This window comes from Rhinolophus hipposideros (assembly GCF_964194185.1).
Source record: "Rhinolophus hipposideros genome assembly, chromosome: 18".
NCBI lineage: Eukaryota > Metazoa > Chordata > Mammalia > Chiroptera > Rhinolophidae > Rhinolophus > Rhinolophus hipposideros.
This window is the reverse complement of record NC_138064.1, coordinates 19,506,748-19,650,926: the sequence shown is the minus strand read 5'-3', so window position 1 is coordinate 19,650,926 and position 144,179 is coordinate 19,506,748. Positions and strand designations below refer to the sequence as shown.

Below are 144,179 nucleotides of genomic sequence, written 5' to 3'. Positions count from 1 at the left end.
CACATTCCAGGGGGGAAATAAAGGAATTTTTAGACTAACAAAAAGCTAGAGAATTTTGTCGGCACACATGCACTGTGAGAAACACTAAAATAAAGTGTTTTTTTTTTGTTTTTTGTTTTTTGTTTTTTTTTAATAAAGTGTTTTTTAACTGAAGAAAATTAATCCCACACAGCAGTAGAGAACTGTAGGAAACAATGGAGAGTGCCAGAAAGGATAACATATAGGTGAATATCGATACCACCTGTTTAAAACACCAATAATAATACTAATGGTAATAAATAGTGCCTTGTGGTGTTTATAAGACACGTAGAAAGAAAATACATGGATGAAATTTGCACAAGAGGTGAAGTGGGAGTCCATGGAGTTAAACTGCTTAGGGTCCTTGAGTGTGTAAGTGGTAAAAACACTAGTTTAAGGTTCAGAGTAGTAAAGTGTAGGTGCATATCATAACATATAGGATAACCACTAAAAGAATCATACAGTGTATATGACTAAAATGCTAAGAAATAAAAAAATAAATCATGCCTGATTAATTAAAAGAAGGCAGGCACAGAGAAACAGAAGAAGATAAAGAATAGAAGAGTTGATCACAAATAGCAAAGTGATTTGTTGAAATCCAACTAAATCAATAATATATATTAAATATAAATTGACTAACTCCAATTAAAAGATAAAAATTATTAGACTGGATTAAGCACAAAGGATAACAAAATCCTATTCTATTTACTAGAGATACACTTTAATAGTGTGTCAATGCACTGATACTTTATTCATTTCTTATTGTTGTTATAATAAATTTTGTGACACAAAATAAACACATTTATTATTATGCAATTTTCAAGCTCAAAAGTCTGAAATAATTTCCCAGGCTAAAATCACGGTGTCAGCAGGGCTTTATTCCTTCTGGAGGCTCTAGGCGACAATTCATTTGTTGGCCTTTTCCAGCTTCTAGAGGCTACCAGGATTCTTTGGCTGATGACCCATAGTGATTATACATTTATATACATGAGGTATATACCTCACCCCAATAGGTCTAGTACCCATCTGGCCCTACAAATAATTATTACAATATTGTCGACTATGTTCACTGTAGCATTATTTACAATAACCAAGATATGGAAACAACCTAAGTGCCCATCGATAGATGAATGGATAAAGAAGATGTGATATATATATGCAATGGAATATTACTCAGCCATAAAAAGAAACGAAATCTTACCATTTACAACAACATGGGTGGATCTAGAGGGTATCATGCTAAGTGAAATAAGTCAAACAGAGACGCACAAATACTTTGTGACTTAACTTATATGTGGAATCTAAAAAGCAAAATCCAGTCTCTTTCTGGCTCTGACTCTTCGGCCTCCCTCTTTGACTTATAAGAAACTGGTGAGATTATATCAGGTACAAGCAAACAATACAGAAAAATCTTCCCATACCAAGATCCTTAACTAATCCTCTGAAAAGTCCCTTTGGCCATATAAAGTAATAGTCATAGTTTCCCAGATTTGCAGGAGGATAGCTGCCCAGGAAATTCATTTAAATCAACAGAAGACTTCATGAATGAGAAATACCCTTTTTGTGTTAACTGACTGAGGTTTCAAGGATATTTACCAGAACATAGTCCAGTTCTCCTAATTCACCTACATAAGGAGAACACTGGTATAACCCAAGGCCCCATAATTCCATTACTTGTTAATATACCATAGATTTCTTATACATAAGTGCCAGCAAAAAAATAGAAAGCAAAAATCAGATCCATGCGATGTCATTTATTGGAATTATAAGCATATATTTTAAAACTACATTCACCACATCTAATGATATAAATGACAACATTTATATCATCAAATGTGGTGAACATAGTTGACTGGAAAATATCCGCAGAAAACAAACCATTATAAAAAATGATAGTGCAGATTTAAAGAACTATCAAGCAGATGTTCTAGAAATAAACATGCAATAACTGAAATAAAGACAGAGGGATACTTAGCAGCAGTTTGGACACAAAAGAAAGATTAGTGAACTGGTAGATACAAAAGTAGAATGATACATAATGAACAAATGAATGGGAGGATGGGGAGAGGAGCAGGTACAAGACATGGAAGATATAAACACAGATAGACACATTATAATGACACTTCAGAATGCCAAGATAAAGAAAACCTATTAAATATCTAGAAAGTGACACATTGCCTTCAAAATAACACTTTATCCCATCTCTTATAAGCACAATGGAAAGCAGAAGTCAAACTAATTATATCTTCCATAGGCTGAAAGAAAATAACACTCAACCTAAAATTCCACACCAAACTCAAGTATCTGTGAAGAATATTGCAAAATTAAGACATTTTGAAATGGAAAACATCAGAGTGCTCACCAGTAGTCTTTACTAGTGAAAATTCTGAAGGATATGCTATAGGTAGAAAGGAAGTAATTCCAAATACAAGTTCTCAACTGCAAGAAGCAATTAAGAGTAGGAAAAGTGGTTTAAAATGTGGGCAAAAGTAAGCAAATATTAATTATGCTAAACAAAAATAATAATGTGGAGTCTCAAAATTTTTATAAGTATTTAAGTAATACAGAACACATTTTCTTGCCACAACGGGATTCAATGTTGAAACATTGAAGGCTTTAAGATAGAGATCAAGGCAAGAATGTCCACTATCTCCTGTGCAAATTTGTGCTGGTGGTACTAGGTAGAGGAAGCAGTAAATCAAATAAATAATGAAAAACATAAGAATTGGAAATGAAAGAAAATTGTCATTATTTGTAGGTAGCAATATTAGATTCAAAAATTAAAAACAAAAAATCAATTAATATACAAATATTTACCAGTGGCAAAAAATTAAAACGTGAATTTTGGAAATATAACATTTGCAGTAGTATCAAAAAATATCCTAAGAAAACAGGTAAGATCTTTATGGAGAAAAATTATAAAATTTTATTTTAGAAAAATTAAAGAAAAGCTACATAAATGGAAAATCCTTAAACTGATAGATTGGAAAACTCATTATTACAAAAATGGTGGTTCTTCTTAGGTTGATTTATAGAATCAGTTCTATCGAAATTATAGTAGGTATTTTGGTGGAACTTTACAAACTGATTATAAAACAGTATACTGAAATGCAAAAGGTCAATTGTATCCATGAACTTCTTGAAGAAGAACGAGGTGAGAAGACATGCTTTAGTAGATGATTCTTTGACACTATTAAAAAATGAGTTTACCATGTTATTGTTGCATGTAGACAGAAAGATCGAGGAAAAAATAAAATTCATTAAAATAAACTTTAAGTAAAAAATGCTAGAAATAAAGCCACTGCTTATATATGGGATTGACTTACGAGAATAATATGGAAAACATAAGTTTTTCAAGAAAAATATATTGAGATACATATATATAAACTCACACATATATGCCTCTATCTCACACTTCGCACAAATTAATTCCAGGTGAATTAAAGACTTAAATGTAAAAGATAAGCTTTACAGTTTTAGAAAAGAATATAAGCACATATCTTCATGATCTTATTAAGAAGATTTCTTAAAGAAGGCACAAAAAGTGTTAATATGAAAGGGGAAAATGGACACATTTGACAATATTGAAATTAAGAATTTCTATTCCTTAAAAAACACCCTGAGAATTGAAAGACATTTCATAGAATAGAAGATATACAACACATATCAGACAGGGTTAGTATCAAAAACACTATATGTAAAAACACAAATCAACTTGAAAAAGAGTATAATTCAATTTTTAAAATGACAACAAGATGTAAACAGGTACTTCAACATAGAATTAATGTGTTGTTTCCCAAGACTGTCCTAATGTATGTTACTTATCATGGTTTAATAGTTACTAATGTACCTTTACTCTTAAGAGCATCCTAATATGTTCAACAAAATATATGTCCATCATGTTTTTTAATCTTTCTATTCTCAAACCTATTTTTTGCCCCTAACTTCTAAGGTATCTGAAGCCTTTAATTTGAGAGCCTCATTGCAGTTTGGCAGAATGAATCTTCTTGCTTCTACTGGGTTTCTCCGTCTGTGGGTTTCAGCTTTCTGCATTTGAGTTTTCCTTTCCACAAAATGTTATCATCCATCTCCTTTCCTTTTTGTCCTTGTGAGTTTATAATACTTTATTTATGGTCATATCTCAAGAAGAGCCGAGAAGAATCCAAAATAAGTAATTATATCAAAGTGCCATACTTTACCCAAAGTACTCATTTACAGCTACCTGTTCATCATTTAAATTCCTGGTTGAAATCAGATCCACTATAGGAATCCCCCACACTGAAACAGAAAATGGTGATATCTTCTTGAAAAACAAGTCTTTGTTCTTCATCTTGATAAATGTACTTTCTTTTTTGCATATTTGATACGATATAACTGTTGACCTTACTATTTCATTGTTTTAGAAGCAACTTTTTGAGAATTATATTAATCCATTGTGTCTATATGTGACATTTATAAATTAAATGGGAATTAATGCCCATAAAACAGGAACCTATACTGCGATAACAAAATTGTTTGAGTTCTGTTTATGAGCCTGGTCTATCAGCTGAGGTCTCCTTAGTTTGTTGTAGTTTCTATAGAGAGATACGTTTGAGATTCACAAAAATGTGCTATTTCCAGTGTTTCTGTTCTCCTCCTGATTTTTATTCACAATTGCTTTAAACACAGCAATATAATTAATTTCTTAAATGCTACTTCTTTTTTAAGGACATTGGTCCAGATGCCAGGGACACAAAATAGTAATTAACTGAAATTATTATCAGTGTTAATTGACAGGACAGGTGTCATGTCTTAATAATTTTAGATCTCTGGCACCAAAGGAAGGCTCCCTAAATGTTTGTTTTTGAACAGATATTTAAAGTGACTATTTTTAGTTTTCTCATTGCATAGAAATACATTTGTCATTTTAACTGAGGGTGATGTAATAATGCTGTCCTATTTCCTCCCTCTAAGATTTAATCACCTTGGTAATAAAGGCAAACACATGAGATCACTTGCCAGAAGAGAAATGTAGTTGTATCAGCATTTCACTTAGCTTTGAGCAGCGTACTGCTTTCCTAAGAAAACGTTTTTCTGAACTGATGAGCTTCTTTAGAAGATGAGACTTTCAAAATATATTCTTTTGTTTGAAGGGGGGGGGCGGAAGAAAAGGTCAGAAAATAAAACATTTGCAATTTCTGGATACTTCATTTCTATTTTTACTAGCCCAATAAAAGGATCACAGGAAAGTGTCAATGTGAGGAAAACAGATAACTGCTTTCTATATACAAACATTATGTCCTGAGGTTCAAACAGTCCTGAGCCTTAAACGACAGTACCCGAGCTCCCAAGATGAAACTACATCTGTCAAAATTTCACAGCAGTCTGTGTCCGTCAGAAAATATTCTCACACAGTCTCTGTGAAGCAGACCAACTTGAGCATATCTTTACTTGAAATGTGCTGAAACTAAGAACCAGAAAATTTACATAATGTGACTAAAATTGCTTTGCCCATGGTGAGTCTGAAATTAGAATGTAGGTCTACCGATTCAAGCTTGGACTATCCCCCACTGGGCCTGGGAGGAATCCAAGCGCAGTGACAGAAAATAGCTCTTGTCAACTTCACAGTAGTGCTCTGACTGCCAGGTGTGCAAAGAACCCAGCCCTTCATTGTATTTCCCTGAGAAAGAGCAGGACTTGGAGAGTATAGTCTCCACTTTCCTTGGATAATTTCTGTTGTTACAGAGTGAAGGAATGACAGTGACTTATAAGGACCCTAGTGGTGTGGGGCTAGGGGCAGAAGAGAAGAACACTGGGTTAGTTTGTGTCTGAATGGAACTAATGAAAGATGGAAGGAACGGTAGTCTCGCCAAAAAAACAAAGTCTTGTACTAACTGCATAAGTTGAAAAAATAGTAGTGAATTTTTATTATGCTTGAAAGTTTACAAATTTGTTTGTATATATATGTATATCAAATGTATTTGATGTAATCTTCAAAACATTCTTATGTGGCAAGTATTGCCATTTCTAATTCTATAAATGAATAAATGGACTCAGAGAAGGCAGTAACTTTTCATGATCATCCAGTCATTGAGTGGTTAAGAAAGTAAGAGTAATAGTCTTAGTAAAGATCTTAAATTTGCATCTTTTCCTCTTCTTTTGCAAACAGGAGAGTACTAGCAGCAATTGTGGTTTAATGCAATGCAGGTAATTTCAAGCAAAACTTAATAGCCACAGTACGTTTTCAATGCTGAAAGTAAATCATGCTTAGTTAGATAAGTTGGGTGTAATAAGTTTTAAAAATCTAATAAAAATATAATATTTCCTTAGGATCATTTATGGTCAAATGAGAGAGTATACAAAACTTAATGTCCTGCAAACCACCCCAGACGGACATTAGATCATCCCAGTAAGTATATGCAGTTGACCCTTAAACAACATGAGTTAGAACTGTGTGGGTCCATCTATACATGGATTTTTTTCAATATATAGTCAGCTCTCTATTTCCCAGGGTTTCACATATGCAGATTCAACCAACTGTGGATCAAAAACAGTATTTTTGATTCATGGTTGAGAATCTGCGATTCAGAGTGCTGATTTTGTGCATTGTTCTGACATTTTATGTAGCAGACTTGACTATTTGTATCATCCCACCCCCCCCACCCCCACCCCCGCCAGATACCGAGGGAGTACTGTATTTGGAAACATTTTCATTACTAATTCCTCCCATGGTTTCCAAGTATAGAAGCTTTATCTAAAACTTTCTTAGTAATTACTTCATCTTTGAGACTTGGCACGCACTCTTTCATTGTGTGATGTGCATTTTAAATGATAAGATAAAGACTTCAAAGAAGAGAAACCTTGTGAGAGCATGTTAGAGAAAGGGGTCGTTGTGGATGCGTGACAGCCATCTAGGTAATACTTCTACAGGCTTCTACACAGGCACAGAGAGGCACACCAGGATGCAGGAGACCATCCAAACTGCCAGTGAAGCAACTGAAATAAATCATGTAGGTGGCTCTTCATTGAACACTTACTCACAAATAAATAAATATTTACATCACAGAGACATCATATTCATGAACTAAACTTTGAGGATTAAATGCTGAATTAATATCTACCATATATTCTGTGGAATATATCTGGGCCATATAGACCTTTAAGTAGTGAAGGATTTTTGCAGTTTCTAAATCCTATTCTCAAACTTTGTAAACGCCTGCTCTTCCTGACCCTTGTTACCCATTACATTTTTTCTAGTGTTTGTTGTGTCCAAATAATGATAATAGTATCTACTGTATTTCAAGCTCTAGGAATTGTGCTAGATAGTTTTGAGACAGTCTTTCATCATCGCACTAATCCAGCAAGTTATTATTCTCATTTTATAGACAATAACTTTGAGTCTCTAGAAAAGGTTAGGTAACATGGTAGTAAAAAGCAGATTTAGGATTTCAAACCAGAATTAAAATCCTTGAAGGTGAGACAGTATCTTTTGTATTATCTTTCACACTCACAGTTCCATATGTCTACTAAAATCACCTGAAAAATTTAAAAACACAGTTTTGCACTTCATACCCTCCGGAGATTCTGATTCTGGAGTCTAGGATGGAGCATTAGTCTACACTTCTAACAAACCCCTTGGCATAATTCTTACATAGCCAGTTGAAAGATGCGTTATTTAGGGTCACCATATTAATACCTTCTGTATATAATAGAAGGGAATAAGTAGATACTTTTAAATTTTTAAAGCAAATTTTAGATATCAAGCTGATGCCTTTTTTGTGTTTTATGAAATTTAAAGATTCTTTTGATGATGGGATACAACGCACTGATGCAGGATAGATGAAAGGCGGAATACTTCGTTACAGACAGCTCCAGAAGAGAAAGAAGGCCACACAGGGGTTGTACAGGAAAGGAAAACAGCAACAGGGGCCTCTTATGTATGACAAATGGGGTGGACTTAGGTTTCCAGGGCTCCCAGTGGATTGGCTAGTTTGAATAATTTGACAGGCCCTGGGGCATAAGGGCTCTTCCCAGTTATGTGGTACCTGGCCATGGTGTGTATAGTATATCTGGAGTGTGAGAGCCAGATAAGGAAAGTGGTTGACTAATGGTTGGGGGTGTGGAATTACTTGGCTGCTCAAAAAGGGGAACTGACCTGTCTCTAGCCAGGGACTCAAAACTGGGTCAAGACAGGACAATTATACAATAAACACACGGGATGGCTGGTTGGCTCAGTGGTTGGAGCTCAGTGCTCATAACACCAAGGTCACTGGTTTTAATCCCACATGGGCCAGTGAGGTACCCCCTCCACAACAAGATTGAAAACAACGACTTGACCTGGAGCTGAGCTGAGCCCCTGACAACTAGACTGAAAAAAAAAAAAAACCAACAACGACTTGACATGAAGCTGATGGATCCTGGAAAAATACTGTTCCCCAATATTCCTGAATAAAACAATAAAACAAAATAAACACACACACACACAACAACAACAACAACAATTAGTACATACTTTGTTCTTAAGACTTATTCAAGATGGGTTCAAACTTCCAAGTCACATTTATAACTTGTTAAACCCTCACCAGTATGCCTCTTGTTTCCATATTCAAGAGGGTGAAGGGCTCCCATTTCTAACTCCATTGAATACTCTCCATGCTAAGTGTTGAATTTATTATGGTCTGTCCCGGAGTTAACCTCAGCACTTTGCCTTGCTTTGCACATTAAAAAAAAAATCATAAACACATAAAAACACAACATACAAATGCACTTACAAATGCCATTGTGTGTGTAGCACAGTTTCCTAAAACCTTGAAGTTTTAATTAGTGCAATAATAACAATTTAATAATAATCATTAGACATTACTGCTTCCAAACTTCTTGGGCAATTTTACACTGTTACCGAGGCTATGGCTCTTTTCCCCTTAACTTTCTGCTCTCTGTGTTTGTGCATTTTTAATTATCTCTTTTGTTTCCTGGGCTTCCTCCTAACCTTCTTCTCATGCTCTCATATTCCATGTAAATCATCTGGGTATTTTCCTAAAGAGAGAATGTTTCCACTGGTGCCAGCTATTAATATTAATATTTATTTTTCACTCTGCTACTGAAGACATTTGCCCTCTCATGGGAAATCTTCATTTCACTGAAAAATGTCATGTAAGGTCCTTTCCTTAAATTATCCCCTAAGTAGGTTTTGATTATATTGTTTTTCATAATTGTAACATAATTACCTTAATATCTACTAAATAGCCTCTGGGACTAAAATAAGCTGGCCAGAGTAGGACTATTATCCACTTTCACCACTATACTTTTTTATCCACTTTCTCCTGTACCCTGGAGACTATAATAGCTTAAAATAGATTTCACTGAATCCTATTTCACAATTACAGAGCCAGAAGTAAATAATAACTCAACAAAATCAAAGTACGTAACTATAAATTCTGATTAGTATGAAACACCTGGTAAAGTGGGGGTGAAGGGCAAAAGAAATTAAGCAATACACAATGTTGTTTCATTTTGCTAGAGTGTAAAATAAAATAAAATAAAATAAAATAAAATAAAATAAAAAGGCCAGAATCCTTTCCTTAAGCTTCTCCTCCTCTGAACTTCACATTATTGAAATGTGTCAGATTCCAACAGTCTCAGCCTTACTCTGTTCTCTCTATACGCACTCCCTGGGTGGTCTCATCTGTTCTAAACAAACAATGATGCTTCCCATTGAAATCTCAGCTTCATTTTTGTCCTGAACTCTGCCCATCTCATGTTTCCCCTCGGGTGCCTAACAAGCATTTCAAGTAAACCTAGCCAAGGCAGAACTCTTGATTTTTCCCTTCTAGCTCCCCAATCTTCCCCAAATTAGTTTCACTACCACTAACAAGATGATTCCAATTCCGTGCTTTCACTCATGTTCTTCCACCCCATCAGCAAATCATTTTGGCTTCAAATATTTGCCTAGGATAAACCCAATGGTCTTGATGAGGCCTAGTCAGTCATTTATTTAGAACACTTAGTACCTGTCAGGCAAATGTGAATATGACCATAATTCCAGTTTTCAAGAAGTTCATGTTCTAAAAGAAGTTCCTGAATGAGTAAACAAGGCAACTGCTTCTCTAATTGTGGGCAACACAGTCCCGTTAATTCAGCCTGGGCTTTGCAGATGAGGAAATGGGTCTTCAGAGGCTTATGATTTAACTCTTCTGGTGTTAATGTTTAAAAAAATATGTCACATTAAGACATTTTCTTTTTCAAAACCCACTAAATACCTTCCTTTTCACATTCTGAAAAATGTCGAAATGTTTTGTCATGAACTGTAGCTCTACATGATCTATCCCTTTATTCCCTCTTTGACTTTACCTTTGATCTTTCATCCCATCTTCCTTAGCTCCAGCCTCATTAAACTTCTTTTAATTTCTTAAGTATTCTAACTTTTTCCTACTTGAGACTTTATGATTCTTAATCTACCCTTGATCTACCATAAATTTACCTTAAATTTACCTTAAATTTACCCTTAAACCTTTGGTCTACCATAAATTTCCCAAATCATTTCATCAAAACCAGCATCAGTATTTGAACCCATCCTCTTTTCCTCCCTCCCTCCATGCAATTTATTATATGTCTTCTGCTAAAAACTGCACTCGTCATGATGGCATGGACTTTGAGTATCTCCTTACATTATAAATGCAGTGTCTAGAAAAATGCTTAGCACATATTAAATGTTGAATAAATAATTGTTAAATGAATACACGGATGAGTAAATGTATTTCCCATATCTGAAATAGTAGAAAAATGAATAAGGAATAAGTGTATAGGTCATTCTTAAAACAACAATTCTATGTTGAAAGTTTTTATAATATAACCATACCAAGCAGTATTTATTGAGTATTTAATCTTTTCCCAGGCATTGAGCTAAGAACTTCATGGACATCATCTCATTTATTTCTCACAACAACACTCTAAAGAAGTGCCCTTAGGTTTCCTATATTACAAATGAGCAGCCTGAGGTTCATAGAGGTTAAGTGATTCATTTTCCCACGGTGACACAATTTTTAAATGATGGAATTGGGTCTTGAATTGATTTATACTCCAAAGCCCATGCTTGCAATAATTACATTATACAAAAATAACATGGCAATTGTAAGCTAGACAATCTGAACTCATATCTACGTTACTTGAAAATACTGATAACCTATAATTCTGTGAAAGAATATAAAGAATCTGCTGAAGATGCATGAATGCACTGCACACAGCATAAATAATGGTAGTGAGGATAGAGAGATTACTGGTTTAGGTGTCAGAATAACTAGGTTCTAGTTTTATGTAGGCTGCTCTATAGTAAACTGAACCTCAGTCTCCTTTTCCATAAAGGAGGTGAATTAGGTTAAAATTAAAAGGTCAATAAAATTGAATAATTATTGAACAAAATTCAGTTCCCAAAAACGTTTTCTTAGGTTCTCACTATCTTTTTTTTTTCTTCTTAATCTTTTTTAGTAGGGAATTTAGTTTACTCCCCAACTGTCTCAAGGAGTTATTTTGGTCTTTTATTCAGCCCACTTAACTTATTAATATTTTTTACCCTCATCCTTGAAGGCATTTGATTTTGTGAACTCTGAGCTAGAATTCATGGTGCTGCATCACTTTCCATGACACAGTATACTGTCTGAAGAGTGGAATAAGTACTAAAAAAATAATAATAATAACAGTTGATTCATGATTTTCAGTTGTCAATCCAAACATAAACTAAGGTTCATATCTTGCATAGCTGTAAAAGGACAAAAGTATACCAGGTATACACTTATAATAAATCTCTTTAAATATTTATTTTCGAACATCATTTTAATGTGGCTTGACTAATGCTTGGAAGATATATAATTTGTTTCATTGCTGTCATTTTAAAATCAACTCTATTCTAAGGAATCATGACAAGAAATGAATGTTTCATATAAACAGCCAAGAGAAAATGTCTGTAGTAGTGAAACATCCAGGTGTAAAGTGGAAAATTCAGTCATGTGACAGTTTCTTTACAGGATGCCAAACATCTGGAGGTCTGGGGAGAACTTCACAATTACCTAAATATTTCATTTCTTATCTGGATGTTTATTTTTCCTGTAGCTTCAATCAAATCTGGCACATTTTCAGTAAATAAGAAGTGGCGGAGAGTATTGGACCCTAAGGAAAAAGCTGCATTTTCCCCAAAACTATTTAAGATATTATTTTTATTTCTTTAAAAGAGTTTTGATCTTTATCCAATCATCTATGAAAGGACACTTCAATTGTTTCCATGTTTTGGTCACTGTGAATAATGCTGCAATGGACAATGGACAATGGAGCAAGGGAGAGCCTGCTAATATTTAGAGTGCATATATCTTTATGGATAAATGTTTTCAGACTTTGGGAGTAGATACTCAAAAAAAATGTAGGACATATATACAGTATAATATTATTCAGCCATAAGAAATGATGAAATACTGCTATTTGTGACAATGTGGATGGATCTTGAAATTATTACGCTAAGCGAAGTGAGACAGAAAATGTCTAGAACCATATGATTTCACTCATGTTGGATATAGAACCAAAGGCAACAAAAGAACAAGATAAACAAGCAAAAACTCATAGACACAGACAACATTTAGTGGTTACCAGAGAGTAAGGGGAGAGGGAAGGTGGTAGAAGAAAATAAAGGGGATCAAATATATGGTGATGGAAGAACTAACTCTGGGTGGTAAACACATAATGAAATATATAAATGATGTATTATAGAATTGTACACGAGAACCCTATATAATTTTACTAACCAATGTCACCCAATAAATTTAATAAAAATTTAAATAAGTAAATAAAAGAGTTTTGGTCTGATCAAAGGCATTTCTTAAGTTTGTCTGTATTGCACATAGTACAATCCTAAATAATGAACCTTTAGGTTTAATATACATATATTATACAGTATATATGCACACGTATATATACTGTATAATATATTGAGAAACATAGTACAAAGAGAACTGAATACCAATAATTGCATAATACATTTTTCTCCTCATTAAACTTACATGAATCCATCATTAATCCAGTTACAATAGTCTATACAAAATATGTATATTAAAAATACTGTCAGGATATAAACTAAATGTAATGTTAACATAGTTAGGATTTGGGAGGGCTTTCTTTTTGTTTTCTCAATTTTCTGTAAGAGATTTTTCTAAAACACTAATCATGTCTATCAGCTGAATTGCAAATATTTACAAATTTATTTTTCAGAAAAAAGTTCTCATCTTTTCAAAATTCCATTCCAGCTTGGAAACCTTTTCAACATGATTCCAATGAAGAGTATCCATACTCCTGGGAATCTGAGCAAGGGAGAGTCTGCTAATATTTAGAGTGCAGTGGCTGATATTTTACCAAGTAAACAGTGCACTGCAGTTATTTCTCACTAAGGAATGGAGGCAAGCATCTCAGGAGCATTGGACTCTCAAAATACTACATGGGCAAGTAACCTAGGAATTTTATGCTAGAAGACATTCTCATGGAATAAAGAATTGCCATGAATAGCTCCAGGGGTGCAATCAGCACGTGGTACTTAAAATAATTTCCATGAGATCTGTCTTGATTGTTTATCAATCTTATAAAAATGAATAAAGGTTCTAAATGTATTGGGAAACAAAGACACAAAGAAAAATATCAGAAACACCTGAAGAAGACCTACCAGAAATTCAGATACCAAAATACTCAATCAAATAAAATTAACAAACATTATTGACATAATTTTCTTTTTTTATCTAGTTCTTCTTAAGCCAAAAGCTATTAGCCATTCACAATGCTAAATAATTTCTTAGCAAAATACTGCCTAATATTAAGAGGGGTTTCATTTTTCACATTTTGGGAAGAGATGTCATTTAATAAACTGCTAATGAGTTGCAGTTTGATTTCCTGTGGTAGTAATAATAATACACCCAGCAGTAAATCAATGAGAAAACACCAGGATCACCAGAGAAGGCTACCTATGAATGAATCCTAAATCTGCTAGAGTAATCAGGAAATTCACTGCGTGCAGTAAATTAAGCAACTGTATAACAAAGAATGCTATAGGCCATGTGATTACATGTGAATATACTCCTCTGAGAATAGTCTCCTCAGGCTCCCATAACAGAATACCATAGACTGGGTGGTTGAAGGAACAGAAATCTATTTTCTCACAGTTCTGGAGACTGGAAGTCTGACTTCATGGTGCCAGCATGGTCGGGTTCTGGTGAGAGCTTTCTTTTTGGCTTGCAGATTGCTGCCTTCTAGCTGTGTGCTCAAAGGGTCTTCACTCAGTTTATGCACTTGAAGGAGAGAGAGAGAGAGAGGGAGATCTCTCCCTCCTCCTTTTCCCATAAGGCCTGTTGGATTAGGGCTCAGCCTTAGGACCTCATTTTACCATAATTACCTCCAAATGACGCTTCCTCCAAATACAGTCACACTGTGGCTTAAGGCTTCACTGTATGAATTGGGGGGTGTATCACACTTTAGTCTATGGAAGCTTGTATGGGGTGTGTGTGTGTGTGTGTGTGTGTGTGTGTGTGTGTGTGTGTTTATTAGGGGAAGGAGATTTGAGAAAGTATTTAAAGACCTAATACTGCTAAAATATTTGTAGTAGGACTCTCTAAAATAGGCAAAAATCTTAGATTGTACTAAGGTATTTCCAATGCCAGTTGGTAAGATTTTCCATCAATTAGTGGACTATGTAACTTAATAACTCATGGTTTTAATAGTGTGGTTTGAGCCATCTGTGTTTGGTCGATACCAAACTTAGTTCCAAAGTCAAAGCATGGGTCTTTTTCCTGAAGTTTTTGTTCTTTTCATAGAAATTCTCTTTACCCCTGAGCTTATGTTTTATAAGGAACATTTGAGAATATTTAAAACTTTTCCTTCACCATATATTTCAGTGGGTTAAAATATGAATGAGTGAATCTAACAGTGAGTCAGATTGTCTCAGAGAGTGGACTCTTGTATTTTTCCTTTGCAACATATATTTTTTAAATATTATAACATTATAAATGACAGCCCAGATGCTAGTTACAAGTTCTCTAAGTTTAAGAAAAGAATATGCTTCGTCAAGCAGGCAAAACTAACTTCCGTTATACTAGCAATGAATAATTAACTTAAAAAATTTAAATACCATTCACAATAGCATCAAAAATATAAAACACTTAGGAATGCTCTAATAAAAGATGCATGAAACCTAAATACTGCAAACTACAAAAATGTACTGCAATAAAAGGAAACCATCAACAAAACAAAAAGGCATCCTACTGAATGGGAGAACATATTTGCCAATGATACATCTGGTAAGGGGTTAATATTAAAAATTTATTTTAAAAAACTCATATGACTTAACACCAAAAAAACAAACAACCCAATTTAAAAAATGGCAGACGGCCTGAATAGGCATTTCTTCAAAGAGGATATACAGATGGCAAATAGACATATGAAAAAATGTTCAACATAACTAATCATCAGGGAAATGCAAATAAAAACCACAATGAGATACCACCTCACTCCTGTCAGAATGGCTATCATCAATAAATCAACAAACAACAAACAAGTGTTGTCGAGAATGTGGAGAAAAGGGAACCCTTGTGTATTGTTGGGAGGATTGCAAATTGGTGCAGCCACTATGGAAAACAGTATAGATGTTCCTCAAAAAATTAAAAATAGAACTACCTTATGACTCAACAATCCTACTCCTGGGTATTTATGCAAAGAAATCCAAAATACTGATTCAAAAAAATGTATGAACCCTTATGTTTATGTCAGCACTATTCACAATAACCAAGATATGTAAACAACCAAAATGCCCAATCAGATAAAGAAATGGTAGTACATTTATTCTGCATTAAAAAAAGAATGAAATCTTACCATTTGCAATAACATGGATGGACCTAGAGAACATTATGCTAAGTGAATAAGTCAGACTGAGAAAAATAAATGCCATATGATCTCACTTATATGTGGAATCTAAAGAATAGAATTAATGAGCAAACAAAACAAATAGACACAGAGATAGTTGTTAGATAAGAGGGGGGTTAGGAAAGAGGGAGAAGATGAAGGGATTGGAAAGTACAAATTGGTAGTCACAAAATAGTCAGAGGTATGTGAAATACAGTATAGAGAATATAATCAATAATGTTGTACAGATTCTGTAGGGTGCCAGATGGGCACTTGAGTTATCAGGGAGATCACTTCAGACATTGTGTGTAGATGCCTGACCACTGTGCTGTACACTTAAATTTAATTTAGAATAATATTGAATGTTGACTATAAATATACATATATAGATATAGATATAATTCCCCCCCCCACAGGATGTAAAGTACAGCATAGGGAAGATAGTCGATGATATTTAATAGCTATGTACAATGTCAGAGGGGTAGTAGACTGGGAGGGGTTATAACTTCTTTGTGAAGGGTGTAAATATCTAATCATCATGTTGGTTTGTACACCTGAAACTAATATAAAAAAATACTGCAATAAATTAAAGATTTAAACAAATAGAGAAACATACTGACTATATGGACCCAAAGACTAAATATATTTAAGATGTGCATTGTCCCCCAAATTGATCTATAGATTCAATACAAACCAAACCAAAATCCCAAAAGGCATTTTTCTTTTTAGAAACTGATAAGCTGATCCTAAAATTTATATGTAAATGCAAAAGGACCTCAGTCAAACAACTTTGTTAAAGAATGAAGTTGAAGGAAGTACACTACCTGATTTCAAGAATTCTTGTAAAGCTATGGTATTAAGACAATGTGTATTAGTGCAAAGATAGACCAATAGATCAATGGAATGGATCCAGAAATAGAAATGGAACAGAAATAGACACACATATATATGGTCATTTGCTTTTTGACAAAGAAGCCAAAGCATTTCAATGGGAGAAAGAAGTCTTTCCAATAAATAGTAGTAGTACATACAAGTGGATAGTTTCATACAAAAAAGAAACAAAACCAAACCTCGCCTTTATCTCACGAATAACAAAAATTAATCAAAATTTTATCATGGACCCTAAGTGATACTACATCAAAATTAAAACCATTTGCTCTTCAAAAGACACTGTTACAGAAATGAAAATTCATGTAGATTGGGAGAAAATGTTTGCAAAACTGATTTCCAACTAAGAGTTTATATCTAAAATAGAAAAATAACTTTCAAGTCTCAATAAAAAGAAAATGAACAACCCAATTAAAAAGGGCGAAATATTTGACCACACATTTTACTACAGATGTAGAATAGCGAATAAGCATATAAAAATATGCTGTTAAAGAAATGAAATTAAAAACCTCAATACAATGTCACTACACACTCTCCAGAATGGCTAAAGTGAAAAAACTGACCATATCAAGTGTTGGTGAAGCGATGGAACAACTGGAAGCCTACACACTACTGATGGAAATATAAACGGATACATTCACTTTAGAAAACAGTTTGGCAGTTTCCTAAAAAGTTAAACATACACTGACTATATGACGCAGCCATATCACTCCTAAGTGTTTACGAGAGAGAGATGAAAATATATTAGTACAAAAACATGTGTATAAGTGTTCATAGAAGCTCTATTTGTAATACCTCTAAACTAAAAACTAAATCTAAACGTCCATCAATAGATGAATAAAGAAATTGTAATATATTCATATAACGGAATACTACTCAGCAAAGGAACAAAATACTAACGTACAAAATGAAAGAATCTCAAAATAATTATAGTGAGTGAAATAAGCCAGACCCCCCTCAAAAAGAAAAGATGAATATGAATGATTTCATTTGTATAAAATTCTAGAAGATACAGACTAATCTATGCATATAGTGACAGAAAGCAGACCAGTGCTGGCTTGGGGATAGAGAATTATAAAGGTCAGAAGTAAAATTTGGGGGATGGTGGATATTATCATTATTTTGATTGTGATACATATGTCAATACTCATCAAAAATACACTTTAAATATGTGCAGTTTAATAGATGTCAATTATATCTCAATGAAGCTGTAAATAAACAACTACTGAAGAAAAACAAACCTATAGAGATAGAAGACAGGGTCATGGTTACCCTTGCTTAATGAGTGTGGGTCGTCACTGGAAGAGGGAGAGTCTTCTGGATTTCCAGTAATGCCCTATACTCTGATCTGGATACTAAGAGCACAAACGTGTCCACTTTCTGAAATTAATTTGGCTGGTACATATGATATGTATATTTTCCTAATGTATGTTTTTATTCTTTAAACATTTTACATTACAGTAAATATATAAAGTTTCACCTTCTCAGTGTAGACAGGCCAAGACGTACAAGTAAACTTTTAAAAAGACAAGATGAATTACAGATGGAAACAGAAGTCGAGAGAAATAAAAAGCAAGTCAGCTAATATTGAAGTCATGCTTTACTAAAACATAATGCAGAAACTTCTCTCAAATTCCTGACTTTATAGAAACCTTTATCTCACTTTATCACTAAGAGTCTTTTCCAGAAACATCATTTTTTCCCTTATATTCCTTCCTCTTAAGACATTATTTCTCAAAGTGGATTTTTCAGCAGCATGTGAAGGAACTCTGCAGTGAAAGCATTCCATAGGCAAAAACATTTGGGAAAATTGTGTTATAAAAACTTAAACTGTTTTCCTCCCTACAGTTGGATATACAGAGGTGCCAAAAAATGCATACACATTTAAAGAAAGGAAAAAAGAGTATTAAAATTACACTGATGGTAACCACTTTGAGCACCTCTTGTGATTGCAGAAGTCAAATGTGACTTGTATTCATCTTTTGTTATCGGTATATATTGAGCATCACAATTTTAATACAATTTTTTCCTTTCTTAAAATGTGTATACATTTTGTTGGCACCCTCTGTATAAGCTTTTAACATGTTAAAATGTACCATGAATCTCATACAAAGCATATGCAATGTTTCTCAAACTTATTTATTCACAGTATTTCCTTTTTCAAACATTCTAAAGGACTAATATTTCAATAAATATACATTGCAGTTCTAGAAATGCAATACCAACTGTGGTTGTTTACTCTTATAGTTACAATAGTTAAAATTGGACCATCTGTGCTTAAATCCTGCCTCTGCTACTTTTTTTCCTGTGCGATCTTGAATTTTGAATTTGTCTCTCAAAAAGGAGATAAGAAAATGGGTGTTGTGGGGATAAAATGACTAAACACAGGCAAAGCTTTTAGAAAAGTGCCTGCTACATATTGTATTCAAAAGAGTTAGCCATTAATATCGAGAAAAGTTGCCTAACCAAGAACCACAAGGTAGAGATCATGCATATTCCATTATTGGTCTTGATTGGAATTTAGGATCCATCCTACTGCTCATCAATCCACCAAAACCCTGGCAATAGAATTATATGAAATATAAATGTGCTCACCACTACAACAACAAAACGGATAATATGTGATGTGAAGAATGTGTTAACTAACCTTATTGTGGCAATCATTTATCAATATATGTATCAAATCATCACATTGTACACCTTAAACTTACACAATGTTATGTGTCAATTATGTCTCAATAAAGCTGGGGGAAAAACAATTATTATACACTCAAAACAGACACTGAATGACTTAATATAAAGTATCTAGTGTTAAACCTCTAAAAAACAAAAGAACATGAGATGCTATATTTATAAATAGAGCCAATATGCAAAGTTAGATTATAAATTCCTTCACAGCACAGACCACATCTGTCCATCATCCTCTTTTCTGACGGTTAGAGTTGAACTTAATTTGTCTTAGCATTTTAGGAATTCTGGGACAGGCAGAGGCCCTCATTAGCATGAGGGAATCCAGGTACTTTGGAACAAGTATGTAGGGGATTTTGAGCCAAGCTGGTCAGCTCCCTGGATTCACAAGACAAAGATGTGTGTGCAAAAGATGGTAGAAGACTGTTTTCAACAGGATTTTACTTGGATGATATAGATGGATTCCATTAAAATCAGGATTCCATTCACTAGACCTTCACATTAGAAGACCAAACACATTAGTTAAAACCAAACAAGGTGAAGAGAACAAGGCTATTAAAATCATGTTAGTATTATAAAACTGAGGAGTGGAGTCAAATGCATCTCTGGTTGTTACTTTAATGCTTGATTTTCCTGAGGCTGGTGGGATAAGAGAATAAGGGTTATATGTTTATCTTCCATCATGCCTAGCATGTGTTATATTTGTAGGTGTTAGTGAATATGTTGCTTTAAGCATGTGATGTGATAAGAAAGTGTAGTGACCTGTTGTAGAACTGACACTCCCACTCTCCCACTCCAGCGGTGAAGAAAGGAGAAACCAAACAAGTAAATAAGAAAGTTTATAAATGAATAACAACAGAGAGAATGGAATAGTTTTCAATTACGCAAAGCAGAGCTCATTCACAAGGAACGTGCTTTATATGTCAAAGGACTGAGGCACAGGAGAGCATAAGATAGTATTCAGCTCCTGGGACTTCAAGGGTTAATTTTTGTGGGGGGAGGGGGAGTGCTCTGAAACCAAGGATATGAAAACCATGTAAATGCAAAGTCTCACCATGGCCGCTTGCTGCATGTGTAGCTGCTATTTTGAGCCCACATTCGTGCTGCCTGGGTCAGAGTGGGGGACAACTGAGGAGAGAGGAATGAATTCCCTGCAGCAAGACAAGTTTGGATGAATAATTCCTTGTATTATAATGTGGAGTCAGGGCCAGCTTCATTACACAGACTGAAGACTCAGACTTCCAGGAAGTTACATGGGCAGGTCCTGGGTGGCTGCCGGTGGCTTCCAGCACTAATGATACCTGGCCTTTAACACACTGATTGATTGTGAATCCTACTAAAGGTTAGCACCAAGACTGACGTTATACAGTGCAGTTCTATTTTCAAAGCACTTTGTAATCATTAATTACCTTTTGTCCCAAGGGTCCAGGGAAATAAGTGAAAATCACTTTTCCTTCTAATGTGTTATCTTTTTGACTTTTTATCTCTAACCCCTAGACTTTCTACTAAGCACAACAGCTCTTTCACAAATTTCATGTTTCACGAGTAGCGTAAGTAAAAATTGTCCTGCTTTTATTTACTTATAACTGTTTTCTAAAGCAGGTACCAGGTTTCTTTCTGTTTTTATTTTCCTATAACCCAATAGTGCCAGCACCAAATGTGGCCTATGAGCTTTTTCAACCTGGCATTTCAGGAAGTTTTGTGCCTGCCAAACTGAGCTGTCACACAGACTGACATTTATTTGCCATCATTTTGCTATGACGTGTGTGTTCTCTGATCTCTGTGATTTACAGATGGGGATGAGCTATGGATTCACTCTGAAACCTCCCCTCCCCTATTGAGAGAGACAATCAAGCATAGTTCTTGAGATCCTACTGGTTGAGTTTTTATCATGATTCTGCCCCGTTAATAGCTGTGTGATGTTGGGCAATTACTTAGCCCCTTTGTACTTCAGATTCCTCATCTATACAATAGAGATATTAACATTATCTACCCCAGAGATTAATTATAATTATCATGAGAAAAATATGATGAAAACTAATAAAATACATGTAAAGTACTTAAAATGATGGCTGGTACCAAGTCATGCACCAAGATATTAGTTATTATTACGTTATCATTATTTTTATTATTGTTATCACTATTACTCTTAGCTCTGTAAGTGTGGCAAATTTCATAACCTTATTCTATGTTTGTGGTTAGAAGATATTTGTCTAGCATACATGTCAATATTTGACTAATTACACATATGCAATTTAGCACATAACATGTTAGAGTTTTAAAACAATTTTTATTTGTATAGACTGTTTAGGAAAATCTATAGTATGCTATGTATTTCCCTATCTTGTGAACAGTGTATGCCAAACATTATTTCAAGTTTTCTTTCGATGTCAAGGTCATCTATTATGCGCTATAATCGTAAAATATTTTAGGGACTATTCACTTGCTTTTTCACTAAACGACCCACTGGCCCCACATAGCAGCATTTCATTTTCTGTGCTTTCGGTGACTCAGTGCTTCTCCCAAGCGCTCGCAAGGTGTATGGAACTATTGATGCAGTTCTACGCAGCCCAGTGCTATGATCTTCTTATCTTCTTCTAACCAGCTGTCCTTTTTGCTACCACTAGTTCTCTCACTGTTTTTAATCTCCCCTGATTCCAATTTTCTTTTTCTCTATTTAACTTTTTGGAACACTCGCTAACGCTCGCTCTACCCTCTGACGTTTGCTGCCATTCACTAGAACACAGCTCAGCATCAATGCGTCCCTTCAGGCTGGACCTGTACCTCAGATAATGGGAGTTAGTATGGTTTGCCTATTTTCCGTTTTCCTCACAGACTGATGAAACTTCAGTTGTTGTGCACCTCTTGTTTCAATCCAAATTGTTCATTTTGCCAAAAATTTCATCTCCCAACAAGTTAGCCATGTGATTTACAATATGTAACATATGTTACAACTGAAGAATAAACTTATGTCAAGATTTTTAAAAATGCAATGCTATTCACTACAAAGAGAAACACAAGGCATTTCCACTTTGGATTCTATTCAAAGTGGACCCTATTTTAAAAATTCTATTTATTATGGAGATGACACAGTAAGTCCCTCTTTCAGTAGCAGAATGAGTACTGTTCGGGAAAGACCATACTAATATCACACTGTTCTAATGCAGTAGTTTGCAATGTGTGGTTCCAGGATCCCATTAGAAATGCAAATTCTAGGGCTCCACCCCAATCTTCTGAAGTTCTGGGGGTTAGGCCACAGCGATATCTGTTTTAATAAGCTCTTCAGATGAACTGATCCACACTTAAATTTAAGTATTATTTTGATGCATGAGCAAATTTAGTAATCAGGGTCTTATTTGCATCTTGTTATCAGTTCAATTATTTTCTTATCTGAACTATGATTTATTTCAGGTTATAATACTTGTCATTTCTAAGAATGCAAGTGTTGTGGGTTTTTTTCAGCCTAATTCACATTTCAAGGATCCAGATTCTCCTGATAATGACACATAATAGTTACTGTAATCAATACATAGGGTCTTATACTAATTAATTTTTCTGGCTCTTAATAGAATTAGAGCAAACAGTTGAGAACTACCAATAAAAGAAGTAACAGTAGAATTCTGAATAATGTACTGATTATTCTTCCATTTTTATTCACTTTTTCTCATATATGGTTTGGACATATGCTACTTGGGGGTGATATGATTAATTTGGTATCTGGTGTTTGCAAAATTGGAGAGATGAAGTCGAGATGTCATTTGCAGCAGGAGTCTTGTTACATACACAGGCTGTTTTACATTGTTGCAGTAACCAATTGTTAATTCCAGCTTTGCATTATAAGAAATTGGAACTTGTCTGTATACCTTGAGTTTATCGGAGTCTCTTGGAGATTGTTTCACTCTAGTTAGACTCACAAGAGAACTTATACTAAATGAATGGCAAATTATCAATTGATAGTAGGAGGGATTTCTATTTTCGATCATTACAATATTCAAGTCTGCTTTTCAAAGCATAATTTCTCTGGCAGCAGATCTCTCTGAAACTAAAATAGAGACCAAAAAGCCCCACTATCAATCAACGTACAAAAGTCCATTGCTTTCCTATATACCAACAATGAAATCTCAGAAAAAGAGATAGAAAAAACAATTCCTTTTGCAATTGCAGCAAAAAGAATAAAATACCTAGGAATAAACTTAACCAAGGATGTGAATGATTTATATGCTGAAAACTATAAGACATTTTTGAAAGAAATTGAAGAAGACACAAAGAAATGGAAAGACATTCCGTGCTCATGGATTGGAAGAATCAACATAGTTAAAATGGCCATATTACCCAAAGCCATATACAGATTTAATGCAATCCCCATTAAAATCCCAATGGCATTTTTTAAAGAAATAGAACAAAAAATCATCAGATTTGTTTGGAACCACAAAAGACCCCGAATAGCCAAAGCAATATTTAAAAAAAAGAACAATACTGGAGGTATCACACTCCCTGATTTTTGCTTGTACTACAGGGCTACAATAATCAAAACAGCTTGGTATTGGCGGAAAAACAGACACATAGACCAATGGAATAGAATTGAGAACCCAGAAATAAAACCACATAAATATGGACAGATAATTTTTGACAAAGAAGCTAAAAACATACAATGGAGGAAAGACAGCCTCTTCAATAAATGGTGCTGGCAGAATTGGATAGCTACGTGCAAAAGAATGAAACTGGACTGCTATCTGTCACCATGTACCAAAATTAATTCAAAATGGATCAAAGACTTAAGCATAAGACCTGACACAATAAACTGCATTGAAGAAAACATAGGTACTAAACTTATGGACCTTGGGTTCAAAGAGCATTTTATGAATTTGACTCCAAAGGCAATGGAAGTAAAAACTAAAATAAACAAATGGGATTATATGAAACTGAAAAGCTTCTGCACAGCAAAAGAAACTATTGACAAAATAATGAGGCAACCAACTGAATGGGAGAAGATTTTTGCAAACAGTGCCTCTGATAAGGGGCTAATATCCAAAATATACAAGAAACTCATGAAACTCAACAACAAAAAAACAAAAAACCCAATTGAAAAATGGACAGAGGACCTGAAGAGACATTTCTCCAAAGAGGATACACAAATGGCAAATAGACATATGAAAAAATGCTCAACATCACTAATCATCAGAGAAATGCAAATGAAAACCACAATGAGATATCACCTCACCCCAGTCAGAATGGCTTTCATCAAAAGGACAAATAGTAACAAGTGTTGGAGAGGCTGTGGAGAAAAAGAAACCCTCATACACTGTTGGTGGGAATGCAAACTGGTGCAGCCGCTATGGAAGGCAGTGTGGAAGTTTCTCAAGAAATTACGAATAGAATTACCATATGACCCAGCAATCGCTCTCCCAAAAAATCTGAAAGCATTTCTCTATAGAGACACGTGTATTCCAATGTTCATTGCAGCTTTGTTTACGGTGGCCAAGACATGGAAACAACCAAAATGTCCTTCGATAGATGAATGGATAAAGAAGTTGTGGTATATATACACAATGGAATACTATTCCGCGTTAAGGAAAGATGATATAGGAGCATTTGTGACAACATGGATGGATCTTGAGAGAATAATGCTAAGTGAAATAAGTCAGACAGAAAAAGCAGGGAACCCTATGATTTCACTGATATGTGGTATATAAACCAAAAAGAACAAGGCAAACAAATGAGAAAGAAAAACTCATAGACACAGACAATAATTTAGTGGTTACCAGAGGGTAAGGGGGTGGAGGGTGGGTGATGAGGGTAAAGGGGATCAAATATATGGTGATGGAAGGAGAACTGACTCTGGGTGGTGAACACACAATGGGATTTATAGACGATGTAATACAGAATTGTACACCTGAAATCTATGTAATTTCACTAACAATTGTCACCCCAATAAATTTAATAAAAAAAAAAAGCCTCACTATCTTCCTCCTTAGGTGGAGTGATTCTTTTTTCTTTTCCTTTAATTTTTTACTTTGAGATAATTTCAGATTTACAGAAAAGTTGCACGAATAGTACAAAAATTCCTATATACCCTTCAACCAGATTCCCCAAATGTTAAAAATTCACCTCATTCATCATTCTCTCTGCCTTCCTTCCCTTCCCTCTATATATACTCAACTATTTCAGAATAAATTTCTGGCAATATGCCTGTGTATTCCTAAATATTTCAGAGTGTTTCCTGAAAATACAAGAAAATTCTCAAACATAATCATAGTACAATTATGAAAGTCAGGATGCTATAATATAATCTACATACCTTACTTGAGGTTTTTTTTTTTTTTTCCAACTGTCCTACTAAGGTTCTAATAATATCATTTCTTAAGATGGAGTGATTCTTAAATGACTTCTGTTCATTGCTAACTATCGGGTATGTGTTGCTTTTACTAATTTGACCCTTGAAAAGGAGTCTTTATTCAAAATTCTTCGAATATCTTACTTCAAAATAATAACAATGGGAAAGGGCATGCTATCTTGTAAAACTCTCAGTGACCCTATTAACAATGACAGTGTGGGATCAAAATGCCTCATTTCTTACTCTTCAAAATATCTTACGTAGGAATAGTCATGAATGCAATGAGTTTTCTTTTAAGAAAATTACATTGTCAAATGAACATAGTTTATATTTTTAAATAAACAAATCTAAGAACTAACAATGTATAAAATGTTACAGTAGAGGTTAATGAATACAGTTTATTAGGTATTATTTTATACAAATTAGACAATATGTAACAACATAAAGGAAACCTATTTGTCTTGTGCTTTATAAGTAGTATAAAGAAGCTTTTTTTTTGTATTAAAAGAGATATATCCTTGCTTTCTTTCTCTCCTATGGAAAATAAGTCAGTTATATAAGTGTTTAAATTTTAACACATGTAATTTTTTGCTGGAGAGACAGATTCTATTGATAGTTTCACACAGCAATTTAAATCAAGACATGGTTTCGCTTTCCTCAAAAACAAGAGAAGTATTTCTGAGACTTTTCAGTTACTGAGTTGAACTTTTATTCAGTACTTACTGTCTACAGAATAAGATAAAATATTTTTTCAATAAAACAGTTTTCAATAAAAGCTGTTCAAAGTCATAAAGACCTGTGACCAAGAAGATGAAAAAAAAGCACGAGTTCCTCTGACACCTTACTATTTTTCAACTAGCTTTTTTCAAAGAGGCCAATAATATTTAAATATCTAGAGTTTGTGAGTTATTGTAGGAAGCCCACCTAGAACCTCTTGCATATACCTACGGACTTAGAATGCCAACAAAGTCCAAAAAAATCATGAGCAAAAGAGTGAGATTAAAACGAAGTGTCAGGTAGGGTGTGTAGAAGATTAAAGGTAGCAGTAAAAGAAAGAAAAGTGACGTACCATCGAGGAGGAAAATCTCCAAAGTCCTGGAGAGGAGAGAAACACGTGATGTTTTTTTTTTAATTTTAATGTCACACATAGATAAAAATAAACTGTCTCACTTTTATTGGCTTAATTAGTCATTATGTTACTTTAAACTATAGAAAAACAAGTATCTCTATCTTCTTTTAAATAAAATAATACATTTGTTAGCCATTCAAATATGTGATTTCCATTAGAGTTAGAAAAACACAAAAACAAAACAAAACACTAAGTTCAAGTTTGATTATACCCTTAAATAAAAGTCCTAGTAGTCGCTAAGGAAAATTCTATATTTTCTATAACAATTTTATATTTATAGAATTTTCTATACATTTTCTATAAAAATTCTATAACACTTTGATCTATATTACAATGATCAAAGTGTTATAAAGAAACAAAACTATAAGGCATATATTTTCTTTGGACACTAAAATAAATATAGAATTAGACATGCATAGGAACTTCTGATCCAATCAGTTTAATACCTTTACAATGGTGAAAGGAAAGGTACAAAACAAAATATAAGAACAGAGCAAGTTGGAACTACTCAAAAACACTCTGTGTTTTATCAAACTTGCTTGAATGTACACCTTTCAAAGTCTCATTGTTTGTAAATATGAAATGTTAGTTGGCAAATATAAACTCGGTGAAACAAAGGCATAATCAAAGTGGATAACACTCAATAAGCACTGTCAAGTATTAAATGTTGCCCCTTAAAAGGATGACTTTACTATTTTAAACAGTACAGCATGTCACCTCCAGTAAATGGCTTCCAGTACCAGAGGACCAATTTCTCCTCCACAAAGGCAGCACAACACAAAGGTGAAGTAGAATTGAATTACACTGGCAACACACAGTTGTAACGCAGAAATCACCTACTTTTCCCTGTGCATTTATATTAAATATTAATTGAGATTGCATCTACTATATTTTACTCAGGTTCACACAACCTATAGGAGTAGAATAACCATTTTGAGTTCAGAAACTGAACCATATTAAAATAGAAGTGTTCTCACCAAGAGTCTTTCATGAGATGTTCTATAGTAACAAGAACTTAGGCTTTGGAGTCCAATAGACCAGATGATTGCAGTCCCACTGACCAGCTAGGTGACTTTGGAAAATTATCTACCTTCAGATTTTGGGGTGAAAAGTAGGGATTGTTCAGTCTATCACTCATGTGCTGAGATAATCTGTGTACGGTACCTAATAAAATGTGCATAATATTGCAAAGTAAATGGTAGTTATTATGATAGCGACAATTGTTTTAGTACCATTGTATCTCAGGATATTGAGGCAAATATTAAACCAATTAAAATATTTACATAGCTAAAATACTCACCAATGTTTAGCTCTATAAAACCTTTGCTTTGAAATGTGGACAATAGAAGGAATAGGCACAAGAAAAAATGACTATTTCTCTATTTGGGTTTTATGATTAAGCTATATAAGAAAAAAGATTTTATAGATTTGATCTTTCAGAAGCAGTCCATGTACGTGAAAAGGATTTTCAAAAGACACTACCACTTATTAGAAGCAAAAAGTTAAGGGAGGGGAAGCATGAGGTAGTGAAGATGCTTCAAATCTGGCTCTAGGTCCATCCATCTGTGTCCAGGCCTGGAATCACGAGTAAGATCTCAGAAATGAGCTTTGGATTTCTCTTATTTTTAGATAGTTCACGAAGCCAAGGCATTAGTAATGGGGCTTAAATCTTAACTCTGCTCACCTGCTAAATAATTCTTAGACATTAGTAAGGGTATTAATCTCTGTGAGTCTCGTTTCCTCACTTCTGCCAAAAATGAGTAATGGTGACTACGTGCTTTAATGGCTGTGAGGATTAAGTGAAATAATGTTTGCAACGTGCCCAACTCATAGTGGAAGCTGAGAAATGTGACTGCCCTTCCCTTCTACTCAATTGAGGGAAGTAGAATATTCATGAACTCAAGAAACCAGGAAAGCCTGACTTACGGATTCTGAGAAACAATGAGTATCTTATTTTTACTAAAATGGTCCCATATGATTGTATAAGACGGATAGTAGAGAAAATGTTTCTTTTAACCATCTAAATACTATTTCTTGAGTAGGATTTTGGGTGGGAATGGGAATAGGACCTCAAACTAATATATCCAACTTTGAAAAGTTTCAAAAAAAAAAAATGAAACAGAAAAAAGAAAAAAAAAGAAAAAAAGAAAAAGTTTCTTACTGTCTAACATTCACACAAAACTAAGGAAAAACAACTTGTTTCTTTTTTAAATTTTCAGGAATCTTATAAAGGACACACAGGTGAAGGTTACAAACAACTGACACTTTCTTGAATTATAAATAATGAATTCTGTGTTTCAGAATCACCCTGGGCTTTAGGAAAATCCTTTGTTTCTGATGCTGTGTTGGATGAAGCTATTAACAGCAAGATGAGGCAGATCTCTTCCCTTGCTTTCACTTCTACCACAGACTTGACTCCAAGAAATGTTAATTTTGTTTTTCTCCCCATCCTCAAGGGTACAGTACCATACCTAGGCCTAGACTCAACAAAAGCAATCTGATATTGGCCTAAGGGCCTCACAATTAATATGTTTTCCAATGTTTCAGGGTGTGGAAAAGAAGAGTCCTGAATACTCTGTGTGATATGTAGTCATAACAAAGCTCTTTCTGATTTTTGGCAACATAGTGATCTAAATTGGCAGGAAATGAACTCATCTTGCTAAAAATACTAGAAATGCTGGACAACACAAATCAACAATACAATTAAATTACTATCTGAACTGGAAAAAAGAGAGAAAGATATACCTATGTGCCAGGAGTATGCCGGAAACTCAAGTGAGAAAGGTGGGTAGAATTTGGCATTGCAATGTTCCTTCAATGTATTCAATTGAATGGGCACATGTTGCAGCGTCTGGCTCCAGGATTGTAATTCCACTGAAGGTGACATGAGACCCATGTGACACTGGGTGCTAGAGACCTTAGCCTCTTCCATGAAAAAGTCTATCCACTGGACCAAACAAAGCAATGAAAGTTTTCTTTTTACTCAAGGCCATAATTTAAGGGATAAAGTCATCCATGATAAATCAAGACCCCAAACTCAAATCATACGCATGAGTAGAATTGCTCATACAGATGGTGCCTAAAACCCAAGTTGAGAAATTCGCATTAAAAACCTGTCCTGGTGCAGTGACGATCCATGACTCTTTTGTCATGGCAAAAATGCTGCATGGACACAGTTCTGTGGCCTACGGAACATGGAGCAAAGACAGAAAAGAAGGTCCCTACTGAGGTGGAGTTCAGAAATGGAGAAAAAGAAGGAGGAAGTCACAATACGGGTGAGATGGAAGTGTGGGGGAACTGAAAGAACTGGAGATCATAGAAGAATCTGAGAGAAAACTATAAATTAGTGTTTTCAATGAATGATAGAGTCAAAGAGAAAACACAACCATAATGAATAAAAGGATACAAAAGGGGGGGGGAGATAAGCAGAATTATAAAAACCAAATTGAACTTCTCAAAGGTAACTGATTACAGCCAGCTTAAGAAAAAATTATAAATTGAAAGATAACATGGTTGAAATCACAGGAAGCTGGTCCAAGATTCAAGATGTTTAAGAGTCATGGAGAATAGAATGAAGGTCCAATATATCCCGCAGGAATTTTAGGAAGAAAAAATAGCAAGAAGGTCTCTCTTCAAAAGCAATATTTAAAGATATAATGACAAAGAACTTTCCACAATTTAAAAAACACAAAAGTTTTCATGTAAATAGACAGGATAACCTGAGCAGAATAAATAAAAACAGATCTACATCTATGTCCAGAGTCGTTAAACTTAGTATATCAAAGACAAAACAAAAATATATTAAATGGCAGTCATTATGAAAAAAAAAGATTCAGCAGCAGATTTCTCATCAGCAACTGGCTCTTTCCCCAGTTTTCTCTGGGGAATGGTAGCACCATTTCTCAAGTTTTTCAGGCCTCAAATCTCTGAGTCATGCCGCAGTCCTCTCATTCCTTCTTATCCATATCGAATCATCAGAGTCTGCTTACCTACAATTTTTACATGTTTCCTGAGTCTGAACACTTCTGACCGCCTTCAATGCCTTCTCCCTAATCCAAGACCTCATCATATTTCATGTAGAGAATCAAAATCGCCTTCTGAAATCAGCTGATGTAGGCCTCGTCCCTACAATTATACCACACCATATCTCTGCTCAGGGCATCCAAGGGATTCTATCTCATTCAAAAGCAAATCCAAATTCTTTGCCACAGCCTACAAGGTGTTACATGATCTTGGGCCTTTATCTCTGACTCCTTCTATTTTCCCTCTTGATTAATCACCTCCAGCCATAGAGTCCAAGCTCATTTTCCCTTCAGGGTCATTGTTGTGGTTGTTCTCTCTAAAATGATACTGACCCACATCGTCACACAGTTTGCCCTCTCATTGTATTTAGATTTACTCTCAAAGATCTCTTCAAGAAAGACTTAACTGACCCTTTGCCATAACACTTCTTTTAACTATTTTTAGCGTTTGACACAATATGACATGTATTACCTTTTTACTTGCTTTTTGGATTGCCTATCCCTGAACTAGAAGGAAGATTCCATGAATACTTACATGATAGTATACTTCCCAGTGCCCAGAATGGTGCCTGGCATGTAGTAGCTTTTCAATAAAATATTTTTGAATAAACTCTCGTTTTCAGCAAACAGAAGGATTACACATTGTTACACATACTTGGAATAGTTATAAAAATTTGCCCGATACTGGCTTACCGCAAAGGAAATCCAAACAATTAACAACAATATATCTCATACTCGTCATGAAGAGGCAATGTAGATGCCCACTTAAGGCTTAACATTATAAAAACAACAAAATTTCCATTGTAAAACAAATGTCTTCTCTCTGTCCAAAGTGAAGCTGTTATAAATCTAACTGCCAAAAATACTTGAAAGACTCAGAATGTCACTCATTCAGGAAAGAATTATTCAGTATCTATTATTTGCCAGGCTCCTGGCTCAAAGGTGGGTTTTATTTATTTGTTTGTTTATTTATTTATTTTAAAGGGGGGATTTTTGTAAAGTGACTGAAATTGAGTAAAGGAAACTATATAAATTTATATCACATACAATCAAATTTAATGTTGTAAAGTTTGCAAAGTCAAAGGACAAATTTGAGTGACTAAGTCATCCTTGAGCTGGGATTTAATCAATGAATAAAATGTAAGAGATCCTGATGGGGAAGAAGAAAGAATAATTTCTAGATGGAGAGACACATCTACGGACTCAGGAATCTGACCAACATTTTTGGAGAAACAGCAAGTCATCCAACTTGGTGGAAACACAGACCTAAGTGATAGAGGTCTACTGAGGGCAAATTCTGAGAGCTTTAGAAACCAGCCCAATGAATAAAGACCTTAATGGACAGGGGATAGAAACTGCATATGGCTTGAAAGAGAAAATGATACCAATATAAATCGTGCTTTAGAAAATGTTATTTGACTGGAGGTGTTTCTGTGCTCAGAACAGGGCCCATAGAGTTCATGGAACACAAATGGACAAGTTTCTCTTGAGAATAGTGAGCACTGTGATGTACGATGGGCTACCATAGCAAGATGTCAGCTTTATAGAGTTTGTGGGCAGGAGCTGGCCACTGTAGAGATGGGCATAGGTAATGTCACTTATTGGTTGTGGGCAAAACAAAAAAAAAGGAATTTTATCATATATAGGTCGAATGTCTAAAACACATTCTTAGATTCTGATACAGAGAATCCATGGTATGCATTCTTGCCCACTTCTCTGTGGCCAAGAGAAAGAAAATGCAGAGCCCCTTGTGATTTTACTAATTTCCAACCCATTAGAAATGCAAAAGCGTATGAGAACTCTTAGCTTAAGAGTACTAAAGAGCCCCTGGCTTTCATCACTGAGAATAAAGAAATCTCTGTTTTCACCCCTGAACGGGAGGTCACTAAGTGAGATGAATCATGCTCTGCAATTATTGAGCCATGAAGAATATGATGAGTAATATATTTATGTGCAATTTGCACAACTTCTTAATTAGTTTCAAATATCAACCTTATCCTAGCCGACATCAAAGCTTTAATATTGTCTGATTCAAGCGAAATATGTGGCTTTGAGTTTGCTTTGCAAATAGTATGTTCCTAAGAGTTGCTTATGCAGCAATATTCTGACCTCAGTTGTCACATAATCTGTTTTAAGAATTTTAACCAGGTAATTCTGTTGAACCACGGAGGTTGAATACAAATCTCTGAATAGAGCTGGTGAGATAATGATTCCAGAATATTGCATTTATCTGACTTAAAAATTACTAAATATAATTTCTGGATGATATTTAGTGGAAAAAACAAATAAATATATATAAGTTATGTTCCTCTAGAAAAAAGAAAAACACACAGTTAAGCTTTTGCCAAAAGAATTTTTCAAAAACTTAAAACTCACAAGACTGAGGTTAACAGCAAATGGGCCTGTGGTGACCATGACAGCCATGTATGACAGAGGCTGGAATGAGGGCCAGGGGGATATAAAATCCAGCTCTTCACCCTGCCCTCACCAGTGAGACTTGTTCCTCTGGAGGGAACCCTTTCCTAATTCACAAGAACAACTGGTTTAGCACACCCAAAAGGCCAAAATTAAAGTTGGAAGTAGGCAAAACAGAGAACCAACACAGTTTGTACTGCAGGAAGCTCAGGGACAGCAGCTCTAAGTGGGAACATGGCACAACTTGAGGGACTAGAGTGAACTATTGGAGATGTTGGCTCCCTTTCCCACAGCTTGTCTCAGGGAATTGAGCCCCACCCCTAGCAGATATCTGGAGGTTAAGTATTTAGCCAGGTAAAAATAAAGGTCTCCATTTGGGGAACCCCAGGAGGATTTCAGATGTTACATTTCTGAAACGAGGATTAAGTGACCATTCCCATCCCAAACACAGAAGACAGAACACCTCCAACCCTCCTTTGCCAGTCGGCCGCCATTATTCTGGAACTCAGACCCTTGAACAATCTCACTGTTCCAAGATGTTGACCCTAGAGTGTCCTCAGAAACAATCCACTCAGATAAACCTCACAGTCAACTTAAACCATACAGGCATTGCAGTCATCTTTTTGTCTTCCACTTTTATCCATGAGTACCATGCCAAGTCTTAACTGACCTTTAAGAGAAGAGATGTCTCTAATGTGGAACATACAGTCATGCGCCACACAAAGACGTTTCAGTCAACAAGGGACCGTATATACGATGGTGGTCCCACACGATTATAGAACTGAAAAATTTCTATCACTTAGTGATGACCAAAGCTGACATAAAGTTGTAACACGGCAGGACTCATAATTTGGCTGCCAGGAATCTGGAGACTCTTACCTGACTTCCAAATAAGACTCATCCCTTCCTCTTTCCTTCTCTCGCTCCTGCTCCTCCTCCTCCATCTTGGGCCAGGCGCCCAAGGGCTGGAAAGCACACTCCTCCCTCCAGGGCATTGGATATCTTTTTGGGGAAGCTAGTCTTGGTAGTACAACCCATTACTCATATGTTTGAGATGTCAGTGTAAAAAACTGCACGACCAGTCGTATAAAAGTGCTGCACTTACAGTTGTGTGGTAGTTGCCTACAGTATGCAGTATAGTCCTATGCTGTGCAGGCTTGGAGCCTAGGAGTTATACCTCATAGCCTAGGCGGTTAGCAGGCTAAACCATCTAGTTTTATGCAGGTTCACTCGACGGTGTTCTCACAATGACGAAATTGCCTAATGATGCATTTCTCACAATTATCTCATTCATCCACATGTGATGGCAGTGATATAAACAATCAAAAAGAAGACAAAAACAAATTGAAAGAAACAGAGATTACGCAGGGACAAGAAAACATTGATATCATTAATATATAAAGAGATATGAGAAGGTATTGCTTACATTGGTACAGGTTGCTTAAATAAAATAGACAAATATGAATTCCTAAGCATTAAGTAGAACTGAAAAATTCAAAAGAAGGTGGACAGTTGGGAGATACAACTGAGGAAATCTTCCCAAAAAGTACAGACAAAAGACAAAGAAATAATAAATAAGAAAATTTGACCACACCAGGTAGTCCAACATCCAACAGCCTTTTTACATCCTCTTTTTCATTTCTGACCTCTTTAGCTAATAAGATGGAATGACATGTATTCTCTATTGAAGAATCTTTGAAAGACATACCCAGTCTGACAATTAAGTTTGTGAACTCGTCCTAGAAAAAGTGCTACATACCTCATTGCTGAATATCACTACGGTCCCCTTCAATGTACTCCCCTTGGGAATCTATGCACCGACGCCAGTGCCTAGACCATCCTTCAAAGCAATTTTGGGACTCTTTTTCTGGAATGGCCATCAGAGTTGTCATCATATTACCCTTGATGTCCTGAATGTGATCAAAATGTCTTCCTTTCAATATTTCCTTTATCTTCAGGTAAAGAAAGGAGTCAGTGGGGGCCAGATCTGGTGAGTAGGGAGGGTGTTCCCATACAGCTATTTGTTTACTGGCTACAAACGCCCTCACAGGCAGTGCTGTGTGAGCTGGTGCATTGTCGTGATGCAGAAGCCATGAAATGTTGGTAAAAAGTTCAGGCCGTCTAACTTTCATGCAGCCTTTTCAGCACTTCCAACTAGTAAACTTGGTTCACTGTTTTTCCAGTTGGTACAAATTCATAATGAATAATTCACACAGCACACATCACATCCACTGACAGGAGCAAAACCCTTCATAGTGCACCATCACTTCATCACATACATGAGGCTCCTCCCTCCAGAACCGGCTAATCTGCCTCCAGAGAGCAGGGGCCTGTCTCTCAGATTCTCTGCTGTATCCCCACACATAAGCATGCCTTCATTAGCATGTAGTGAACACCTGCTAATTTTTTTTGAATAAATGTTGAGTGAATTTCATTAGACTTGTAGCTAGTAAAGGGGTATGTTTCTCTCTGATATGAGTATATATAGAAATTGCAGGTGACTCAACCTCAGCAGCTGCAGTTAATTAAATAATTATTGTTTCTTTCCCTGAATGTCTCTGGTGAGATCATGGAAATGTAGTCACAAAAATAAACAAATAAACACCAACCAGCTTTGCAGAATTTCATTCTATTAGATCTGCAGCTGTCGAGTTCCTCTACGATTAATGCATTCAGCATTGAAGAACATGAAAATGCCACACTGGCTTGACACTGGCCATGGTCCTATGAGTCCTGGAGCTTCTTTTGATTACTTAGTTACTACGTATTAAAACAACCAAGGGAATCCTGAGATTTGCCACAAGTTCTTATGTTGATGCTAGGAATAAAGTATTATTGAAATATGGCAGCCCCAGAAGGAGCAGTAATACATCCTTAATGCAGTTGACATCTTTTCTGGAGATAACTTTCCCTTCCCTGCTTCTACATAGTTGCCAGCATCGATATGAGATGCTTACAGAATGCTCAATTCACGAGTACGTGTTCCCATATAACATTGCCTCAGACTAATGGACCCATGTGATAGTAAAGAAGTTGCGAAACTGGGCACATGACCAAAGATTCTACCAGTGTTTTACCCCAGCAATTTCTAAATAATCAACAGCAAGGCAAGTGTAACTTGATGGCATCTCAACCTCAGCTGCACCCCAAGCTGCTCACTTTCTGTCCCCGTGATTGTCTGCCACACCCACTTGGGATGCGTGTAAGAACTAGCTCATTCTGACACATACACAGATCAGAAAAGGCAAGGAAGTTTATACCCTGTGAAGTAACACTTGACTGATAGTGGGTGAGAACTAGTGGATAAACAGTGCTTTATCCCTGAGGCAGACTATTTGGAGGTGCAGTATACACAGGTCCTTAAAAAATTCTCAGTGTGATGGATTTTCAGTTGGCCAGTTTTCATCAGCTCAATAACATGCCCTTGGAATGGCTTTGCCTCCTTCCGTTTCACTCTTTCCACTCATCCCCTCCAGTTCCTTGAAATCTTTTCACAAAAAAAAAAAAAAAAAAAAAAAAAAAAAAACTGTTTAGGCAAGCCTTTTTCTCCTGCTATGCTTCTCTTAGGGACATAAATTAAGACATAGGACTCCCTGATATACATATAACAATTGGCCACAAACTTAAGTCTCTCCAGATAATTACAATTCTTTAAAAAGAAAAAAAAATTCTCTTTAAAAATAATAAATCCAAAATAAAGGGAGCCTATTACCTGATTTGTTCTCTATTAATGGTACTTCAGATGATTTTTTAGAAGAAAAATAAATTGTTATATTTTGCAGATAAATTATTAACAGATGATAGGTTACAGAGTATTTCTTGGGATTGTTTGACATATGAATAACACACATTTTAAACCTATTTTTAACCAATTTTTATCTCAATACTAATTCTAACCATTTCTTCTAATAGCATGATAAGTGTTAAATTCCAGAGAAACAATATTGTTGAAAGAAATATCTAAAATTTAACAAGTGGGGGGTGGGAGATGAGGGTAAGGGGGATCAAATATATGGTGATGGAAGGAGAACTGACTCTGGGTGGTGAACACACAACGGGATTTATAGATGATGTAATACAGAATTGTACACCTGAAATCTATGTAATTTCACTAACAATTGTCACCCCAATAAATTAAAAAAAAATTTAACAAGTAATCTAAACAGAAATAATAAAAATGCTGCTATGCTCAAGAATATTAAAAATATTTTTTACATATGCCCTATTCATCTAATGTGATAATGTCTCTGTTTTTCTAGGAGTCTAGATATAAAATTTTAACCTTTTAATTTATATCATACAGAGTCCCTTTTTATAAAAGGCAACAATTTTGCTGCTTTTAAATATCTACAATGAAATAAGAGAACAATGATCATAAGTAATAAGCTCCCAGAGGATACTTTCTCCACCTATACTAGACAGGGACTAAACATTAAAAACACTATTTCTTTAAACATGGGAAAAGGAAAGGAAAAATGTGTTTTCAATTGTGAATGATTAAAATGATAAAAGGTGAAAAGAGTATAATATAATCCCGTCACATATATTCAATTTGATTTTTCCACAATACTGTTGTCATCTGCTACAAAAAAAACAATAGGAATATGACGTAATCTGAATCTGATTGTGGTAGTCAGAGTTCGGCGATGGCACACCCTGCTGTACATTCCCTGTATAACCTCCCCTTCCCCTGATTGGGGGGTAGAGAGGGGTACTGTGAACATGATGGAATGCACTCCCATTATTGTAAAGTTGTATAACAAATGGCTCATGCTATATGATAAAAGTGAAGGAATTTTTTTCAGATCAAGTAAGGTCCCCAATTAGTTACCTTGAGGTAATCAAAAGGAAGGCTACCCTGAATAAGCCTTACCTAATAGGGAAGCTTTTAAAAGAGACCTGAAGGAAAAAATTCAAAGGGGGAAAAAAGAGTTGCATGCTGGCCTTGAAGAAGTCAACTTTCATGTTGAGAGAGGATGGGATCACGTGGCCAGAACCTGAGGGCAGTCTCTAGTGGCTGAGAGCAGTACCTGGCCATAGCTAATAAGGAAGAGAGGAATTCAACTTATGCCTGCAAAGAAATGAAATCTGCCAAAAATATGGCTGAGCTTGAAAAAGGACTCCACACTCCAGATGAGAAGGCAGCCTGGCTGATACCATGACTGCAATTTTCTGAGAGGAGCAGAGAACTCATCTTCCGTGTCCAGACCGCTGACATTCAAAAATTGTGAGATAATAAATGGATGTTGTATTAAGCTACTAAATTTCTAGTAACTTGTTACACTGCAATAGAAAACTAATACACTGATAAACTACAATGGAATATGTCCTTTTATTGCCAGTTACATTTCAGCAATGTAGGCTCTACGGGTAATAAACAAACAAATAAACACTATTATTTTTACCTGGAAAAATATTTGCATCGTCTCTGTATTCTCTTAAAGTTAAACAATCTAAAATAAATCTATATGAATTATTGTGATGCAAGTAGGAGGCATGATTGAAAATGCTGCAATGTAAGTTTGAAAAATTGCTTAATATGAACTGTATGCTATGGAATGATGTGTAATGATGCATTTATTTTCCCTATTTCAAGAATAACTTTTCTTATGCTTGATTTTGATATTTGAAAATGCTACAGTGGTGTTAGCCTTGGGTGTTATTCAACACCCATTATTGCTAAGGGTAAAAATGAGGATACTATGTTAATGAATATAATTGGTTAAAGAATAAACAACAGAATAGAAACAAACCAGCAGGATGGTTACCAGATGGGAGGGAGTGGTGGAGACAGATGAAAAGGGACAGAGGAATATAGTCAATGATATAGTGATAAGTTTGCATGGTGACAGACGATTACTAGAATTCGAATTAGTGGGGTGATCACATTGTAAAGTATACAAATGTCAAATCACTGTATTGTACACCTGGGACTAATATAACCAATACGAAATACCAACTGTACTTATATACTTAAATTTAAAAAGAATAGAATTCTAAATACAACCAAGTAGAGATAAGAAACTAACATTTCTGAGCACTTGACATATGTTTGCCACTTGCTTTATGTATGTTATATACTCTTGCTTACAAAAATTATGAAAAATAGATATCCTATTTTACATATTCAAGATCTCAAACATCAATGATCATGTCTGAAATTTCGGAATTTTACTTTGCTCAGGTGTGAATTTTTTTCTTGTAAAAAAACTGACTAGAACTTGGAAAGTCATTTTAACTGGACTTTCTTCAACTCAGAGAAGGTTTTTCTCTATTATTTAATTACTTAATATCTTGACATAATCTACCTTTTTTACTTCTTCAGGAATTCCTGTTTCCTGACTGTCTCCTTAATGTCACTTAACTCTTCCTTTATGTTTTCTATCCCTGTGTATTTTACTCTGTGGTATTTCCTTCACTTTTGCTTCTATGCTACAAATTCAGTAATCAACAGTAAACATCTCTTTTTATTGATATGCTGAACTTCTAAACTTGAAGATGATGTTAAGTTCCATAAGTTGCTTTGAATTGTCCTTAAATGTTATTACACATTTTCAATCATTTATATATTCAAATGTCTAGCAGGTGTCCCACAGCAGATGGCTTGTTTGAGCATCTATCACTTCTTTCTCTCTTTTTTTAGTGGACCTCTGTAGATGAGTTGTAGTTTTCGGGATTCTGTTAATTGCAGTCAAAACCTACTGCTGGGGAACACTAAATAGCAGCCGTCCCACAGGAGGTGCCTCTGTCCATGTGGGCTAGCAGTGTTGGAGCCACCAGATTGGCCATCTCTGTGGCAGGAAGTCTTTCTGTTCCCTTGTGTCTACAGGCCTCCAATCTTCAGGGATAGAAAATTCAGCTTACCTCGCCAACTATTCCTCCACCAACAAAAAGCCAAAGAAACAAAGTATACTTAGGTGGGCTTATCTTGGCCTCTTTATCCTCATTCTCACACAAGCCCCTTAGCAAAATAAGATCACTGTAAGCTAAGCAGAGGAATCACAGACCTCGGATACTCATCATGGATTCTCTAACTCTGATTTCTGCCTGTTCTCCCAACCTGATGCTCTATCTGTCAGGGATCTGAGAGCCTAAGGCAAACACTCTTCAGTCCCCACCTGCCTGCTCATTGCAGCAACAGCTTGGTCTGGGTTGGAGTTAGAAGCAGAGGAACCAAGATCCATGAAGTCAGTATCTTACCAAGAAGCTCTGCTCTCCACGTTCAAAAGTTTTAAGAAATTGGTACTTGTTTGGTCTCATCCCAGGAAACTACACCATGGTTCTCAGTTAAGGGGCTATTGACTGGCATAGGACCTGTTTACCAATTGCCTGTAATGGCCACAGTAAGTCAGAGACCTTCTAAGCAATAATTCTCTATAGCTTGTAAAATATAAATTCATTTACATTCATCTCCTTCCAGATAATCAGATGCAATTGTTCTGTGGTATGGCCTGTATATTGATATTGTTTTAAAAGTTCTCCAAGCAATTCTGGTATACAGCCAGGGTTGAGATCCACTGGTACAAAAGGGACCACATTATAGATCTTTCACAACTACTGTATATAGCAGTGTTTACAAAGTGTAGTTTCAGAACCATGGAACTGAGAATACCGGGGGTGCTATTCAAAATACAAGTCCCTGTCCCTCTCATAAACCTAATGAATTTTTGGATAGAGACCTTAAAATTCTTATTTTTACCAAACAATGGAGATGAATCTTATGCATATCAAAGTTTTTAAGAACCACACAAAAATATATGGTTGAATTCCCAGTAAAGAATCAAGGGAAGGGAAGAAAAAGTCAGGTGTACTCCAGACTGTTTTTATACATGATCTTGCCTGCCTACTGCTCATTCAGGAATCAGACAGCATAAGCTGCTACACACAAAATCTCAGAAGCTTCACAAAATCAGTTGGCATTTCTAGCTCATGGAATATATCCAACATAGGTACGAAGATGGCTGTTATCTATATATTAGTCAGGAACACAGAAATGACAGGAGCTCTACCATCTTTCCATACAGCCATCCCAACACAGATTTCAGCATTTGATAGAGAAAGGGAAAACAGTGTGGGCAATTTACATCTGATCTTACCTACATCTACCTTGAAGCTATGTATGATGTCTGATCAAACAATACAGTGAATGTTTAAATGTAAAAAAAAAAAAAAAATTATTACAGTAAAAGACACACTACCATTAATCCCCCTCAAAATATTCCTCCTTGCTTTGAACACACTTATTCTATTGTTCTTGCCACTATCTGAAGCACTTCTGGAAGTCCTCTTCCTTGAGTGTCTTTAGCTGCTCTGTCGTGGCTGCCTCAATGTCTTGAATTATTTTGACTTTGGGGAAGAGCCAGAAGTTGCACGGTGCCAGATCAGGTGAATAAGATGGATGAGGACAAACTGTAAAGTTTTTGTTTGATAGAAATTGCCATGTACCAGAAGCGATGTGTGACATGGAGTGTTGTCATAATGGAGGATGATTTATGGCACACTTTAAAGCACACCTTTTCTTAACTATAGTTCACACCCAACTGACTGCATCAAACAAGTTGAAACTTGTCACACTCTGTTACTAAGATTCAACGTGCTGCTGCCTATATTGGAGATCCCTGCCTTTCTGTTGGATGGCACTCGGCAGCAGCATTCACCATATTCTTTGATCACACTGGAAAGACTCCATGTCACACATCGCTTCTGGTACAGCAATTTCATCAAATAAAAACATTAAGGTATGTCCACATCCACCTTATCATAGGATTTGGAACCATTTGACTTCTGGCTCTACCCCAAAGTCAAAATGACCATGAAAGGTAAACATTTTGAATTGATTTAGGACATTGAGGCAGCCACAATAGCACAACTAAAGACACTCATGAAAGAGGACTTCCAGAACTGCTTCAGAAAGTGACAAGAATGATGGGATAAATGTGTTTGAAGCTAGGGGAAGCATTCTGCAGGGTGTTAATGGCAATGTGTCTTTTACTGTAATATATATATTTTTTTATTTAAACATTCACCATCTCTTTTGATCACACCTCCTATGTACTTCCTCTCAAAGTCCACTGGCCAAAATTAACTATGTGCCCTCAACCTAATTGCCTAGGAAGCTGGATAGTTTCCCCATGTGTGCAGAAAGGAAAGAAAAATTGGATATGATGAGCTCTAGTGATCTCTGCCACACAAATATTTATTATGCATCCATGCGTGCTAAATGCTGGGTCAGATAATAGGAATATAACTGTCAGATAAAATGATCATCTTTCTGCTTTCATGGAGCTCCTCAGACAATGAGGAGGAAATATAGATATTCCACCTATATAATAACAAGAGCCAGAGTTATCAGTAAGACTCATATGAAATACACATCTTACCCAGCATCAATCTCTACTACTGATTAGCAAAGATTATAGGAAAGGAATATAAAAAAAAGATGCTACAATAATATTAAGCAGACCTAATCTCATCAGGTGCAGTCTCCTGCTTTCTAGGATGTGTGTTCGTCCTGGAGTCAATGGTGCTCACTCTGCATGCTTGAATTAGCAAACCAAAGCCTCTTAGTGCTGTAGTCTTACAATCTATACATCTCATCTCGCAGTCCAGGTCTAGCCATGGAATTAACTTGCAGTTATCAGCACAGCTGCAGTTCATAGATCTATAAATTAAATATATTTACAGGAGACAGGTCAGAGAGATCAGGTACATTTGTTAAAAGCATTCCCAGCTCGGTAGTCAGGTGCTAGCAAATATCATCAGTCAATATTTGCAAGAAGGTGTGGTTGGAATTACAAGAAAAACTGTCACAGGCATTTCCAAGGTGGAAGGAATGTTAGAGACTCACTGTTCACCTTTTCCTTTGCAGCACCTGATCAAACAATTAGCCAAACAAAAGTAAACCTACCACAGTGGTAAGTGCCCCAAAGGAAAAGTGCACACTGCTGTGAAGGGGAGAATTGGCACGTCAAGGAAGTCAGAGAAAGTTTGAATGAAACAGTGGCATTTGAAGTGAGACTTGAAAGTGACAGAGGGAAAGAGAGAATTCTCCAAGCAGAGAAAATAGTAGGTATGTGGGAGAAGCAGGCCTGTTTAAATAACTGAAAGTCACTGAGACTGCATTACGAGGAGCAAGATAAAAGATGGGAAAACATGATTTCAGAGAGATCTGAAAGTGACAATCCATGGGTAGCACAAGACAAATCTTTATCTCAAAAGCAAAGAGAAACATTGCAATAGTTTTAATGGCGGTACACAGAGAATGACATGAGCATTACAGGTGAGGAGAGAGTGGAAATAAATAAGGAGATGGTTAGATAACTACTGCAGACGTCTTAGTAGGCAGGTGATGGCATGAATTAGGATTGTGTCATGTAGAGAAAAGTGATTTGATTCAAGAGCTGATTAGGAGGAAAAAGTGACTGAGTTGGTGATGGATTGGATATGAGGAGTGAAGAATAGAAAGGGATCAATGACATCTCCGTGCACATCTCCATGACTTGCATAAATAGATGATATCATTCCCCACAAAGGAAAATTGGAAGCAGAACAGGTCTGAGCCACTGTGGGAGAGAATTCAAAACCAAAGGAGCAGATTCTTGGTCTCAGCACTCAAGCATGGTCTTGTTGTGGGCTGGGGTTGTCCAGAAGGTTCCAATGGGAAGCAAAACATGACTGCATTTTAAACAAGGAGTATGTGAAAAAGAATCAAAGGGCAATTTTGAGACTAGTATCCAACTGTCCAAATGTGAGAGAAATGAAACAACAGAAGGGTTATTGAAGCCTCACTGTTGTATCTTTCATATCATATCTCTTCAAACAGTTGAGAGCTACTGGAAAGAAAGAAATGGGACCGGGATGATAGGAGCAGAGACAGAGAGAAAGGGAGAGGGAGAGGTCAAGAATAGAATTTTTTGCTAAAATTTATGGTATATTGTAAGATATTAAACATTGAAGGGGGCAGTCAGATGCACTTGTTTTATGTAATTAGATGGCTCCTTCAATAATCAATCCACAAAGAAACAAAGAGCTACGAGCATAAGTATAGGAGGGTTTTCCTCAGCACTCGTCAAAGTGCTGCCATACCTCAGTTCTGGATCCTAAGCTGGCATTTAAAAGCTCTGTGACCATGGACAAATTGCTTAGTCAGTGTGTGCTGCTATTGTTCATCTATAAAATAGAATTAATAATAGGTGCCTTATCTATATTAAATAAAAATGTATGAAGGTACTTTGAAAATTGCAAAGCAGTTTTATATTTATATATGGTAATTAGATATCAATAATTATGTAATATTACATTATTACTATTAAATATCATGATTACATCACAGAACAAACAGCCAAGCCAAGGCCCTGAAAAAGTTGTGGGAATGAGTAGCAGATAAGCCTCCTGTATAAATAGGAAAGGGTAAATTCACAGTAGGAGCTCCACAGAAGGACAAGTAAGGTGAAGTCGAGAAGATTGTTTATGTTTTGGGGGGGTTTACTGGAAGCACATGTGCAGGAAAACTCAACTTTCAAGCAAACAACAGAAGTCATGGACTTATCTTGCCAAGAATAAAATCTTAGAGGAGGGGACTTCCAAGTTTTTCTTTCTTTCCCAATTGTAGTTTTTTTGTTGTTTTTTTTTTAAGGTGTAAGGTCTGGGACAGCATACAATTTCCTGTAAATTGTGCAGAGCAAGTATGTGGCCACACTTTTTTTCCCCCTCATATTTTAATCGACTAGATATTCCCACAGAGTCTGTATCAGTAATAGAGCTGATCCTGGGGACCCACTGAACATGAGACGGCAAGAAAGGTGGATACGCCATGCATATGCAATGGGAGCCCTCAAGAAAGCATGGGGGAAGGGGACTTATGCATGTTTATTCCTTCATTTCTTTTTTCTTTAATAATTAAAATGTATTGGGATGACAATGGTCAACAAAACTAGATAGGTTACAAGCGTACAATTCTATAATACATCATGTACATATTGCATTGTGTGTTCACCACCCAGAGTCAGTTCTCCTTCCATCACCATATATTTGACCCCCTTTTACCTTCTTCGACTATCCCACCTCCCTCATTTCTAAAATGCCATAGTTTTCAATTTTTAATATTTCTGAAATCAGGATGCAGTGCATGGCTCTGTGCTTATTTAGTGCAGTATTTCTTACACAAACATAAAATAAATAAATAAACAAGTAAATAAATAAATAAATCCTCCAATTGTTAAACTGTCTTCATCTGGCATTGGAGACATATTTCAGCAAGGAAATGCAATATTTAACATATTAACTTAGATTTAGAGTGATCACAATTTTTCAATTATCTTGCCAATAAAAAACAAAACAACAAAAAATTATTTTGCAAAAATTGTATTGTTTTGGAGGGCATTATCCAACTTTCGTTCATTCAAAAAACTCTATTAAATGCCTCCTATGTGCTGGCCCCATTCCAGTAAAACACTTCCATAGGCTCTTAGAGGAGAAGGTGAGGAAGACCATTGTATGCGGAAAGACCATTATCCCACGTAGCCCTGAACTGCCTTTGCCATCTACCAAGGAACTCGCCCAGAAGACACCTCTCTCATTTTTTCTCTCGTTTTCTCCTCCAGGCCTTTAATTCTCCAGGCACAGTTTACTTTAAAACCAGCTACAAAAGATCATAGAATCTCTTGGAGGATATTATTGATCCACTCTTGCCTAGGGTGTGGTGGAGGTTAGTGATTCTGACCCTCCACTCAGGAATCATGACTTATTAGAGAGTGCCCTTCCATTATGGATAACAATATGCTTTCCAGACGACCACCAATCAATTCCTCTAGTCATCAGTTCACCCCAATGAGGTTCAACATGAAGTGTTAAGAATGGAATCTTCTAAAGTTACTTCAAATATAAGGAATAAAGTCTGGTTTCCTCATCATGGCATTTAGGACTCAAAGAACGTATAGCATGAAACAGCATTTGCTACTCTTCCTTACCTACTATATACATCCATTTGTTAGATGGCTGGTTATTTAATGGCTGCTTATTCGCTTATTACTGCCTAAGGCTTTTAATCATATTATCCTTCTATTTTTTTTATAGAGGAATAAAGTAAACACAGTTAAATGCACCACCTACTAAACTTTTACTTAATATATGTAAACTCATGTAGTCACCACTCACACCGAAGCACAGGGAATTTTCCATATCCCATAAAACTACCTCATCTGCCTTTCCCATTATCACCATCTACAGAAATAATTACTTTGTGATGTGTATTACCATAGATGAGTTTTCCATAATATAGTTTGACTTAATTATCTAACAAGAATGAGACAATGATAGGGAAGGGTCCCATGGAAAGGAAAGCATATATTAATTCTTCCTGACGAGTTCTCTCTTTCACTAGCCATTCCACTACGTACCAAGAACTATGAGTTGAACCTGGGCTACCATTTAGCTATAGCAATGACCCAAATTAATACTGAATCCATAGTTTTCCTGTTATTGTTATTTGTTCAGTTATTTTCCCAGGAATGTCTGTGAAAAAGGCTGAACAACGTGTGACCCTTTGGAGACACCCTTTGGAGAGAGAAGAAATTTCACACTGACTTAAAGAAAAAGTTTCTTGGGTGGACGGGTGGCTCAGTTGGTTAGAGCACAAGCTCTGGGCAATGGGGCTGCCGGTTTGATTTCCACATGGCCTGTGAGAGCTCCCTCTGCAACTAGAATGAAGTCAATGAGCTGCCACTCAGCTCCCGTGTGGCCAGATGGCTCAGTTGGTTGGAGCGCGGGCTCTCAACCACAAGGTTGCTGGTCAACTCCCCTAAGGGATGGTAGGCTGTGCCCCCTGCAACTAACAACAACAGCTGGACCTGGAGCTGAACTGTGACCTCCACAACTAAAATTAAAAGGACAACAACTTGACTTGGAAAAGTCCTGGAAGTACACAGTGTTCCCCAATAAAAGTCCTGTTCTCCTTCCTGCCCCCAAAAGTCTGTTACAAAATGATTTCTTTTATTTCACTTGAAGATATCAAAGTGTATTTGAAGAGATCATTTGGATTTTCTATTTTAATAGCATATTACTGAGTGCTTTTAAATGATACAAATAAGCCTATAGAATGCTATTCTGATTTGTGTAATTCCAACAGAGAAGTTCCACAATGTCATTCTAGCTGCTCCCCTACAAAATAGCCATCCGTTGAGCCATTAATCAAGATGTCGAGTCTAATTGCTCAACGAGCTATAAATCTACCTAACCATACTATCACTGAGCTTGTTTTTCTTTGGTTTTTATTTAAAGATATCACATGATAATTCATTAAAACCAGATGTATTATGTAAATGGCATCCTCTGACTGACCTGTACAGTTATCCATGAAAAGAGAAGAAATGAAAAGGAAAAGAAGGTCAGTTTGAAAAAACGATATTCTTAACAAATTGCTACCAAACTTACCTCACATCTCTTGACAATCACATATTCATTAGGTGATAGTTATGTTTAAGGAAACACACCAAACAGGAAATAGAGAACAACTCCATTCTAAATTCAATTATAACCCTCTGTAGGGAAGATAAAAAATATGAAAATGACAACTGCCTGGAATCATGTCAAGATGAAGATACATTTCTCTATCAAAAAAGTCTGTAAGTGGATAGAGTGGAAGTTTAGGGCAACTGTGCTGGCAACCCTCAACAAATAAAATAGAAAATCCAAATGATATGAGATCACAAGCTGGGAATATGACAGGGAGAAGAGAGTCATTTTAGCACAGATATCAGGGACCTGTAGGTAGCCCTCAAAGCCAAATATCCAGAACTTAAACTGTCCAAACTCTTAAAGCCCCTTCTACTTCTACCACCAACTCTATTATTGCTGAAGCTTAGAAAACACTAAAAGGATATCATAGCCAAACAAATGCTGTTAGAGCCCTGTGTGGAAATATAAGGAGTCTGATCCTGAGGGTCACCAGACAGAGCAGGAAATAATATTCCAAATGTTACAAGTACTCTTTTCCTTTTGACCAGGAAATAACGTTAGGCATGATAGAAATCCTCTTTTCTCTTTGGTTGATAGGAAGAAACTTAGAAGTCTTCTGATCTCAGTTAATATCAAATCAATGGCTATTAACAGAAAAATCCAACTCAGCATTACATTTTCATTGACCTGAAAAATGATGCTTAGAACAATCTGGCTGACATTAGAGTTTAGCTGCTTTGCTTGTCTCTAAATTGAGCAACTGCTAGTCTTGTGATATGAAGCAAAATTACATTAAAGTACTGAAGAGGCTAACTCACACCTACTCCTAATATTTTAAATGCACATTTTAAATGTATTTTATAAGTATTTGTCAAAAAAATCTGTACATACATCTAGCTCCTTATACATCTCATTTCATCTATTGCGTGACAGAACATTGTTCTGTACAGATGGTTCTTAATTCATAATGGAAAGGGGAAAAAAAGATTTGCCAGTTTTCTTTTCAACCCATCTTTTTATATATCTTGTGCATATGTAACATTCCCAAATGGTTCAAAAACAGAAATGGTATTCTTTGCTCTTTTTTTTTCTTTTCTCAGCTGCTCATTTTATTTTTCATGTTTGAGCCGGTCATCTCAATCTTACTCAATGAAGTGGAAATCTCTTGCCTTGACTATTTGAGTCGATCTAAAGCTGCTTCTTGAGGGAATGTTATGCTTTGCCCATAACCCCTGAACCTAACTTTATTTGGAAAGATGGTGATTATCCTTCCATATGAAAACTGATAGCTCATGATTTCCCAAGGCTCTCTGAATTTTGCACCCTTCTTGTTGTTATAAGGTTGGCTTTATGAATCTCAAACCCAGGAAACAAATCATAGGTTCTAGTCTGACATCTGAAGCTCAGAGCAGAATCAGTCTAATGCCCCTTCCTTATACAGACATACAATCCTTTAAGAAATCGAAGTGAGATGCTTGCTTTGTTTGTTTGTCGTTGGTTTTGCTTTTCTAATAAAAATGTTTCATGTTTGTAGAGACAGAAGTGCTAATTCTCTTCTGGTTTTCCATTGAATTATCTTTTGGACTCAATTTTCCCATTTGAAAAACGAGAATAGCTATTTCCCCCCAATATTCACTCTTCACAAATATTCACTCTTCACAAATAAATACTAAATTATATGTTAAAAAGTCAATTTAGTCCATCAATTCTCTAGCAATAATAGTTCACACACTAGGATGTTGGATGCATCTGTTTAGTCAGGAAGAAAGAATGTATGATTCTACAGGATTCTTGAGCAATTTGTAAGGAAGGAAATAGGCACTTTTTCTTAAATATCTAACTTAAATTTCACCTCTTCTGTGAAGCTTTTCCCTTCAGCCCTGTCATCATCTATTTCCCTTCAGTGCTTTGCATGTGTCATGGTCACAGACAAAATTTGTATTTTGGTCCAGTGTGTACTAATCTGTCTCCTAGCTCACTGGTAGGCTATCAGGGAAGAGAAAGTTAAACATTTATTGTATCTCTAGACTCAGGAACATTGTGAAAGATTCATAGATATTAATGGGCTTGAAATAGAAGTTGATTTAACTCCATTTTCCAAAGACAAGGTAAACAGATTCTATTGATTTGTACCAAGGTCACCGATGTTGATGGTTTCAAATAAAGCTGATACGGTTTTCTTAGTCTCATCTAGACAGGTTGAGTTGATACATGTCTGCCATGTATTTCATGAAACTATGTTCCTAAGAAAATTGATTAAGCTTTAATACTTACAATAAGCATATTTGTATTTTACAACGTACAATATAAAGCACATTATGTCTTGGATATGGAATATTTTCTATCAAAATTGCCCTCAGATGCATGCCATTTTTTCCACAAATCATTTTCAGCAGAATTCTAGAAATACTTAACCATTCATACAATGTTTAGATCATGTCAATACTTTTAAATCATATTTTCTTAGAATTTTTCCCAGTTAAGCAGAGACCACTATAAGCTTATTGAAATAAATCAAGCTGATTCTATGACACTAGAATAGTATAAATAGGTCAAAATGAAAGCTTTCATTCTGGATTAAAAATGAGCAGACTAATAAAAAATACATCCACAGGGCAAAGATAGATATTTCTGTGTCAGATTACTAACACCAATCTCACAAAATCGAAGCCTAGGACATTGCTCCAAAACCCTTGTAGCACTGGGTGATCAAACTTATATGGCATTTGACTGGATTTAATGATACCCGGTAGAATTTTGAAGTCACCTAAAGAAACACATAAGCAAGAAGAGACAAGGCACGGACCTATAGTACCTGGGTGTTTTAGTTATGCCTTTTCATCCCTCTGGGGTATTGATTAGCATAATTTTACATTCCCTGCCCTTCTGAAGAGAAGTGATGTATGGTTAAATCAGGATATCCACAGAGCTGCCAAGTAGGGCCAACCTAGGAATGGATTTCGGTAGTGTTAAATCACTGCTGTATTATTCAATATTGCTAATGATTTAGGAAGTGAGCCCCAAAGGCCAGTTATTTAAAGGGACATTCAGAGTATGAGAAACACATACTAAATTCTGAAGTCTATGAAGCAAGACACTTTGAAACTCTCCAACTAAATAGGCTTTTGAGGTTCGGTTTCCTAATTAGTAAAATTAAAGGATGGGATTTAATGATTTCACCTAGCTCCTTAAATAAGCAGATTAGAATCAGCTTTATATATTTAGCTCCTCCTATACTTTACTTTTTAGGATTTTCCCATCCCTGAAATCAAAGGGACAGAATTACCAGTCAGGAAAACTAAGTAATCATCATTCTTATCACCACCACCACCACCACGGCCACGATCGTCATCGTCACCATCTTGTTATTGTTATTGTTATCATGTTCATGACAACATAGCAACATATTTCTTGGAGCTCCATTCTCAGTTTCTTAGAGCAGCAATCTGGTATACCTGGGACTTAAGGTTTTTGAGCAGTACAGAAGAAAAAACTCACCTCTTATGACCAAATTCTGACATAACTTTAAGTGAAGATTATTTGTATATTTATCTTTGCTGTATATTTCTTAAGCAAGCCACCAACATTCTCGACATCTCTTTTATCACTTGAAACTTAAGATAAGGGTTACTACATATGCATAGTGATAATGATAATAATGATGTAGTTTTTTATAATTGGTAATTGGCATTCATGATATTTTAACTCATCTTTCTACATATATCTCTTTGCATTCTTTCCAAATGCTTTACATAAAGGAGGGCATTCTAGACCTATCTCCAGTCTTCACTGTTATGTGCCAAATGCCAACAACACATATATCAGAGCATTCTGGATCTCTCTGAAGAGGTCATCGAGAATATTAGTGATTCTGCTCTCTGTGTTCCTGGAGATAGTCTATTACTGTCACATTTGAATTGCAGCTCAAATTTGTATAGTGCTTTTTTTGTTCTAGATATGAATATAAAAAGTCACGTTATAATGAAGGATTAAACATAATCCCCTTCCACTATTCCAGCTATTGAATCAAATTCTGCCAGTTCATGTAATACATAATATATGATTTCCTTTATTACTTATAGCAACATTTTCTTAGTGACACCAAAGCAATCATTCAAACATGCAAATCTAATCATGATGCTCTCTTCTTTAAAAGACTTCAGGGCATCTCACACCTCACTGTTGTAGTTAAAACTCCTTAGCATGAAATACAAGAGCCTTTGTTGTTTCGCCTCCGCATATTGTTCCATTTCTTGTTGCCACAACCCACATACCTTCTCTTTGTCTTAAAAGAGTTGAGGCAGCAGCCTTCCTAAACAATTTGCAATTTTTAAAACACACTGTACTCTCAACACCCATGCTTGCCTCTATTCGTGTTGCTGGAGCTGCCTAGGGACAGCTCCACCTCTTTACTTCCCTGAAGTCACTTATCTGAAAATGTCAGTCATCCAATCTGGTGGTTACCAGTTTATGCTTTCTAATCCCCTCACCTTCTCCCTCATCCCCACATCCCTCCCATATAACAACCCTCATTTTTTTTTCTATATCTCTGAGACTATTTCTGATTAGTTTGCTCATTTAGTCTATTCTTCGTATTCCACATATAAGTGAGATCATATGGTACTCATCTTTCTTCATCTGACTTATTTCACTTAGCATAATGTTCTCTAGTAATGTTGTAAAGATTTTGTAGTGTATCCGATGGACACTTGTCTTATTAGGGAGACCAGTTCATGGATGGTGTATGTGCCTGACCACTGCAGTGTACACCTGAAGCTGAATAATATTGTAAATATATTTATATATATATATATATATATATATATATATATATATATATATATATTTACAGGATATGGAGTACAGCATAGGGAATAGGGTCAATGGAATTTTAATAGCCGTATACGATGTCAGAGGGGTAGTAGATTGAGAAAAGGGGGTTATCAGTTTGTGAGGGGTGTAAATGTCTAACTATTACATTGTTTTGTACACCTGAAACTAATAAAAAAAAATCAATCATCCAGAATATAGACTAATCTGGATGAAATTCAAATAGGTCCCCAAATAAACTAAAATCACTATTACAAAGACCAAAGAGAGACCTAATTTAGAGCCTGTTAACTCTAACTTTAGACAAGAACTATGATCTTGTTTCTATCTTTATAAAAGATTAGAAATAGCTAGTTTGAGAAAAGAAATGAGCTGATAGAGAAGGCCTGGTTATCAGCAAGTGTTAAAATAGGAAAAGCTGAACAACGGCAAAAAAGAGACAAGAAAAATTTAAAAGCTTTTTAATATCATGAAGAGGTAGGTAATAAAGAATAAGAGTTTGTTATCTAAACAGATTATACTTATACAAGAATACAAGAATACTTGCATAATTCTTGATAAGTATAGTATTTTATTTGGAAGTCTTGACACATGAGAGTGAAGTTGTTCTATTTTAGGAAAGATTCTAAATAAACGATGACCATATATTTCTTTCTTAATTTTATTGAATTTTTACAATACCTTTCAAAGTAAAAAAAATGTTTATATGTCATTCGTAGGTTTTTATCCTCATCTATACCAATTTATGATATTTGTATTTCAATAGTCTAAGCACAGATCTCCATATAGGATACCAATTTCAGTTTGTTTAAAGTATAATTCTAAAGTCTCAGCATAGATATTTTATAATGTAAATACCTATGAGGCTATTAAGACAAGAAAATCAGGAAATAGGGAATTCCCAGGTGCTCCGGTAGATATTAGAGTTCATAAAGGAGTAAAGATAAATGATAATTAACTTGATTGAAGGAAATGGTAGCCGAAAAGAAGATTCCATGATTTGGTATAGTTCGCAGGCAAAATTTGGGGAAAGGGGCATTTTTTTTTTATTAATGTACATTTCTGTAAAAATAAAAATTCACAGGATGGTTTGTATTGTCACAAGAAAGGGAGAAAATATTTTCAATGCTGAAGGGTCACTTTCTCTCTTAGCAGTAACTAGATATTTCCTTAAAGGATGAATAATATCACTATTCATTTCCTTCTGAGCTGAACACCTAGCAAAAACCTTTTGTTTCACTGCTTATTACCAAGTAGGGGTGAAAAGTGAGTTTCCTCTAAAAATTTCTGATTCATACTGTCCTTTTTCATTTCTCCAGTGTGTCTGCTTACACATGACACATTTCTGTGAGTTAAGGTTCTTCATGTAGTCTTTTTGTTTTTAGCATCACCCACCCCCAAAATACCATTTTGTCTATCTTTTATATATATCAGAAATACACATTGAAAGAGTGAAAATACATATTCTCTGTAGCATCTTGCAATTTCTCTTCCGAAAAGAATAAATCTTTTCAAAAATTAATTGAACATTAAAATAACAAACATACCTAGTACATGCCTGGGAAATATAATAAACTCATAAAATAATATTTGATAATAAATCCCCAGCCAATACTAGACTAATACCTTTTCTAATAATCCCTGCAGCCATGTGATCTTGAAAAAAGAGTTGGGAGCCCCATTGCAAAGAAGAAACACTGAAGTAACTGTCGCTGAAACAAGGCTACTCCAAATGGACTCTGAATCTGGGTGGGGAGCCTACTTTTCAAAACTGTCATGTTCACACAGTCCAAATGGCATCTAGGAGCAATAGCATCCTTGGATAAATTGAAACCAATTGTGAGAACACTCTCCAAATGTGGTTCTTCTGGAGTTAAGAGTCCAAAGACTCAAGTTTGAGTCCAGTGCCTGCCCCTTAACCTTACAAACTGTGTAACCATCAGGTATTTTCCATTCGGTAACCATTTCCGATACCTTTAGCTGATAATATTAGAGAGCACACAATTATATCCTTAGTCTGTTTAGCCATCAGGCTCATTTCAGGAAGTGGCCTGGAAATGTCATGTTGTTTTAAGCCAAGTAAGGATAGTAGAAGAAAATACTTTAGGTCCAGTAATGCTGTCACTGAGGAAAGGCTATCAGATGCTTGGGGCCACCCGCTGAAGAGCTGCTTTCTAGCCACTGCTCTTCTGAGACCAACGCCACACTAACAATACGGAAAGAACCACGATGGAACAACAGAAGTCAGTTATCCGTTCTGTGTAGCTTCCTTTCAGTCAAATATAGTGTACTCTTTGTTTGTTCTTCCTTATCAAAAGCAGCACAAAAGAGGGGATGGAACAGCAGCACAAAAGAGGGGATAAAATTTGATTAGTTTCATGGACTAAAGAGCCAGCTGGAGTGATAAACAATGATTAGTGTGGGACAAAAAAAATGATTATTGACTCAGGTTGGATTCTAAATCAGCTTTCTGAGATTAATCGATTTAGTTCAGTAAAAACCCTCTTCATTCAAAAACCTTTATCTCAAACAACTTGAGACATCCAAATACCTATAAAACAAAGCAAAACAAAACAGATGTTGGGGACATGTTCGAGGTTATTAGCAAAAGAAAGCTATGATCCTCATAGAAACAAAATGTTAATGAACATGCAAAAGAGAGGGAGAGAGAGAGGGAGAAGGATAGGGAGAGAGCGAGAGAGAGAAACAGAAAGAGAACTGGGGAAACACCACCACACTTCTTTAAATGGCTGGGGTGGTATACAAGAACAGTGTATGTCTCTTCTGCTCGTATCCATCTTCTCTCTATTGACCAACTAAAGCCTTCAGTTTATATTCCAATTATCTGAGTTTTGAAATTCCTCTACATTTTCTAGAGAATAAAAATAAAACATTAAATATCACTATCTTGAAATGAGGTATATTTTATTGAAAGAGAGGAAGGGGTAAGGCAATGGGAACTATTACGGATATTTTTAATTCTATGTACCACAGAAATAAATAACCCTTTTGAATTACTTTTCTAAGTACTTAACATGAATTATCGTGTTAATTCTGACAATGATCCAATAAGGTAGATTTTTGTTTTTCTATTTTACAAGTAAGGAAAATGTCTCTGAGAAGCTAAGTCATGTGCCAAAATAAACTCAGTGGTTGTAGGAGGCAGAGGCCAACCCACATCCATCTGCCTGTGGACCTTTGCTTACGGCAGTTCACCACATTGCATAGCCAGCCAGAGAGACTGGATAAACTCTTCCAGAGTCTGATTCCTACAAAGAACTAAGGGCTGGCTCTCTAAGGGAGGCTGCCTTCTTTCTAGCGGGGGAGGGCATTAACCATTCTAGATATCAATGGTGACCAGGCTTACCTCGTTCTTTTGTGAGAGCCAAATTATCCTCCTGGTTCAACCTAAGAGGCCTAAAATGAAATGCATTGCCTCATTGCACAGAATATCAGTAATGAGCATGCAGAAGGATTCCTGGCAGTGAGGATTAAAAAGGAAATAGCTTGCTTGGAAAGAGTATTTGAACTTGAGAATAAAATTGAGTTAATACTTTTAAGTGGAAGAATGTAAATTTTGGCACACAACTTCTTGCTTAAGAAAGAAGATATCAATCCATGCCCCAAATTGTAAATAATTAATCCAGATTCTTCCCAGAATCCAGAGCCCTCCTTGTTAGTGATGAAAGCACTTCGGACTTTATGTTATTCTGTTTTGTTAAAGTAGCAGTGATGACAATGCCTGGCAAGAGACTAAGATAACAATGGATCCTGAAACTTAAGAAGTTCCCATGTTATTCAATGCATACGTTTTTGTTCCAGCTCAAACTCCAACACCTGTGTGTCTCGTCCTGCTCTCCTTCTCTAGGTTGGGTGTGAGCCTCACCAGCCAGCTCTCGGCTGCATAGAGCCTTATAGAGATTAGCAATTAACTCAGGTATTTACTTTTTATATCTTAACTACTTTGTTAACTTGAGGCCCAGGGCCAGAGCATATACGTCATTTCAATCCTGCGATGCAAGAAATAGTGTGAAAATACATGCAGTGAACCAAAATAAAGCATTTGGTATCATATGTGTCCATAAGGCTAGCACGGTTCTGGGCATACAGAATCACAGAGATCAAAAGAGCTGAGCCCTTTTATATTTACTGGGCACTGCAGTTATAAAAGAGCTTTGCAAAACAGCAAATGCAATGTGGTTCTAACAGCTATGCTTGTATTGTTTTATTCAGTCCTCACATGCACCCTATAAGGAAGGGATCACAGTCCTTCCCATCTCACCTCAGAACCAATCCTTCACACTCTGTTACTTTGCTACCTACTGAGAGGATCCATGTTGCCTTACATCTGCCAAGTCGTTTGTTCCCCCACGCTCTTCCCAGGATTTCACAAGGGAGTGCCTCAGCAAACTGAGGCCTGATGGAGAGATATCAGAAAAGCTCCTTTGAGGGGAAGTCTCAGCAAACTGAGACCCGATGGAATTATATCGGTCCCTCCCCTTCAATGGATTCCTTGGAGATGAGCATGTGTGTGAAGGCAAAGTACAAGCTGGAACACAATGGGAACTTTCGGAAAGACAGCCAGCAGGCTACTAACACACAGATCTGGAGATTAACAATCATTACCTCTTTAGTTTACCAATAAAAACAACAGATTGGCTCGATTTGAGGTTCAGTCCATTGAGACTGTTCCCCTTGGCCCGTGCTTGTACTTTATTTGTGGCCACAGTCTTTTCTTAACCCTGCGCCACCCTTCTCCTTACCCATAACCCATGTCATGCTGGATGCAACAGACCCACTGCTCTAAAGAATTTCAAATATTCAATTTCCCGATGAAGAGGTGAAGACCCAGAGAGCTAAACTGTCTTGTCTATGCTAAAACTACTATTAAATGGCAGAACTGAGCTAGAATCCAGTTTTCTGGCCCTGAACTCAGAATTCTTTAGCTACAGCATACCTCCCTGTATGGGAGGCAATCTGTACATGTAATTTGTGTGCAGTTTTAATATTTGAGAGGAAAACCATAGTGATCACAAAGGTTCTCAGCACCTTGAATACTCAGTTCCTGGCATATGAGTTCTCCTTTATAAAACAGGAATACATAATAACTAACGGTTTTAAATATAGCATCCTTGCCACTTAATGTTGGATGAAAGTCTGTTTCTTAATTACTAAGTGGAGAGGTTAGCCAAGAGTAGTGATCTGAGATTCTACTTGATGACAAATTTCAAGCAATATTCTGCCTGATGAGAAATTCTGCTAAGATTTTTTTCTACTGGAAAAATGGGGGTTTAGGCTTTTTTTTTTTAAGTTTTTAACTTATTTTTAGTTACCAAGTATTTCAAACATAAAAGTACAAAATATATTGTTTGTGCAAGCATCCATATGTAAAAATGCCTAGATTAAATACATGTTAATAATTTGTTTCCTAAGGTTCAAAGCTATATTTAGTAAACATAAAAATGTAATGAAGAGCCAATGCCTCATGTTTCTTCTTTTCTCTAAATATGATCACTCTTCTGAAATTGCCATGCATTTCTCCTATACAGGTCTTTTATACTTTTACTACATACTTATATATATGCATGCATAGATTATATATAATTTATACACTTAAAATGTATATTAAGTGCTACATATTGTATGAATGGTTTTTCAACTTACTTTCTGCATTCAACTTTGTTTCTGCTTTAGCTTTTAGTTAAAAAGTGTTGTCTGTACTTCTATGAATTATTCCCTTTAGGTGTTAAGACATTAAAGTGAATGAGAAGTACATACATAAGATGTGAATATGAAAGAATAACACATATTTAAATAGCAGATCTCTATAAGGCAAAGAATATTGTGTATTTTAAATTATGCATCTTGTAATCTTTAATGTAGGAGGTATACTTCTTGAAGGTGAGAAATTGATATAATAAAATTGGAGTGGAAATATAACAATGCCAAATAGTACATGCAGAGAACAACGTTGTAAAGTACTCTAAGAGAATCTAGGATAAGAAAGCCCCATCAGTGAAGAGTAGAGCATTCCCTGTGCTCCGAGATTCCAGCCCTGCTCAGCCTGTAGGCTTACTGCCCACTCATTGCCTCTCCAGTACTCCTGTCCCCTCCTGCCATCATCCCCTGTACTTACGAAGGTTCTATCCTCTCTCCACCCAGTTCTGAGTTTGAGACCTGGCAGGAAATGCCAGTATAATCTTTCCCTTGAAACTTTGTCACTCTAGAAAATCTCCTAGCAAGGCCCCCACAAGCTCCAGGAGCTCTCTTGCAAATGTCCTTCCTTTGACAAATTATTTTGCACTTCTTACTTGTTGCATTATTCTTCCTTTTAGCCTGAGAAACCTCCTCAAGGCATTTTATTCCTTTTGACGCAAATTTCTCATTTCCCATATCTGTTGTTGTGTGGCTAACACATAAACAATTATACATAATTTTAATAATTCGGTGTCTTCTTGAGTGATATTTCTCCAGGACCTCTATTGTCACACCATGTAAAATGTATGGTGTTGACTTTATAAATAGATAAAAAAGATTAATAAGAAAATCTGAAAAAGACACCAATCAGAGTGATGGTCTCTCGCCAAAAAACTAGATAAATGCCAGAAAACACTACCACCGGGGCCAAACTATCCACAAAGTAATGATTTGCTTGTGTAGAAGTCACTTAATAGTTTTACAGATCACTCATTTACATTACCTTATTTGATGTTCACAACAGGGAAATGTTTTTTTTTTTTTTAAAGTGATATTTAAAGCTGTAGACTACTCTTCTAATTTGCCTCTATCTTCACATATATTGTCCATTATAGAGTGTTGAGACAAAAAAGCTGGCTATAGGCTTGCCTTTTGGACTCCAAATTGAAAAGGTAAATATATACTGTGTTTCCCCAAAAATAAAACTGGGTCTTATATCAAGTTTTGCTCCAAAAGACGCATATGTTCAGGGGATGTGATTCCTGAAAAATCATGCTATGGCTTATTTTCCAGTTAGGTCTTACTTTCGGGAAACATGGTAGCACTCTGAAAAAAATAAGCATTTTGAAGACAGTGTTCTCAAGAGGGGCCTGCTTACCCTCTGAGAAGGACCCCTTGGCTGCTGACATTTTGATGAGATATTGAAATTAGACCTAATTAACCGAGGTATCTGTAATAATATCTGCAAAGTTTAATACTTGTGAACTGCATTAAGATCAGGTGAGAATGTCAGAATCTACACTTGGAAGAGGCGATTCTTCTGTGTTTCTATAACCTCAGTCACAGGTGCCTGATAGCAGTGAGGTATGCTGTGACCCATGATAAATATTCTGTCTCTTAGCCACATATACACACTGGCACCTGGGGAATGTCTCTTACTCCACACAAAGGTCTGGGTCATGCCTGGGGTTTGGACATGTCTTCTCTAGTCTATTCCACTTGTCTCTTGAAGTCGTACATTGCAATGTTATGGGCTGACTTGTGTCCTCCCAAATTTTATAGGTTGAAGTCACAACCCCCCACACCTCAGAATGTAACTGTATTTGGAGATAAGGTCTTTAAACAGGCAAGTTAAGTTAAAATGCGGCCATTAGGGTGGGTCCCAAATCCAGTATGACTAATGTCCTTCTAAGAAGGGGAAGAAACACAAGAGGTATCAGAGGGATGACCATGTAAAGAGGCAGCAAGGGGGTGGTCATCTACAAGCCAATGAGAGAGATTTCAGGAGAAACCAACCATGCTGGCACCTTCATCTTAGATTTCCACCAACCAGAACTATGAGAAAATACATTTCTGTTGTTTAAGTCTGTGGTATTTTGTTACGGCAGTCCCAGCTAACTAATACAATGGCAAAACAACAAAAGTCCTGGATAATTCAAGTGTACAAAATGGACTACTCTGAAATGAAAACAAAGCATCACTTGGGGTCTTGAGCTCTCACACTCCTTCATCTCATTTTTGGGCTTCATCCTCTACCACGACCTTCTCTCTTCTTTGGCCTGGTTTTGCAGACGGCTTGTTCATCATTCTTTATACACCAGGTCCTTGTGACTGATAGAGGCCCAGCAGCTTTAGAACCTGAGGACTGAGAAGAAGTGGTCTGTGTGGTCTGGTCTCAGGGCACACTATCTACAAGGTAATCAAACCTCTTCCATGTAAAGTAACCCCCTGTCATCAGATCTTCTATGCATCACTCTACAGAATATGTCCACCATCTTCTTCCCTGTGATTTCCACTGATGAAGCCATCCTCTTTTGTAATTTAAACTTTCATAAAGAACACGCTCCAAGAAGTTTCTTGAATTGGTTTTGAGAAGGTTTAGACAATTTATTCTACCACTCACAGTACTACACAGTTAAATTTGGCATAAAAAAATATTTTTTTACAACTCCTTAGATCTGGTTTCTAAAATTACTTTGCAGTTTCCGGTTTCTTTTTCTTAAGCTACTAGTGATAACCAGTAACCAAGTTTTCATTTTATCCTTCCTAAATTCCTCTTCATTGAGTTTTTGTTTTCCATGCTGTTCTTTTCTCTTTGGGGTATGTCACGTCTCTGTGTTTGGATCCTTACTTTGCAATCTTTGCTTATCCGGTTCCTCCAAATGTACACAAGAACAACATTGAGCCATAGGTATCTATAAGAATTTTCATCATGGAAAACCTTGGCTGCCTGTGTATTTATTGCCCTGGAAATGACACCGGCCTGTTTTCTCAACTCAGCAACACAGCTCAGGGGCCTGAGCACCTGCACCTTTTTCTACTGTCATGTTGGGAGAACAGGACGGTCATTGTAAACTCTCACGGGAAGCGCCATTTCCAAATGGTGTCTGAGCTGAATGCTAATCTCACAGTGGCAGGGGTGATAGTTAAAATATTTAATAATAAGTAAGGCATAGGCACAGACCATCAATACTGAAACCTAATGTTATGTAGCAATTAATGAATCATCCTCAAAATGATCGTAAGAAAGGCCCAAAGGAACATTTAAGTTCATCAAGTGTCTTCCTGCAGGGCCTGGCTTTGTTAGAGGCATAACACTGGGACTCTTGCTAGTCACTTGAGAATCACAGAATCATGTCAAAACTACAGCCACCCTATCTGTGATGGGACTGTTGCTCTGTGTGACATCCCCGACACTGTTGGTATCACGACTCCATCACAGATTTATCGCTTCCAGAGGCTGCAACAAACCCTGTCTTGTTCCTGCCTATAAAGCAGATGAATCTTAATCTACTGAGATGAGGCGTTGGTCAGCTAGGTCCTCACCCGTTCATTCATTCATTCCACTGCAGATAACTGAGTTCCAAACATGAGCCAGTCACTAAATTTATTTTGAATTTGTAATGAACGATTTGAGTAGGTATATGAGTAAATAAATGAATGAAGCCACTTGGCTCACAAATTCTCTTTGTAGCACAAGTATGAACTATACTCAAAATGAAAAGCCTTAACACAGAACACAGAGTGGGCAGGAAACCTCCTCCTATTTTCAGAAGCTAAGAGAACAGAGAAGGGACATTCATATCCAAGATATCACTTACAGGACCATGTTATAGACTCAGAAGCTGTCAATCCTTGGGAGGGAGAGGAGGAAACAAAAATAGTATTAATTCATAATGGTGGCAACATGTAAGGCTACTTGGTTCTAAAATATTTGTACAAACTTTTCTATCTTCAAATTAATACTGATTAGAAATCTATGAGTTTGTTACAACTTACCACAACCCTAAAATGGTTATGTCACAATTGTCCCATTTTGCATATAAAGATTACTTTGTAATTTATGTTATTTTCAGCTCTTCAGTTGCAGATTATTGGTTTAGCTGAGTGAATTTTGCTGTATTTAAGTGTAGGCCTAGGGCCACAACTCTTTAATTGAACACCAGAGGAGTTAAATCATAAGTCTATGAAGACCCATTTCCTCATCTGCAAAGCCCAGGCTGAATTAACAGGACTGTGTTGCCCAGAGTTAGAGAAGCAGTTGCCTTATTTACTCATTCAGGAACTTCCTTTAGAACATGGACTTTTTGAGAACTGGAATATGGTCATACTCACATGTGCCTGACAGGTGCTAAATAAGTGTCCTAAATAAATGACTGAATAGATCTCACCAGGATAACCAGGTTTAGTACTAGGCAAATATTTGAAGAGGAGCATGGGAAAACCACAGTGACAGGGAAAAATACAGGGAAGAATCTGGAAATCCTTTATTTGAAATGAAGAAACTTGGGTGTGTAGACTAACAAGGAAATACATTACAGTTGGAGAAATGATAGTTGTCTCACATGTCTGAAGGAAGCATATGTTGAATGGTATTAGTGGGATAGGCTCCTCCCACTGGCTGCAAAATCAGGGAATAGGTCTTACTTATCATTTTATCCCCAAACATATGCCACAAGTTAGGCACTCAATCAGTATTATTCAGTGATGAAGGAATAAATTAATGAATGAGGTTCAAAAGGTATATTTGGGTTTGAGTATAGGCAGCCCTTCATAAGAAGAGAAATGATCAAAACTGAAATGAGCTGCCATTCTGAGTGGTGAGTTTTTCAGCGTGTGGGCTGTTGAAATACAATCTGTATGATCATGTAGTGGGTTTCTTTCAATTGTGAGATTTTCTGTCCTATGCACTAGGCTTCCAATCCATTACTCTTTACTTTCTGGGTGAATTGGTTCTTATATCTGTACTCAATATAAATGTGACATAGTCACCCAAATTGCTTCACCAGTGAGTTTATCTCCCCATTTGGAAATCATGGTGTTTATCCAGGGAACACCAGAAAAAAAGCACAGACAGGAATTCAACCCATCATTACTGCCAGAGGAAGAAACGATGAAATAAGAAGACTTCAAAGTAGGTATTCTATTAGACTCTTTTTCATAAAGCTCTTCAAACAAAGTATGTTTTTGTATGGAAAACCAACATTGTTTATAAAAATAGATAAAAACATCAAAAATCAAATGCATTACATTATTTCTGTTCAAAAATTGCTACAGTATGTGAACTGATGGGAATGGGCCATGCTATATAATCCTATATAATTTTAGATAATCCTTTCACAGATGGCTTTGATAGTCTACAATTTTAGTTGCTGGAGTGTTTTAGGGGGATCTATCAATCCCCTTGCTCCAAGGATTCTGTCCAACTACCTTATCCAATATGCAGAAATTATTTATTTTTTATATCCCAACCATTAAAATATTTACCTTTTCTTTTCTAAAGAAAGGATGAACTGTTAAAGTCACATCTTCACAGTTAATATAACGGGGGCCTCTTTCAAGGTCTTTTCCTGTACTAAGTACTTAGTCACACAGACTGTTTCTATTTGAGCACTGTTTAGTTGGGGTTGTAGTTTTTCTAAGACTTTTTTAAACACTGGAATGTTTTGGAAATAATAATCCTTTATTCATGTAAGAGCATTGCCCGTAAACTGGAGTTAATTCTGTTGAGTCAGGACTTACTGATAGATTCCTGAATTTGCCTAGAGCTTTAAATGTTGCGTTCCAAATGCCCTTTGCTTCCAAGGAATCTAGGAGTGCATTAATGTAGTTGTCACTGTAATATTTAATAAGAAACCTTGTGTAAGATTTCAGAAACTTTCCATTTGAAGGTGGTTTTTTTTTTGCTCCTAAATAATACAGAAGCTATCAATGTACAAATAGGGCTGAGAAGGCAGGAAAGCTGGTCGATGATGCTAACTCTGCATTCCCAGTTCATAGAAAAATGGAATTTAAGAAGTAGGTAGTCCAGAGAGAAGAAAAGTCTTTAAGTCCACTTTTTTTCACTATGTACACAGTTAAAATTAACTGTCAAATGAGCTTTGAATCTAGATAAGTGTAAATAGAAAAAAAAATATGGTTGACATGAGCATGTCTGTTTTTATGTCACAAAACCGCAGAAGCAACAGGCAAGAATTGTAATGATGACGACTTTTCATGTTCAATATGTTTCGTGAATCCTTTAACAAAGTGAGCATTCATTCAAGGCCTTTCTACACAGAAATTCAACTGTGACCAATTTTTTTTCTGCCATCTCTGTAATTTCTTGTTTACATGCCCGCTCCTCCACTAGACAGAAAATGAAGAATGGATTTTCTTTGTTTATGACTCGTGCTGTGCATAATGCTTTAGACATGACAGACAATGGACATTGTTTCCTCGCAAGTAGTTACTTCATATTGTTCTAAGAATAATACGTCTACTTCTATCCCATTTGCCAATGAGGAAAAAGAGGAAGAGGAGGAAGGTGAGGAGAAAGAGAAAAAGGGAAAACAAGGAGGATACTCACATTGACCGGGTTGTCATCATTAAAGTAATCGTTTCCCTTTTAAATGTACTTGGATTATTGCTCACACATCTGGTGCCTGACTTGGCACAATTTAGTGTACCTTAAGTGCTAATGGGTAAGTTGGTTGATCACTGTATTCATACTAAGTCACCGTCATGTTCTCGGTAATCCTTAGGATTTCCAAACACCCTTCGCAAAGATTGCGAAGTAAAAGTTTTCACACCACCTCCAGGTTTTAAATTTCATATGCCTAACAACTGGTCTTTGTAAACCATACAACAGTTTGACAAATACTTTTTCCAGAAACTGGCCAGTAATGTTGCAAATTGATTTGACAACTGTATTTTTGTGACTAATTCAGTGTTTTGTAATCAGAGAAACTGGTGATGGAGTAACAAATTTACGGCTTTCCTTGCAAAGATTATCTACCACAGTGATGTGAGCTTTGTCAGATCTGGTCCTCAGCCAAAATTTTAATTAGCAAGGTTTGTTCTTGGTATCTGTCCCTAACAACGTTTGCACCTTGTATTTAAGTTTTGCCCTTTTCTCAAAACAGCTTGACTCCAAGTCAGGGACACATTCTTGGTACTTGTCGTGACTCCCTCCACCTATAAAAATATCCCATGTCCCTTCTGTTAGCACAGGTTTAACTGCTGTGATTATGTGAGCTATGGTGCAAAAAGCCTGATAACGATCTGAAGTATTATCCTTCCAGTTGCCACTTTTATTTTTAACAGCGGCTCTCCGTGTTTTGTACCTGGGGTGACCAACTGTCTCCATTTGCCTGGGACTTTCCTGGTTTCAGCAATGAAATTCCCAAGTCTCAGGAAACCCCTCAGTCCAGGCAAATGGGGAAAGGTTGTTTATCCAAATTGCACTGAAAGGACTATAAAAAATGACAACTGGGGAAGACTTCATGGCAGTTCCCAGTTGGACATTTTTCTGCCTCTTCTCTCACATCCCTGTTCTGTATAATCTAGTCGGTCCCCACAGAGTTCACCCAGCATATCCGCACCCACCACACTCTTTCTTCCCCACCCACCACATTCTTCAAGACAAATTTCCCAGATTTGCTCAGTGTGCCTTCTGGGTTATCTAAGCCTTCGATTATTTTGGCTGGCTCAATAACAGATGATGACCGCAGGCATGTCTCTGTTCACCCAAAATTAAACAAATAGACCGAGATTCCTGTCGTTTTTCCCACCCAGGACATCCAGTCTATTCTTAGACCATCCCCATCGTTTCCCACCTGTCCAAAGAGCATTCTTTATCTGCAGCACTGAGATCCTACAGTGAGGACAGAGAAAACCCAAGGGATGTTATCTATAAGTATGTGTTATCTACACCAATATTTTTTATTAGTTTGGATAAGAAGCATTTGATGATATAACTGGACAGAAGGAAAATGACAGTGTCTTATAAGAATTCCAGCTGCCTAGATATGCCACCTCCCGACCATTCTGCTTATTCTGTGGCTTTGAAGTGCCCATTAATTCTCAGGCATCTGTGATTTGCCTGTGATAGAAAAATAGGACGTAAACCTTAAAAAGGTTCACTGCATGATTGCTTAAAAGACAATTGAACACAGTAGCTGATTTCAGAAAATAAAAGAAGAAGAAAAAGGCTGACCAATTCACTTTTATGGGCTGACTTGTGTCTCCCTTCAAAATTCATGTTGAAGTCCTAACCCTCAGTAGCCAGGGATGTGACTGTATTTGGAGAGAACGTCTTTCAATAGGTAGTTAACATGAGGTCACGTGGGGTGGGCCTTAACACAATGACTGGTGTCCTTTAAATAAGGGGAGATGGGGCTCAGACATATGTCCAAGGTTAAGCCTTGTGAAGACACAGGGAGAAGAACCTACAAGTCAGGAGAGGCCTGGAATAGATCCTTCCCTCACAGCCCTCAGAAGAAACCAACCCCGACAAAACTTTGATCCTGGATTTGCAAGAAAATATATTTCTGTCGTTCAAGCCACCTAGTCTGTGGTACTGATAGTACCAGCAAATTCATAGAATTTTCTAGTAGCTAAACACAGAATATACTAACTAGTCAATACAGAGCTCTCATTAGGATCAATTTAGAACCTCGTTCCAGGCAGGAGCCCAGGGCAGGTGGATTAATTACTTGCAGCTCTCATATCAGAACTTGGACTCGTATTCCTAAGCACACAGTAATCTCAGCAATCAAAATGGGAAAAAATACAAAGCTTCTCTAAGAGTGAAAGGCGGACTGTAGATTGTTTTCCCCCTTAAACTGTCAGTGAAACCTCTTGAAAATAGCTTTAGGAATGTAACATCAAGTGCTCTCTACTCGTTTTCTCTTGAATAACCTTGATCACTCATCTTGTATTCCACCACAACCCACAGCATTCCACTCAACCTTGAAAAATGTAACAATATGATATTCCGTCCTGGAAAGCATTTCTCCACACAGAGTAAAATGTGAACAAAATTGAACATATATTAAACAGGCACTATGTTTTAAGAAGGAAAATGTTTATGGGTTCTTATAAATGGACCGGGTGAAATGTCTGATATGTGAGTTATATCTTATGAGAGCTGTTATGCATATAAAACAAACACATACACCACCTTTGTCCTTTGTCAGTAACTCTCTTTCATTTTGCCCATTTTTCTGTCTTAGAACCCTTTAATTCACCTGGCTCACATGGCTGTTCCACTTGCCCTTGGGTAGTATTTAGAGGTTATTACTGATTCAAAAGAGGAGATAAAGGTCTTCAATGAAGTCAGATGGCTGAAAAAGACAGAATACCACTGACCTTGGACTTGCTTTCGTAACTGCATTCAGACACTGTTCAAAGGATTTCACCATTCTGCTTTTCACTGGCAGGTCATGCCGTACGATCCTAACTTCAATTTTCTCAACCAGTCATTCTGGAAACACCTCCTCTACACCTCTCTCCCAGTTTCCTTCTGGCAGCAGGTGAGGTGTATCAACTAGGTGAGGTGTATGGGTCCTGCTTGTGATTGAGCAATTAAGGAGATCGCCCCTGGGCCTTCTGGGCCAAGTGAACCCATAGTCTTGTTGGGGTTTTAAGTGGCTCTGTGATATCACCAGCAACTTATAAATGGTATGTAGAGGGTAGATATTGCTGATGAGGTTCAATTTACTTAGCATTTGATTTAGTGCAGACGTTTATAGAAGCAGGCCCATTGCCCAGTCTCATAAGAAGGACTCATATGACTAGCTTCTTGTATTACCCTTGATAGATAAATGTTTCCTGGTACAGAAAATAGTGCTGTGGTTAATTTTACTCACATTTTTAGTGGAAAATTGCTGTTGGTCTCCCCAACATCTATCTGTTTCCATTTACAGGAACAGATCTCCATTTCACCAGGTGATCAATGACTCTCAAAACTGATGGTCTGGATGGGATGTCAAGAAAGGAGCATGTGACCCAGGCCTGGCCAATCAAAGGACCACTCATTATAGCCCTTAATGACTGGCTGAGAGATGAGCATAAAACCTAAACTGGTCCAATCAGAGGAACTCATTTCATGGAGTTATCAAGAAATACTCTCTTGCCCTCCCTACCAATCAAGGTTCACTTAGAAAAGCTGAACCAGCAGCCATGATGTACAATAGGATTTATTACAGCAATTTGGCCAGACCCATTTGTGAGAGCTGGTCGGTCTTGCCTGGCTCTCTCTTCTGTCTGTGGTGCTGAACTTTAAATCATGCATAGGTCAGGCTCAGTAAAAAAAAAAAAGATAGAAGTGGACTGGGGAAGAGCAGAGATAGCTAGAATCTACATTTATCAGTCTCTGATACCCATATTGGTCTCTGGAGCCCTGACTACAAGCCTGCAACCTTGCTGCTGTGGATAACCCACAGGAGAAGTGGTACTCTTGCTGCAGATTTACATTCTCACCTGGCTGTAATTTGGAGAAGAGAAAGGAGAACCCAGGGAAACTGGAGCTGCAGGCCAGGCAGCTGCTTGCCCCCGCCCTTAACAAGCTGAGTTGGGGGCAGCAATAGGGTCTGACCTCCATCTACCTTCCAAGAGTCACAATGTCTACTTCTCCACTGTGATCTCCCAGATTTTCCATAGATTTCTCTGTGGTCAACCCTAACCAGAAATATTCAGTGAAGAGAACTCTGGGAAGCATAGTTTAATTTAGCTAAGTTGACACATTACAAAGCCATGCCAGCCAGAAACTGGAACACGGAAAATGGGTGGCTGGAGCTGCTGCAGCCATCTTGCCCCATAAGGGGAGAGCCCAGAGCTGTGGGGCTGCTTTGTAGAAACTAATATAATCAAAGGCAGAGAAGGGGGAATAACAAACAAGCAATTTGTTCATACCCTTCAAGCCCTGAATCCTGAGATGCCTGAAACTACCCTTGAGTTTTCAGCTGTGAGAGACAATAAATTCTTTGTGCTTAAGCCAGTGTGAAATCAGTTTTCTGACACCAGCTCCCGAAAGGCTGCTAAATGACAATCTCAACATAGGGTTGCTGTGTTCTCTTTAGCTGAACTTCCCTAGTAGTTTTAAAGAGTAGTCTTAAATCTCATTAAATCAATCCTGGAGAAAACCACACGACAGTTAATTTGTATCTTATTATTTATTAGATAATGAGAAAGAATAGGAGATATTTTCCAGTTTTAAAAAGACCAGCACAAAGAGAGGAAAACAAAGTTTCCATTGTCCCTAATAGTCTTCTTTCATTAGAACATAATCAAACTCTTTCCTATCTCCCCCTCACACTTTCCTGATGGAAGGGAATTGGGTGAGCATTGAGTACATATAATATTTCCTAGGAGTAAAAGAGTGTATTTTCCTCCCACGGAATGGACTTTTCTACTATTCCAAGGAGTGTCATAGCTAATTGTATTATGCCATTTAACCTAACATGTGTAAGGTTAACATTACACTGAACTTGCCAATCCCAAATCCAGTAATTTCATCATGACTAAGTTGGTTTTCAACTACTGATCATATGATATAAATATATTAAACATCTTGATACATTCCAAAACTATAAGTGTGGGCTTAAATATTGGGAACATTTAAAATCTGCTTCCAGGCACAAAAGGTCAGTCTCAAATACCTCTAAGAACAGAACAAAGGAAGTCATAGATCTTCCTAGGCACCCACAGAAGAATGATTAAAAGAATTACAGCAGAGGACAAGATATGATACATGAATGTCAGAGCAAGGTTGTTCAGCTCATCACCATTCCTGGTATGCAGAACTATTCATTGAGGAAGAGAACATCTGGCTACTTTATTAACAAGCGCCTGTAATCACTTTGTAATTCAAAATGGAAGTGAGACATACAGATAGTTCTATTGACCACAGAAGTTAAAAACATTTTTTTTCAATGGGGAAAAAGTTCAACAAGAAGTTTAACAAGTGATGAATCAGTAAAAACAAGACTTTCTCCAGACATATTTTACAGGAAAAAAGTACATCATTACCTACATTTGCAAAATCATCTTAACACACTGAATAAATGTCTCCAATTATTAATCTACTTTTATTCACATATGTTTACATTTCAAATGAGACATAGATCGTAATCATTTTAATTAGTGTTATAATCAAAATTAGTTTTCAGGTTCTTATTAATGCATGTTTGAAAAAAGTTCATGTGATATAAATAAATGCAGCTATTTTATAAAGTGATTTCTGGGTTTTTCACAATTTAAAAACAATTTCTCTGATAGAATGACATAAAAATCTGTTTATATAAAAGTGAGTTTTTCTGGTTTAACAAAGATTCTCTTATTTCTCTAGAAATGAAGGAAAACTAATGCATTGGTTCTCAAAATGGGGTCCCTGGACCAGCAGCCTCTGCATCCCCTGGGAATTTATCCGAAATGCAAGTTCTTAGGCACCACTCCACACCTGCTGAATCAGAAATTCTGGAGGTGGGACCCAGCAGTCTGTGTTCCAATAAGCCCTCCAGGTGGTTACTTTATTCTGAAGAAAATCTTTGGGTTTACCCACCTAGCATAGCGGCAACTTCTGACCTTTGGGACTTCATTCAGTAAGCTAGACCGCAGCCCAAGGGAGGAGGCTTCACATAGAAGAGTGGGGAAGAATCTGAGTTTATGCGAAGAAAAGAGACCCATTTTAATTAAAAAAGCCTCCAGAGACACAAGGTTGCATTATTCTCCTTTTCCTTTGTATTGCCTCGAATATTCCATAAGTGTTAAAAAAAATACAGAGAATATCATTTACAGTAGCACAGTTAAGAAAATTCAAGTTTTGAAATTTCCAATTACAGCACCGTGAAATTTCAAGTGTGGTTTCTCTATTGTGTTTTCATATCACATATTCAAAGCTGTTTACTAGCAGTTACATGTGTTGGACCAACACCATCCGTTAATGTACTGCATTCTACTCCTTCCAGAGACCCAGTCATCCCCAAGTTTAAAACTTCATATGGTATTTCCTACATGCCAGGAGATAAAAGTGTGCCATATCTATTACTGATATGAACAGTTAATGACCCACTGTTTCATGCACCTCCTTAATCGGCCTTCATATTCAGGCTTTAGCAGAAGGAATTGGAGAATTGTGGCTTGCGTAGAAAAAATTATGTTGCAAGCTGAGCACTGAACTAATGCGTCGTTAGAGGCAAAGCCTGGGGAACTCAAAGAACCGTCTATGCTTTTTTACTTCCAAAATGCTTAAAGAAGTTTTAGATTAATGGTTTTTGATGCTTTTAATGATGTCAGAGATGGAATTTAAGTGCCTTATTAATTCCCTTGATTTGCTGCCAAATATTAAAGGCAATTCATGATTACTGAGTTAATCTTTTCTGATTATGAAAACCCATTATGGAAAGAAAAATATAAAATTCAGAAAAGTAGAATTGATTTATAAAATATAAGAATGCATTTATAAGAATAGACTGTTTGGACATGGATTTAAAATTCCTCTGAAAGGATTTATTATGATTATAAAATATCTGTGTGTATTAATATTTAAACTGTTGCTTCATTCTTAAATTACAGAGATATTTTTCATTTTTTTAAACTCTTCTTAAAGTTCCCAGCCACAATCGCAACACATGATGCAATGTAAACTTGAAGTGATTTATTTAATCTTACTACCCTAATCAGCTAACACGATCTCTGTCTTCTCAGATCTTGGAACCTAGAGAAACCCAGTTATTAATTCCTTACTATCTCTTCCCGAAATTCTCTGTTTTGTGGACAAGTTAATAAGATTCCAAGAATGTTCTAAAGAAAGCAAAATTACCACTAAAATGATTGTGTCCTGAACTTACAAATTGTTTTTGTTTCCTCTCCCTGAATTTACTTTCAACTATAATAAATTCCATCCTGGTGTGTGTATAACTCCTTGGGCAGGCTGTATTCTCTTCTCCTCAAATATAAATATTGAAAGCCGTAAAGATTGTTCTTAAACCCTAATTCAAGTTACCTTTGCCAGCATATCACATACCCCAGGGTGGATGTATTAAAAGCTCTGAAGAGATTCTGCTTTTACTTTTTTGCCAAATGGACATGTTTTATTCAGGATCCCTAAACAAAGTCCTTCTTCAGCTTGTCCACATTACCTTTGAGGGTGCGTCTGTTCTTCTTTCATTCCTTCACCTTTTGGGGCCCTTCACCCCATTACCTGAGACACCTTCGCTCCCCTCCTGCCTGAGAGCTTCAATAGGTTGAGGAATCATGTCTTCACCTTCCCCAAAACGGAAGTAGTGCCTAATCTTCCTTTAGACTCATCATTTCTTTCCCAGGGAAACCGTACTCGATCCCAAATTCTAATCATGGACCCCCATATCGGTATCTCTTGGCATCCAAGCCTCTCCACTGCAGCTCTTATTACAGATGCCATTTTACATTTACCTGTTTAATTTTTTATTATTGTCTCTATCTATCACTTAGTAATATGAAGTCAGGGATCATGCTGGTTTTTTGTGTTTTTTTTTGCCCATTATTAACCTCAAGCATCTATGTGCCTGCCACAGAGCAGGAACACGCACTCCATCTATTGACTGAATGACAATAAATGAATGACTGTCCAAAAGACATAAACGCTGGCAAGAGGCCAGAGGACTGAACACATGAGTAAGCGCAGACCATCTCTTTGTGAACTCTGCCAGCCGTTATTCTTTATACTGGCCCAAATTCCCATATAGTCTTTGTCTTCCAAAAGCTTTATAAAACACTCTGGTAAACACACACACACACACACACACACACACACACACACACACACACAGAGTGTTTGATGAGCATGCATACATGCAGACATCACTGTTTTGTGGTTAAGATTACTTCATTCAACAGTGATAAATCAACCTTTAAAAAAAAAGCCTTCTTATTCAAAATCCCTGAGAGTTAAAGAATAATCCAGGATCAGCTAGGTCGCAAGATGCTGGAGGGAGGTGGTGAAAACTCCAGGCCATGTTTTCAGGCAACAGATTTCTGATGATACGTCACATTTTCCTTTTGACAGTATTTCAAAAGATGGTGGAAAAGAGCAATGAACTTCAATTAAAATGAAATAGCTACCATTTCGCCACAAGTTTAAATATACAATTTTTATTTTTTTACTATTTTGCTATGTACTCTGGTTGTTTTAAAAAAAAAATAGAACCAGGTTTTGCAGAAAGGAAAACCTACTTCCCATTAGCTATATAGCCCTGAGCATCTTTTCCAGTTCTTAGTTTCTTCACATGAAAAACGAGAATAATGCTAGCAAACTCCACTGAGAAATAAGAGAGCAGGAATCAGAAGTCTATAGCCCTTTGCTGATCCATAAAATATGTGTTTGCTTCTCCTCTCTCCCCACCTGTCTGCTGGTCAAACTCCAGTGTTCACACTGAGAACCAGATAAACTGAGAGTCAGATACCAGATAATCTGGTATAAACTATTGTTTATCTGGTATCTGAGTGCTGTAATTGTGTTAGTAGTCATTTGTTTTAACTTAAATAAATTAAAAATAACTATTATGTAAGGGAGAGAGGGTTTTCCTTTCCTTTCTCAACAACAAAGCAGCCTAATGTTTGCATTTAAAACATATACAAAAATACATGTTTGATTATAAAATCGATCCTTGGATTTTGTGTTCTGCTGTGCTTTCACATGGAAAATACTTTTCCAAACATGAAAAAAATAAGCAATACTTTCTGAGCTTTTTCTCTTTGACATACACACATCATTTCCCCCCTATCATTCTTGCTCCCAAACATATCCTTCATTTCTATACTTCTTCAGAAGTGGAAAAGGCCGTTGCTCGCAAAACATCTAAAGAATTTACTAGTATTAAAGCACCCGTTAACTCTCGCCATTGTTTGGTCACAGGGTTTTTCATTTTATCCAAAGCTGATTGAAGATCTTGTAGCACATCTCTGTAACTGTTTCCATAGTGAGCACCCCAAGTATAGAGAAAATCATAGGCAGGTTTCCACATCATCTATAAAGAAGAAAAAAAATAGACTATAACATGGAAGTAAAACAGAGAATAAGACAGATGCTTTAAAAAAGTTTTAAAGTCTCTTAAGACTTAAGAGAAAATGGAATACCAATTATACATGGACTCATTTAATGTCACAGAAAACATGTTTTAATAACGATCAGTTCCCTGTTATAGCCCTGTGTTTCTAAACCAACAGATTTTAAAAATAAGGACTACAAGTAGGGCCTTTTTCTCTCTTGATCTACCATCTGTACATTGCTCCTTGCCTTAATGTGAGTACAAAATTCCTTGCACAATTTCTGATGATAAAAAATGTTATTGAGATTAAACTTGTAACATTGTGAAAGACTTTTAAGGTTAAAGTAGTAACTCTTCTATTGTTACATCAATTTGTGGTGAGCTTTATGACACTACATGTCATAAGGAGCTATGCAGTATGTTTAACGCTTTAAGTCATTTTATTTGAGCAAGTCTGTACACAAGGAAAAATGTGGCTTCATGATCGAGTCAAAAGGAAAGCAAAAATATAGTTCTCTAATTAAAAAAGTGATTTAATGATACATTTTTGACCACAAGAAAGATCAATATTCAACACTTTATTGTTCTTTCTCTAAGCACCTACCCATACCAATGACGTCATTGTTTCCATAGAAATAAATGTACGTCAAAGAGGAGCTTCATGTACAAGCGTGTATGTGGTGGTAACCAAGGCAACCAGGCAACCAGAGAATAGAAACAAAGGCCGTCCATAAGACAAATTGTAACACACACTCACCCCCCTTAAAATGAATTTTCTCTAGGGAAACAACTACTAAATGAACTATGCAGTTATAATTGGAATATTTGGAATATAAACTTTATTACTTGCTACTTATTTGGGCTCACTAAACTAATTCATTTATAATGTTATCACTTGGAAAATGCAGGAACACAGGCTGAGCTAAATATTATGCAGAACTGTCTTCTTAAAATAGGGCCTCCATTAACAGTAATATCACGTGAAGTAGGGCCTTGGGATATAAATTTTTACACTCCTCTTATATCCTCATATACTCTACAACTTAAAAGAATGAAAGTAAGGAGTTTCATTATGCTTCAATTCAGTCTACATAAAAGGTTAGGCATCGGGCTGAAAAGATAATTTGATGTTATTTGTCCAAACTGGCATTCCTTGGGTGCCATGAACGCCAACATCTTCACCTCTCTTGACAAAGCTGGATTCTGCAAGGTAGAGAAGGGGAGACAATTGCAAAACGATAGCATATCAAGGTGGTCATGATGCAGCAACAGAAACCATCCCAGAATTTTGTATGTAAGCTTGACCCTCACCAATCTGATTCATAAAGAATTATGTCTTCTACCACTGACAGAATGTGAATGAGGGGTTCCCTCATCTACTTTTCTTGCTTTCTGAATACTCACATTGAAACCAAACTTCCTAAAAGTGCAGGTCACCACTAATAGCTCAGCAATGAAAGATGAGGTGAGGCATATTTATAGAGCTTTTTTTTTTTTTTTTTTTTTTTAACCAGACTCAATATTGCCTGTTACTACTCAGATGCAAAGAAACACTAAACAAGTAAATTGTTCTGTAGTGCTGTAAAGCTCTGCAAAAGCTTTGAGACCTGCATGCTATGTTGCACTCAATTCTCCTGATGCTGAACTAACGGGTACATACATTATTTCAATTTGTCATGTATTATTTAAAATAATGGTGTTTTCAGCTAAAGGCATCTAAGGCCCTGAGTGACCGAGTCTGATAAGAGATGTATTTAAGGCTATTTTATGATATACAGCAACCGAGAATGTTTCAATACTGAGGTGATAGCACAGTTATCACAGAAAACAGGCGTCTGGCAGGAATCACAAACAGGTAATTTTAGGGTCATTCACTATTCCACAGATTCAGAGTACCTTCATAGTCAGAGGCAGCCAAAATGGCGCCACCGACTTTCCTGGGTAGATACGTTCTGCATCACATAGCTTGCCGCAGCACGCGGATTACTGTATGAAGCCTGAGGTGCACTCAGTCGGGAGCAGCCCCTCAGTGCTGTACGGAGCAGGAAATACACCATAGTGGTGCGGGAGTTGAAAACTTTGGATTCTGGAGTCCAATGACATGACTCACCTGTGCGGAGGGAAAGATGACCCCCTCACAGTTGGCAATTTGTACTTGTAGCAGAACAGTGTGGCCAGCTCTTGCAATTCAGAGAAATTTGGATAGATTGCTGAGGCCTGGTGCCTAATTAGGATCTGAAAATCTAAAAAGACTTCTGAGGAGTCCCCTGAATTACTCCGAAATGCAAGGAGGGATTTTTAACTCCTTAAACTCATTAGAGATTCCCTGAAGTCTAAACCATAAGCTGCCTGGAAACGGATACAGTAGCAGTGGGATGAAAACATTAGGGTAACGGTAGACTTCATTATTTGTACTAAAATATGAGTATATTTTGCATCCCATTTTTCCCCTCTTTGCCACAAACTAAACCGGAATATTTTTTCAGTGCAAAATTTGATTTGCTGAATATAATATCACTGGTTGCTCTTAACACAGATGACAGAAAAGAACTACTGTAGCACAAATACAATAGAAATATTTGAAATACATTGTTGTTCATTAAGTAATCATTTCACTTATTAAACCAAGAAATATTGAGTACCTACCAGTACAAGGAATTTTGTTACATGAAGGGATAAAATTATTAATATAGTATGACTCTTGCTTTTAGAAGTTTATAGCACAGAAGGGAGACAGAGACTTACACAAACAATGACCCAATGTATAAACAGACAGGACTTGGTAATTATTAACAGGTAAGAAAAAAGCAAAAATACATATTTTAATTCAGTGTGAGATTAAAAAAAAAGATAGTTTTCATTAACTGACAAGCATTATAGTGTAATACAAAGCAAGGTGGGTTTTGGTGTGTCATAGTACAAAACCTGGCTTCACATCTGCGTTCCATTGCCCATTAAATGGGTCAAGTTGATTAAATTAATCAAATTACCTGAACTTTGAATTTTTTCATCTATATAATATGGGTACTCACTTCCAAGTCTTGCTTCCAAGGCACCTCATGTAGCATCTGGCATGTAGGAAAGTGAGTACTTTTGGGGTGAAGGCAAGATAAGAAGTCTAGTTTTAGCCCCACTGAGTATGAGGTAAAGGAGGGGCTGTAAGATAAGAAATTGGAATGGGGAGATGATCTCCAGGGAGAAGTCAAGGGCTTAGCATCAGTCAGGATAAAGTAATAATGGCAAGCATGAGAGCAGAGGAAAATGCCAAGGACAAGAATAATAGGAAGACACATTTAACCCTGAATTAAGTCTACTGTGAAGGGCCACAAGTAAGAAATAGAAGCAATAAAAGAATGGAGAGAAACTAGAGTCAGAGTGATAGAAAATGAAAACAGAGTGCTTTATGTTGCAAAAGCCAAGGTCTAATAGAATCCAAAAACAGATATGCAGTAGAGCCAGCTCTCCAGAGCCGATTGTTCGCATGGACATTGTCAGTGACCTCACAATGGGAAACTAACATCCTTCATGCTGGGAGTACTGACACCAAGGAAACTGGCAAAAGCTACAACTGCAGAGTTGGTTGTTAAACATCTACCAACACGCCACTCACTGAGGACATCTCTCTTCTGGTACCTCCTTTGCTACCTCTGACATCACGCAATGTGGAAACAAAGGGAAACTGAAAAAAGACAGGATTTTGGCAATTAGTAGGTCTTTGGAAACCGTGCAGGAAGACGGTTAAAGAAAGTGGTGGAAGACAGACTGCAGGTATGAGCAGGTGCCAAAGAACTGGATGCCGCAGAACAAATGGATCCCATTTGGAACTTGAAAATTAAAGAAAGAGAGAAAAGGCTAGAAGGAGAAGCCGTGGACAATAAAAGTGTTTTTAAAAGGAAAAATATGTAAAAAGTAATATTCTACAATGGAAAGGAGCATTTGTTTTGGATCCTAACTTTGCTAGATGGACAATTTAGAGTTGTTGAGAATTAAAGAGATAGCATACAGAAAACACTCAAGACAAGTTAAAGTCCTTTAGGCAGCAAACATAAACGCAGGTGAATATTAAAAATATTATGTAATTGGGGAATGTAACTAAGGGAGCAAGTATCAAGAAAAATTGAAAAAGAATGGAATCAAAAGCATATGTTACAGTTATGCACTTGATACACTGATAAAAAAAAAAAACGTTAAATTTGGGAACTATGTTTTCCTTTAATAAACAAAACTCTGCCAGGTACAATAAATATAATTTTTTCTATATTGAAATTTGCCTTAACAATGCCTAATAAAAGTTCATCTTTTATCAATGCAATAAATAGTCTCATCGGTTGTTTTCCTTTGTGGTATAGATATATGACATTTGAACTCAGGTCCTTAAATACACTTTCATTTCTTTGGCATTTATTACCTTATGTCATTCTAGTTTTCCTACTCAGCAAGTGAACATACATTATCAAAAACAAAGACACAAGAGGTAATTTACATACATTAATTAACTATAAACTTTATAAAGTTATGTCCAAAAACACATACACATTAAGGCCACAAAGGATTCTAAACTGTGGGTGGTAAATTAAAGAGAAAAATTAAGTCATTTTCTCTGGAAATGATCGAATGAATAAAATAAGTAGAATAAACAATTTTCTTTCCAGGATGACCTAAGTTAAATCCTCCAAAAGCTGGAAATGAGCTGTGGACTGCCAAAATGTCTTCCAGGTTTATGTTATATCTATATTCAGTGGTATTAAAATAGTTCTTCCACTCTTGCTCAATGTTATGATTTAAGGCAAGATATGTAGAAACACTGCACTAATGCCTTGACAAATCAAAAGGGAAGCATGTTGCTGAGGGTTTGTTTCTGTGGAATTATTCTTAACCACAAAATAAATTCTCTCAGCCTTCTCATCTTTATCACAAATATTGAATACACAGGCAATGTTCTTACCCTGTTACTCTTGGATTTTTTTTTTTAATGTTAACATTATGGTGTGACAGGTTCATCTTTGAAGAGGAAGCATGAGGCTGATAAAAACACAAAGTTGTTAATTTCTCATCTATGTGTTTTAATCTCTATATAAAGGGCAGCAGTATCAGTAAGCATTTAATCTACTAAAGTTGAGCAATTTTCCAAAGTCCCAGCACTTGTGTGGAAAGAACATGTCTTGCTTTGGTTTATATTCTAGGTATTATTGTACAAAAACAAAGGTAAAGGAGCAATGAAAAAGTAATAAGTAGAATGACAAAAGAAATGAAACAGGAATAGAGATTAAAAAATTAAAGTATTCCAAATTTAGAGTACTTATTCCCAGAAGCCAATAAGACTTTAGATAATATCCTAGATAATGAAATGCAACATGAATAAAGGCAATTTAGATTTGAGCATTATATCCATGTCTTTTTTTCAGCCTGCAAAACATGAATAGCATAACGAATGCAATTGGTTTTAACTACCTTTGGGTAATTACATTTTGCCACATTAAAGGATTAATAATCCACCTACTTTCCTCATAAAACTATAGAAGTGATGTTTCATTTTAAGTGCAATTAGCTGTAGATGTATTAAGGCAAATTTGCCTTATTAATGACTATTACATGTATTCTATCTTCAGTACATCTTTACAATATCCAGCTGGGCCTTCCATCACCTGCAACTGGAACATAGTAGGGATTCTTATTTCTTCAGAAGGGAGACGGTACTTGCTTAAAACTTGACATAAGATTCTCTTGGCAAAGACTCTTTAGAGACAGCCAGCTCTGGTTGTTCTAGGTATAACCAACCACTTGGAACATTATCGGTTAAGCATGAACCCGAGGAAAACGGAGGATCCATTCCTAGCTAGTATATCTGCTCAAAACAATCTGACATCCTAGGAAGACCTGCTGGTCAAACCATCCTCACCAATTCCTGGTTAGTTGGATTCCATACTGCCTCCTTGTCACCCAACCCTTAAGCCCCACTACAACCATTTATTAGTAGACATCTGAACATTGAAGTTTTAAAAAACTGGGCTTCTCCTATCTAATCTTTCAATGTAAATATGGAAGTAAATGAGGGAAAATATAGTGGTAAGAGCTCTGGATTTAGAGAACCATATTGTGGGTTTGAATCTAGACTCTTGACTTACTAGCTCCAGGATCTTGGGTAAGTTACAAAACTTCTGTGCCCCCTTATTTTCTCCTTCTGTAAACTGGGGGTTGGAAGGGAAGTGTACCCAGTGCCATAAAATCATGGCTAAGTACACAAAGTAAACAGGTATGAAGGGTCCTGGCACACACAAGGTGCCTAATTAATGTTAATTGGATATTAACATTAATATTAACATATCAAATAAAACCATGGTCAAACATCTGGAAAAAAGAATCTAGGTCACCCACTAGCTACAAACCGAGGGCCATTTCACTAAGGGATTGCCATGAATCTATTGCAATATTAAGCCATTTTAATAAATGCTGATTTAGGTCTTATACTTAGCTGGACTTTGGTTTTCTGAAATTCCTTGTTGTTTGTGATCCCTAATAATAAACCTTGATAAAGATAATCTAAGTCAAATATTAATGTCTCTAAATTCATTTTAAAATACCTTTATAATATTTACTCTAATATGATTATTATTTCTGTTAATATTTGATTTTCAGAGTGGTGATGAGACATATAATATAGAAGTAAATCAAATATCGTAGGAATACAATGTGTTACACCATTAATTTCACTATGATTTTTTTTCTGTATTTCATTATTTCAAAAAATGGAGCACCTTTTGGGAATTAAAAATTGTAGCAACAAGTCTTAAAGTATTGCAAAAACTACTCAATGATACTCTAAATATTATGTCACTGTGCCAAATCTCTAGTACAAATAACAAAGATCTGAAAAATTATTCTATACATTTTCACACCGATAGATAAATTCTGATATAATACTTTTTCCTTTTTAAAGAAATTGCAAATATATTTCTTACTGCAAAAGAACAGCAAACTAAAGATTTAAGTACAAAGGCTAGAATTGAAATAGATCCAGATACTGAATCAGACAATGCCTACATCCCTGTAACAGAATCCAGGAGTTGCCATGAGAGCCAGAAAACTATAAAAGTCCAAGAACATTCCTTTTATACTTTGCAAGAGATATTTCCCAAGGAAAATGATATGTTGTTAGCCAATAAGAAAAAGCTTATCAGCCAAAACTTTTACTCATTTTTGTCTATGCTTTACAATTCTGCCAGTTTCTCAGAACAAAAGCCCTGAAGTCAATGCCGATTTTTTCCCTTATCGATATTCTTTCTATTGTTACTTTCAGCCATTTTACTAAAAATTACTAGGATAGTACCTTATTCTCTTTTCTAAAATCACTCAATGGCACACAGTTGCCAAATTCACCTCTTCCTCTTTGTCCAAAGTAGATTACATGTATTTTACCTATTACAATGTGCAAAGCATTGTCCCAAATATTTCACATATATTATCTCATTTAATCTTCCAAATATTTGATGAATAAGAGTATCATTTGCCACATTTAAAAAGAACTGATTCCTAGAAAAGTCAAGTAACTCGCCTGAGGTCCTGGAGCTGGAACAGGAATCCAGGCCAGGAATCTTAACTTCTGTGCTCTGGAAACCTCTTGAGACTTCTCCATCAATATCAAATAATATACATCCGACCACATATCCCTATGATTATTAGGATTAACTCTACCCTCCAGCTCACATATTCTCCAAAAGCACTGAAATCCTCTCCGGGTCCTCTCCAGTTATTCAAATGCTTCCCATCCTTCAGGACCATGATTTTTGCTGATGACTTCTTCCCACTTTGACTTTTTTATTTAGTTGATTCTGAAAGGACTTATCACCAGTGGATAGGACTGTGTACAAAATACCTGAATGTGGATCCTAATTCTGTCACTTAATAACCATGTGAGTCTGGATAACTTACATAAATTTATTCACTCTTAGTTCGCACTCCTGTAAAAAACAGATGGTACAATGTTGGTTGAAATAAATGAGATATTGTGAAGAAAACGTTCATAATGATTAACTGCCACTCAGAAAACACATAATGCACAACTATTATCATTCACATTAGTAGTTATTTTCACTTTTTTAGCATCTAATTAATATACTTCTTTAAAACATAATAATTCAAATATTAACGGTTTATCCCAATTCCCAGGCCAAATAAAATTTGGCTTTAGAGAGAAAAAAAATCATTGTTTGTGGTTTTTTGTAGCTCCTAATGCTCCAAAGCCGAGAGCTGACAGTCCCAGAAAATGTGTTAAGTATACGGATGAATTAAACACTGAGAACAAGTATTTAGAGGAGAAAAAAAATACTAAACAAGTAGAAAGAATTTCTTATAAAATTTTCATTGACTGATAAAAAATTAATAAAATTAGCTGTTTGAGGATCACATACTCTCATTTTTTACCTAGGCTTAGAATAAAGTGCTTTGAACACCAGAGTTGCCACTCAAAAATGAGGAAGGATAGACTCTGGCTAGAAGGTGAAACAGAGAATTAGATCCTCACTGATTAAGTGTTAATGACGAAGGCTTATAAACACACCTTGCCAGTTATAACTCTCTATAGGTGAGAAGTTTCTAAGATAAAAATAAATATTACAATTAGAGATGTTAACTTTGTTGGGCTTCCATGGGCAGGGAGGTAGGGGGGTGGCCCATTGTAGCAGGTCAGGTAAGAAATCAGTTTCAACAGGCCTATCGATAGGTGCCTGTGGTTGAGGTAAAGGCCCGTGAGCATTGATTGGTAAAAGGCAACTTAAAGGGTAAGGTGAACCTTTAGTGTCCTCGGTGAATAAGTGTCCACACTGAATAAGATAGAAAGATCATAATCTTTATTGTCATGTAGGGGGCCAGTGGAAGAGAGTTGCTAGGTAAATTATTGTCATATATGGTCATGATCCCCAGAGGGCTAAGAGAAGGATACCTAATTTAGGCCTGTGAATATCTTCTCACTGAAATCCCCAGCATCACCCCTTGTAAAATCCAACTGTTGTTAACAATAGGCTATTTTTCTAATATTTTATTGATTTCTTTTTTTTTAATTAAAGCTCTAAATATCTTCAGAAAAATATGAATGAATTTTTACTAACTTTCACAAGAAAACCTTGGCAATAACCATCTTTGTACAGCATACGAGTATTTTTTTCAAAAGAAATACTCTGAGAAACATGTTTCAAGTTTTATAGTTTTGTTTTTATGTAGGAATTGCAATGTCATTAGAAAAGTTGAGTAACAGTTCTTGAAATTTAACTTCAGAAGATGGTTAATTTAAAAAGTGATGTTCTCAGAAGTCTCTAGAGAGAGGCTTTTTTTCATCTTATAAAAGAGTAAGAAATGAGCAAAGTACTCAAGAAAAAACTGACAGACATAGTATTAGCAATCTCCATTCTTTATTTGGCTCGAGGCTTGATGAAGATGTTGAAACAAATTTTGGTAATATCATAACTTGAAAAATAGGAGGGAAAAGTGAAATGAGATGCTTAAATCCCCCTGCCCTGATCGCGGCTACTGGCTTTGCCACTTAGCCACAATATTGGATCTGGAGTGGGTGGGCAGTGTATAGGACGAGCGTAAAGTACAAGGACCCCAAAGTCAAAGGCATGTGCTCTAGACCTGGTTCCATGGCTTTCTAGCTATGCGTGTTTAAGCAAGTAACTAGTGCCCTTACATTTTAGAAAATATTAGTGCCTGCTCTATATGTTTCTGTTGAAAGAATTAAATAAGTTGAAACATTCCTAGAATAGTGCCTGGCACAGAATAAGTGCCAGATAACTGTTAAATACGATAAAAACAAAACAAAGGGAAAAGAGAGAAATTGAAAAGAAAGGAAAGTGAAAGAAAGAGCTGCATTGTAGGCATTGGCACTCACAGAGGGAAATTTTCCAAACTGTGCCCTCTGAGGTAGTGAGATAAAGGAAATAAGGCAACATGGGAACCATGAGAACTTGTTATCTCCCTGCCCTAATTCCAGTTAACCTCCCTCTGCATCCCCCACCTGGAATTAATATCAGCATGTTTTGAAATCAACTATTTGATTTGTAAATTGATTATAGTTAAGAACCATCTCCTTCCTGAAAGAAAAAAAAATTGTACAGTTTTGTTTTTCCCCCAGGGAGATGGAAATTAGCATACATTTATCTTTAGTTTAAGTGGCCTAATTAGTGGCCTAATAGGTAAAGATTCCCATAGATTATTTGGGATGGCTTTTGGTCAAATACACCACAGATTATTTTTAAGCATTTAATAACATGGATCAGAATGATGACTGCTAGTATTAATAACAACAAATTAAGTAATAGTCCCTAGAGAGCCACCTAGGGGCTTTCCTTTCTGCTTCTGGATATTAATAGTCTCTGGAATAGCCTTAGTCATGGTGACCTGGGCTATGCAGAAGTAAACAATGAAAGAGTGGGCTAATTGTTTGGCCTCTATCAAGATTTGTGGGAAGACAAACTAGAAACAATCATAATTACAGAGAAGTCAGATGCTTAACAAAGCTGAGAGAATAAATAACTCTTTGATAAATAACTCTTAATAAAAACTTTCTAAAAACAGAGACATTAAGAAAAAAAAGTCCTGGGCCGGCCTGGTGGCTCAGGCGGTTACAGCTCCATGCTCCTAACTCCGAAGGCTGCCGGTTGGATTCCCACATGGGCCAGTGGGCTCTCAACCACAAGGTTGCCGGTTCAACTCCTAGAGTCCCCCAAGGGATGGTGGGCAGCGCCCCCTGCAACTAAAATTGAACACGACACCTTGAGTTGAACTGCCGCTGATCTCCCGAATGGCTCAGTTGGTTGGAGCAGGCTCTCAACCACAAGGTTGCCGGTTAAACTCCCACAAGGGATGGTGGGCTGCGCCCCCTACAACTAACAACTGCAACTGGACCTGGAGCTGAACTGCACCCTCCACAACTAAGACTGAAAGTTCAACAACTTGACTTGGAAAAAATCCTGGAAGTACACACTGTTCCCCAATAAACTCCTGTTTCCCTTCCCCAATAAAATCTTAAAAAAAAAAAAAAAGAAAGAAAAGAAAAAGAAAGAAAAAAAGAAAAAAAAGTCCTGCTTTCAATTAGATCATTTTTTAAAAGATTTTTTTGGAGCCATTTTAGGTTCACAGCAAAATCGAGGGAAAGATATAGAGATATACCAGACCGGTCCCCACAAATGCACAAATGGAGGCTCCCCCATTACCTACATCATTCACCACAGTGGGACATTTGTTACAATGGATGAATCTACATTGGTACATTGTAATCACCCCAAATCCACAAGTTTATATTAGGGTTTTCTCTTTGTGTTGCACAGACTGCGAGTTTGGACAAATGTATAGAGACATATAGCTATTGTTATAGTATCATACCAAGTATTTTCACTGCCCTAAAAGTCCTCTGGGCTCCACCTATTCACCCCTCCCTCCCAATCCCTGATGACCACTAATCTTTTTACTGTGTTCATAGTTTTGCCTTTTCTAGAATGTTCTGTGTAGCCTTTTCAGATTGGCTTCTTTAGCTTAGTAAAATGTATTTAAGTTTCCTCCATGTCTTTTCATGGATTGATAGTTCATTTCTTTTCAGTGCTGAATAATATTCCATTGTCTGCAATTGTCAGTTTAATTATCAATTCACCTACTGAACGACATCTTGGTTGCTTCCAAGTTTTGGCAATTATGAATAAAGTTGGTATAAAGATTCACATGCAGGTTTTTGTCTGGAAGTAAGTTTTCAGTTCCTCTGGGTAAATACCAAGGAGTATGACTGATGGATTACAAGCTAAGAGTATGTTTCATCTGTACGAAACAGCCAAAGTCCCTTCCAAAGGGAATGATTGTACCATTTTGCATTCCCACCTGCAATGAATGAGGGTTTCTGCTGTTCCACATCCTCACCAGTATTGGGTGTCATCAGTGTTCTGGATTCGTACATTCTAATAGGTGCGAAGTAGTATCTCAGTCAGACATCATTTTAATCAGTTAACTGAAATATTAGAGCAACATATCCCTCATATTATTGTTCTTTTTTTCTTCTTAAAAAGTGTCTCATCTTTTAGCTCATTCAGTGAAAACTGATTTGTGGGTTATAGTGCCTTCTTGGGGCAGTCTAAGAGGGGGAATTATGTCCTCAGCCTCTGGCTACGTCTCCTGGCTAAATTGTCTTGTTTAGAAGAGTCCTGCTGGAGAGCCAGGCTCCAGGAGCCCAGAAGCTGGCCTGCTGAGACTTCCCCTGGGATTCAACAGACTTCATTTGACTCTTGCCTTGCCCTGCACAGCCAGCTAGCACAGTTGCTTCAAAGTAAGAAACTTTCTCAAGAAATTAATTCCCAGCTCTGTGCCCAAAATGGAAGTGGAGAACATAGCTTCTGCCTCCTACCAAGTCATCATCTAAGAGAGACCATCTTTCCTTAACTGAAATACCTTGAAAATGTTTAAACTCTTGTGAGAGAAAGATATAGAACATTTTATAGGTGCTTGTCATTGAAATATTTAATTCAATAATAATTGACTCACATTTATTAATGGTAAGTGGAGAACATATTTACCTAACATAACATTTGTTTTAATATTAAGAACAACAATATTTGCAAGGTAAAGACTTACTTTGTTCTACATGCTGTCATTCTGTAGTTGATGTCTAGGGTTCTTATTATATGCAAAATTATGAAGGTGATAAAGAAGCTCTTGTATACCTCTAGTTCTCCTTACCAGTCATCCCACACACTCCACCCTCTTAATGCTTGTCACTCAACTTTATCACAAATGACTACGTCTATACCTGAGGGTGATAAATGCTTATTGCTATCATATCTTTTTCCCTTGCCTTGATGGGGTCCCATCTCCTCCCTTCAAAGTTTATCTGTTCTCTGTCTCAAATTATTGTTGCTCTGCCTACCAACTGGCTAGCTATCCAACGGACCACTTCTTCTGATCAAAGGCCATGCTAATATGCACTCCAATAAGAGAAACATCAATATATTTTAAAAGCTCTTGATGCTTTTAAACAGTGATGTGTGTATATGTCAGATAATATCAATGATTGTAAGGGTGGTGATTTCCGTTAGTGGATCCTCTACCCAATTAATTTATCGAAGTGGTTCAGGATTGATTACATTTGATTTACTTGCTCTGCAATTTTTCACTACTGAATTAGACAAACAGAAACATTACCTCAACAGCAAGATCTCCAGCTTTTCCTCGGTGAGGAATTTCATATGCCTCCATTTGTTGCTTTGTGAGTCGTACTAACTTTTCAGCTAGTTCCCTCCAGCCTTTACCAAGCTTGACAGCTGAAGTCAGAATCGCAGCATCTTGGATGATATGTGCTACTAACCCTTGGCAATCCATCTTTAGCAGAGCCTGAAGCAATAATTACATGTCATAATTAAAAGCAACTAATTTGGGCTTTTTCCAAGAAATTAAATTTTTCATGACATATTCTAGAAACTGACATGCTTTTTCTCACCACACGTATATTTGAGTTTCCTAAAATTTAAAAAAGTTGATTTAATTTTAAGAAAATCCAACCAGCAAAGGACAACAGACACAACTTGACCGAAATTAGGGGAGATTTAGGACCAACTCAGTGGCTAATTATAGGGCCTTAGGTAAACCACTTACCTAATATTTTTTAATATCTTTAATTGCAAAAGGAGGATGTTGAACTAGATACTTCTAAAGAGGTTGTAGCAGTTTATGACTTATCAACCCAGGGATGATTATTCACTCTATACCAGAGAACCGGCTACAGGATTTCTCTGAGGAGTGAATACACTGGTGCTGGTAAACATTATTCTATTTTTTATCAAAATGTGATTTTAAACTTCCCAGAATCAGGCCTACTGCCTGAAAGTGAGACATTCCTACAACTTTGAACAAAGCTATTGATAATTTTGACTTTTAAAAAAACTAACTCTGTCCCTTCACCACCAGTGTAATTGTGCTGAATATAAACCACAAATTATTAAAGCTAAAACACTTAGTCTTCTACAATGCAAAATGGGACATCACCAGACTTTCTTTCTTCCTCAATTAGGCATCTGAGCTTTGTCAATCACCCTACATGTTTCAAACAAGTCTATGAGTTTCTCTTTTTGCCTTGAGTATGTTTTAAAAATATGGGATTAGGTCTATCAATATCTCTCTTCTGTTCAAATAAGCAAATAAACATGTTTGGTAGCCCCTCATTTAATGGCACTTAAAAGCTTTATCTATCATTATGCAACAGTAAGTAAAAATGAATGAGCAAGTACGACAACTATTTAAGTCCATAGAGTGTTACTCCTATGGAACCATTAGCAGGACTGCCCATGGTCTTTGTACATACAGTATATATTGATCCATAACGTTATAGTGAGGAGTTATGATCTTAGAGAGAAATACTACTGACCCAGCAGGCCCCTGAAGATTCGTTTAATAAGAGAACCTTATGTGGAGTGGGTTTAGCATTTCTGATTCCAGTTCCTTGTTTTAAGGGAAAACAATATGCACTTAGAATTACAAACCCGAGTTTAAAGTCCAGCTCCACAAAGTAGAGGACTTTAGGAAAAGCACAAAATATCTCTATTTAATAACCTTTGAAATGAATACAGTGTTAATAACACCTCATCTAGCTCCCTATAATCATTATGAAAGTTGAATCAGATGCTGAAGTACTTAGTGTCAAGTTTCAAGTACATAAGGATAGCAGGTCTCAATGTCTAGAAATGACTAAGGGGTTTAGAACCCACAATCTTTATTTGCTGCATTCCAGCTATCTCAAATTAGTATACAGTCCAAGAAAAAATGTATACTTCCTATGCAAATAAAGTTGCAAGAGAGAGACTCTATACCATGAGCTTTACCATCTTCTGGTCAGGTAACCAGACCTAAGCCCCTTCCATTCAGAAGTCCTGAAGCCTCCATTGAGGCACAGTATGAGTTTTTTAGGAACCACTTATTTATTCCCTTGAATGAGCTCTCCACCAGCACCACCTTGATTAGTCACAAAAGCTATTCAATTAATTATCATACATCAATACAACATAGGTATGATCAGGTTTAAACTTTCAGGCCATGTGGCCAACATCACCTTTTTTTGCCACTAAAAAAGCAATTTTCAATTTAAACCTCCATGGGTCCATGCTGAACATGAGCTACTGGACGTAATTAGCTGCTGCAAAATGCATGTGCAGCTTTGATCAGGTGGATCAGCCAATGATTATAAATGGCCCAGATTAAGTGATAATGCAGCATGCCACCATAGAGCTAGCCACTTAACAAATGGATATTGGGGCTTTGAAAATTTAACCCCTCTCAGTATCATAAAAATAATTGAAGGAGATGAAATGTTTTATATATACTTATTTCTTTATCATATAAATTATTGTTAATGTCACTGGATAAATTCCTCTCCAGAAATTTCTCTCCTTTTGCACTTTGATTAAAACTCAGTTCCTCTATATGAACCTGCTCCATCTGGATGAACCACTCATCTCCTACAGAGCACCAGGCCTGCACAGTTATAATGGTATTTACTACACACACTAATACACGTACTGAAACATTTTTACACACACATACACAACTTGTTTCAGAAAGGCATAATGGTTTTAAACATGGTTGTGGAACCAAAAAGTTTTCAAATTCCATTTCTGCTACTAACCAACTGTGGAACCCAAACTCCCAAGACTCAGTTTCCCCTATTTTTAAGATGAAGACTAGCTAGAGTTACCCCATAGAGTTGTTATCATGACTTAATGAGAGAGTATGTACAGAGTGCTCGGCACAGTGCCAAACAGAATCCTAGAGGAGCGATAGTTATCATTATTATTATTTATACATTCACATTTTAGCCATTTTTAGAAATAAGCTCTTGATTTTCTTTTCTTTTATAAAATACTGAATTTCCATTTTAAAGGGAAAACAGTTCTTCATCTTTTGTATAACTCTCCACTGAGCCTTACACTGGGGTGAATGTTGTCTTGAAAAAGAAAATGATCCTGTGAGTACTAGTAAAGCATGAGGATTAAGAAGATAATAAGCAATATTATTTTGGGATTATGATGAATTGCATACAGAAGAAGAATATTAAATTGCTTAAGTAAAGGACACTGATTATATGTTTTAAAAACACTAAAAAGTGGACCTATAGCGAAGGCCAAGTTAATTAGTTTTGTTTCAGTTTGCTCTTATTCATGTTATTGGAGTTTCTATCATATTTTAAAAGCCATCCAAATATTTGAGAGAGGAAAAGAATCTCTTAACTGTTACGCTCTAGCACAAACCAACTTTAATCTTCCTTTAAAAGAAGATCCGTGCAGACCTAGTTTCTGTGAAAATCACTACTGAATCTAAGAAACTAAATATATGATCTTGTAGGAAAAGCTATATATTTCCAGTAAAGTGACTTCAATTTATTTGAGACTGCTGAAAATTTTTCAGCTTCTCTTCTCATACATTTGGTTACAAATATTACCACATCAATGAAGCTTTCTATGGCAAATACATTACTGTGATCAAGAAATACTCACCACAATAAGTTCATAAAGAAAGTTTCTGGTATTCCTGTTTGCATGACAATCTTCCTTTAACTTCTTTAAAACATAAGAAACTTTTTCTGATTCTTTGTCTGCTTGTATTTGATCAAAATCTTCCAGTGCCAGGTGTGAGTAACCCAGGGTATCAGCTAAAACTTTCCAATCATAAACTTTTTCTGACACCAAAGTCAATATAACTGAATAGATATAAGTCAGTTTTTTAAAGGGCAGAGCAATTTGTTCAAGAAGGTTCCTGGTTGTAAAGACGCTATCTGACATAGACATTACGCGTTCCTTTGCAATCACCTTGATATTTTTGCAATGCACAAGTCCAATTTTACCTCTCAGGACTCCGACATACCAGTCTTTCACTTTGGACTGCCCAATGGCTCTTACCTTACCTTCTCCAAGAAGAGCTATTGTGTCCCCCTTGAAATATTCAAGTAAGTAGTCAGTCTTGCTTTGTCTTAGCACTGCCTTCAGGGTTACCCCATAGTTGGTCAACTTCAATCTTCTGTCTTGAAATGTGGGATATTTAACATGCACTGTGAGTAATGAAGGAGCAGAATTGATTTCCTTCTTCTGAAAATTTTCTGGTGGATTTGAGAGTCTTTTTAAGTTGGGGGCTGGATCAGGTGTAGTGATAAAGAACTGTGTAACTGGTCTACCATTGGGAGGCTCCAACTGAACACAGAAAACAAATAAGTGCATTTCTCTGGAGTCAACTAAAGAAAATAAAAACTGTTGATGAACTATTTGACTTGTTTGCAACTGCTTTTGTTTAATTTCTTTTCTTCCTCCTTCTGCCTTTACTTCAAAATCAGGATCACATGAAAAAACAGAAATGCTTAAATCTTGTGGCTTATCAAGTAAGAACGAATGCTTCCCCCAGAGCTGAAACACAACTGGAGACGTGTTTCTCCCCTTCTTAATATCAGAGATTGTAAGCTTTCCTGGCATATAACTGTGTCCACAAACTGTGAAAACAGTAGTGAAACTGGGATGGATATATTTTGGCCCATAAATTCCAATTGAGGTGGTTTTGTGGATGTAATCCCAAACGGTGGCAGCTGGTGACTGGGTAGCTTTAGTTTGTGCAGCAACCACTAGATACATCACCTGATTCAAGTCTATTAGCTTGACTTGGATGGTGTCTTTATAAATGTAGCAATTGTTTAACACTTTGAAAGGGCCTTCTTTACTCAGGCTGTGTAAACACACCACTTCTGTCATGACTTGGCTGAAAGGATCCTTTCTCACTTCAGCCCCGATTTTCATCTCCAGCAAAATGGCTTCCATTGTGTTAAGGTTGCCTAACATGATTTCCAACAGTGGGCTTACAGTGCATGAAAGACCATGGTTAAGCATTTGTGGAGGATCAAGGAAAACCCTGAGGGATACCTCTTGGAATTCTCCCACAGCTACATGACCTTGAGGCACGTGAACAGTAATATCTGATTCAGGTAATTGTATTGACCCTCCTTCATGGTTTAATTTACAAACTATCGTGGTCTCTGCAACTTGTGTTTGGGCCCATCCAGGACTCTGATTAATTGTATTCAAATCCAGGCAGGAACGAGCCAGCTGGCGTTGACTTAGCCAAGCCATTTTATAAGCCTCTCGATCATTCTGAAGCCATTCTAAGTCTTGTTCTAGGACCTGGTCAGAGTTATCTATATCCTGAGGGGCACGTGATGTATCATCTAAAATGTCCAAAAGTTCTGAAACACTTTTAGATCTCCCTGATTTCCTTGAGGAAGACTGCCTAAGCAATTGTTGTACATCAAGCTCATCACCAGAGGAATCAAAAGAATTTCCAGTTTCTATTTCTCTAAAAAAAAGAAAAGGATCTTCCTTCAAGATGGAAATATTATGTCTCTTCCGATTATTTCTTAGCTGAGTTATGTCATCCAAAAATGGGTTAGAAGCAGACAGCTCATTCCAAAATGGATTTGTAGCTTTGGAGGCATTATTGCCATGACTTGTGAAAGCATCTGGCCAGTTGAGAAGCAAACCTGGGTCTGGACATTCTTGTTATTTAAATGAAAGCAAAGCAAAACAAAGATGAGTGTCATTCTGAGATACAACCAAGATTAATTTTTATTACACTTAAAAATTCAAGACTTTTTATTTTGCTTTTTGATGTCTAGTCTAATAGGTGCTGCTGCAAAATTAATCTTAAATTTGGTCAAATTTTTATGTTGTGAAAAAGGGGAAATTGTTCTACCAGTTTATTTTGACCATATGTAATCTTACGTTATTGTTTATAAGTATAATTTATAAATATGATTTATAAATAAATGTTTAACAATTTAGGTAATAATCAATTTAACACATTTCCTTCAAAATGACCCAGACTACATATACCTATGCCTTATAGTTTTATGTCTCATTTTCACAAAAGAAAACCTCTGAACAAACAGAATAATTCAGTCAATTCCCCGGAGTTTTCTAAACATTGAATAGTTGTTTTCAATATTCACTTGTTTTTCTTTTCTGATAATATTCAACATGGGAAAATATCAAATACATCTGTTAACAGCTAAAATAACTTTTAAAAAATACAATATGCCATATTAGACAATTATGCATCTCTTAATTATTTTCTGATAACTTGGTATTGATAAATTTTAATAACATTAATTATTTTCATTTGAAATAAATATTTGATTTACTACTTGAAGGAATTCATTGAGCTTTTTCAAGTTTAAAATGACAAAAAATTAAAGGTTTATCACTATGAAATGAAAACATGCTATTACTTTGGAGAGTATTTTAAGAATCAGCAACACATTAAAATATTCATGTATCACCTATAAGGAATTTCTACATATCTCACAAATATTGAAGTTTGTTTTGATGTTTAGAGCTACCCATACTTGGTCATTTCCCAATAATTATTGGTAATCATTCTGTGGACTTTGCGAAACTAGTGCTGCTTTAGAGAAAGTGTAAGTCAAAAGGCCAGCCAAAAGAAAAACAAATTCAGGTAAACTGCCAGACTTCTTTGCTTAATATATAGAGAACTTTTATCTTGATTGAAATAAGTTTTAAGTGGCATATATTAAAAATTAGGAGATGCATTTTGAAAAGGCTGCTCTTCTCCTATTTCCGTCTTTTCTTCAATACAGTCCCATCTAACTCTTTTAAAACTATTGTTCCTCTGAGGATCAATTCAATTGTGTTATGCTCCGTAAAGATCTTGTAGCCCACTCCAACCTCCAGACATGTCTTTAAGCCCCAAATTCATTATATATTTATTGCATATAAAACACTCATTTAATGATGAGTTTTTACCTCCTCATAATATTTATTATGATCTGTTGGCTACACTATTTTGCTCATCTTTTAGTGTAAGTATTTCTATGATAATGTTGGGATTTTATCCTTCTTCTAATTTTATGTAGCACTTTTCAGAGTTAGACCTGCAATAGATGAAAAGATAACAACAGTTATAAATTCCCATACCTATGATATTACAAATTTTTGAGTTTTTTCGAGCTTCCATGTCAATCAGATTTCCTTCAGACCTGCTTTGTGAAATTCTTCCTGACCAAAAATGGTTTCTTTCACTGGTTAACATTTTCCACCTACAAAGTGAAAAATAGAGCAACATGTATGTAAGTAAATAAGGATTGGCAGAGAAACCAAACTCAAGGTAGTCACACGTATTTAAATAGAAAACTGCACATAAAAATACTGTCCATAGGTCATCTATTTCTGGTGAGATGCTTTACTAGATATGTCAAAACACTCCCCTGGAAAATGCTCAGGTCCTGGATTAATGCCCACAAGCAAAGTCTAGAAATGCATTAGTGATCCTATGAAAAAGTAATAATGAAAATCACAAGGATAATAAAAAGGAATAGTAAGTTGAAACTTCAATTAATAGACATTTCCTGTTTGGAGATTGGAAAACTAAAAAAAAAAAAAGAAAATCACAAAACTGGAAATTCTTCCCCAAATCCTTCTATACATTCAATTAAGTTCCAAGAAAAATCACAGTATGTATATAAAACATATAACATACACGTATATGTGTGTGTTTGTAAGTTCTGAAGCTACTTTAAAATGTATATAGAAAAGCAAAAAGCTAATATTCAAGACAATCAAGAGGCAGAACATCGTGCAACTAACATGCACCACCAGTTATCAGCATTTATTTTACGTGCTCAGTAAGACAACGTGGAATTGGCACAGAAATAGACTAAGGACACAGAACACCACCAGAAGTAGACACACCCTCGAATGAAAATTGGATATATGACAGAAGTACAGATGCAGGGTAATGTGGAAAAGATAGATTATTCAATAAACAGTGATAGTACAATGGGCTGTCCAAGAAGAAAAAAAAAATGACATTGATCATACACAAAATCAATTCTAAGACATTTAAAGGCTGTAAAGCAAAACTTTAAAACTGGAAACAGAGTCTAAGAAGTTATCTTTATGATTTCTGAAAAACAGAGAAATTTTTTAAACAAGCACAAACACAAAAAAATGCCAAACAAACAAACAAAAAGAATGAGAATGAGGAATCCTATATATCAAAGGACATCATTTACAAAAAGTGAAACTACAAAACAAAAACTGGGAGACGATAATATCTATTACATATGGGTAAAAAAGAAAAAAAAGACTGAATTCCAAAGCATATTAAACATTTTTACAAATCATTAAGCAAAATAAAAACATTATAGAAAATTTTGGGGAAAAAATCTGAACAAGCATTTCTCAAAAAATAAACACAAATGACCCTTAAATATATTAAAATATGCTGTATTTATTGGTAATCAAGGAAATGCTACATGAAACCACACAGGATACAATTACCACCCATCAAATTGCAAAAATTTTTAAATCTGGCTGCACCAATTACTGGTGGACACCTGAAGAAAAGGGAAATTCTATACACTCCTAGTGGAAGTGTCAATATATACAACTACTTAGAAATCAATCTGGCTTTGTCTAGGAAAGATGCTGACAGCCTAGTACCCAGCAATTCTAACCCCAGTTACTAGTTCTAGTAAAACCTGGCATGTGTATCAGAAGAGATATACATGAATGTTCACTATATTATTTAACAAAAAAGTAAAATCAACCAAAATATCATTTGTCATGAATGGATAAATACATCAGTGTTTTAACAAAATGGAGTACCATGCAACTATGAACACAGATGAATTACAACTGTAAGTATCAATATGTATTAATTGTAGGTATCCCATTGTTGAGACTCAGCCTTCTTTACATATATGTTTTCTCTTAGTCCCAGAACAACACTGAAAAGCAGGCATTTTTTTCCAACAAATAATTAACCTTTATTGCTCACACATCTGGGATCAGCTGAGAGTTGACTGATCTTGGTTGGGCTCAATTGCACCTATCTCTCATCCTTCTTGAACCAACAACCAACCTAAGCATGTGCAACCTGAAACACAGATTAAGAACAAGTACATTGTTGTTTCTGCCTCATTCTGTTGTTAAAGTGAGTCACATGGCCAGGCCCAGAGTCAGAGAAGAAGAGCACTGTAAAATCAGGTGGAAGAGGGAGTGGTACCTTGGGACTTAACGTGAAGGAAATATATTTGAATCTCCACTGGAATTTCCACTGGAAATATATTGGCATACCACACTAGCTGGCCAGAAGGTTTAGCTTCCTTGCAGAGAGTGTGGCAAAGACCTCCATTAGCAGTACAAGGTTGTCCTTGGCTTAACTCTTCTCCTTTCTCTCAGTCAACACCCCTCTTTGTTCAACATTTACAGCTATTCCTTTATTTTTTAACTTTTTAAAATTTAAGTAGAGTTGGTATACAATGTTATACTAATTATATTAGTTTCAGGTGCACAATTTTGTGATTCAACACTTTTATACCTTACAATGTGATCACCCTATTAATTCTAGTAATCATCCGTCACTACAAACTTATTACAATATTATTGACTATATCAGCCTTTACCTTTTTCACCCATCCTCCATCTTCTTCCCCTACAGTGAACCATCCCTTTGGTCTGTTTCTATGAGTCTGTTTTTGTTTTGTTTGTTTTGTTTTATTTTTTTAGATTTCACATATAAGCAAACCTATATGGTATTTGTTTTTCTTTGTCTGACTTCTTTCATTCACTTTTTTATTGCTGCATAATAGTCCATTTTGAATGGGAAAAAAATAATTATATATATATATCACATCTTCTTTATCCATTCATCTATCAATGGACACCTAAGTTACTTCCATATCTTGGCCATTGTAACTAATGGTGCAATGAACATAGGGGTGCACATATCTTTTCAAATTAGTATTTTTGTTTTCTTCAGATAAATACCCAGAAGTTGAAATGTTGGGTCGAATGGTAGATCTATTTTTAGTTATTGGGGAATCTTCCTACTGTTTTCCACAGTGGCTGCATCAATCTGCAATCCCACCAACAGTGCACGAAAGTTCCCCTTTTTCCACATCCTCATCACCACATGCTATTTGTTGACTTTTCGAAGATAGTCATTCTGACTGGTGTGAGGTAGTATCTCATTGTGGTTGTGATTTTCACTTCCCTGATGATGTTGAGCACCTTTTCATATCTGTTGCCCATCTGTATGTCTTCTTTGGAAAATGTCTTTTCATGTCCTCTGCCCATTTTTTGATCAGATTGTTTATTTTTTTTCATTATTGAGTTGTATGAGTTCCTTATACATCTAAGATATCAACCCTTCATTGGATATAGCATTTATGAATATATTCTCTCATTTAGTTATGTTATCTTTTTGTTTGGTTGATGGTTTCCTTTGCTGTGCAGAAGATTTTTAGTTTGATAAAGTTCAATTTGTTTATTTTTGCTTTTCTTCCCCTTGCTCAAAGGAACATATCCAAGAAGATATTACTCAGGCTGATATCAAATAATTTTACTATGTTTTCTTCTAGGAGTTTTATGGTTTCAGGTCTTATATTTAAGTCTTTAATCCATTTTGAGTTTATTTTTGTATTCAGTGAATTAGAGTGGTCCAGTTTCAATTTTCTTTTTTTTTTTTTTGCATGTGTCTGTCCAGTTTTCCCAACACCACTTGTTGAAGAGTCTGTCATTTCTTCATTGTATATTCTTGCCTCCTTTGTCATAGATTAGCTGACCATATAAGAAAGAATTTATTTCTGGACTTTCTACTCTGTTCCATTGACTTACCTGTCTATTTTTTTGTGGTAGCACTATACTGTTTTGATTATTATAACTTTGTGATAGAGTTTGAAATCTGCTATATTTTGTGGTTCCATATAAATTTTAGGATTATTTGTTATAGTTCTAGGAGAATGTCATTGGTATTTTGATAAAGATTGCAGTAAATTTTTAATAGATTTAAAAATTTAATTTTGTAAAAATTTTTGAGTAGTACAGTCATTTTAATGGTACTAATCCTTCCAGTCCATATGCACAGTATATCCTTCCATTTATTTGTGTCCTCTTCAATTTCTTTCTTCAATGTGTTATAGTTTTTAGAGTATAGGTATTTCACTTCATTAGTTAAATTTATTCTTAGGTATTTTATTCTTTTTGATATAATTGTAAATGGGATTGTTTACTTAATTTCTCCTTCTCATTGTTTATTACTAGTATACAGGAACACAATGGATTTCTGCATATTAATTTTGTATCCTGTTAAAAAGGTATTTCAAATCAGAGTTTACAAAGCACAAAAATGAATTGCAACAATGGGACATAACTAACCTACAAAGTCAAATAGCTGGTGAGTGATAGACTCAGAAATAATTACTAATGTACATTACACCTACCCCACAGAGCCAAAACTCTGTGCTGTAAACCCCTTCTCAGACGCGAGGTTCCCAATCCTAAGACTATCCCACCTTCTAGTTGAAATTTACAGTCATGCTGTCCTGCAAACTGTTACTTCCTATTCTCCTTCATGTGTTAACCACACCTCTTTCACCTTTGACTTTTATTTTTTGTCATAAAATTCTTTCAAGTTTTTGACAGTTTATTTCAAAGTTTTTTATTTTTAAAAGAAATCAAAAACTTTCATTGGTGTAAAAAAAGAAAGAAAGAAAGAAAGAAAGAAAGAAAGAAAGAAAGAAAGAAAGAAAGAAAGAAAGAAAGAAAGAAAGAAAGAAAGAAAGAAAGAAAGAAAGAACAATTAAATGAGGAGAAGAAGGAAAAGAAAGGAAAAGGAAAGAAAGGAAAGGAGAGGGAAAGCATGTTTTCCAAACATGATAAACAAACAAATGCTTATCTCATAAGATACCATACTTAAAAAAAAAGAATCAAATGATGCAATAGCAAGTTTTTTCTTCTGATAGACGAAATGACCTGGTAAGATTGGGTGAAAAGCTGAATTATGCAAAATGTAATTTGCATCGAAATCTCAAGTTTCCTGGAACATCGTCAAAATTATTTGGTTGCTTTTACCAAATACAAGGTCCAAAACTAACTAAGCATACCATAGGTGGCCAAAACTTTGAGATAGGAAAACTAAGTTCACATCCTTCATCAAAATGAAGTAAATCAAAATGAAATAAGAAAAACAGATGTTTACATGAAAACGTGTTTAACAAAAAGTTAAATTTAAGTGGAAAACTAATTTAGACAGATCTACCTAAATTCTTTAATTTCTTATGGAGAAAAGAGTAGAAAGGTATAATTTGTATCCAGGGTTCCTTTGAGGCAAACAACCTTTGATGCATAAAATAGTTATAATTCAGTGAAATACAGTTAGAAGTCCTTACCCACCTAAGAACCAGGAATGGTACCTCATGCAACTATGATCATGGAGAATCATAACATCTCAGGAACAAAGACACAAGTTGTGATTAGCTGAAATTCTTTGTGGAGTAACCCTCTTCCCCAGTCACCCAAGAAGATTTTCACTGTCCTTCAAGACTTGCAAACTTCAGCCTTACCTGGAGGGTTTGATCAAACACTGTTTGCTAGCCTCACCCCAGTATTTCTGATCCAGAAGTTCTAGGGTTGCACGTGAGAATATGCATTTCTAACTAAATGGCCAAGTGATATGATGTGCTGGTTCTGGGGGGGGGGGGCACACGTTTTGTGACCCACACTCTGAAAACCACCGTGCTAATTTCTTTTCCTGACCAAATGGATTTCTCCCTATTCTCTGACTGTGCCCCGACAAATCCTCCTTCTCCCAATCTTTTTATACACACACACACACCCCTCTCAGGACTTCATCTTAAATCTGGATTTTTTTTTTTTTTCCCCTGTGGATACAGGAAAAGGCAGTATAAGAGAAAAGCCCTTGTCTGGAAGGACCGTGATTCTGACCTATGGAGGGTAGCGCTTGTTTACACAGGTGCAAATAGCTAACCACATTTGTCATTTCCCTGTGTTTTCTTCTAATTCAACTTCAGACTCAGTGGCACGTGCTGTCCTAATCAGGAATTTTTAAAACTTTGTCCAAAGAAGCATGAGTCAGTATTTGTGGGAATAAGTAAATGGGAAAAGAGTGGTATACTACCCACTTAATTGGGGACACATTGTTTTTTTTGTCAATATGCCTTTTACAACATACTTATAATGATTCTACATGATTCATTGCTTTTTTTCTCAAGAAAATGATGAATAAAGTTTTGCTCTTCATTTCTTTTACTGTTTAAACGAGGCCTTAAGTAATTGGTAACATTTACCAACTATACGACTTAGCAGAAGATCACAGATTTTTAACAGGGCAGGGTGTGTTTACAAAAGAGTAATCGGGGAAGCAATACCATTTAAACGAAATATTCCTTTAAAACGTGTTCCTTTGAAATCATTATATTTATGGTAGGCATTATATAGTGAAAATTGTTATTTTTAGCCACCCAGCAGGTTCAAAGTATTTTCCAATTATTCCTGGAATACTTCAGCTATCCTTTATGTTTCCATGATCTGTACTATTTTTTAACTCTTGACCTACATTATATTAAAAATACGTCCATGCAGGCTGTCACTCACATAGGTGAAAGCAAATGATAAAATGTCAGAAGAATAATTATCAGACAATAGACTTCTTCAGCCCCCAAACGCTAAATCCACTCAAATAACTTTGCATTCCCTTGCAAATGCAACTGGTATAAAATGCTTGAGTGGATCACAAAGAAACTATAATCAGCCAAAGATGCTCACCACATGTGATTCTACTGGACGTGATCATGGTGTGTATGACCTTTGGATATCACCCCAGGGCATCCTGTGACGGGCGAGTGGCAATCTCTGACTGGTAGTGAATATACCCTCTCACCAATTATGAAATAGTTTGACTGTTATCTCTGGTCATTATGATCAAAGATTTAAAAGATCTGACAAGGAAAATGAGAGCAGTCACTTTTCCTCAGGAAACAGGCTTTACAAGATTCTCCAGGGACCCTGATGCATTAAGCAGTAGTAGTAATGCACATTAATTTCAATGATCCCTCAAATCTTAGTAATTCAAAACATTCCATCAATACATCATCTTAATATCACGATGTCAAGCCATCTATCACTTCATTTATACCTTACGATGCTTCCATCCCTGGCAGAACTGAAGTTTGAGAAAATTGTGATAACTGTACAGGATAACAACCTATTAGTGAGCACAGATCAGGAACAGAGAAACAGTAAACCAAAAATTGTTTTATATTCGGCTTAAAGATGTAACCAGATAACCTTCCCAGAAACCTCAGTCTAAAAGGGAAAGTGTAAAGGACTCTAAACAGAAACACGAAAGGAACATTTCAGGGATGTAAAATAAAACACATTCATCGTAAGAGCTATTATTTATTGAACACTCGCTACATTCTTAATACTATGCATGAATTTTCTTATTTATAACTAGCAACAATTCTGGAAAGTCGGTTCTATCGTTATTCCCAATTTAAAGGGAAGGAAATCAGGTTTAAGGAATTTCTTTGCCTGAGATCATACAGGTGCTAAGCAGCGGAACCACTGTTTCAGTTCAGGGATCCCAGACTCTAGAGAACAAGCTTTGGAACCGTACACCGTGCTTCCTACCCATGGGTCAGACCTTCCCTTCAAAGGAAGTAGCTTTGGGACTGTGCCCTGGGCCTGCTGCCGGAGAGTATCAGGCCTCATTCTTGATCCCAGAAGATCTTCACCAAGTTCACAGCAGGGCCCAATGCATGAGCATGTGACCTGTGCAGCCACAAGGCCCGATTCTTAGAAAGGCCTCGTGCTTGGTGTAAGGCTCTGCTGTTGCCATCTTGAAATACTAATATGTTTTGAAAAGAAATCCCATTCTTTCATTTTTTACTGAGCATTGCAAATTATGTAGCCAGTTCTGGTTCATGGAGTTGGCAACACAGAGCCTTCAGACCCAAGGAGAATGACTGCAATTTTAAGGGATCATGAAGAAAAAAGAAAAGCATTATTATACAGATGAAGGACACTCATTTTACAGATAATAAACGTGAGCTGCAGAGAGTTAAATGAATTGCCTAAGGTAGCAGGTTCAACACTGGCAGGTTAGAAATCAAACTGTCATCTCTAGAGGTGAACTCAATAAGAAGAGGACTATAAGAATAACAAGTTCTACCCATTCTATGAATTCTAAAGAGTAAAATATGAAGATCCTTCATGAAGAGTAAAATATGAAGATCCTATATAGCATGAAATTCTCATGCTATATAATGTCAAAAGTTTAATAGCTTAGATTTTAAGAACTTGAAGCAAAACTAATAAAAAGTTTAGCTCAACGAGAGTGAAATAAAGTGGTCCATAGCCTCATGCACCCCTAGAATCATACCTCCTATCAAACAAGGACTATGTCCTCTTTGTCACTCTTCACAACATTTTAACAGCTATTTGCATTATTTCTGTCAAAAAGAGTGCTGGGCTCATGACAACAAAGGAAAAGTGCAGGCTTTGAAATTAGACAGATATGGGTTCAAAACAAAGATTACAAATGAATTCACTGGTTCGAGTATCACTTTTCTCATCAACAGAGTATAAAAATATCTACTTTAAATAGTTGTTGCAATGGTACGTGAATTACATATCAATGAAGCTGGGTTGTTTTTAAGTTATTATATAGATTAAATACCATAAATCCCCAACGACACCAAATTATTGTTTAAAATGATAGTTCTTGTCTGTTATATTTTTTCACATCTGTGCCAATTCTGTTGGTTTTAGCAAGAGTAAGGAGTGGCTGCTGACAGACGTTTAAGGATTATTGGAAAGGGGGAAACAGATAAAATCACTGTGGAAGTTTGTCATTTTAGCTTAATTGATTGTTCAACCTGATAATGTTCCTTTCACCTCTCTAAAGAGGATAACTGAAAAATCACTGTATTATTTGCTAATTAGATTCTATCAGTCCTTTTGCAAAAAAAAACTAACATTTGCCCCACTGCTTCTGAATAGACTTCATTATAAGAGTCACAATATTCTTTGCCAAGAGAAAAAAATCCTGATGAATATTTTGCGCATCCACAGTCTTCGTTGGTTTGCACTTAGAACATGGTGAGAATGAATGATTTCTGTATCATCTGGCAAATGTGCCTTCCTGACAGAGGGTAAATGTGAATGTTTGGTCACTGTTAAATGAGAGCAGAGTGCTTATGCACCAATAATTGCTGTGAGAAGAAGCACATGGAGGAAGGTAAGTAAAAGTGATAAGATTAAAGAAGGGAACACTAACCCCATCACCCAATCATGATACTCATGATAGTGAGTAACAAAAGGTATTGAGTCCTACTCAAAGGCATGAATAACAGGAAAACATAGCTATCCGAATGAATAAGTGGGGTATAAGTAGGGGGAACATCCATCAATCTGGGTTTGGCCAGGACTGTCCCATTTTCAAACTATGAAATCTCTCAATGCAGTGAAAACCAGGATGATTGGTGCCTGTAATTACACCTATTAGGGTATAAGTGCATGGTCCTACATGGAGGATGTGAAATATTCAATGTAAATTCCTTCTATTTGAACAAATTGTTAAAATATTTAAAACCATGATAACGGGGGAAAAAACAAATATTTACATATACATATAAAACAGCTATACAGAAAAGACTCATTTTAATATTTAAATTACATTTTGTTATTCTAGTTCAAGTGTTAAATTCTAATAGAAACAGCAAATTAAATACAAAAGAACCATCCAGAATGGAATAAATAGAACTACCAAGGTTCTTTTTATTTCATTAAATCGGCTTGAAAAATTGAACCCCCTCACTTGGAGGCCTAAATGAACGTCCACCTTTTCCAGAAGGAACTCTTCCTTGCCCTTCCTCTCCATCTCATTTCATTTAAAGCAGGTGAAGTAAGTATACAAAGATGGAAGTTGTGTGTCCCTCTGCTAAAACCCCGGCATTGCTCTGTGGGAGCTGATGGGTTCCTTGTGTTCAGCTGAGGAAACTGGATGGAGGCTCAGAGTTGTGCCCATAGCACCACCTGGTGCCAGGTGGGTGACCTCCTGGACTGTTGTCCTACAGCCATGTGCTGGGCTTGCTCTAAGGAGTTTAGTGTGAAATTGTGGTTCTCAACTATTCCTCTGCATCAAATCAACTGTGGAACTTGCACAAAATATACACATGCACAGTCCTATCCCATGACCCTGGTGTGGATCCCAATTATCATTATTTTTACAAAAAGCCCCCAGGAGATTCTGCGGTACACTAAAGACTGAGAGCCACTAAATCATAATTACAAGGTGACTGGAACTTGTTTTGTTTCATTTTGTTTTAGACAAACACATCATTAGACATAATGGAATATATGGCAGCCCACGCCTATAAGGCAACTCTTCTAGAAGCAAAAGCATTTATTGGGACATGGATTTCAAAGTGATAAAGGAAAAACCCCTTGCAGTGAGTAGCATGGATCTTCCTGGTGTAACCTAGAGATCACCTTTAGGTCTGCCATGGGCTTTAGGGGAAAATACTATCTCCCTCAGTATTCCTTGTTGGGATTCATTATGCCCTTGTCATTTCTTTCTCTGAGAATTATAAGATCCAGATGAACACATTTTTGGATATTAACATAATGTAAAAGCCTGCTTTTAGCATAAGCCTTGGTTCTACCTGTACTTAGGCAAAAAGAATTTACTTATGGTCCAGGTGACATTTTCTAGTTCACTACATATGTAAATGCATACACACACACACACACACACACAAAGAACATCTTCATAATTAATATTTCCCAGTAAAAGTCTTTTAGTTTTAATACACAAATTTTATATAGCATATGAATCTCTCGTTATGACATACTGGCCAATGTCTCTCTAGGAAAAAATATATATATTTATTTCCCTTAAACTCAAAAGAACATTTTTTAGCTAAACAATATTCAAGAATAACTAAAGTTTCATTTTAAATCCAACTAGTAGAATTATAAGTATTCTTATAAGAATACTTAAAAGAATTATAAATATTCATTAGAATTATAAGTATTCGTTTCAAAATCAACACGGTACAAATAAAGGGAATATGAATTTTTAAGCTACTGGCACTAAGCAGTATTGTTTCTTTATACAGTATAGAACTATATTAACTGTGGTATTTAGTGTGCGTTTGAGGGTTTGGGGTAATGTGTGTGTGTGTGTGTGTGTGTGTGTGTGTGTGTGTGTGATGTGTTATTATTTTCTCATTTAAAAAACTAGAAATATACAAACACAGAGTGTGAAATTAAAGGGTGTCTGAAATTAAACAACAAATTACTAACTTTATGCATGAAATATTTGAGTCTCTTTGTATCCATTAAATGAAGTTTTTAAAAAAATGATGTTGTTCAAATATATTCTATCCTTATTATCCTTATTTTACTCTATCCTTACATTTCATTATAATTTTATGCTGGAGGTGTTATAAAATTTCCATGATTTTGAAATTGTCGAATTTTCTTGTAATTCAGTCAGGTTTTGCTTCATAAGTCTCAGGGCTTTGCTTAGACCATATAAGTATGTAAAGGTTATGTTTTCTTATTGGATTTTCTCTTTACTTTTCTATAATGTTTCTCTTTATTCCTATAAGTCTTTTAGACCTAAATTATGTTTTATGTGATATTAATATTGCCATTCTGTCTTTCTTTTTATTATTGTATTTTTTACAATTTAAAACACATTTTAAACACAATTTAACATCTGAAATCAAGATGCATATGCAACTGGTGTCAGAGTTTAGATGGCTTTATTTTTCTTTTGGGTATTTCATAAAATAAGGGTGTGTCTTAAAATGGATATTGTCTTAAATTTAAAGAAATACAGTATTTACCTGACATCTTTTTCTATCTCTTTATTTTAACCCTTTTGTCTGGTTATTAGTTAGATATACCACTATAAATAGCAAATAGTTGACTTTTTTAAAAAGTCACACTGTTAATCTATTTTTAAATAATTGAGTTCTGCCCTTCTATAACTACTTAAAAACTCATGATTTTTACTTATTTCTACCACTTTCTGTTGTGTTTTATTTATTTGCTTTTATTTTTCCCTTCCTTCTATTGGGTTGATAAAAATTTCAACATTCCCTTTTGTTCCCCTATTTCAGGTTTCTAAACATACATCACATTTCTCCTCAACCTCCTGGTAAGGCTATGAAGGATAAATAGTATCAGTCCTTCTAAAAGGTAGAAAAACTGAATCTGAATCACCAAGAAATTTTGATTTTTTTACAAAGGCCTACAATTTGCTAGTATAAGAACTAGTAAGAGACAGATTGCTCTTTAAAATTCTATCAGTATCCCAGCCAATTACATATTGTAAGCTTTGATAAGACCAAATTAAAACGTTTATTTTTCTAAAATATATCTTCTGGTATTCAAACAGTAACCAAAATGAGCATTCCAATTAAACTCACCCAAAGAGAAATAAACTGAGTGAAAATGACATGTGATTATAGAAGAGAAGCAAGAAATAAGACTGTCTCTTATGATTGTATTAGATGCCCAAGCTAAAAATGAGATGACACTTACAAAATATATGGAGACATAAAAATATGCCTTTAAACAGATTTTAATCTACGAAGATAAAGTAAAAAAGAGAATTCAGACTGTTTAGTTACAAAGGGAAGAGGATGAAAACAGAGAACAAAATGGAAAAAAAAAATAATTATCTGAAAGTCATTATAATAAAATAAAAGAAAAGAAAGAGACTGAAAACAATAGGAACCTGGCAGAAGTAGGAAAGATATTGTCTAATGTAAGTTAACTTAAATTTGCAGTAACTAATAATAGCTAAAATTATTGGGTGTAATCTGTGCCAGGCAGTGTTCTAAGTACCTCATATCCATTATCTCTTCTAACCAGAACAGCAGTGCTTTTGGTAGATTATATTATTGTCTCCATTTTGCAGTTAAGGAAACTGAGATACAGAAATTAATTAATTAATTAATTAATACAGCTAGGAAATAAGAGTCAGAAGAAGCCAAAGCCCAAGAATCTGACCCTGACACCCACGCTCTCAGTGACCACATGCAGAGTAATCTGTGGACGGTGTCACTAAGACCCTAATGCAGAAGGCCTTAAATAGCTCATCTGAGGGAACAATTACAAGAGTTACCAACACGCGACCCGACCTCCTGCTACATCCATAATTGGCTTCCGGTTCAGTAACGCTTCACTCGTTGCTTGTCCATGTTGCCTTTCTTTTTAACTTCCTCATGTGGCCTTTCCATAACCCCTTGTAATCTAAATGCATCTTTGATCCTTACAAGCTCAAAGGGACCTGCTAAATGGGAAGGTTTTGGAGTTTTCCAATATAAATAAGGTGAGCCAATTACCACCAACATTCTGAATGGTTCTGGCAACTTTGAAAAGGAAAAATTGGTCTATAAATATAAAATATCTATTCACTGAACAAAGTAATTAAAATTAAAATGATTATCTTAACCAACAAAAAAAAAAAACAGGTAGGCTGTGTGAATTTATGGCTGTGGTCATGATGGAGCACCATTAAAAATGTAGCATCATATTGAAAAGTGGATAAAATAATAAAATAAATAAATAGGACCCCAAAATACTGAAAATATAAAATCAGTCTGTTATATTTAAATCCACCGGGAAAGTAATTAAAATACTATGTGGAAACTTTGAGGTGATTCACATAAAGAAAAAAATGTCTAAGAATTAGTTTGAAGAATTTGGATTATTCTGTTTTTAAAAAATGGAAAAATGAACTTATAAAGATTCCTTAAATAATCTAAATAATATTTTTAAAATTATACATAAAGACATTTATCAGCACACAATTTTAATACCACAGTAAATTAGTACAAATATTCTATAGACAAAACTGAATTATGAAATATCCCTTTATTGGAATATTATGCAATCATTAAAGATAGTTTTGATGAAAGTATGTCCCAGCATGAAGTATGCCTATGAAACTACGGTAAGATGAAAAAATTTATACATGGTACAAAATTTAAATACATAGAATGATTACTATTGTAATCAAATCAGATAAAGAGAAACAAGACTAAGACTAGAATGGCATATTCAAAAATACTACCAGTACATGTGTTTACGTGGTAAGAGTCTTGATGCTGATTTTCATTTTCATTTTCTACATTTTCCAACTTTTAATGAGCAGATATTATTTGATTATAAAAAATATTATTTTACATAGAGAGGGCAATAGTGATTAATTCATGGCTAGTTTTTAAGAGGGATACATTTAAAGGAAAACAAAATAAAGAGGAAACCACAGTGAGAACAAAGCAAATTCTTAAAATTGAGATGAACTCTAACATGAACTAGTATTTCATGGCAATCCCTTGATTTCAACAATCCTTTCACCCTATAGGACCAGCAATCTACCAATCCTACTACCTTTTCACTGTCTCCCCGCAAACCTTCTCTTCCTCTATCCACAGCTTAAATGACAAGGAGTTATAATCACCTTCCTGCATGCCCCCTTAACTCTCTAAATACTCACAACTTTCTCCTAGTAACTAGTGGAACCATACCTTGGTGAAATCCAACACTGCACCTACTTGTCTTAATCCAGAATCCTGCTTGTAGGTGATGAAAAGCACACAAACTAACTCCAAGTGGGTTCTTAAATTAACGTTATCAGGCAATCTTACTTAATGTCCCTGGCACATACACTTCCCTCTCCTTTCTTGTCAAATCTCTAACAACCTTCTCTGATCTCATTTTTAGCTGAGGATCTTGTTTCATACTTCATTAAAGTACGTATTTAAAACTAAGTAATCAGAGAGAACTCCCACCTGTTCCTACCAACACATCTGTTGAACTACCTGTATTTGCACCCACATACTTGGATTTCTTCCCAGTTACTGTGGATGCACTGTAGGTGCTGCCAGCTGCGTCTCCCCTTGCACATGTATGCAGGTCCCATTCCTGCTGACCCACTCAAAAAAAATGCATCAAAACTCTGCTCCATCTTTCCTGCATTACAAGTGCATTCCCCTCTGTTGCATCTTTCCCATAAGCATAAAAACATACTGATACTTTTGACATCTTAAACAAAAATACAACCAAACCTGTCTTGACATTGCTTTGCTTTCTAGCTCCCACCCTATTTCCCCCTTTGCTTCACAGCAAAAGAGACACACACAAAAATACCTTCTCTCCTTATCCATGAATACTTTGTTCCTCTCTCTCTTACACCCTGGAATCATTTTTGCCCATACCCATTCCTCTTTTCTTTGAAACAACCAGATCATATCACTGGGATCGTATCATTCATCCATATTCAAAACCTTGCAATGACGTCTCAACCAAATAAAAGCAGTCAGATGCCATTCTGGCCCTATTCTATAACATCTGGCCTCATTACCCGTCTAAGGTCTTTCACTTTCCTCACATGTCTCTAGCCTTACTGGACACACTGACCTTACTTGCTGTTCCTCAAACACATGGGTCACATTCCTGCCTCAGGTCCTTTGTACTTGCTGTTTTCCCTTTCCCTAGATATCTATGGTGACTTCCTTAGCATCTCAGATATTTACTAAAATATTACGTCATTAATGAGGACTTCCCTAGCCTCCCAATTTAAAATGAATAACTCAACACACACTCCTTGTTGATTCCTCTGACTTATTTTTTCCATAAACCACTTACAACAGCTAATATGCAATATTTATGACTAATTTATTTTGTTGTGTCCTATTTTCACTACACTAGAATGCAAGACCCATAAGGGTACAGATTTATTTCTTTGTCTATTTTTTTCATTCTTGTATCCCCAGAACCTAAAACAATTTCTAGTATATAGTAGATGCTCAGTAAATAATTGTAGAGTGAATGTTGGATGACTTTTATTTCCCTTTGAAAATTGAGAGATAAATTAACTGGATTAACAGACCAAAAGTTATGTGCAACAGATCAGTGGAACTCTTGAAGGTTTTCTAGGTAGTTTGCAAATCTATTGCAAATCTGGCATGTGGGTAGTTTACATGAACGGCTACCTTTAAAAGAAAATGCCAGCCACAGTGCAAAGCTCTGGAAAGACTAACCACAAAGTAACATTTAAATTCCATCATCTGTTAGTTCTAGACCAAAGTGAGGGAGACTGCCTGCAAATATAAGATGGGGTAAAGAGACAGAGAAAGAGAAAGAGATACAGAGATAAAGATAGAGATAGAGATAGAGATAGAGATAGAGATAGAGATAGAGATAGAGATAGAGATAGAGATAGAGATAGAGATAGTGATAGAGATAGAGACACCAATCCAGGTCAGTATATGAGACTCTGATTTCTATCCTTCTACCTTCTAATCTATACTATGATCAATGCCATATTAGAGGATTAAAGTGGCTCATTGTGAGTAGATCAGACAATCACAAATATTTTCAGTTTCCTAAATTATCTTCAGATTCATACATATGAGAGCTAGTAAATGTCTAAATTCTTTAGTTTATATCCATCCTAAAACCTCATTCTGTGAAGACTTGAATAGCTCACTCCTAACCTAGCTTGGTTATTAATGTCAAGCATGTATTTGTTTTCCAAGCTCACAGAGACAGTCACATTAAGTGACATTCGAAATAAGCCCCAACTGGCTTTAATAAATAAATTCTTAGCTTGACTCAGGCCAGTCTTTTGTATCCCAAAGTGACTTAATAATAGAAGGAGGACATCTTCTATTATTAATAGAAGAAGGATATGGAATAACTATAAATAAGTGGTACTTTAAAAATAGAAAGATAACTATCCAATTGACCAAGCTTAAGGTGGTAAAAAATAAATCATGGGTTTTTATATGTTTGCTCAAATATATGTATACCATATCATTTTTGTCTGCCAAATATCAAAGATAATTACAGTGATGTCAAACTCAATGTTTAATTTTAAACAGTTTTCCTCTTAGCTTCCTTTATTCAAAGCACGTTTACCTTACTATTTTTATTATTATTTAGCATTTGTATAAGATTTAAACCCCAAAATTAATAAATTCTTACTGGATCTTGACATTAAATACAATTATTTTTCTTGTACAAATTTCGCAGAGCTGACAAATATAAGAGTCAAGGCATAACAAATAAACATTCCTCTCTGTTGATAATTTCATTCAAAAAGGAATTGGCTGTGCCTTTTTCCATATCCACAGCCTGCACAGATAATTCTAAAGCATGAAAATTCTGGAACAGCTCATGGGTTCAAAACAGCAACAAAGCCAAATCTTGTTAGCATTTGTCAAACCAAGAAGAATCAAAGGGTTTTCATCACAAGCTCATTCCCTAGTATTAACCCACTTTTTCATTTTTGAGAGCCTGTCTATGAACTATTAATGACAGACTAATCAGTAGACATATTCCTATCACTTCTCCTGTTAAAAATTCAATTTGACACTGACAAGAAAAACAAGTATTACTCCTAATAATGTTTGTTTTTTTGGGTATGTGAAAATACAGTCTTTCTTTGCAAAACACAACTGGTACTATGTACATGAAGCCTATAAACAAGAAAGGGTATTAAAAACAGAAAACAAAGCATCAGTATTTCCTTCCTTTGTGGACATTTTATCCATACCTGCAACTGACTAGCAGCAATACAGCACCTACTGTGTCACTCAGAATCCAGTAAGGAAAATAGAAACTGAATGAGGACTTTGAAGCAAAGGGGAGCAGAAGGCTGAAAGACCAAAAAGCAGAATGTGAACTAGCTTAGACATTGACATCTGAAGGAAGCAACTACTCCCAGGGCCACAGAAACAAAAGGGAGGAGTAGGTGGTAGGGCCCAGGAGCCCAATTGTCACTGCATTTCTGGGGTGCCTCAAGAGATCCTAGAACACCAAATAGGGGTCCCTCTGGCAGACTTGGGCCATGGATGAGGTGCCATGCAGTAGGTTCCTGCACAGCTGGGATGAAGTGCGTTACACACACCCGCTGGGAAACAGAGCTGGGACCTATGAAAGTGGTGCTAGAACTGCTGAGCAGGTACCACTGGCTGGAACCCAGTCTCCCCAGGGGCTCTGCTTCAGGTGCTGGTATCGCAAGGGGAGCTCCACTTGGCAGGTGCAGGGATATCTGAGGAGGCGCTGGTGCTGGAACCAATGCAGAAGTCTACTATGGCGGCTGGAATGGCCCGAAGATGCTGGACTTCATAGCTTCTTGCTGCTGTGGATGGAGGCCCAGAGGCTGAAAACAGGAAGTGAGTCACTTTCGCCTCCTTCGTTTCTCAGTCTCGTCAGGACCTCCCATTGGCAAACTGGGAGTTTGCTGACTATAAAAAGCTGAAAGGTAATCTGTGAGGTATGAGAAATCTACAGTACATAGAAGAGCAGAAGACAGAAATGAAGGCTAAGGGCAAACAGGCAAATGGCTGGCACATCTCCGACCTTCTCTGCCAATTTTTCTGACTCAATTTGCTAATGAGAATTTGGTATCTCATTTTTGTCATCTTACTAAAGGAATAAACTAATAAATATATACACATAGAAGATGAGGATATAACATAAAGAATACAATATATACAGATGGGGGCCCAAAAAATATGTACACATTTTAAGAAAGGAAAAAACTATTAAAATTGTAATAATATATACTGACAACAAAAGATTAATACAATTCACATTTGACTTCTGCAATTACCAGAGGTGCTCAAAGTGGTTACCATCAGCGTCCAGACACTTCTCATTACAGGGAACTACTGCTTGAGCAACGTTGACCAAAGTGTCCACTTGTATATATTTTTTGGCACCCTGGTATATGTAATATAAAACTATATGTGACCTTATTTAAGCCTACTGTTAAACAAATTATAATTTTATAAATCTAAATAAAGGTACATGTAGATTTATGCAAGTTACTAAATTAAATCTCTTTTTTTACTGTCATAAAGCCATGTTAATATTCTACTTAAACCTTTATAGTTCTGTTGAAATTTCAATACGTGATGTTGTTGAACAGATAATTTATGCAAGAAGTACACAATCAAGGAAAATGTATGTGCCTGTGGTATATTAAATATGACCTCTACTTCAATCTTAGCTAGCCTGTCATTGAGATTCCCTGTCAATCTAGATTGACCTTAGTTATTTGCTTGACAATAGAGTGCAGGAAAAGCCATGTGCTGGGATTTCCAAGTCTATCATAAAATGCCTTGTAGTCTCTGCCTATGTCTCTTTGCCTTAGGGGAAACCAGCTACCATTTCAGTCTGACTGCCCCGAGGTCACCATACTGGAATGACTACATGTAAGTGCTGTGGTCGACAGTCCCACCTGAGCACCTACATCAAGTCACCCCCTGCAAAGTGCCAGATAATGAATGAAACCAACTGGAACCCTCCAGATGGGCCCGTCTGTAAGCTGAGAACCACAGTCTATATAATGATGAGCAGAAAACCACCCAGCCAATCCCTACCTAAATCTCTCAGCTACCAAAATGCTTGCTTTGAGCCATTGTTTTGGGGTAGTTTGTTATGTAGCAAGAGATAATGAAATATGGTCTTTCTAATAAGCAAAGAAATGAACACTAAAGCAAATTATCCATGTAAAATGGATCCTCGTTATGGTAGCTAAATCAGCTAAAAATAATTAAATCACAAAACAGTACTCAGGAAGCTTCAGGGATAAAGTACTCTCATATCTTGCTAATGAAATTGAAAAGTATTACAGTATTTGAGGGACCCTCTTGAACAATGTAAAGTTGATACAAGTTGAGCTTATGGCCCCTCACTCTGATGGGTCCCTTGAGGGGGCCCTAACAATTTATGCTTGTAACTCTGCATTCTTTTACACAAACAGCCCCTTTCCCAAGTTGTATACATTTTAGGGCCCACAAAAGAAAATCCATCCCTGAGGAATACACATTAATAATCACAAAACTCTTTTAACCCTTATCAGTAATTTGTATTTTCCCCAAGAAAATAATTCCAAAGGAAAGGATAGCTACGTATATAAAAATCTTTATCAGAGCATTATATCTGATAGAAAAATAAACTGAAAATAACCCAAATGTGTTACGATAGATGAATAATTAAATAAATTACAAGCTATCAACTTACAGCATGAAGTCACTTTTTAATAAAATAGTTTCAGCGTCTCTAACAACATGAGAAATTGTTTATAGTCTGTCTAGGTAAAAAAGTTCATCTTGAAAGTTTATATAAACTACATTGCAAGTACAAAATGTATATATTACAGATAAAAACAGGAATGAAATTTGGGGAAGTGAAAACAGTTATGTTGAGGTGATGGTCACAAGACACAACTTTGACTTTATTTTCTTTTTAATTCACATTTCTCGTTTAAGTTGCACTTTGATACAGTCACTGGAAAATGATACAAGCTCTCTCAGAAATCAGCTTCTGAGGTTTCATAAGAGATATCCTGGAAAAGCTGCAGCTAAGCTAAGAGAATTATTATAATGTCCAATATGCTAGGAAATGCAGGCCCACTTGTCGAGGGCCACTTCTCGCCTGTTGGCAAAATATATGTAATGTGGTAAAAATACACTTGTCATTAGGAAGGTAAACTCAGGCTTTTAGGGAAGTTCGGCTTCTTTCTATTCTCTTTTCACCTCGTGAGTGGCAACATAAAACTGTCAGGAGCTAGAAATCAAAGAGCCAACACTGCTTACCATCCCTGCATCTGCCATCTTTACACGAACAGATATGCAGCCCCCACCTCCCCACACACATGCACACATACAAGAGGACATGTTTGAAGAAAACATTAGGTATTGTAATCATTTTCTGGATACTGTGGAGTGGTAGAATAGAAGTAGCAAGATTGGGAGGCTGGTTGTGGGTTTGCAGCCCGCCAGTTACATGACCTTCAGTGACCTCTTGCTGGCTGAGAGCCTCCGTGTCTCCATCTGTAAAATGACGGGATCTTCACAATGTGAGCCCATCATCGGTCTCTATCCACAAATGAAATGGAGTTCATTTAAACACCGGGGAATGTATGAAGCCAAGATACTGAGTGGGTTTTACCTCTTTTTATATCATAATTTTAGATCATAGACTTTTAGATGATACAGTTTTAAATGATAGAATAGAATTTAAAAGTTTCTGACGCACAACTCAGTAGTGCCAGAGGCAGGGAATTCAACTTTTTTTTTTCTTCAAACTCAGAAAACAGTACCACAAAGTTGTAGCCCCCTTCCATCTTCTTTCTTTTTAGTTTTTATTAAAGAGAAATGCAGGGAGAGACATTTTCATCAGGCCCCATGGCAAAGGTATACAGAGCCTGTTAAGGAGGCCCCACTCCTTTCACTGCACCCTTAAGAAATTTACACCTGACAACTTCTGGGCTCCTCTGGATAGGTCCAGTGAACAACTCTAAAAGCAAGACCATATCAAAAACTTTTTTCCACCAACATCATTTTGCTGTATTCAAGAACAGCAAGGAAAGTCTGCCTTTCAGACATGTCCCACAGAGTGAATTTAAAATTGCTTACCTTGTAGTTTCCATTAAAAGCCATGCCTATCCTAAAAGGGAATACGTGAACCATTCACAGCACACAATTCTTCTAGCTTTACCACTAAATCAATTCTAATCAAAATGCAGCTTTGGAAGTAAAGCATATTACTCCAGGCTCCTACAGTACTGAAGTGGCCTTTACAGAGTGATGGCTTAGCACTACCTCCTTGGTTTTTACTCATGATAGAAATGAGATGTGACCATGTGTGACATTTTCCTATATTTTTGTAAAATTGTAATCAGAGAACTTGCCCATTATGTTATCCTAAAAATCCATGTAGGGCAATTTTTTCTGACTTTGAGAATAGAAAATGTTTCTTCCTCCCAATTTATGTTTTCTCTTTTTAAAAAACTAGTACCCCCCATGGTTTGTTTTACCTTGACTACTAAGGAAGCTTAGGCTGGGTTTTTGTGCATTTGCTGTAACTTCTCACGTCCCCAGTTGTTTGTTTAATTTTTAACTTGCTCTCTAATCCACTATACCTTGCCATTATTACATGAGACTTACCTTTTATTAATGTTTTTCAATTTTAGTGTATACATAGTTTTATGATTAGGTACTTCAAGTTATATTGGGGAAAGGTAGTATATACATATATAAAAATGTTGTGTTGATATATGTATATGTGTGTTGAATACAACATATGTTATCATTAAGTGTCATAGAAAACATATCTTTAGAATTGAGAAGAGCTTGGCAACAATTTAATTGAATGGTTACAAACATAATTCTCTCATGCATGGAGAACCTATTTCTTCAAATGAAATACTGTCCAAAACTTAAAGAAATACAGCTGGAATATAAACAAATAAAAGCAAAGTTCATTTGGTTGAAAGGTAAGGGGATAATGGCCCACCCTCCTCACCCCTTTTCACTGCAGTGGGGAGACCTGGAGTTCCCTCACAGAGCTCACACTTTTCCATGGTACACATTTAAATGCCACTGATAAACTCCAGTTGTCTCTTTTTATAAATATGGAAACTGGGACACTAAAGCTTCTAAAAACACTTACCTAGTTGGTGATCAGGTCAATACCAGATCTCAGGTTCCCTAATTGCCAGAAGTCAATCCCAGTACTGGCTTAAAATTAAAATTGTGTTTGAAAAGGGTTGAGTGATTTGGGATTTTGTTAAAAATTAGAGAGAGTCTAAGGCTTTCTTAAACTCAGCAAGGCAGCAAACATTGTCTTTTCTCTTTTTTCTTCCTCCCAGGTCTATCCAGCAAGGGGCTGCCCTCTCTTCTTGTCCGGTTCGCTTTCAACTAATTCTGCCTCTTGCCTATTCCCTACTCAAAACTAATGTACCTACATTTTTGGACCCTCTGAGTAAAGTATCATGTGACCATGGGTGTTTTGTATATTAAATAAGCATAGTTAAGATAAGGATTCTGTGGAACCTTAGTGACAACCTGTTTTTCTTTCTTGACCATTTTTAAATGTTGACCTGACTTTGATTTTTCAACATTATACAAACCAAATTCTTCTGTCTGTTAGTAAAAGCTGCACATGTCCTGTGTACCCACTATCAATGAACTGAGGACTGAATAAACCTGGGAGCATGGCTTATTTTGCAAATGTCTCCAGATAAAAACTAAGAAAGTAGAATGCAACTGCATAATGCACAAGTATTGCAGACATGCTTTGAATATACCATATCAAGTTTTTAAAAGCCACATTTGACCTGCAAATTTCCAAGTCATGATTCTTCACACTCAATTTTTCAGATGAAACAGAAAAGGTTAAATCAAATTTTGATCATAGAATAGTAGACTTACAATGACGGCTTTTAGGAAAAATGCTTCCAAAGCTAACATTTATTGTTTGCTTTCATTTTTATTCCTTATACTACATAGGCTTATTTTGTCCACTAAAATATATAAGTTATTTCATTTATAGAAATATTTATTTAATAAAAAACCATTTCAACATAAAACATGTCAAGGATCGTGAGAAGAAAACACCACTTTCTAGGGGTAAAACCCTGAAGTAACAAAGTCCTGAGGACAGGCTATCTTCCAGTTACCACACAGACTCATCCAGGTAGAGAAGGGAATAATAGGAAAGTCTGAAGTTTGAATATTGGCAAAAAACCTCATGAAGATGACGTATGTCTGAGTGTCTGTGAGAACACAAGGTATCCGGGACATGGAGGAGAGAGGTGGGAAGAGAAGCAAACTACCCCCAAAAAGATATTGATCAAAGCAATGTCTGATCCCCTTTCACGAATGCTGGGAAAAACCTGGCACTAATTAAACTAGTGCCTGGGTAAAGTCCCAGGGACTTTTCTGAACCAGCATTAGGCACTGGATGGGAGATCAAGAAGGATAAAGATCCCCAGTGTGTCATACTAGTTCAGAATGTAAACAAGGAACAAAGCAGAACTGCTTTATCCAATTAATTCAATCAGAAGAACAAATCCCATGTACCCCAAGCAGCCTTGATATAGATCAAACTCTTCAAATAAGAGACAACATAACGATAAAAAAATCATAATGATCTAAACTGGAAAACAATGAAGCGTTCATGAAAAAGAGAGATCTATCAAAGACTCTTAGTGAATTCTCTGTCCATAGAAGTATGATGCTGAGACTGCAGAGAGGCTTTTCTAAATTATTAAACATTATAAAACACGTTTAAGAATGCAAAGTCCTTTATAGATACTAGATCCTGTGTGACTTATTCTGCTTACAGTAAAAAGGGAGGGTATTAATAATAATAATTTGAATTTACGGAGGGCCTATCGTCTCCGGCACCTGTGCTTTTGAATGCTGACTTATTAATCCTTAGGACTATCTTAGGAGGAAAGCAGTTAGGGTCATTAGCTCCTTTTCCAGATAAGAAACTGGCACACAGACAGATTATGTGGCTTATACAAGGCCAACAGATATATGAAAAAATGCTCAACTTCACTAACTATTAGGAAAATGCAAATCAAAACCACTCAGAGGAAGGTGGACACACCTGTTAGAATGATAATTCTATTCTTATTTTTCTGAGGAACCACATTCCCACCTTTGTAGCTAATAATTTTTTTCTTCTACTCCCAGTTTTTTGTTGATAATAGCCATTCTAACAGATGTGTTAACAAGACAAGTAGGACTCCTCACACACTGCTGCTTGGAATGTAAATTGGTACAGCCACTATGAAAAACAGTATGCAATTAAAACATAGGCAGAGGACCTTAACAGACACTTCTCCCAAGAAGACATATGACCCAGCAATCCCTTTTCTGGGTATCTACCCCCAAAATTTGAAAACATTTCTCAGTAAAGATATATGTACCCCTATGTTCAATGCAGCGTTATTCACAGTGGTCACAGCCAAAGTGTCCCTCAAGAGATGATTGGATAAAGAAGATGTGGTATATATACAAAGGAATATTACTCAGCCATAAGAAAAGATGAAATACTGCCATTTGTGACAACATGGATGGATCCTGAGTTTATCATGCTAAACGAAATAAGTCAGACAGAAAAACATCGAGAACCACACAACTTCACTCGTATGTGGGATATAAAACTGAAAGCAACAAACGAACAAGACCAACAAAGAAACAAAAAACTCACAGACACAGACAACAGTTTAGTGGTTACCAGAGGGTAGGGGAGGAGAGGATTGGTAGAATTAGAGAAGGGGATCAAACATATGATGATGGAAAGAGAACTGACTCTGGGTGGTAAACACACAATACAATATATAGATGATGTATTATAGAAATGTACACTTGAAACCTATATAATTTTACTAACCAATGTCACCCCAATGAATTCAATAAAAATTTAAATATATATAAATATAAATATAAATATATATATATATATATATATATATATATATATATATATATATATATATACAGGGAGAGAAGAGGCACTATGTCATCTGAATCAATGAATCAAATATAAAGATGACCTTGATAGGTGCTGGTCAGACCTAGAGGAAGGAGGACACAGTCTGCAGTTATAACAAAAGACATGGATGAAAGCAGCAAATGGTTTCATGAAATACAAGAGAACAGGAAAGGCCCTTGAACTTACCTGCCCCATGGAGGTCTGACAATTAAGTTCGCGAACTCATCCTAGCAAGTGCTTACATACCTCATTGCTGAATACCACTACAGTCACCCGTGGGGTAGCTATGCACCAACAACAGCGCCTAGTCTACCCTTCAAAGCAATTTTGGAACTCTTTTCCTGGAATGGCATCAGAGCTGTTGTCGTCTTACCCTTGATGTCCTGAATGTCATCAAAATGTCTTCCTTTCAATATTCCCTTTATCTTCAGGTAAAGAAAGAAGTCATTGGGGGCCAGATCAGGTGAGGAGGGAGGATGTTCCAATACAGTTATTTGTTTACTGGCTAAAAACTCCCTCACAGACAGTGCCATGTGAGCTGGTGCATTGCCGTGATGCAAGAGCCAGGAATGTTGGCGAAAAGTTCAGGTTGTCTTACTTTTCAACACAGCCTTTTCAACATTTCCAAATAGTAAACTTGGTTAAGTTTTTCCGGTTGGTACAAATTCATAACAAATAATCCGTTTGATATCAAAAAAGTTTAGCAACATCATTTTGACTCTTGATTTGGGCTGACGGAACATTTTTGGTCATGGAGAATTGGCTGACTTCCACTGTGCACTTTGAAGCTTTGTTTCAGGTCATATTGGCACAGCCATGTATCATCACCAGTGATGACACGGCCCAAAACATTGTCTTGCCTCTCCAAAAGGTCTTGGCAAATTTTAACTTTCCTTTGCTTTTTTTCATTGGTGAGCTCCTTCAGGACCTTTTTCGCACATACCTTTCTCATGCCAACATTTTCAGTTAAGATTTTCCTGTTTCTCTATCGATGTTTACTTGGTCTGCTATGCTTCTCACAGTCAGCCGATAATTTTGACGCACAATTCAATGAATTTTTGCAATGTTTTTGTTAGTTGTGCTCATTACAGGCTGCCCTGACCTCTCTTCATCAGTGACACATGTTCTCCCCTCAGAAAAACGTTCAACCCATTTGTATACTGCCAGGATAATGCCATGTACACTTTTTCATGGCATTATCCTCATAAACTTGGACTAATATGTCCATGATTTCACTTCCACTCTTGCCAAGTTTAACAAGAAATTTAATGTTTGTTCGTTGCTCTAATTCAAGCTCAGACATTCTCGTGATGGCACACAAAAAAAAACACAACAATAATGAACGCCACTCAGCAAGACACTGCCACATGTCGACATGAACACAGCTGTGAGACACTGATATACCAAAGTTATGAAACCTTACCGAGCTGTTTGTACAGTGCTGCCAATGTAAGCGCACTTAATTGTCAGATCTCGTATATCATGTAGTGTTTATGAAACGGGTTCCTGAGGTTGAGTTCTCTGGGTTCAAACACCAGCTTCACACTGGTGTTTGTAGGGAAAAGAAGAGAAAGAATGCTTCAAGCAAAAAGCATATGATATACAGGATGTGGAAAACAAGAGTGAGCATGCTTCATTCGGGAAGCGGAGGTAGCTGAGGAAGGCTGGGCTACAGCAGTTTGGTAGCGACAGAGGTAGGAGGTCTGGGAAAGTCTCAAGAGGAAAGAATGCAGAAGCCAGCAGGGACTGGTCCTAAATGTCCTTACGAGACATCCTGAGGAACTTGAACTTTAGCTTAAAAGAAAGAAGACACAAAGGAGTTTAAGTTAAGGGAATGGCATGCCCCAGTTTATGAAAGATGGAAAGCAACAGGTGGAGCTGACTAGAGATGAGAAGAAGTGGTAGTGGCCTGAACTAGGAAAGTGTATCATGTGAATGGAGAGAAGGGGACAGAACCCAACTCATTCCTCATCTTCCACTCATGAACTCCCTAAAGATTATAAATAATCTCTTGAGGTTTTGCACTCAAGACCACCTTGGATTCTATTTTTGAGCTTTAGCCTCTACGAATACACAACTTGGAAGTAATGCACTTAATCCATACAACAGTTGGACCTTTCTGGCCTCCTATAAAGAATAGGGGAGGAGGTGTTCATATCTCACTGACTGCTAATTATCTTTACTTTTTTTCAATTGGTCCTATATTTTCTCTCTCCAATAAAACAGTTATCCCCACACACTACTAGATATTTTGTGTGAAGCAATAATTTTATTATGAATTCCATTTATCTTCGTTTGTAAAAGACAACAGAATGTAAATCTGGTCTCAAAGAAATCTTCACATAAACAAGTCAGTGAGTAGTTTCTTAGAGAAACATACCAAAGTGAAAGGATAATATAGATAAGTGCCATTATTTAGTATTTCACTATTGCTACTAAAACCTTTGGCATTCACTAAAATAGTCTTTTAGTTGAATCTCCTTCTGTGAATAAATTTTATGGATTGTAAAATAGGAGGAATTAGAAACTAGAAATGAGATTGTGTTTCTCACCAAACCAATAATGATATAGCGATGAGCAAAAGCCTCCTTCCCTTAGGAATTTCTAGATTTCAGAATATTCCCTGTTGTATTTTGAAAGTATAGTGAAATCAGTTTTATATTTTGTAGTTGCCTTGAGGGTCAACCAGTGTGGTTTAGAGGAAAAAACATGGCACCAGGAATCAGAGAACTTGATCAAGTTTCTAAAACTCTCTGATCTTTCATTTTTACATCTATTTGTGAGAAAAATAATTATATCTTTTCCACTGTGTTTTGTGAGAATTAAATGGTTTAATGCCTGTGATAAGGAACAAAAATTCTGTGATTTGGGAAATGTTCTACATCTGCTTTGTCAAATCAGGTAGTCAATAGCTACATGTAGCTATTGGACACTTGAAATATGGATAATGCAACTGAACTGAATTTTTAATTTTACTTAAATTTAATAAATTTAAATTTTAAAAGGCCCTGTAACTAGTGATTACCACATTGGAAATGCAGCCCTAGGATATGGTTTTAGTTTCAATTATTCCTATTGCAAGTTAATTGAGTCTACACTGCTCTGAAAATCTATAGATCAGAATATTGTCTTTGTTTAAGAATGAGTGCTTCCCTTATATGTAGGCAAAGATAGTATATAACCATTTTATGCACAATTTGCCAGACAAATCAGAATGCAATTGCATTTTTGTCCACCACTTTCTTTTTAAAAATGTATTCACTGGGGGGAGTTTTCTCTAATACCACTGATGAAAATTCCCCAGTTGGCCCCATGTAGCTTCTGGACACTCTTAGATTTAAAGAAAAGCCTGTGGTTATTTTAAATTGCAAAATGCAGTTTTGAATCATAAATTAGAATGCCCCATCCAATATTTTCAACAGCATACCAACCTCCCAGTGTAAGACAGATTTCCCTGCCCCCCTGCTGTGCAATTCTACAGTCTTATGGGGACAGAGTGCGACGCACATCTTCTCTTTTTCTACCTCACCTCTTCCATCACGCAGCATGCAAGCTCTTATTATTGAAGCCTCCAAAGTTCAAGAATCAGAGTGGAAAGGGAGAAATAAAATAGAACATTTTTAATCTACTGCTCAGATTGAAAGTTGGGTTTGTTTCTGCAATGTTTATTGCTTATACTACGTGTAATGTGAGTGTGTTTGTGTGTGTGTGTGTGTGTGTGTGTGTGTTCGCACACACATGTACACGAATGAGTTTTGGAGGACCCTCAGAAGCTTACAACTTCCTGTGGATTGAGCAATGCATTTAATTCTTCTGTCAGCTATGCCTCCCTCAGCTCCAGTTTTCTAGCAGGAAAACATATGAAGCTTTCCAGGATTGTACAAGGAAGCCAGTTCCTGTAAGCTTGAGGTTAAAAAATAAAAAAATACGATCACATAGTTCTACCTCTCTACATTGGGCTAGCTGTCCAAAAATCATTCTCACAAAATCCTCTCAGTGGTTTTTCTCCCTTTATTTTTTCTTATAACCTGGAAGTAGGTAAGGAGGTCAAGAATTGTGAAAATACTCCCAGTTGGGATTTTAGTCAGATACCTCTCATTTTTGTATCTGAAATCAATTGTCTTAAAATCTTAGCCAATTTAACATCAAAATTATCCAATTTAACATCTTTTTTTTTTAGTTTCAGGTGTACAAAACTATGGAATAGTTAGACATTTATCATTTGTATCCCTCACACAGTGATAACCCCTCTCCCCCATCTACTACCCCCTGACATTGCATACAGCCATTATATTTCCATTGTCTCTATTCCTAATGCTGTACTCCACTTCTTGTAAATATATATAAAATTGTAGTTGACATTCATTATTGTTCAGCTTCAGGGGTACGTGCAGTGATCAGGCATCTACATCTTCCCTGAGGTGGTCTCCCTAATGAGACAAGTATCGATCGGATACCCTACAAAATCTTCAATTTAACATCCTTGATCACTGCACCTGTGTTAATAGTAGCTAACAACTAGAAATTACATTTAAAAATCATCAATACAAGGCTAATAAGTAAACTCTGACATATACATAACCATTGTGGTAAAAAAAAATGATGTGGTAAAATAAACAAAATGAAAGATAAAAGTCATATGATCATATCAATAGGTGCAGAAAAAAGATTTGACAAAATCCAGCATCGATTGATGACAAAAATTCTGAGCAAAGTGAGAATAGAGGGAACATACCTCAACAAAGTAAAGGCCGTATACAACAAACCCACAGCTAATATCATACTCAGTGGTGAAAAGTTAAAAGTATTTTCCTTAAGCTCAGAAACAATACAAGGATGTCCACTTTCACCACTTTTATTCAAAATAGCTTTGGAAGTTCTAGCTACAGCAATCAGACAAGAATAAGAATTAAAGGCATCCAAATTGGAAAGGAAGAAGTAAAACTATCATTATTTGCAGATGACATGATACTACACAGAGAGAACCTGAAAGACTACATCAAAAAACTGATAAATGACTTCAGTAAAATAACAGGATACAAAAATTGATATTCAGAAATCGGTTACATGTTTAAACACCAATGACAAACTATCAGAAAAAGCAATTAAGAAACAATCCCCTTTATAATTGCATCAAAATAATTACCTAGGAATAAATTTAACCAAGGAGGTAAAAGATCTACACTTGGAAAATTATAAGACATTGAGGAAGATACAAATAAATGGAAGCCTATACTATGCTCATGGATAGGAAGAATTAACATCATTAAAATGCCCATACTATCCCAAGTAATCTATACATTCAATGCAATCCCTATCAAAATACCAATGGCATTTTTCACAGAACTAGAACAAATAATCCTAAAATGTATATGGAACCACAGAAGACCCTGAATAGCCACTGCAATGTTGAGGAAGAAGAACAAAGTTGAAGATATCATACTATCTGATATCAAACTATACTACAAGTCTATAGGAATCAAAACAGTATGGTACTGGCATAAAAACAGAGACATACGCATAGATCAATAGAAGAGAAAAAAGAGCCCCAAAATAAACCCATACCTATATGGTCATTTAAGCTATGACTAAGGTGGCAAAAATATATAAGGTAAAGACTGTCTATTAAATAAATGATGCTGGAAAAACTGGACAGATACGTGCAAAAAAAAATGAAACTGGACTACCTTCTTATACCATCTACAATAATAAACTCAAAATGGATTAAAGTCTCCAAGGTGAAGACCTGAAACCATAAAATGCTTAGAAGAAAACATAGGCAGTAAATTCTCTGACATTACTCTTAGTGATATTTTTTTCTGATATCTTTTCGGGCAACGAAAACAAAAGAAAACAATAAATGGGACTACATCAAACTAAAGTTTTACACAAAAAGAAAACCATCAACAAAATGAAAAGATAACCTACTGAATGGGAGGAAATATTTGCCAATGAAAATCCAACAAGGGATTATTATCCAAAATTTTATAAAGAATTCATATAACTCAATACCAAAAAAAAAAAAAAAATCCAATTAAAAATAGGCAGAGGGGCAGCCGGTTGGCTCAGTTGGTTAGAACGCAGTGTTCATAACACCAAGGTCGCCAGTTCAATTCTCACATGGGCCAGTGAGCTGAGCCGTCCACAACTAGATTGAAAACGACTTGACTTGGAGCTGATGGGTCCTGGAAAAACACACTGTTCCCCAATATCCCCCAGTAAAAATTAAAAACAAACAAACAAACAAAAAACAGGCAGAGGACTTGAACAGACATTTCTCCAAAGAGAACAACAGACGGCCAATGGACATATGAAAAGATACGCAAGGTCTCTAATCATCAGAGAAATGTACATTAAACCCACAATGAGATATCACCTCATAACTGTCAGAATAGATATCACCAAATCAAAAAAAAACTGTTGGCAAGGATGTGGAGAAAAGGGAATTCTTGTGCTGTTAGTGGGGTTGCAAATTGGTGCAGCCATTATGGAAAACAGTTTGGAATTTCCTCAAAAAATTAAAAATAGAGCTACCTATGACTGAGCAATTCCACTTGTGGGTATTTATCCAAAGAAACCCAAACCCTAATTTGAAAAGATATATGCACCCCTATATTCACTGCAGTGCTATTGACAATAGCCAATATATGGAAACAACAGAAATGCCTCTCAATAGATGACTGGATAAAAATCTGGTACATATATCCAATGGAATATTACTCGGCCAGTGAGCTGAGCCCTCCACAACTAGATTGAAAACGACTTGACTTGGAGCTGACTCGGCCAAAAAACAAAAAAGAATGAAAACTTACCATTTGCGACAACATGGATGGACCTAAAAGGTTTTATGCTAAGTGAAATAAGTCAGACAGAGAAAGATAAACACCATATGATCTCACTTATATGTGGAATCTAAAGAACAAAATAAATGAACAAACAAAACAGAAAGACTCATGTATACAGAGAATAAATTGATGGTTGCCAGAAGGGAGGGGTTTTGGGGGACTGAGCGAAAAAGGTGAAGGGATTAAGTACGAATTGGTAGCTACAAAACAGTCATGGGAATGTGAAGTACAGAATAGAGAATATAATCAGTAATACTGTAAGAACTATATGTAGTTATCAGATGGGTACTAGACTAATTGTGGGAATCACTTTGTAAATTATATACATGTCTAACCAGTATGCTATATATCTGAAGCTAATATAAAATAATATCGAATGTCAACTGAAATTGAAAAATAAAAATAATAAAAAATAATGTGGTATCTTCATATGCAATGATATGGGTCATTAAGTAAAAATAGGAAAGGCGCCAGATACCCATATGCTCAGAATATTTATTACTAGAAGCATTCAAAAGAGACTGAAAGCTTACCACACTATGCTTCTCAGGAGAGGACACACAGACTGCAACCTGACATTTCAGCTTACTTCTCATTCTATATGCTTTTATGTTATTTGGATTTTTTATTGTATGTAAGAACTACTTTAAGTCTTTAATATCTTTGTAAATACATTTAGGTACATATTAAGGCCTCTATTCATAGTTCAATTTTTAAAAATACTATTTTCAAGTTTTTATTTGGCACAAAGTCTCCAACAGCTTTTTTTCCAACCCTGACATCGTGACACAGTTGTGTCTAAATCATAGTCTGAGTGAAATGCACTTCCCAAATGACTGACTAACTTATTTATAACATCAACCTTTGGAAACTTGAATGAAACATAAAGATAGAATAAATGAGTCTATATATTTCAGTAAATAGGTGAGCTATATACCAAACATGCTTTCTTTTCCCAGGAGGATACATAAACAGAGGTTGGATTTCAGGTATAACATAAAACCACGGTCATACACTTTACACCTGGAAAATGATCCTTGATTCTTGACATTCAAAATCAAGTTATATTTTTTACTGAATTTTCAGTTTATCAAAATCATCCACAAAGAAATGGCCCAGTGAGAATGACTGCTCACTTTGCTGGAGACGTGCTACTTTTTAATTAGCAAAGGATGAAGAGGTTCATTCTAACACCTTAGTCTGAAGGTCTAGAAATAAATTTAAGCTCCATGTATCATGGAGAAAGTTATGGAAAATTAAAAAATGTTTGGTATGTGAATCAACGCCATTGATTTTCTTTAGAATGGCAAAAAAAAAAAAGGGAAGAAAAACCCACATAAAGTTTTACCTCTGATAAATTTTCATGAGGTCAAAACTGGCTAGTTTCTAGAAATGTTAGTTTTGTCATAAAGTACTTCCTGTAAATTCAGTCAGGAAGAGAAATTGAAAGCTGTGTCATAGAATTAAACAAAGTTAGGTATTTAGTTCCACACAAAGTAAAAAAAAAAATTGAGAAGGAAAACAAAAACTTAGAAGACAACATAAATTACAGCATTACAAGAAATATTCTAAAAATGTATTTTTCAGGACAAAGCAAGAGTTGCAATTAGCCCAGATCCCAAACGCCTTCCTTGGTCCTCTTCCTGCTTTCTTTGCCTGTGGCTGATTTGGTCACAACCTTGGCTTCCTAAAACTCCCCCACCTCTTCTTTCTTAAATTATCCCCCAGTGGTTTTCCTACTATTGCTTTGATCATTCCTTCCCTGTTTTCAGTAGCTCCACCTACTTTACCTGCTTATTTAAACATTCCCTATAGTTTTCTTGCACTTCTTATGCTCAGTGATTTTTTTTTTCTTTGAGCTATTGCAGCCTTCCTCATAATTTCATACACCACCTTTATAGGAAAAGCTCAATGACCTTTGTCTCTAACTTGGATCTCTGCCCTGAGCTACAGGATCATAACAGCTTCAGAATGTCTCCGTGTGAATGCTGCCATATCCTACACATCTCCACACATACCTCAGATCAACAGATCCAATGCATAACTCATCTCTCCTTTCTTCTCTCTACCAACAAAAATGCCTGTTGCCTTTCCTCAACTCTGCCTTTGTTGATGGCTTCACAATCCTGTTAGTCGTATCAGATTAAAATCTTGGGCCCTCTTAAACTCCGTCCTCTCCCTCACACATCACATCCCTCTACTTGATACATCCTACTGCCACAGTATCTTTCTATCCAATACCCTGTGTTAGCTCTTATAACCTCCTTTCTGGAGCTCCAGTCCGTCTCCATGGGACTGATTTCCCACTTTCTCATCTCTTCCTTCCCTAAGCTCTGTTACCCACTGTGGATTGAAATACAGCTCTAACCATGGTATTTTGGTGTCCATCCCTGCTACTCTACTCTAATTGCTCTGGACAAGACTTCCAGTGAAATGTAAAGGACACCTTTCAGTTTTGTGACGTTGTTAACTTCTCCCATCTTGGAACGTTCTCTTTTATCTTCCCTCGTTCTATTCTCCATTGTATTTTCTCTTATTTCTCTGGCCTCTCCTTCTCAGTCTCCAGTATGGCTGTGGCTTCCTCTGATTAAACCTTAATGTTATTACTACGTCGGAGGACTCCATCATGAACCTTCTACTCTTTTCATGCTGCAATCCTTAACACCTCTGGAAAATCCCATCCACACCCATGATTGTAACACTGCCTAGGGATCAGTGACTCCCACAACTGTCTATCTCTAACCCATCTGTACTCCTGATTCCAGACCTGTCCAATTGCTTAAGCAATTTCTCCATCGGATGGTCATAGGCATGTCAAAGTCCCTTGGCTTCAACTGAACCTGTTTCTCATCTTCCCTATCTAGAGGGACAAGGATATCACCATCCCCCCTATGGTTACTTATCTATGTCAGAAATTGAGAAGTAATCCACAATTTTAACCCCTTTCCTGCCTCTGAGTCACTGTCTCTAATCCACTAATTTTGGCAAAATTAATATCTCTAAAATCTACAACACTGCATTGCTAATGTGACTTTATTTGTGCAGGCTTTATTTTTTTCCTCACCTAGATTTCCACAATAAATCCTACCTGATTGGCTGCTTCCATCTTTTCTATTCTCCCGTCACAATATTTTAAGGATGATATTTCTAAAACGCAGGTTTCGTCGATTCAATCTCTTATTAATATTCTATAAGGGCTTTCCTTCTCTAGTATGATATGGTCAGGAGTTTTAGTGGGTAATATGACATATAATTCAAATTCTACACATTTACCTTTAAAAGCAATCAGATATGTGTAAGATGTTTGTACAATGATGTTCAATGTGGCACTACTCACAATAGCAAGCATCAGTAACAGTAAAGGATTAACAGTAGAGGATTGGTTAAATTATATCATAAACAAATGAGCAATTTAAAATTATGTGATAGAAGACTATGTCATAATAGGAAAATGTGTAGTATACTGTCAAGTGAGCTAAAATGATTGCATAACATTTTTTGTAAATGATTCATTCTTAACATATAGGCATAAAAACATTATCAGGATATACACATAAATCTTAAAGATGTATATCATTGGTAATTATGATTGTACTTTTCAAGTTTTCCAGAGTGAACGTGTAAGATTTTTTAAATAAATCAGAAAAAAAATGTTGTGTTATAAAAGACTAACCTCAGTTGTCAAATTTCTTCAAGCAGTTTTCTTTATCCCCAAAAACATCTTAGAATATCTCCCACTGTGGTCATCCGTCTTCTCACCACAATTCTCCAGTCTGGGTGAAGCATCTCTACCCTGTGCAATCCCTGCCTTATTGCTCACATTGCATTATGTATCAATTTTATATACATATTTTTCGCTGCCTCTGTAATATGAGCTCTTCCACCCCTATATCCTCAGCACTAAGCAAAGCACAGGTAGAGTAACTATTTACGGAATAAATGAATATTGCAGTTCGTCTCACAGTGACTCACACTGATCCTTCACTGCCTTCAGGACAAAGGGCACACTCCTCAAGCTGATAGTTGAAGATCCTTCAAAATTAGAGGCAACCTATCTTTCCCTTCATACGTTTGCCTCCATTTCCTAAATTCTACACATCCAAGCCCACCCATCTGTGGGGAGGGATGCTGTCTTTCTTGTTCATATTGTATTCCACAACTTAGCTCAGCATCTCACACTTAGTAGATGCTCAGAAATTATTTGTTGAGTTAATGATTGGATAAATTACCTTTACTAAATGTTCTTGTACTTTCCACTTTCCCATATTTGCTAAAAAACTACTCCCTTCATTTTATTGTGTCTTTAACTCCCTTTCTCTCATTTCCAAGCTCAATAAAGTTTGATCACCTACAAGAATCATTTCCCAATCTTCCCAGGGAAATTAAATTTTCCCCAGTAGAAATATAGCACTTATTTGATACTTCCCTTTACTTACACAGCTCTTTTGATGTTATTTAAATATTAACTAAATTGTAAACTTTTAGGAGTTAAGGACTAAGATACTTTGATGTCTCTCTTCCCAGTCTGTTCCCACCTATCCTTTCTTATTTGTCTTAATTGGAGTAGACTGAGTAGATATGAAATCCACCACCGCTACTTTCTATTGACATAATGTCTCTGTGATTCAGTTTCTTCACCTCTAAAATTTGTTTGACATCATTATATGCCCCCCTAATTAAATAAGATAATGTAATTAAAGTGCTTAGGATAGTACTTGGCATGTGGTAAGCATTCAATCAATATTGTTATTTTTAATATAATTAATACTAAAGCAAATGTCTATTAAATGGAAAAGTCAGTCAACCTCTTACACCATAATTTGAGAAGCAAGGAAGTTGATTTGAGATCAAATTTTATACTATATTTTGGAGATTGCAGTGTTCCAAACATATCTGATTCTCCCAGATGGCACAAGCACCTAGTTTTCAGTTACATATGTAAAAAGGTTGTTTAATTAGAACATAAATAAGTGTGTTGAGATTGGGGAGAAACAGAAACTCTCATTCATTTTGGCTAGAAATATAACCTGATATAGATATTTTGGAAAGCAATTTATTGGTATTTCATAAAGTTGAAGATGCATGTGCGTATGGCCCAGCAAATCTGTTAGAAACATTCTAGAGTACTTCTTACATTTGTACATAAATGACATGTATAAGAATACTTATTCATGTGCTACTTATGATAACAAAATACCATGTAGATATGACTCTGAATAAGTTGTGCTACAAGCACCCACATGAATTAATTTCAAAAGTACAATGTTGAGAGAAAACAGATGAATAATGTGTACTTTGATGTTTATATACAATTTTTTAACATTCAAAACAATGTCATATGCTATTTATGGGTATATTCACATAGCAGTAGAAAAACTAAAACAAAAATAAAACAGATAAAAGAATAAAAACACACAATGGAGAGAAAATCTACAAAGACAGATAGCAGTAGCCACTAAAGTAGGAAAAAAGAACAGGATTAAAAAGAGCCCTTCATTTTAAAAAAATTTCTAATATTTTATTTTTCTTGTGCTGGGAGGTGAGTGCACAATTCTGTGTGATAATCTCTATTTAAACATCTATCTTATGTATTGTAATTCTTTTAGGAAAACGTCTGAATTCAGTGCTTTTCCCAATGGAAACAGAAGACACACAAATTTCCCTCTACCATTGCTAGAAACTAAATCTAGTGGCTATTGTCCTGGCTAGAAATAAAGATGTTTTTTGTTTATTCTGAGGAAGGATCCTATAATGAAGTGTCATCTCTGTGCAAGGTGCTGGAGAGAGCCTCCAAGAAACAGTAAAATCTTGGGAGGAAGAAGTCAACCTCCTCTTCCTTCCCCCTCGCATCCTTAGACACCTGAAGATTCTCTTCATCATTCCTGCTTGAGTGGAGCAGGAGGAAAAGCAGAACTAAGCTGCATTTTAGTGAAGGAGGTGCTGCTGTCCCATTTTTCTGGCCAACTCTGAGGGCTCTCCCAAATTCCAGTCCCACGTTTTTAACAATGCAGCTTCCCTTTGCACCAAGGGTCTACTCATCTCCATTTCAAATGGCCTGAAGTAAAAGCAACATTTCTTCCCATGAGAAGAAGCTCTACCTCTTGATTCAGTGTTATTGTCATTCTCGCAGGCCACCAAGCTGAGAAACTCAAGAACATCTTGCCTGTTGTTTTTCATCATCATCACAATTTTTATTATTACTTAATTTTCATTTTTTTTTTTTGCATGGCTTCACATCCCTCTCTTCCATTTTCATTCCCAGCACCCATTATTCATTGATACTCAGACTACTAAAACCTATTTCCAAAGTGCTCTCTGAATTCATGCTCCCATGCTCCAAACCATGTATGCCATTCCTTGGATGGTCTTCCTCAAGCACAGCTTTCAACATGTTGTCCCTGGGTCAGGACCCTTTTGGAACTCCACCAACTTGAAGCTAAAGTACAAATCCCTTTAAAGCTTCCATAAACTTGAACCTTATTCCAGCATCATCACCCAAAGATCCCTAGGATACCCTTCAAAGAATACCCAACGTCCCTCCTTTTCAGCTATACATACAAACAGCCTATTCAACTTCCCATCTTAATATCTGTACTTGACATTGCCTTTACTTGAATGTATCCCAAATTTCAGACATTCTAGTACCTCCTTATGATTTTTCCATTATCAAGTACCATCTGAACTTTTTTTTACTTAACATTTTCTGTAAATCCACTCTGATTTGAGCTCAGATAAGTCTTTTAAAAGCAAATTTCTATTAGTACCATAAATGGACAAACTAAGGTCTATTGGAATAAATATGCAATAACTATAAAAATAAATGTTTTTCTAAGTTATTAAGTTATAACTATACTTTTTGCCTGCTAAAATCATTAAACCTGTTACTTACTGTATTGTTGTTAAAAATGAGGATTAAACATGTGTTAGAAGAATTTTAAAGTCATAGCAACAACAAAACTTAGTCCTTGAAGAATTAAAAGTAAGTTGAAAAATATAACTTTCTCACTGTGCTAACTCAACATTATTGTTATTGATATTGCCCAACATGATTTCATCCATAAAACTTTGGGAAACTGCTCTAGATGAGATATTCTCTTTATCTTTTTCTGCTTATTTCAACTCTTTACATCCTTCTAGGCCTGGCTTAAGCTCCACCACTTCCCAGGGTATCATCTTGATATTCATGTTCCATGACCTCCCCTTCCTCTGGCATCTGGGCACATGTTTTTTTCATGTTTTGGGAAGTCACTCTACTCTGGTCTTGAGTGACCCATAAACAAGTTTTCGAATTTATTTTGTTCTGGACTCCAGTGATTATAGTTCAAACAAAGATTTATGGAGGCTTGTTTTTAATCATAATACTGAGCATCATACCTTCTAAGGAGTGGATGAATGGACCAACAGTGATACTGGGAATGGCATGAGTGATGGATGGAGTCGCATCGCCCCCCTTTAGCTTTTTATAAATACGTATCTCCTCTAGGAGAAGAGGATCCCCTCAAGGACTATGCCTCTGTCACTCTTTAACGCCAAGGCCCAATCCAATGGAAGAACACTGTAAAATTGCTAAAAATAATTGTCAAATAATGACACTTCCTAGAGAGAGTAGACCACAGATGGCATTCAACAGCAAAACCAATGCTGCCCTTTTAAATAGTATACCATATTTATCAAGTGCTTTTGCAGGCTTCCCTTCTTCTTTGTTTTCATTCTAATACTACCCTGCACTTGCTGACATAGCTCCTCAAAGAGTTTTAATTTAAATAGTACATCACATGCAAAACTTTCCACACACATCACAAATACTGGTTGCTATCACCTTCAGCTATCACCAAATACCATAGAGGATACTTAGTTTTAATAGATAGTTAGGCATATGTGTGGTTTTTCAAGAAAAGATTTTCCAAAAATTCAGACATGCTTTCAAGTATAAAATAAATATAACCCCAAATTGTCTTTTGTCTTCCAAATTAGCTATTTTAAGATAAGATGGTATTTGGCACATCCCGTCTTAATAGTCTTTATTATCTTGAGGACAGAGACACATAAAAATAATCTATTTACAAAATGCTACAGGGAATGTGAGACAACTGGAATAAATAATATTTATTTGTATATAGTTTTCAATTAAGTTGCACCAAATAATTATGACTTCATAATTTCTCTCTCTGTACAGTACCTATGAAATCATATTAAAAATCACTATTATGAATTAGAGATAATCACATGATTAAGTTAAGGAAGGTATAAAAGGATCACCACAAAGAGGAAACTTTAAGAATATACCAGAAACACATCATCATAGCTAATTACTGTTACGCAAAACTTAGGCATGAACATAGTCGATCCAATATTGGTCCTGTAATTAGACACACTGAAAATGGACTTAGACATTTTTTTCTGGAGTCAAGGATGCCTTAATAAATGGGAGGCACCAGAATTTTCACTACATTCTCTGTTTTTTCTAAGTTGTAGTGAAAAGCAAGTAACATAAAATTTACCATCTTAACTATTAAGAGTACAGTTCAGTAGCGTTAAGTGTATTTATACTGTTGTGCAACCAATCTCCAGAACGTTTTCAGGTTGCAAAACTAAAACTATACCCATTAAACACTTCCTATTCCCACCTCCCCCAACCCACTGGCACTCAGCATTCTATTTTGTGTTTCCATGAATTCATCTACTCTTAATACCTCACATAGGTGGACTCATACAATAATTTTGTCTCTTTAATCTGTTTTTGAAGTCTAATTGAAACTTAATTGGGAAGAAGCCAAGTTTATCCTCCGTCAGTTAGTGCCTAACCATTTATTTAGTACAACACACAATGCTGATTTCACTATATTAACCCAATGAAGTAGGTTTTATATCGACTTCACAAGTGAGGAAACTGAGGCTCAACAAGGTGAAGCATCTAGTTAGAGGTCACACATATAAAGCTTGGGGCCACTGAATCCAACTTCATCTGACTTCAATGCCCATAGTCTCTTCAATACATCTGGCTGTTTTCTGAAATATTTAAAAATTTCCGAGGATTTCAACCATCTACATATTTGAAGCAAACCAGAGTCTTTTTTTTTTTACATTTGATTTTGAATGTTGCATGTCTTTCTCCTTTTTTTATAAATTATTTTATTGTAGTCTATGTTTCAAGGTATTATTCTATGTGTCAAAGTTTGTTCTAAACCATGTCCACAAACTCACAGAATATCAATTACCTTTCTTTTTTCCTTTCTCGGCAGGGCCTGGGAAAAAGCATTTAGTTTGTTCAATTCTTCTGGAAATAGCCCAATTTCCTATATGTACCATATATCAATAGTGAAGAGAATATTAATTTTTAAAATCAACACTTACAGTTGTGGAAATGAACCCAAGTCTCTTCAGTTCAGGAACATTATGTTAGTGAATGAAAGTCACTCTACGAAAAGCAAGGACTCTCTTCAAGCGTGTCTTGCTCTGTGTGCGGCATCTGACCTGCTGCTTACTGAGTCACCTGGGACTAGAAGTCCTCCCCGTGTAGCTTCAGGCTGCCCAACCAGAAACCCTAAGAGGCAAAACTACAACACCCACAATTCATACTCCTCACCTGAAACCAGGAGAAGAGGGTGGACGGCTACAGTTTCACCCTAGGAAGAAAACATAACTGGAAAGGCAAAGCAGTACATAAAAAAATACGTATCAGGTGGCGAGATCTAAGGGCAATTTGTAAATACGAACTTATTTCTGTAAAAGGAAACAAAAGTGGTTTGATGTTTGCCAAAGAGTAAGCAGGCACCCTCAGTGTTGGCAAGAACTAAAAACTCTTCTTGCAAACAAATGCCCATGCAGCTGTGGAACCGGCTTCACCAGATTCTCCTTCAGTGATTCAGAGCTAAGGCTGCCTCACTGCCTACCTGCCCACCTGCCCACCGAGTAGGTGAATGAGGGCTTTCCAGGTGGGGGTGGAAAGTTTCTAATTCCTCCTACATCAGCACTGTGATTGTCACTCAGAGGGGCCACAGATGTAATGGAGACCTTTAACCCTTCATCTTCCAAAATGCCCTGGATTTTTTAAAATGTGCTTTAAAGTGTAAGATGGATGATATTTCCTTCCAGTTTTCCTCATTTTGTGTTTTCCTTCTGCATATTCCAGCATTAGTTCCGATTGCTTAAAATTCAAGACAAGAAAATTGGGGGTGGGACAGGGTAAAATAAATTTTGAGCCAGGGGTTAGGATAAAGAGGCTACACTATGCCTTGGTGGTGTCAGAAAAATGGTCAGAATCGCCCATCACTGGATGGCCTGCTTATACAATGTTCCAAAAAGGACTGTTGGTCAAGCAGCAGAATCACACCTCCACAGCATGTGACCAGCCAGGACCCAGATGGCAACACAAGGGCTTCAAGCCCCCTAGCCCCCACACCATAATGTCATGTCTGTCCTACTACCATACACTTAGCTATCGTCTTGGAGATGGAGGAGGCGGCGAAACTGAAAGACTGAGAATAAAAAAGGACTTGCCTAAAAGATTATTGAAGAGAAAAAAGACTGTGATGGACTAAACTGGGAGTTTAAAATCTGCTTCACCCCGTCCACACTCTAATGGTGACAACCAACATGCAAGCTGAAATGCCAGTGACTCAGGCCAGCCTGGGAGATAAGGGGGAAGAAAGCACTTAAGTGGCTAAACAGACACAGCTATCTGGGAGCTGGAATTAGGAACTGGCGACACAGAAGCAGAGACAGCAGAAACACTGTCCTGTTGAACAGAGGCAGCTGTGAAAACAATGCCCTGCTCTGAATGTGGCTGTCACAGCTGTGGAGAATACAGCCCAGGATTCTCAGTGAAGGACATACAAACTGAGGTTTCTAGAGCTCAACAGAAACAACTAATTTATCCAGTAGCATTACTGTATTTTGGTTGCTGCTCTGGCTTCATAAGTCTTGTGCCCGATTCTCCAGCCTTCCCAGCTGGAATTGTGGGACTGGAGTTTGGTGTGTCGTTCTTCAGTTTATACTAGCCAAAGTCATTGCTATTGTTTGGAGCTAAAAACTCTGACTAATACATCTAACGCAACTTTTACCTCATTGTAATAGATATCACCTCTGCCTACCCCACAATATTTAGACTCTATCAGACCAAGGACTGGTCGAATTTATCTCTAAATATACAAAAGCTCCACAGTGCCTACCCCTGGTACAGATTTGTTGACCTAAAGTGAACTGACCAGTAAAATGGGGAAGCTTTGCTCCAAGTTCCTTCTAACTTAAAAATTCTCTGACCACACGGAAGCTGTTAGTTACTTATTAATGCAGGGGTAATTTTTTTTCTCTTAATGCTGCAGCTAGTTTAGAATTTGGACATGACTCCCTCTCGGTATCTACTAGGGAACAGAACAAGTGAATTCTTGCACCCAGAGGGGGAAATCAAACACACAAAAAGTGGTTTAAATATGCCCATGCTGTTACTTAATAATCAAAAGGGGATTTTCCTGGTATCCTTCAATGACCTATGTTAAATGTCACTCCTGTTTGGTCCCTGTAGCACAAATATACCAAAAGGAGTAATAGGAAACAGCCATATTCCCCACGTGCTTAGATTTTTTTCCAGTATGAGGCTATCTTGGAAAGAGAAAGGCCACATTTGCAAGCTTATATGAAAGTTCCCCCTGGAGTTTTTTTCTCTGTCCTGTTCCAGTCTGTACGCTGCCTCTATCATCCTGGTTCACTTTGTCCCTGAGTCATGATCACACGGTAACCTTCCAAAAATAGTTAATAACTGTGCCATTTACCAGTTACTTTCAGTGAATAGCTCAAATTATAGTAACACGTTACGGCTAAAGTTAACCTCGGTCAGATCGACCTTATTTCCCTAGATTAAGAAAGCGAGCCAAGTTGTTCTTACAATTTCATATTTTCCTTCATTACCTCTTTCTGGCTCCTGATTCCAACTGTAAGATGAGTCATCCATAAATTGACCCCACCAAGCTGCAGTTTAGAAGTTCATCACTGTTTTCTTTCACTTCTTGCTTTCAGGGTAACACAAGGAAATCCATGCCAGCTCTTCCAAGGGTTAGGTTTCCATGCTGCCCTTTTGCTACTCATCAACAACAGAGAACCCTCTGTGCAGTTTCGGCTGGAACGTCCATGGAGTACTTGCCTCATAACCTAAAGAGTTGTCCATTTATTGACTTCTCTGTATTTTTATTGGTACAACTGCCACTTTCATACCACGACCACGCCTTGGAAAAATCTTCAGCTGCCTTTACATCAGCTTCCAGGATCTCACATGCTTTTCCAGAAAATTTTCAAAGTGTGTATTTGTCTAAGTCCTAGGAATGTATAGACTTTTGTGTCTCTTGATTAAAATAGTGATTTGTGCATTCCATTAACAGATGTGTGTGTACAAGCATACAAATCACCTCACCCACTTTTGGGGGAATAAAAGAGTTTACTCTGAGTCCCTGGGATATTGGATTGTAAGCTATTTGAGAATAAAATACCAGCTTTTGATTGTGTTCTCTAAAACTCATAATCTAGAAGTTTATGACTTCTAGATATCTGCCACATGGGGATGGCAGATATTCCTAATTTATGTGCAAACATAGTTTAGATAGCATACACACACACACACACATACACACACTTCTGTTTCTTAAACATTTTTAAATTTTGCACATGAAGACAAAACATTTTTTAATGTTAACATCCATTCCCATTCTGCTGTGTGCTGTGGACACCACCAATGGAATTTTTCAAATCATTTTTCTGTCAGTTTGATGCTCTGCAAGCAGGTAGCAGTGTATTTCATATCCTGGGAACACTGCCACTTATTTTGTATCTTTCTAATAACTATTAAACCACAGTGTGATCTATTCTCTTAAATCTACCTTGGATTTAAGAGATTGAACTCCCTAGAGACACAGACAGGTTTACCTACAAGATGCAAACATCTGGTGTTCCCTAGCACAGAAGGAGAATGTCTTCAGCCAATCATCCACTACCACATAAGGATTCTGGGATGTCAGAGCCTTTATGAGGTTGGCTGTTTGTATTTCCACACATTCTCCTGGTGCTAACAAGTTCATTCTGAGTGTATTTGTTTTCAATTGCTGTCATAACAAATTACCACAAATTCAGTGACTCAAACCATGCAAATTTATATTTGTACAGTTCTGGAAGACAGGAGGCTAACAGGGTCTCACTGGGCTACATTATGACCACATTCCTTTCCATTATGACCACATTCCTTTCCAAAGATGCTGGGGGATACTCCACTTCCTTGCCTTTTTCAACTTCTAGAGGTCGTCCGTATTCCTCAGCTTAGATTCTCCCTCCTCCAGCAACAGCAGTTTGAGTCCTCTCAAGTCACATCTTTATGATCCTGTCATCACATCAACTCTCCCTCCCTCTCTGTCTCTCTGTCTCTGTCTCTGTCTCTGTCTCTCTCTCTCTTTCTCTCTCTCTCTCCCTCCCTCCCTTTTCCTTTCTTTCCCTCCTTTCCCCCCCTTTCTCTCACTGACAACAGCTGGTGGAGCTTCTCTGCGAAGAACAAACTCACGGATTACACCAGACCTCCTGGATTCTAATCCCCATCCCCCACCTACCTTAAAGTCCAGACCCTTAATCACACCTAAAAAGCCCCTTTTGCCATGCCAGGTAATATATTCATAGGTTCTAGGAATGAGGGTGTGGACGTCTTTGAGGGGCCATTATTCTGGCTACCACGCCAAGTTTCTACCTCAGGAAATTATCTATATAGTATTCTACGGGTAGAGTTGCGTCCCTTCCAAACTTGTCACTGGAATCGAGAGAAAATATTTTTATTTGCAAACAGGACCAGTGTTAGGAGAATGTATGTAATTGAAAAGGCATAAAGAGAGGCCCTGGGTCCTCCAACCATCACCTGCCTCTGCACTGTTACCCACTATTTCATTATGAGAGACCCACAATTCAGTTCTAAAAGGAAGTGCTCTCAAGAGCAAGTAAATTAATTCAATAAGTCCATATTAAAATGGAAATATACCTTAGAAGGGTTCCCATGGCAAGGATTCATCAACCACCATTCTAGTAGGGGTTAGTTGATGAAATGGGCGGAGTGGGGGTGGATAAAGGCAGCGCAACACTGAGCAGGATCACCTATAGCAGAAAGACTACACAAGTACAGCTCACAACCACAGGAGAAAGGAGGGCCTCTCCCGACTCAGGAGAGAATCTAGCAACAGATAGCATTTTGCAAGCCTTCTAACATATGACTCTGTCCTGACTGACCACAGGTGATTAATCATGGACAACGGGATTGAAAATTAGTGTCCAAACTGAAGTTGGCCAAATGCAAACTAGACCAGGGTTTTTCACACTGTGTGTTAGACGTGTTTGTGGTCTTAAGTCAATTCATCAACATTTCCAGTGAAATAGAATATATGGAAATAGAACAGAGCAGAATGGATGAAATGGAATAAATAGCAGAAAACACATTTTAAAAAGGTCAGTGTTGTTTCATGAAGTGTTCATTTCAGTGTGTATGTGAATGTGTGTGTGTATGTGTGTGCACGTGTAGAAGCATGTGTCTGTATGGATGTTTGAATGTTGGGTCAAATACAAAATGTTTTCCTTTCTGTAACAAATTTGAAAGCTGCAGAGCTAAACAGGGGTCTTATGAGGTATTCTGACATGGAGGTATTTCCTATCAGGGTTTATTTTCTTTTTTTTTTTTATTGAATAGTAACTAACGAACAAAACAATCAAATCATCTCTTTTATGACATGCAAATGAAAAACTTCAAACAGAGTTACAGGCTTGGGAGTATTGCAAAACCAAGATAAACATCTTGACAAGACGGAAAATAGAAACCACAAACTAGTCAAAAACTTGAGTAATATGCAGAGACCGTGGGAGGAGAGAGCAGTAGGGTGGATGGTTGGTGATTGGTGGTAGAGTAGAAACAGACAGAAGGAAACAAAGCAAAAGGCTATTCACAGGAATGGCAGAATCACAGAGTTCAAAAGTATTAGACACCCATTTATAATGCCAAAGCAAGGGGAGTTGTTAGTCATTCTCACATTCAACAAATACTTACTGAGTGTTTACTACGTATCAGGTACTTTTCTAAGAGCTGGAGATACTGCAGTGAGAAAAACAGACTCAAATCCATTCCCTCACAGAGTCTACATTCCAGTGAATTGTGTACTAAGGGTTACACCCTAAACTATGTTTCAGTTCTTTCTGATTGTACAAACGTCACAGTGACTTCCTGTGCTCTTACTTTGTTCTCTATCCTTTCAGATCCCTCATTATTGTATTTCTTGCAACATGAAAGACCTTAATTAATGTGGCCCAAATTAAAAGTTGATGACTTAAAGTTTTGCCTAGGACTGGTTCTAAATGTACAGAGCTCTTATTCTGAATGGGTTGAAGTAGGAGCTTGTCTCTTCTTGCAGATGGCACTGTGACCAAAAAAGAAGAATGAGGTAATTAAATATAATGAAGGTTTCATCACTGTTTCAGGTTTACTATTTTGCAGAATATTTATTTGTTTATTTATTACTTTAAATTTATTTATTTATTTTTGCTCCAATATATGATTTTCGTTTTAAGGAACCAAGAATTACTTGTTAGTCAAAATTTGCCTAACTCTGTTAGTAGTTCTCAAGGCATAGTCATCCTGCCTGTTCAAGAAACATTTAACATCAATCATCTCTTATTTTCCTTTGCATTTTTTTTTCTATTTTATACCTTTCTCTCACTGGAACCCTCCTTCATTCACACATCTCTTAAGTCTCCTCCATTTCATGAAAACAACAAACTTTTACATCATTCTCAAGCAACCACAATAATCTTCGCTCCCCATCATTGATAAGCTTTCCACAGAGTCTCTCTATATGTACTTGCTGTCATTTCCTTATTTTCTTTTCAGTCCTCAACCCTTTCTAATCTGACTTCTGCTTTCATCAAGCTCTCCTTATGGTCATTTTTTTAAATCCAATGGATTTTTTTATCCATCTTTATCTTTCTTGATCTCTCAGCAGATTTTTAATAGTGAAATCAGTCAGAATGGTCTACATTATGCTGCAGAAAAAAACAACTCCAAGACTTCAGGCTCACCATAACAAAGGTTTCTCTCTTGCTCACTCTGCCTGTCCATTGAGAGTCACCCGGAGGGCTTTGCTCATCTTAATCACTCAGGGACTTAGACCTTCAAAGAAGCCTGTTTTCTGAATACTGCCAGTTGTCCTGGTAGAGGGAGAGCCCGGGTAAACTTCATATAGGCTATTATTGCCTGTGCCTAGACTCAACACACAGCCTTCTCACTCTTAATTCTTCAGTCAAAACTGAAGACATGGCCACACTCACCTAGGAAGTAGTTGTTATCATGCGCCTATAGATGAGGAGGTAGAAATCTCTGATAAGTTGGATGAAATTCCTACAAGAAGGTTCACTGACCCCTCCCCCTCCATACAACTTACTGTCCCTCATCATCTGAAGACCACACTCTTGATGCTTCTCCTCTCTTTCTGGCTGCTCTTTTTTTCTGTCCTTGCAGGCTCATTCTCCCCTAGTCAGACTGACCTCACACCTCATTTCTTTCCCTGGGCAATCTCATCCTTGCCACTGCTTCTGTTACCTTCTATACGTTAATAATTTTAAATTTATATCAGAGTCCTTCTCTGAGCTCTAAATCCAGATATCCAACTCTCCACTCTTCTTCATTTCGACTTGTGCATCTCAATCCAAAACTGGACTCATAAATTTGCCCCCAAATGGTTTCTTTGCCCATGTTTCCTCCCTTAGGGGGTACCAGGAGCCATTCAATTTTATGTCAAACTCCCAGGACAGATGCTCTGCTTCTCTCATTGTTCATCATGTACATCACCAGCCCCTGTCAGCTTCACCTCCTAAATATAATTCATCCTATATTCCTCTCTCCATATTCATTGACACATTACCCTACTCTAAACGCACCACATGCCATGCCTAGAATTAAACAACAGCCTAACTGGCCTCTGCTTATCCACTTTTGATGTTCTTCAATCCATTCTTTACACTGAAAATTCTTTACATTTCCAAAATGTAAATACAAGTCCCCCACCTTAAATTTCTTAAATAGCTTTCCCTTCCTCTCAGGGTAAAGCTAAAATAACTCCACGGTTTCTTGACTCCTTCCTATTTGTCCACACTTATAACACTCAATGATTTGCTTTGCAACAGAGAAGGCTTCTGTTAGTTCCCGGAATTTTCCAAGTTTTCTTCCACCAAAGAGTCTTTGCACATTCCCTCTAACTGGAATAATTTCTTCCTTCTTTCCCATTAGACCTTGCCCACACACAGGAAAGTCGTCCATTGAACATCCACATAAAGTTTTTAATTCCATGATAATTTTGGTAAATAATTCATGTTTGTTGTTCAGGTAAGCTCCATGAGGCCAGAGCCTGTGTTTGTTTCTTCATTATTTTCCCAGCTGCTAGCATAGTGTCTGGGATATGTATTAAACATAGTTTAAATGTATGACCAAATGGCAAATTTTGAATTCCTTTTGTATACTAGATTTCAGTGGAAACAATATTTATAACTTTGTTTATAGTTTCTGAGAGAAAGAGAGAGAGAGAGAGAGAGAGAGAGAGAGAGAGAGAGAGAGAGAGAGAGAGAGACTGAGGACCTTCTCACTAGGGAAATTCATAAAGAAATATTTTCTAGGACTAGACAAAGTTTTTGCTAAAATGTACTTGTTTATGAGATTATTAGTGATAACCTCACTAAT

The 144,179-nt window shown here is 36.4% G+C and overlaps 1 protein-coding gene across 3 annotated transcripts; it reads right to left on the bottom strand.

Moving 5' to 3' along the window:
• Window positions 1-69,519: 69,519 nt before the first annotated feature.
• MACC1 (MET transcriptional regulator MACC1) lies at window positions 69,520-135,933 on the bottom strand. 3 transcript variants are annotated; one of them, XR_013995331.1, is made up of 6 exons: window positions 135,797-135,933; window positions 94,377-94,498; window positions 90,903-92,938; window positions 87,562-87,750; window positions 79,886-80,036; window positions 73,465-74,364 (listed from the first exon to the last, which is right to left on the bottom strand). XR_013995331.1 is itself a non-coding variant. In XM_081079575.1 (5 exons), exons 2-5 carry the CDS (start codon window positions 94,489-94,491, stop codon window positions 74,152-74,154), a joined length of 2,553 nt encoding a protein of 850 aa, XP_080935701.1. In that variant the 5' UTR covers window positions 94,492-94,498; window positions 135,797-135,933; the 3' UTR covers window positions 69,520-74,151. The 3 variants fall into 3 exon arrangements, 2 of the variants coding, with proteins under 2 accessions (XP_080935701.1, XP_080935702.1); XM_081079575.1 differs by lacking the exon at window positions 79,886-80,036 and having other exon boundaries at window positions 69,520-74,364; XM_081079576.1 differs by lacking the exons at window positions 79,886-80,036; window positions 87,562-87,750 and having other exon boundaries at window positions 72,817-74,364.
• Window positions 135,934-144,179: the final 8,246 nt, after the last annotated feature.

Bases quoted from the DNA above. Each gene is read 5' to 3' on its own strand.
- MACC1 (XM_081079575.1), bottom strand. From the start codon at position 94,491: ATGTTAACCAGTGAAAGAAACCATTTTTGGTCAGGAAGAATTTCACAA. The intron at 92,939-94,376 runs GTATGGGAATTT...TTAAATAACAAG, and splicing joins AAAAATTTGTAATATCATAG to AATGTCCAGACCCAGGTTTG. The intron at 87,751-90,902 runs GTGAGTATTTCT...TTATTGCTTCAG, and splicing joins TTCTTTATGAACTTATTGTG to GCTCTGCTAAAGATGGATTG.